The 115,027-nt window shown below is 39.3% G+C and overlaps 8 protein-coding genes across 14 annotated transcripts; 2 read left to right on the forward strand and 6 right to left on the reverse strand.

Moving 5' to 3' along the window:
- Window positions 1-6,685: 6,685 nt before the first annotated feature.
- Window positions 6,686-33,784, reverse strand: spen (spen family transcriptional repressor). Its single transcript, XM_026333662.1, is given in 16 exon segments — window positions 6,686-8,739; window positions 8,869-9,027; window positions 9,222-9,416; window positions 9,524-9,868; window positions 10,026-11,843; window positions 11,845-17,800; window positions 17,917-18,017; window positions 18,125-18,238; window positions 18,322-18,435; window positions 18,555-18,680; window positions 18,775-18,926; window positions 19,009-19,209; window positions 19,386-19,543; window positions 22,281-22,895; window positions 30,577-30,897; window positions 33,427-33,784. Coding segments are annotated over 16 exon segments (10,590 nt in total). The 5' UTR covers window positions 33,510-33,784; the 3' UTR covers window positions 6,686-8,607.
- Window positions 33,785-37,332: 3,548 nt separating this feature from the next.
- tmem82 (transmembrane protein 82) lies at window positions 37,333-39,835 on the reverse strand. Its single transcript, XM_026333076.1, has 6 exons — window positions 39,586-39,835; window positions 39,383-39,449; window positions 39,028-39,226; window positions 38,422-38,836; window positions 38,069-38,256; window positions 37,333-37,450 (listed from the first exon to the last, which is right to left on the reverse strand). Exons 1-6 carry the CDS (start codon window positions 39,674-39,676, stop codon window positions 37,379-37,381), a joined length of 1,032 nt encoding a protein of 343 aa, XP_026188861.1. The 5' UTR covers window positions 39,677-39,835; the 3' UTR covers window positions 37,333-37,378.
- A 1,740-nt stretch (window positions 39,836-41,575) lies between these two features.
- Window positions 41,576-46,335, reverse strand: mad2l2 (mitotic arrest deficient 2 like 2). Of its 2 annotated transcripts, XM_026333668.1 has the most exons (8): window positions 46,000-46,335; window positions 45,596-45,714; window positions 45,408-45,479; window positions 45,209-45,309; window positions 44,978-45,072; window positions 42,698-42,771; window positions 42,451-42,543; window positions 41,576-42,301 (listed from the first exon to the last, which is right to left on the reverse strand). In XM_026333668.1, the coding sequence occupies exons 1-8, from the start codon at window positions 46,037-46,039 to the stop codon at window positions 42,263-42,265; spliced, it is 633 nt and encodes a 210-aa protein (XP_026189453.1). In that variant the 5' UTR covers window positions 46,040-46,335; the 3' UTR covers window positions 41,576-42,262. The 2 variants fall into 2 exon arrangements, with proteins under 2 accessions (XP_026189453.1, XP_026189454.1); XM_026333669.1 differs by lacking the exons at window positions 41,576-42,301; window positions 42,451-42,543; window positions 42,698-42,771 and adding an exon at window positions 42,778-43,307 and having other exon boundaries at window positions 44,941-45,072.
- A 994-nt stretch (window positions 46,336-47,329) lies between these two features.
- Window positions 47,330-50,895, forward strand: slc25a45 (solute carrier family 25 member 45). The gene is made up of 7 exons (XM_026332937.1): window positions 47,330-47,555; window positions 47,903-47,961; window positions 48,047-48,090; window positions 48,173-48,244; window positions 48,622-48,810; window positions 49,735-49,969; window positions 50,240-50,895. The coding sequence occupies exons 2-7, from the start codon at window positions 47,925-47,927 to the stop codon at window positions 50,518-50,520; spliced, it is 858 nt and encodes a 285-aa protein (XP_026188722.1). The 5' UTR covers window positions 47,330-47,555; window positions 47,903-47,924; the 3' UTR covers window positions 50,521-50,895.
- A 588-nt stretch (window positions 50,896-51,483) lies between these two features.
- On the reverse strand, window positions 51,484-58,477 carry LOC113146065 (solute carrier family 35 member E2A). Of its 2 annotated transcripts, none has more exons than XM_026333298.1 (9): window positions 58,395-58,477; window positions 57,298-57,747; window positions 56,605-56,740; window positions 56,301-56,428; window positions 55,682-55,802; window positions 55,556-55,609; window positions 55,396-55,468; window positions 55,049-55,194; window positions 51,484-53,965 (listed from the first exon to the last, which is right to left on the reverse strand). In XM_026333298.1, the coding sequence occupies exons 2-9, from the start codon at window positions 57,575-57,577 to the stop codon at window positions 53,737-53,739; spliced, it is 1,167 nt and encodes a 388-aa protein (XP_026189083.1). In that variant the 5' UTR covers window positions 57,578-57,747; window positions 58,395-58,477; the 3' UTR covers window positions 51,484-53,736. The 2 variants fall into 2 exon arrangements, with proteins under 2 accessions (XP_026189083.1, XP_026189082.1); XM_026333297.1 differs by having other exon boundaries at window positions 58,178-58,477.
- A 21-nt stretch (window positions 58,478-58,498) lies between these two features.
- Window positions 58,499-69,529, forward strand: LOC113145221 (uncharacterized). Its single transcript, XM_026331670.1, has 10 exons — window positions 58,499-58,531; window positions 59,460-59,680; window positions 64,242-64,338; window positions 64,567-64,735; window positions 65,590-65,735; window positions 66,891-67,070; window positions 67,507-67,623; window positions 67,753-67,839; window positions 68,696-68,843; window positions 69,083-69,529. Exons 1-10 carry the CDS (start codon window positions 58,499-58,501, stop codon window positions 69,100-69,102), a joined length of 1,218 nt encoding a protein of 405 aa, XP_026187455.1. The 3' UTR covers window positions 69,103-69,529.
- A 1,268-nt stretch (window positions 69,530-70,797) lies between these two features.
- nadka (NAD kinase a) lies at window positions 70,798-83,888 on the reverse strand. Of its 5 annotated transcripts, XM_026331909.2 has the most exons (13): window positions 83,313-83,532; window positions 82,879-83,044; window positions 80,511-80,594; window positions 75,515-75,644; window positions 75,168-75,273; window positions 74,998-75,083; window positions 74,799-74,901; window positions 74,532-74,674; window positions 73,981-74,080; window positions 73,223-73,380; window positions 72,916-72,998; window positions 72,352-72,521; window positions 70,798-71,373 (listed from the first exon to the last, which is right to left on the reverse strand). In XM_026331909.2, the coding sequence occupies exons 1-12, from the start codon at window positions 83,314-83,316 to the stop codon at window positions 72,374-72,376; spliced, it is 1,311 nt and encodes a 436-aa protein (XP_026187694.1). In that variant the 5' UTR covers window positions 83,317-83,532; the 3' UTR covers window positions 70,798-71,373; window positions 72,352-72,373. The 5 variants fall into 5 exon arrangements, with proteins under 5 accessions (XP_026187694.1, XP_026187696.1, XP_026187695.1 ...); XM_026331911.1 differs by lacking the exon at window positions 83,313-83,532 and adding an exon at window positions 83,757-83,888 and having other exon boundaries at window positions 70,801-72,521; XM_026331910.1 differs by lacking the exon at window positions 83,313-83,532 and adding an exon at window positions 83,744-83,883 and having other exon boundaries at window positions 70,801-72,521.
- Window positions 83,889-85,152: 1,264 nt separating this feature from the next.
- On the reverse strand, window positions 85,153-113,445 carry LOC113145146 (guanine nucleotide-binding protein G(I)/G(S)/G(T) subunit beta-1). The gene is made up of 11 exons (XM_026331550.2): window positions 113,063-113,445; window positions 96,801-96,907; window positions 96,463-96,501; window positions 96,093-96,199; window positions 92,879-92,942; window positions 92,042-92,204; window positions 90,977-91,043; window positions 90,003-90,204; window positions 89,436-89,652; window positions 87,855-87,970; window positions 85,153-87,323 (listed from the first exon to the last, which is right to left on the reverse strand). The coding sequence occupies exons 2-10, from the start codon at window positions 96,855-96,857 to the stop codon at window positions 87,864-87,866; spliced, it is 1,023 nt and encodes a 340-aa protein (XP_026187335.1). The 5' UTR covers window positions 96,858-96,907; window positions 113,063-113,445; the 3' UTR covers window positions 85,153-87,323; window positions 87,855-87,863.
- Window positions 113,446-115,027: the final 1,582 nt, after the last annotated feature.

The raw sequence follows: 115,027 nt of genomic DNA on the forward strand, positions 1-115,027 counted from the left end.
AGTCTTACAGTTTAAACAACTTAGAAGACTACAGCGTCTCTCACCAAGACATAAATTTAGATGAAACTAGACTTTGCCTAAATATCTGGCGAGACCACAGCTTTCCATAAATCATAATATGGTTGATGTTTGAGGGCAGCAGTGACATTCTTGTAAACAGTTTATAGCTTGATAGCATCCTGGCTTGCTAGCAGTGGAGATTAGAAACTAGCAATGCAGACAGAACAATTACTTTTGCAGCAAACACATGCTGGATGAGTCTTGACTGTACTCAATAAATGGTTTCCTTTGAATCTTATCTCTTCCTTATTTTGACTTTAGTGTTTTACAAAAATTCTAACCAGAAAAGACGCACTAAACAATCACATCCTGACTGGCATAGTAGCTCTTTCTTCCCTAATTCCCACAACTAGAAAACCTTTTCAGAATGACTCATGCATATACACACTGTTTTCAAACCTACACCCACCTCAAGTGACCTGGGTCCAGTTTTGCCACTCAAGCACCCACGGCACAATCTCAAGTCTGTCACACTTATTCACACTGGCTGACAGATTGGGTTCTGCAGGCGGAGAGTGGTTAAATCGAGAATAGATGGAGGGTGAAAATAAAAGACAACACATAAGGCTGTCTTTTATTTTCCCTGAAAAGTGAAAGAACCGCAAATCAACTTCAAATCTCCCTGGAGCCAGATCACGACCCAAACCCCCACCACTCCAGGGAGGAAGCAATGGAACAAGACACACACACAGTTCCACTGTAATGTATGGGCCATGGCACTATATATTTAACTACTGCCTACTTAAATGCAACACTAGCCAATGTTGACTTAACATATTTTGTGCCTACTGTACATGTGTACATTTTAAGAACACATTTGTGTAGATTGTGAAAATAAAAAGAACTGTTCACATTTAAGCATTTGGGTGAACAACATCTGAGGTCACATTTTAGTTTCCATCATCATCCCTATCAGTAATAGTAGCATTTTATTCACCACGTTAATAGTATGCTGTCAAGTTTTGGGCAAATAGTTGTGCTGTGAAACAATGTTTTACAAAAAGGGCTCCAGTTTGTTGCATGCACACGGGTGAAATGGTATACATTTCCATTGTTGGTTTTATGCTGTTTAGTTAGTGATTTAAAGTGTTTAAAGTTTTTTTAAATAAGCTTAACAATGCAGCATGTATAGGTGTCAAGGATACACAGTGTGTTTTGGTGAATACATTTTTTCAAGAATATATTACACACCTTTAATTGCTGAAAGCTGGGAACACTGGGACATTGTTAGAAAGAAGTCTGACAGGATGAGAAACACAAGAACATGGTCAAACAGGATGCAAACAAACCCCCAGGCTTACCAAAACTATTTGGAAGAGAAAATAAAGACAAGCAGTTAAGCAATTATCCAAAAGACAGAACAGCTTGAGAACTAGTGTTTTATATGTATTTATGTATCAAATAATATCACGTCACATTTGACTTTTCTGAAATGACAATTACAGTTATCAGGTACAGTTATTATTACTAAAACAATGTGGGCAAGATACAAATATAAGACGAGTTAAAATACAGTTATCCTTTATTTTCATTTGTCTTAAATCTGCGCTACAAATACAGGCTTACCATTAAAGTTGTAATGACTTGAAAAATGTTTATCCATCTTAACCTCAATGGACTTTGGTAGCAGCAAAGAAATCAAGTAGTTAAACTGAATCTTTACATCCCTAAAAACTGATCATTTGCATGTGCATTTAAATTAGGGTCAGATTTACATGCAAAAATGCAGAACAAATAAAAACATTTAAAAGTCACATTTACATTATTTTCACTGCTGACTAATAGCAACAGACGTTTTATGAAACTAAATGATTCATGAGTATTTGAATATGAAATCTCACACAAATATCAGATTGCAACTAGGACACCAAGCCATAATGTCAGAGAAAAGTATTTATGAGGTTTGACTCACTAGGGCGAGGCTTTATAGTCAGTTGCCTGTCCGCACCTAACGTGTACTGTGACCCTGTCTGTCACCTGTTCTATTTCTCTCTGTTGTCCATTGTAACGCGAAGTGTTCACATTGTTCTGTTTCATTCAGGTCTGTTTGTCCAACACTGACCTTTCATATTCAGCCTGGAGACACATTCTTACTTCACCTGAACATGCATTGTAGGTTAGCTCTGTGCCATACTGTTCGCATGACAGCTTATTTATAGGGTAAGATGATGGATTGAAAGTTAAAGTGCATTAAGGAATGTTTATAAATCACTGGATTTTTTGCAGACAGAGCACCTTGTAAATATTTTGTCAATTACTTAATAGATTCTGTGTGTATTTATCTACATGACCTTTGTCTCTTGTTCTCCTGTAACGCTCTGTTAAGCATGCAAAAAACCAGCATCTTATCTAATTCATTCCATACTTTCCGTACAGCTTGTGTTCACACGAAATCTCTCAGATTAAAGCATTTACACTCGGGCTGCAGCCAAAGTCTGGCTCCAAAACATTACCACTGTTTTTACCAGTAGCAAACAGTAATTTGAGCTATAGGCAACGTAATCTCACATATCTTTGTATTAACGTTATGAAAAAATAAACCCTCAACATTAAGTAAACATTGTGATATGATTTTGGAAAGCTTTTCTATATAAATTTATATATATTTTATCTATATATATTTTTCTCTGTATATTGCTCTGTCCAAATCAGGGTCGCTGTGGTTTGGAGCCAATCCAGGAAAGACACTGGGTGAGAGGTGGGGCCCTGGACAGATCACCAGTCTAATGCAGGGCTGAAAGGTTTTCTAACTAATTAATATCCATTTCATTCAACAAAAGAAACACGTTTTGGTTTTTTTTCCTGGAAAACAGACAAAACAAAACCAGTTTAAAAAGTCAGGGTACAGTTTAGTCATATGGCTAATGTTTTTTTAAAGGGGAGATAGAAAACTAAGCTTATTCAGCTGCTAATGGGACAACAACGTTACGCAAAACTTAAAAGTCACCGGTGTAGCGAGAGCACACAACACTTCTCGCGATACTAGACGATACATGTAACGTTTTGTTTACCCATTCCTTTTTCTTTTTTTTTTAGCTTGTCACCACCACCACTACTATTACTACTACTACCACTACTACTACTACTACATAAGACACTGTGACAGAGGGGTGACCCAACTACACCAGAGGAAAAGAGTAATTATTTTCTCTACTTACCATCACTGCCACTTCCCCTGTAGGCTACTTGTAGTGGGAACCTCCAGGCCCTGTGCTCCTCGTGGCCCTGTCCGTCCTCAGCAATAACCATAACATGCTGTCACAGCGCACAGTTCAGTTTGAAGTAGCTTTCTTCCTCTGCACATTATCCCACCACGTTTTTCTTTTTCTTTTTCACTTTAATGATTTTTACCAACATTTTTTTTTTTACTCCTTTGCGACTGCTCTTCTTCTACCGCTTCTCTGGATGCTCAGCAGTTTAAATCATTGTATCATTAGCGCCATGTGGTGTTGGTACCGGCACACTATCGACCTTTTTTATGACCTTTAGGGCCAAATCTACGATGGGGACGTGGTCCAGGCTAAAGAGAGGTCCTCCGTCCTGCCCTTACGAAAGAAGTACTTAAAAAACAGTGTTATATAGCTGAGACTCACCAGCACCTATCCCTGATTAGATCATCTGTTCTATTAAAGCTCATCGTTATTGTTTATTTTACCAAACTTCATTAACAAGTATGACAGGTGTAGTCTTTAGAATAAAGAAACCTACATACACATACACAGGTAGCACCAAACAGATGTTTAGCACAAAGATCATACTAGCAGCAGAAAAAAGTCATATGGTGAGCATGATAATAACATCAAATGAAAATAGTGACGTATGCAGTATTATGTATGTATTTATTGTATGTATTATGTATTCTATATGTTTTAGTGACAGAAAACCTACTTTAAGGACCAGAATTCAGAGAAAACACTAAATTCCACCACAGCTTGAGTTACATTCCCAACTGGTAAAAACTGCAATTAACAGCCCAAACCCTACATTAGCATCACACGAGGGAGTCATTGTCCACAGAAGACTCCACACAAATACAAAAGCTTCCAAATGTGTGTGACTTGGACCAAATCGCATCACTGCTCTATCAAAGTTCATGTAGCTCTGGGCAGAGGCGAGCCAAATTATTTCAAGTCTTCAGGCTCTGCAGAAAAGAAGCAGCTGAAGTGCCTTGGGACTTTTTAAAAGGTGATATTACTGTTGCCTGTAGTTATAAGTGTTTAGGCGTTCATAGTTTCCTGGCAAGAAAAGCAGCCTGGCCACCATCTGCTGAGCAGAAGTTCACTTTAAAACCCTTTGAGCAAGGTTACCTTTCTTTTAGTGTCCTGACTGACAGTTTGATAGTTATAATGTGGGTGTGTGCTTGTCAAAATGTATTTTCCCTGAGCCTTCATCATCATCACATTAAGTCATCTTGCATTTATGTTCATTAAGAAGCAAAGTAGCCACTAATGTGGCTGCTTCTCATACTTCCCTCAGCAGTGACTGGTGGTTTAGGGCACCTGTTGGATGCATGAGACTAGAATCAATGACAGAGTGGACGAGTTAAACTTTAATGACAACGTGACTTAAAGGCTTTAAAAATGTGCAGGGAGGTAATTAAAGTATGTGACTTGTTTAACAAAAGCTTCTGTTTTTAGTTGGTTTATTCTGTGCTGAGAAGCATGGAATGTGAAGAGCTACATGCCAGGAGGACACAAACAAGAAGCAAGTACTTATCAGTGTCTGAAAAACCAACCTCTGAATTTTCAACATTCTTTTCATTTTCTAGCTAAAATTGGGCTTTCAAAATGTCATCTTGTGGCATAGAATCCAAGAGGAGAACAGTTCCAAAATATGAATGAGGTCTACTGTGAGGACAAGGCCACATGACTCCTCCTCGACTTCACTTCACTGCTCAAAGGCAAAGAGTGAAATCTTAGAAGAACTATGAATCTGGAGAAGGAGGTGGGGAACAGCATGGAGGAAAGTATCCTAAATTTTTTCGTTCTCTTGTCATCCCTCACTGACATGTCTCAGTCTGATCTGCTTCTTTGCACACTGTGAAAAGGATGTTCCAAGTCTTATCTTGTAAGGGTACTATAAATCATTTATGCCCCACCTCTTCTGTGTGGTCACACTGCTTTATTTCTCCTGTGGGCTTTATGAAAGAGAGACAAAATTAGTAAAGTACATAATAAAGTATGACCCTCTACAGCCTCCTTTAGGTGTTCAATTACCAGCTTTTGCTACTGCAGCTGATGTTCTGTGTCTTGTGTGTCTTGTTTTTATAGGAAGTCTTGTTCTACTCCATCAGATTTCTAGAATGAAAATGAAAAACACCACTACATAATGCATCACAGGCTGTTATTTTCTTACATAAACTAGATCATAAGACATTCAAGAATAAGCTGTAGGTCATATAGTAAGTCATTGTGTCTTCACAGACCATCTGTATTTGATTGTAATTAATTGCACTCTAAGGAGCATCTCCAAAAATAATCAAAGATGCTGCAGCTATGACCACTAAACATTCCCAAAACGGATTCCAATCACCACTGAATGCCCGTAGGGCTCCCTCTGGGGAAGCTGTCGGCTAGTGTATTCTTGAATTTGATGGATGCAGCCGGAAACACTAATGTTCAAACCACAGTCTCAAAATTCCTTAAACCATGCTGCTTTTTGCTTCAGGGATGAGTCTATAACTGCTGCTTTGTCAGCCATAATGCTTATTTGTCTTATTTTAGTACTGTTCCAAAAACTGAGCAACAAAAATATTTTTATAATTTGGCCATGGCATTCATGTTTTGTCATTTATATTTGACACAGTGGTTCAACATGTGGCTCGATAATGCTGAGTGTAGTTTTTTTCTGCACGCCTGTTATGCTCAAGTGTAATGTAATGCTTAGAAATGTTAGAGTTTATCATCATTTATACAATATATAATTATAATAATAATAATATATAAATGAGAGGAATGGTCTGAGTTTGCATTTTCATTATGCTTTATAGTACAAATGCAGTAAAACAGCCTATGTGTAGAATCCTTCCTAACCAACACAAACATGTTTAGATAACCAACAATTCCATCTGTGGCAGACCAAGATTAGACCCAGGCCTTGCTGGTTGCAAACAAAAACAATACAAATCAATCAAAGACAAAATGTCTTTGTTGTTTTAAACATCCAAGCAAAGGCCCTCTGCTTCTTTGGGTGAACATTTTCTTTTCACTGAACATTTTTATTTCATCACACACACATTCATATCAAAAACAAAATCAAGGCACTTACATGGACAAACCATTTGCATTGTGAACTGAATTGACAGTTGATTTCTCTGGCAGCATAATTTAGTGTAACTGTGTATTTTAGTCCGATACTGACATCTTCTGACTGCTGAATGGACTGCAGATTTGTCTGTGATGGGCAACCCTACACTGGGTAAAGTATATTCCCTGTTTATACTGATGCAGCTGTAAGAAACTGTTTTCAGATACTGAGAATAGATGCTACAGTTTGCAGATTGTGGATTGCCAGTCTTTTTTTAATCCCACTGTCAATGTCCAAGATAAATTGTCATTAGTCATTGTCATTAGTCATTATTTATTAGCAATAAAATAACTTCAGATTCTAAAGAAATACACAAAACCAGAGTGACTGACCATTTAATGATCTTCAGAAGTAAGTTAAACAACCATTTATTTTACATTTTTAAAATGTCCTCATGGAGGAACAGCAAAATACACTCAAAATGAAGATTGATCAAAAGACAGTTTTCATATTAATCACCGTTTTAAGTTTTTTTTGTTTTGTTTTTTCTTCTCCTTTGTTTATCAAAAATTATAAGTGCCTTCAACATAAACATGAGAGTATTCAGCTTGCAGTCAGAGAAATATTTACACCACAAAACTGACAAGCATGGTTTTACTTTCAGCATCGGTTTCACACATCTCATCTCCTGCCTCTTTCAGACTGCTTTGTTTTGTTGCACAAAACAAAAATAAGGACCCTGAAAAAAGACAATTATAAAGGGGAAAAATACACAGCACATATTAAGGACATTAGTATTTACAGGTTGGCTCAAGGAAACATTTAAGGGAAGGGATGGAGACAGATGATCAGCACATCCATTAGCGGCATGATGTCAAGTTTAAGTAACATTCTTTTCCTTTCTGATTTTACCTTTAAGATTTCAAAATAAAGCATGCTGTAGCAAATCTGTCATGAGGTCATGACTTAAATGACCTCAGGATTCATCTCTTAACATGGGAGAATGATTATTAGACAGCAGGGGGCAGTAGAGGACCACATCAGGAAGAAGGAAAACAAAAATGAAAGAAATGCAACCCCAACAATACAACAATGGTTCCTTCAAAATGAGGATACAATTTCAAATCTTCAAAATATACAAACACTGTGGTAACAGAGTTGGGTTGATGGGCAATGCCAAGAAAAAAAGGAATCAAGTTTGCCCACGTAATGGCTAAATACAAAGTCACATATGAAAATAGGTTCTGATTTGATGTTTTTAAAATTTAGCTTTTACTTTGTGTGTTGAACATTTGTATAAGATGTTTTGGCACAGAATCAATTCAATTTCTTTTGTGAATATCACTTGGATCCTGCATAGATCCTTATCACCATTTCCATTCATAACCCCTGCCCAAAGGAAAAAAAGAAAAAAAGAGAAAACAAAAGAAACAATTGACATTTGATGGTCTTGTAAAATAATTCACTTGGTCTCTCCACATTGCTTCAGTCTTTAAATATTTATAATATTTACAGTTTCACAATTTTCCACATATCCTTAGGCTTAAAGAAGATGCAAACAAAAATAAACAAATTAAATATTCTTTATATAGTCCCCTGTTGAGGCATTGAGTGTAAACTGTACAACTCTAAACTTCCCTTCAGGAGTTCCTGGGGCAGGGAACACTTCGGGATGGAGAGTTGAGTCCAGAAATGAAGACGTTGGCTGATGGTGAAGGAGTAAAAGCAGTATGATTGATCAGGCTGAAATGATTCTTGATCATTTTCCAGGCAATGATTTTTCTTTTATCTTGCACAAGCATGGCTGATCATGAGAGTAGCTCCATAACATGAATCATACTATACTCAAATCTGTACAGAGTTCACAATTTTTCCTTAACATAGTGCAATGACTTCTCACATTGTTTTTCTTTTTAAAAAAACAAAAAAATCACAATCACTTTTATGAAGGTAAAAAATATCCCATAGGAAGGTCTTAATCCATAGCTTTATGAATGCTATGAATTAGAAAAGGCTATGCACAACACCTCCAAAGATGGCAAAAATGAAATGAGTAATCAAAAATGATCATTAAAAATCCACGTTTAAACCTTTAAATCCTCTCTATAAAGGTATCGTTTTTGGAATTCAACGTCATTGGGTGACTTAAGGACTTGGTGAAGTGAAGGGGGAAAGGAGAGTGCGTGCTAAATGAGATTTTAAAAAAGTTAAAAATAAAAATGTGAGGCAATTCCAGTTTGCAAAACTGGATGAGTCCAGAAGGGCTGGTGTTGGCTTTGTTCAGGAAACAAATGGAGGTATTTAAACAGAGGCAATGACAATCATGAGGTGAGGGGAAATGCTGGAGATGCTGTTGAGAAGGTCCGGAGCCAGCCGCGAAAGGTGACTCTCCGAGAATTCACACGGAGGGAAGATCTGCACCACATAAGCTGGCTGTGAATCCAAAAAAGAAAATAATATAATGAGTGAGGTAACAACAAAAATTATACCTTTTTAATTGTGATTCAAAAACAAAACTAAGAAAGAAAAAAAAAAACAGAAAAAGGTTAAATGACCACAGACCTGATTAGAGCCAGGGTTGGGCACATTGATGATGCCAGCTGCCTGTTTGGCTTGCAGGTAGGTGATAAAGCCGCTTTTCAAGGCTTGAGTTTGACCAAGGACATCTTCTTGATCTCGACCACAAGGTAGAGCCAGTAGCAAACAGTAGTCATTCTCCACCTTGCATGAAAAAGTCATTCATTAATGAATACATAAAATACACTACTGAAACACACCACCAATAAATGCATCATTTTACAAGGCTTTGTTTATTGAATCCATATTACCAGTTGAGCATTCATATTGATTAATGAAACTGTTGACTCAAATGTTCAAATCTGCTGTTCAAATGTAACAAAAACAATAATACTCACTGTCATTCTGCGTGCCACACTGTCCAGCTGGGAAGCCTCAAGTCTCATTCTCTGGACAATGCGGAGAAGAGGACCTCCCTCTGGGGGCGGCAATGAGCGCTGGGCCAATATGGTGCTGCCAGAAACAAAGTGCAACTGAACAGCGGCCTGGTCGTTCTTCAGTGCCAAGAGGCCTTGCCATACAATAGGATATTTCTGTACAAAGAAAACAGGAATGTTTTGCAAACATTGTTTCCTTTTTGGAAAAGCCTAGAAAACATATTTCATGTATGATGACCCTGCTGGACTATTTGTCTTCCTACCGTCAAAAGTTGCACCATGTCAATGGAACGATGTCCTGAATGTTCCAGCTTAGCATCAGGTCGTGGCTGCAGTGAAGCTGATGAGGGCACTGCTGGTGGAGGTGTTGACAGGAAGGCTGGAGGGCCTTTCTGCAGTGATATATCAGGCTTGTGAGTAAGACTCATAGGGGATGTCATGGGAGACTGGTATGAGGGTGAGACTGTATCTCCTGGTATTCGGGAAATGTGTGAGAGGTCTGTAGAGGTAGCATGGCGGAGATGGGAACTCTCAGGCTTAGAATCACTTCCTCCTCCATGTAGCTGAGACATTTTAGCCCTGTGACCTAGCTCAGGCTCTGATGGGACCTGATTAAGAAAAGACATACCAGGTTGATGGCGCTATGCATGCTTGGTATGTGTACATGAATATGCTCTTTTACTTGAAAATGCAATTATACACATTACATAATAAAAAGGCTAAAATATTTGCACAAAGACACAGACAATAAAAACATGAACTAACCTGTGAAGATGTAATGCCTTGGTTAGCCAGGCTGTGTCCTGATGAAGGGTGTCCTGGAAACTGGGACTGGAAGCCCCGCATGTCCCGATACACTGGAAAGGAGTCTGTTCCTCCTGGATGGATCAGCTGAACCCCATGAGGATGAGGAGACACCATAACAGGACTAGATCCATGGACTCCTCTGATTCTACTTTCATTTGAAGGTGGATGTATCAGCTTTCCCTCCATTGGTTTGAGAGATTCTTTTGCAGAAATATCTATGCCCTTCCCTACTATAGGACTCTTTGCAGGCCCAGAGATGTTGCTTGAAGATGTTCCTGTCTCTGAGGTGCGTGACTGTCTTGCTTCTAAAGTGGCCTGCTCTCCCAATTGCTGGTGCATGAGGATGCGCTGATGCATGTCTCTGTACTGGTCCATGCGTATGTTTGGATGGAGTCCTCTGTGATCACTGTGAATCATCATTACATCTGACTGGAGTTGGGGCACTGATGGTCTACTAAGGGCTTGGCTGAAGTGTCTGGGATCTTCGTCATTTACACTGCTTCCACCACCACTTGATACTGAGCCCTGGGGACTTGAATGAGACTGGAGTACCATATCTCGAATGACATTAGGCTGTGGTGTGTTTGAGCGCTGTGCAGGCCCTGGGTGGGGAGAAGACAGGGAGTCCCCTCGCCTTCCATAGTTTATTCCAGACACTGGTGGGGTGTTAATTCTGGATTCATGTGACTGGGTGACACTATGAGGCTGAATTATGACAGAGGACTGTTCTGAGTGTGGGTGATGGATGCTAGAATATGTAGATATTGATGGCATGCCATGACTCAGAACTACTGAACTTCCAAGAGGAGAACTGCTGGGAGGACATGCTTTACCAAAAGGTGAGGGAGAGTGAACAGCTGTTCTGGGAGACTGGGGTTCCTGCTTGAGGTGTAGAGACGATCGATCACTTGAGATGCCAGGGCTGGGGCTCATACGGGTTCCAGATAGCGATGGGTGGTGTGGACTCAAGACAGGACTAAGGTTAGACTGCTGGACAGCTTTGCCAATGTCCATCTTTTTAGGCAGAGGTTCTGTCCCCAGTCCTCTCTTGCCATGCTGCTGCTGTATCACAGCTTGGTTATACATCAAGACTTGAGGAGAAGTAACAGACTGTTGGAACATCTTGACTGCTGAGTGATATGGAGCTTCTGATTTGTCACATCCAAGACTCTCCTGCTTGGTACTGGAAATCACAGGTTGAGAGTTATACGACTGGCTAGTTAAGAGGACCCCTGTGTGCCCATAAGCTGCAGGAGATGGGGCTACTTTTGGGTTAGGCGACTGGGATGATGCAATGAGTGTGTCTTGCTTTATTTGAGATTTGGACACAGACTGCTGAAACTCTATATCACCAGCACTGGCTTGAGGTATTTGACTAATTTTGGCTCTCATCCTGTGAGGTCCCTCTGTTTTCTGACCTGAATAACTCAGAACAACAACACCCTCTGATGTATTGACCCTTAGGCCAGGACTGGAACCTGTACTGTAGGTAGTGGTCTCAACAAGTGGGCGCCCTCTATTCCCATCTTCTACTATATCCATACCATGGTAGCGATTATTCTCATTGGACGTTGATCTAAATTTTTGCTTGGGAATAGGTAGACCAATACTTCTGTTGCTTAGGGAAATTCGTGGAGTTTCCTCTGTATCATAAGGCATTGGAATTCGACTTATTACTGAGGTAGCAGGGGAAATAACTGTATGCTGAGTTTTCTCTCCACAGTTCTGTTGTGACTCTGTGAGTGGAGATGGTTTGTTGTGTATGGGCTGGGGGGGGTAAAAATGCTCTCTCTTCAAGATGCAACTGTCTTGAACCCACTGAATAACAGGGATTTTCATTCTCCGACATCCGTGAAAGATCTGACAATGCAGATGTCACCATAGTAGTAGGTATGGAATTGCTGTTTGATGCAGACACATATTTAGGTTCCATTAGGATTTTTCTTAAGGTACTAGAACTAGGGTCAATATCAGAGGCCTTGGTATCAGGTGGCATTGGAGGATTTGCTGAAGAGGTTCCAAGTGCAGTTGATGCTGGTACAGAAGGAGTTACCACTGTGACATGACATGAAGGAGCAACATATATTCTACTTTCTTCAGATCTCTGAGGCCAGTCAGGTGAAAGTGGAATTTTGACAGGACGTGGCAGGGGTACACTGAATTGGGATACAGCTTGTGAACGAGCAGGGGCAAGAGTAGGGGTAGATGGCTCTACTGCTTGGGGATGCTTTTTACAAATGGAGATGTTGCTTGTGCCTGAATGGAAGGCAGATTCTTTGGGAACCGGTTGTTCAACTTCTGGCTGTTCGGCCTCTTTGGGCGTGTCTACACTTATCGCACTTGTAACATCACGTCTACAAGTTGCAACAGCAGTGACGACAGAGGTTGCTGCAGTTGCCCCAGCTGTAACTGTAACTGCTTTTAAATTAATTGTTTCTGGGTCTTCTGGGATTGACTCAGGTAACTTGACTAGAGAGGGCTCTGGCTGTAAAATGTCTTCAGCAGTATCCCCTTTCTTAATAGCTCCACCTTTACGACTTCTGGATTTCTTTGGAGTTTTTGCTCTAACTTTGCCTATTTTCTTGGGAGTTTCAAGTAAAGGGGTATCTTCAGCTGCCTTAGACTCTGACATTGACCCCTTTAGGTTGGGTGTTAGGGAACCACTGTCTGAGTCAGCTGCAAGAATATTGTTGATCACCATGTGTGTTTCAGGTTCCATAATCTCATTGGAGGAGGAGGAGGAGGAGGATATCAAAGATTCAGGGGTAGGAATAATAGCAGTATAAGGAGGAGGAGCTGTGAACCCATCTGTATCTGCACAGGTTTCTTCAGCTGTAATAGAATCAATAGCAGCTGCAAGTTCAGTTTCACTTGCAGGATTAGCTCGCTTTTCCTCCTCAACCTCACCTTCCGTCTCCACTATGACAGGAGGCAATACAGTGGGTTGCCCTGAAGGGGGTTCCTTATAAGCCCGGGGAGGTTGCTCAACAGTAAGTTTGGCAATATTTTCCACTGCTTGCTCTAGCTCCATCTGACGTGCTAAAAGAGCTGCAGCTGGATCAGTAGGAAGTTCAGGTTCTGAGAGAGTGTCTTCCTTTTCCTGTACATCAAGCTGTTTTGATTCCTTTGAAAGGCCTGTAATCGTTGTTTCCTCATTCTCTTGAACTACTGTCTTGTTTTTGGTAACAGTAGGAGATTCAAATGACTCAGGCTCATCATCCTCTGAACGAAGTAATCCTTTTACATCATCAATACTTACACGGATCTCAAAGTTTTTTAAGCTGTGTGACTTCTCTTCACTGATCTGCTTGGTATTTCTTTTCAGTCTTGGTGTTTTCATTTTAACACTCTTTTCAGGCTGTGGTGTTTTTTCAGAACAGCTGGTGTCTAGCTTTTCACCATCAGCAGATTTCTTGCCAGAGTCTTTTAAATCTTTTTCCTTCTTGTGGACTGGTGAACTTGCATTTTCCACTGTTTCGGATAACCTCTCAAGCAGTTCTGAATCAGCTTGAGGCTTCATCTCTGACTCATCATGACTTGTCAAATCAGACTGTTCAGCTACCACTGTGGTGCTCCCAGACTGTTTGTCTGTTCTACTTCCTTTCTTATTAAGTGGAGCAGATAAACTAAGATGTGTTTGTTGCACTTTCTGGGCGCGGGGTGAACGCCATCCCTCAGAGGTTTTCACAACCTCTATGGTACTTGAGGTCTCTTTGACCTCTGTGTCTTCTTCCATCATTTTCTGTTGATCCCCTTTTACTGGTGATATATCCTCAATTCGTTTGACACCTCTTTTAGGTGGACGTCCTCGCCTAGTATTGGTAGATGAAATCTGAACATCTTGCTGAATTGGTTCTTTATCAACACCACGTTTGCGCATGGAGCGTGATGTTTCGACTACCTCTTTGCCAGCTTGGTCATCTTCATGTAGTGTGGCATAGACTGACCTTACATTCCTGCGACGTGTCCTCCCATGGATCAAACTTGACTCAAGGTTTTGTTCAGAATCTGATGCATGAATTGGTGACTTGGATGTAGTTTTTGACTCAAATAAAACTTTTGGTGCTTCTGCTCTTGGAGATGAGGCCCTTTTGAGCTTCTCTCTGTCAATCCGTTCACTTTTTCGAGTTGCAGGTTTCTCTGTGGCAACATTTTGGGGGGTACGCAAAACTGACAGTGGTTTTGCTCTTTTATTCTTAGGCTGCCGGCGGTTTGGTAAAGGTTTTATTTCAGTCTCTAGCTCTGGCATACATGCCTCACTTTCTGTTTCAGTTTTCACAGCTTCATCAAAGTGTTTTGGTTCCTGATTTTCTATTTTAGGTTCTGTCTTAATATCAGATTTTTCTTCAATTTTTGGATATTCAGAGTAAGCAAATTCTGCTGTCTCAAAACCACTGAGGGAACCACCAGGAGTTGGGGGCTTGTCTACCACAAGAGGATTATGTTCCCCTGTTAAACTATCACCAATTTTCACTTTTGGTTCATTTAACTCTACTTTTGTCTCCATTTCATTTTCTGGTTCTGACAATACAAGTGGAGGGGTTATGGTTAGCTTAGGAACAACTGGTTTCAAGTCTTCAGTAGGAAGAGAACGAGATGGGGACATCTCAAAAACTAGCTCCACTTTATCTTCTTTGACAAATGAAACAGTGTGATCTGAGGGTGGAGTTGAAACATCTTTCTTTTCTGGTGTAACTTCTTTAGGGGAACTAACCAGTGGTGAAATAGTCAAGGTTAATGGGGGGCTAGCTGATTTACCATCAACCTTAAGTAATGGTTCAGATACTTTATCAGACAGCACATTTTCAGTCTGCACTTCATCTCTTTTAATCTCAGCCAGTACTGAATCATTCTCAGAATCAGGTGGTGGATGGTCCTTGTCCTTTTGTTGTTGAAGCTCCAAAAACCGACTATGAAAAAGGACAATGGGCTCTGGTGGGATGTCCCCTCCCACAGACTCAGGCTCTGCCTCAGTAACACCTGGCTTAGCAAAAGTCCGACCAACTCCAGTTTCAAAATCCTTGTCTTTACGTTCAAGATGTTGCAAACGACGGGAATCCTGTTCAAAGATTGAGCTGTGCAGGAACCGAGAGGCAAACAGTTCATGACGTTCTTGATCCTGTGGCTTAAGTTCCTCCTTTTTATCGTGCAGCTTTTCTTCAGAGCCCGTGCGAATCTTCTTCTTTTTCATATACCAAGAAGGAATAGGTCGAGGTGCTAACTCTACCTTGTCCTTATCTGAACAGCTGTGGGAGGCCGGAAAGCGTGAAGGAAGAAAGGACCAATTATCTTCCCTGGATGAATACAAGGTCTTGGCTCTTTCAAGGAGTGCTTTTGTATCAGGAGTTATAGTTTTATCTAATGCAAAAGAATAAAACTTATTCTTTTCTAAGGAGCCTGAATGTTTCAGGTCTAGGATCCTCTCATCACGGTCCCTGATGATATAAGACAAAGAACTATTGGACTTGGGAGAGATGTGTTTGTTTTCTCCATCATCATCTTCATCATCTGACTCTGACTGCACTTCACCAGGTTCCAAATCCTGGCCAAGTCGTTTGCGGTTGCTTTCACGTTTTGTAACATCACTTGGGAATGTCATTTCCAATCTAAGTGAATCAGACTTGATCCTTCTTTCCCAATGTTGCATTAACTCCTCATCACATTCAAGCAATGTTGTCTTAAGCTTTGGGAGCTCAGTGTCAGAAGACTGAAACTGTCTGGCTGTTAAACCCAAACTGTTTTTTATTGACTCTGTGTGTGAAAATGTATCTTCTGCTGTTGGAGAGGATTTTCTTTCTTTGTTTATAACTGACACAGAAATCTGTGCAGTTTCATCTTCTTCATTCGCAGAAAAGTGACTAGATCCTATTGAGGATGTTATACTTGGATAAACATCCTCACTCAACTTATGGGAACTTGCAAAATTGCGCTCTCCTTTTGTAGTAACCATTTCAAAGTCAAAATTTTCCAGTTTCTTTCGTTTACAGGAAGAGAAGTCATCATTGGTTAGATCATGGGTTGTTTTTCCAACATCATGCATGATGTAGTCCTTTTCAGAGTCACAAGTCTCATTACTTGGTGGATTTTCCTTATCAGGGTCGCCAAGACTGGGTCGAAGCCATCGATGTGGCTCAATCTGTTTTGAGCAAATATTAGTCTGGTCAGTATGCAGAATGTGTTCTTCTCCCTCATCAGAATCTCTGCATTTTCCTCTTCCTAGTTCGTTTTCATACAAAGCCTGTTTTTGTTGCTCATCCAAATCAAGACTGCCATCATCTGACATCTTTGTGAGACTGGAACTGTTTTCACTTTTTGAACCATCTAAATCCATTTTAAGATATACAGAGTCTAAGTGATCTGAACACTCTTCAGGTAGTTCTCCTAGCCTTGACTGCCGCTCCAGAGAAAGGCCTACAGAGTCTCGTCCCTCTTTTGGACTCGTAACTGAGACCATCCTGGCACATTTATCCTTGTGATGCTCCTTTTTATTCATCCCTTTTATCAAAGGGTTCTTATCCAAATCTGTGTCTTTAGCACTATTCCAATGTTTATGAAGTCCAGGTCTACCAGGGTCTTCCTCACTAGTTCTTTTCTGTCGATCAGTTTTCCCAGTGTCTTCAAAACGCCTTTTCCTTGCAGCTAAACGATCAATATCCACTGAAATACCACTGTCAAATCCCATTTCAGATTTTCCATGTTTTTTGGATTTTAGTTTAGCATCCTTGTCAATAACCTCCACTAAACTGTGCATATTTTTGTCTCTGGCCAGCTTTCCATGCTTACTAATATCACCTTTTGATGGTTCTGAGCGGAATGGAGGACTCCTCTGGTCAGTGGAAGGTGACGCTAATCTAGGACTGTCACCCCCACCCTTCTGTATTTGCTTTTCTTGGAAAGCATGACCAATCAATTTCCCTTCTTTAACACGTGTTAACTGCACAACACAAGGCAGTAGGTCTAACCTTCCTTTGCTCAATGTTTCCTTTGAAATTTTACTGTTTTTACCTCGAAGAACAGACTCAGGACTAACATCTCTTTCAAGCTCAGGTTCTGTCTCACATGCTTGAGTAATAGGTGATGCAACTTTTAGCTTCTTAAGCCTCTGTTTCTCACTTTTGTCCTTGTCCCCCCGCTCTTTACGCCCAGCCTTCTTCTCCTTTTCAACCAAATTCCCTCTCTCGACTTCAAAAACTCGCTCCTTTTCCAGTTTGTCAGTTTTGTTATACCTTTCAGAGCGTGCCTTTTCAAGTTTTTCAAATCTGGGTGGAGAGATGGAACTGCAGCTACCGCTTCTTTCAGAAGATCGACAACAAATACGCCGATCTGAATCACTTGGTATTCTCTCAGAGAGTGAAGGAGATGCAGTGGGACTAGCAGGACGGCGAGGCGCAATGTGAGATGGGCTTTGGCTGCGCTCAATTGTCCTCCTCCCATGATCACGTCCACGATCTGTTTCAAATCGCTCTCTCTCTCTTTCACGTTCCCGTTGCAAATAGCTATATTTGCGAATGTCCTGCTCATAAGGGTCAGCTCTGTATTCCCGATATTCACGGGGGTCTTCAAAGTATTGTGGATCATAGTAATCTCCCTGATATGGGTCCCATTCAGTGTAGAACTCCCGGCTTCTAGCTGAGTATTTACGACGTGGATCATCAGTATATGCTCCTGGTGTTCGTACATTTTCATAATATTGCCTTTCTGTTTGAAATTCATATTGAGTTCGCCGATCATCTCTGCAAAAAAAAAAAAATAGACCCAAAAGAATTAGCTGTAATTTAATCATACATTGGAATCAATTATTTTAACAATATTTATTTCAAATTAATTATTTATTAAACAAAGTAAACACCTTCTTTCAGAAAGAATGTCATAAAAGTCTCGTATATCTTGGCCAGATGCCTGCATTGAACGATAGAAAGCCATCTGACTTTCCTGATTGGCAAAGTCCACCTTAAAGGGAAAAAAAAGATGGTAAGCTGCAGTTTTTACAGACTATCTGGTTTTGTCAACACATGATATTACAGAGCATAAGTTTAGAGCAAAGCTGTTTTACTTGCCTTGATCTTACTACCCCCTATTTTCCATCCCTTTGTGTCTTTGACAGCAGCTTGAGCATATTCAATGTTGTTATACAAGATAAGGGCCATTCCTTTCATTCTGTCAAATACGACCTGTAGAAGACAGACAAAAATTGTCCCGAAATGCCAGAAAGTAAATAATGAGCAACTATAGAGGGGAAAATAAACACACTTACCTTGACAACATGCCCATAGCGGCAGAAATGACGAGTAAGAAACTGCTCAGTTGTATTTGACGCCAATCCATCCAACCAAACACATGTTGTCGGCATACTCTTTCCAAAGCCCAGCTGAAAAAAGAAGGATAAATTGTCATTTTGCAATTGTTTTACCTAACATCAAACAAAGAAACAATTTATACAAATAACGCTTAAAGACAATAAGGTGTTTAAAACATGATAATTCTCACCTTTAATCTATTGTTACCAAGGTATTCGCCATCCATCTTTTTTATGGCCTTGCAGACACTGGCAATGTCACAGTATTGTAGAAAGGCATACTGTGGGGCTCCATTCACCTTCTTAATGTCAATATCCTTTTGGGATAAAAACAGAAACATGCTGTCAATAAGCATCATCAGCATGGTAACTATAGTATATGGCCTCATTCTCAAGATAAATTTAACCTACCACTATTTCTCCAAAGCGCTGAAAGATGTTAAGCAGGTCATGGTAAGTGGTGGTCTTCTCCAGGTTTCCAATGAATAATGTTCGTGTGGCCTTTGGATGAAATTCATCTATCCTCTCATCCAAGGGCCGAAATTCATTCTCACTTTCTGTCTCTGTAAAATAAGTACTCACTGTAACTGTGTGGGGTTTACCATCATGTTTTTGCCTGCAGTTCTGTTAAAGATCAAAACTTACCTGGACCATTCCATGCTGTGACATCAATTTGCATGCCAAAAAAGAGCTTGCCCTTTGATGCCCCAAGTGCTTTCTCTTGGTCCTCTTGCTGGCGAAAAAATACAAGCCCGTACCGCTCCTCTGAAGCTCCATGAATTTGTACAGATGTGACCTTTCCATGTTTCTTAAATTCATGGAACAAACCATCCTTCAAGCTAGTATCTGTGGCAAAAAATAAAATGTTTCAAGTACACATACTAAAAAATATACTTGTTACTAAATAATAACAATGTTCTAGTGATTTTTAATAAAATATTTTAAGATTTGAGGATTATACAGAAATACAATACTTTTTTGCATAAAAATGCTTGCTAAGCAAGGAGGAGCTGAGAACTAACCTGTGGAGCGCACAGGAAGATTTTGGACCTTGATGCCAAAGCTTTTACGTGGTTCATCTTTGTCCAGGGAGGATAAAGGAAGTGCTGAAGGTGCAGGAACAGCAGCAGACTGTACTGAACGTGCTGGGGAGTCATCACTCGAACTACTGCTAGAATCACTGTAGCAAAAGAGAAACATGGACTGGTATTAATGTAAGCCTTATAGGTTTTTCTCTTAGTCATATTACTGTTAAGAATATGTAAGAATGGAGTGATTCATATATATTCTTTTATTTATATATATATATATATATATATATATATATATATATATATATATACATATATATATGGCTTAGTTGTCTTACTATATTGATCCGCCAATAATATACACATGCACTGGCTCCTATCAATTATTCATATACAGTTCTGTGCAGATGTTTTAAGCACTTTAGATATTTTAGATTTAGATCACCCAACACCATCAGGTGTCTGATTGATCCCAGGTTCATTGTGCAGGACAACAAGTCCATAAAGAACCCACTAGAGTTCATGAAGAACTATTTTCAGAGGCAAGAAGAACCAGGAGTCCTGCAGCAGGTGGTCTGATCCCCACAGAGCCCTGATCTGGGCAGTATGGAGTCACAAGACACTGGGACAGGGTCAAACCAAAGAGAACCTCTATTGGTTAAAGGGCAAACAGGAGTCCTGCAAATACTGATTAGATTCAGGTTTTGTTCCTTTAGTGCACTTGGAGTGAAGTTAACGGATGTGTACACACACACACACACACACACACACACACACACATAATATTATATTATATATATATATATATATATATATATATATATATATATATATATATATATATAATATAATATAATATAATATAATATATATATATATATATATATATATATATATATACCCGTCTTCCCATCAATTCACTTTGATATTGTGCATTTGGAAATCTGTATACAACAGTGGATCTGTCAGTGGCAAATTCATGACTGCCTCATGCACCTTTTTTCTCAAACTATTCCCATGCCTGTCTCAGCTTTCTAGGCCCTCTGCTGTTTGTTTCCTTCTCACTTTCTCCTCCCGAGCTCAGACACTCCCGGAAGTGCTGCTGACGGAGTCTGGCCTGTGGGAGTGGGCAGGCAGCCAGCACTGGCCAGAAATTTCCAGTTCCAACTGGATCTCACGGAGGGGGGGAGCCATTACCCATACACAGAGGTAGGCAGTGAGAAAAATACACCAGCCGTCTCCTGAAATTTCCACCCACAGCACTACCTTGTGAAACCACATGTGTCGCTACATGTCGATCAGAACTGTGGACTCTGCTGTGTCCAAAGGTGAGGTAGTTAAACAAAAAGAACTGGACAGAGGTTAAGTACATTTATGTATGTAGTTTTAAAACTGTCAACTTCACTTGCATTTGATTATCCTAACCTTTTGTTATTTGTACACTCTGTTTAATTATTACTCAATAATCCTAAACCAATCAAATTACAAAAGCAATACATTTACAAAGAACTTGGACACAAGCATCATCACAGTAAATCTAACAATACTCAGTCATGCAAAAAAAAAAAAAAAAAAAGAGACTAAATTAGCATGTCAAATTCAAAACAGAGCTGAGACCAGACCGACTGGCACAAATAAACTGACAGCCTCTGCTTGTGATGATGGACATTTGGTTGTAACACCAGAATCAAAAACATACTCACAGCATGCCAGGACAACATCTTTATAAATAAATAAACAAATAAATTAATAAATGACTTGAAAACTACTACTAGAACATTTCAAAATGCTTTACATGCTCCAAATTGGGTTTTTTTAAAAACATATTGGTGATGCTGTTGTTACCCACTATTAGCTCCAATCATTTCTCCAACATGCAGATACTTGTATGCAATTTTTTTTTTTTTTTACCAGCAGGGAGGAACATGGATGTTTGTTTAAATGTTGCACACAGAAAAAGCAAGCCCTTCATTGTACAGTGTTGGATATCTTGCTTTGTTTATAACACTGTTTTTGACTCCTGTCATCTGCAGTATCATCATTTTTGCTTTAAATTAGAAGAAGAACTTGCCATAATGACATGGTATAAGGAGTCACGATAAAAGGGTTAATGGTATAAACCACAGCTTCTGCATTTTGGGATGTTGAGCAATACAGTGGTCTTGATGGGAGTCCCTACTAACCACTGACAAATTAAAAACACACACAAGTCTTAGCTTGTTGACAAAACTAGTGCCTTGAAAATTATACACAGATTATAAACAGGGACATTGTGAAAACTCAAGTCATTTTTCCATTTCAAATTCAATTTGAATCCACAAGTCCACACTGGTGAAAACCCCACACATTTAATTCAGATACACTTAGATCTATGAGTTGTTTCATTGTGGATTGTGCTGAGAGGTAAAGTTTATACCAGTGACATTTTTTACATGGTTTCCCTGTGTGCAAAATGTTGCATATCTGAGAGAAACTGAATTAAAATTAGCTTAGATTTTTTATTTGTATAATGTACATTGGAATTATGCATAATACTAGATTTGTAAAAGAACAATTCTGTACAACACTGTGTTGCATAAAATCAATGGCATCTTATACCATGCATTAACGCTACGTTAGCCTCATAAAAAATACTCATCCTGCTACTACAGGACTCAGGTAAGCTGCAGAAAAAGACGCTAAGTTCTCAGCTGTTCTCACTGAATTGGATCTTGTCTAGTTGAATTTTGTAAATGCAATTTACAGTAATCTGAAGCAGCATTCAGCATGGAGACTTCTATTTGTGCAACATTTCCTCTGTCCTGCACCTGTTTATGACTGGGATCCACAAAGGTAAACAGTCATGCACATGGTAGAAAGCTTGACAGAGAGCTTGATTTCACTCACCTGCCACTTGTGCTGCTGCTGGTACTGCTGACTGAGTCTGAACTAGAGGAGCGGCTGCGAGAGCCTGACCCACTATGGGAGCGTGGAGGACGGGAAGCCTGACTTGCCAGTCTCTGAGGAGAGGGATTTCGAGAATGCGTTGAATGTGGAGACCTGCTACGACTGTGGCGGTACGAACGCTCCCCACGCCGACCCCTGTCCTCTCGGTAAAGGTCCCTGTGCACCACACTGGCCAAAGTAAAGGGTTCCCTTGCACGAGACTCATAGCGAGGCTCTGGTGTCTCAAAGCGACAAGGACTCCTGCTGTGGGAGCGGTAGAAGCCAACCCCACTGGATGCAGATCCTCCACTTCCACCTGTCGTGCCCCCTGCTGATCCACTTGTTCCTGTGTTGCCAGCCACAGAGCTAACAATAGTTCCACCGACTCCTGATGACACTGTTGTACCGCTTCCACTGGAGGTGCCAGACCCAGTCCCAGCCGTGCTTAGAGTCCTCTCTCTTGCATCACGATAATAGTCTGTTTCATAGTGCCGCTGGCGGTCAAAACTGCTACTAGTACGCTCATGATGTCCATAGGCACTGTGCTCATATGCCCTCTCCCGACTTTCAGCAGTCCTAAGAAACAGAAATAGAGAGGACAACATCACATTACAATTACATTCCAGATGTTTCAAACGTTTCAGAAAGCTGCTAGTATCACACAGTTGACAAAATTATGTCAGGTGTCTCTCGTGGGGTTGTTTTAATTAGACACGTTGAAAGATTGGGCACTACAGTATTTTAAGGAAGGGTAGTTGTTATTATTATTTACCAGCCTACAAACTGAATTACAAGGGAATTTCCATGATGGGTTGAGACAACTGAGCATAAGGTCTTGCGTGTCTTCTGTTTGCGACTTTGAGATAAAGTGTATCAGAACCAGAGCAAATGTCCGTCACACATTTCTTTCAACTTTAAGGTGTAAAAAAGGTTTAAGATGATTTAGTTGAAAATATCTTTTGTTTGAATGCAGCTTAAACCTATAAATCAAGTGTCCAAGTTCAAGCATCAAAGACATACTTAAGTAGCGTGTCCTATTGTAGAATGCAACACACATGGACTGAAAAGAGAATCAACGCAGATCACTGAGAAGAGAGTTTTAGTAAAAGGCATGCATTCAGTGATGAACAGAAGAGAAATACGGTGCTTATTTCAGTGTTTAATTGCAGGATATAAAAGATTTGCACAAAGATTACTTATAATAAAAGGAATTAAATGAGAGATTATGTCTTTAGAAATTTTCAAGTCATTCTCTCTTATAACATCTGGTGACTGTAACAGAAGCCATTTTTGAGGCTTTTTATCATGTGAGGCTTTGTTGAAGGTTTTTGTAGGTGATTCATGACAAGCCTTTTGTTTATAATGTTACATAATGTGACACCACTTCAAAGCATCTTCTATGAAGACGCACATTCGAAATGGTGCAAATAGGAAGACCTGAACCCACTCTCTCTGAATAAAGCAATCAGAATTTAATTTGGTAATACGACTGCTGAGTCATTACAGCAGTCATATTACCAAACTCCCTGTAATGAGCGGGACAGGACAGCAATTACCACTGTTTGAATTCAGATCAAATTATAATCAGCAAATTAGCCATGATGTTCCAACACAGGGCGGAATATGGTTTAACATAACAGCATTTACCAACCCTCATTATACCTACAATATTATAACATTAAAATACGACTGTTTTATTCTTATTATTCTAGGTCAGCTTTGTTTGTCCACTTCAAACAAGAGGATAGAAACATTTAATACAGTTTTAGAATTAAATGAAAAACAAATTAACTTAAAAAAATTAAATTAATTAACAAAACTGTAAAACATCTCCTGTACGAGTGTGAGACGTTTACTACAAAAAGACACATCATAATTATACCTGTGACACTATATTACACGTGTCTACACATCCATCCATCATCTGTACCCCCTTATTCCTAACCAGGGTCACAGGGATCAGCTGGAGCCTATCCCAGCTCTCTTTGGGTGAAAGGCAGGGGTCCACCCTGGACAGGTCACCAGTCCATCACAGGGCCACATGTGTCTACATATCTATCTATATAAGTACCTCTACAGCTATTTATCCAGACAGATAGATAGATAGAACTTTTAATGTTAAACAATATCTGCCTTTGGCTTTAATTACAGCTTTGCAAACTCTGGACATTCTCGCTGTGAGTTTTTCCAGGTATCTTGCTCAGATCTCTCCCCGGATCTGCAGACATTGTCTGAGATGTTGAGCATTTGTAGCCAACAAATCCTACAATCCAATTTGTCCAAGAGAGGTTCTATGCGATTGAGGTTGGGTAACTGAGAGGGCATATCATGATTGATAACTCGCCATCCTTCTCTTTCTTTTCCAAGTAATTTGTGCACAACCTGGGTTTGTGTTGGGGTCACTGCTTAAAACTAGTGCCAATCAGTGTACTTCCTGAAGGTAAAACATGACACTATATGATGGATTGATAACCATGCTGGTGGAGACATCCCTGGATGTTGTGAAGATTTTCAACTTGGCCTGCAGCAAAACACCCCCAAATCATTATAGATCATCTTCCCTGTTTCATTGCTGGATTTAACACCTTGAAGAATTGTGCTTTCACCTTCCTCTTTGTGGCAGGTTGGAGTTTGTCCCAGTTTTTTATGACAGGTGAGGGCCTTTTGAACTACACCTTCTGATAGTTTTTTGTTTTTTTGGCAAATGTTTGTAATTCTAACCCTCATCTCTCAAAACTATCACTGTCTAGTTTCAAATGAAATTTCCTTCATATTTTTCATTGTTTTGGAAAAACGGCAAAAAAAAAAAAAAGATTAGAAATTAACAATAGCAGTTTATACAAGAATTTGCAAAACCTGATCAGTATGACATGCCAACAATGTTGTTGAGTCAGTTTCTGCATAAGAACAGAAATGTTAAACTATTTCAAGTCAAAATTAGCAGTGACCATTTTGAGCAGTCTAAAGTCTAAAGAGAAGTCCTCGTTCTCTAATCCCTTGAACAGCATGTCTATTTACTTTGCTATGTTGAGACATTAGGTTTTAATCCAAAACAAAACAACAATGTAGAACTTGAAAGTTTTGGGCCATATTTGAACTTTTGGAGGTGTATGTATGTATATATGTATGTAAGTGTGTGCTGTCGTAAGGCTTCAGTTTGGGCCAACAGTGAACAGTTTGAAAAAGTCTCTGCAGGTCCAAATAAAAAAAACAGCTCACAGAAATCAAACTTTTGCTATGTATCTCATACCCAAGAATAAATCCAATAAGTTGGTATAAATACCTCTATAATAATAAAAATCATACTCACTAGATGGAAATCCTAAAGACAGTGTAATGTTCAAACCTGAAATGATGTAAGATGTCTGAGAAAACCAAACACTATGCATAGTGGTTTGGTTTTAAGAACAAAGATCTCATACTCCTGGGACATACTCTTTCTGCAAAGATCCACTTTCTACTATCCAGTTCAGATAAGTACTGTTAAAAAAATAAATCTCACATGCTTTGGCTTTTTTATATTGATGATATGAAGAGAAAATTCACTAAAAAAGTCCCTCCTGATTCCTTCAACAAGTTCCCCAAATTTTCCTTTCTGATAACTAGTGGAGGCTTTTAGATCTTAGATTGATTTGGACCATCAGAGATGTTTTGATTAAATCTGTGTTAACTGTAACTACAAATCAAACAGATTTGCAACATTTAAAAGACCCTCTGCATTTTGTTTTGAATCTGTGTAATATGTTACTTCAGCAAGTCAAATTTACACTTTGATTGGCTTTTACAATTTTTAGTCTTAGAATTTTCCAGCTTTCTTGTGCTTTACAAATGCGTGGAATAGTGTTTCCACGAGAAACTATTTTAAATATAGGAATTTGTCTACTGGTTGATGAAGAAATGGATCCTCATACAAAAGCACAGCTAAAAACATTTAAGTGTTTTTCAGCCAATTTCCTCAGTCAGGTCTTGGGTAATTCAAAGCAAACATCTGGGGACCAAAATATGTGAATGTCCAAAGCCAAAACATTTGAAAAAAAAAAAAAAAACTGCCTGGATGTCAGCCTGTGGTTTAGGAACCAAAACAGGATGCACAAGGTGTTATGTGAAGTCTGCCTCTATTTCTTAAGATATGACTCAAGCGTTTCTCTCTCCCTCCCTGACGCTCTGTGATGTCCTGAAATGCAATTTGGTAAATGACCCATAAGATGAGTTTCTTCAAATGCCCAACCTGACCTTTACACATGAAGAAATGTGTTACACACATTCACCCTTACACATTACCGCCATACTTCAAAGGATTTATCCTGCATTAACACTTGGTAGCAAATAACATAATAAATGTTTTGCTTCCTTTAAACATTTTAATTTTAGCCTGCACAGGGATACAGAATTAGCCTACAAGGACCACAATTTATAACCAAGGAACTATCCAGCCCCCACCAATTGGCAATCATTGACTGGAATTAAGGGTTAGCGGGGTTATTGACTGCAACTATTTGATTCTAAGCGATGTAAAAACGCTGATGAGGCCAAACTGCAAATATTAATCACTGTAAAACATTCAAAGTAACTGTAACCTATAGGCGCCCAAATTATTTTTACATCATGAGTGGAAGTATTTCATTATTTCTCTTTGCCAGAGCCTTTTGCCATAGGGCTCAAGAACAAAAGGCTGCAGAGGCTACACACACTCTCTGAGATGCTTGATTAACGGGATACTAGCACTATGTCTGTATTTCACTGCACTTTACATAAAGTACAGCAGGTCAGGGGCAAATTCAGTTTCAACTTTTCTGATTTAATCATCTGTGTGCAGGATTCATGAATAACATCTATGGCATAACAATGTCTGCAGTGAAATTGATGGATTACCTTGACCCCCAAATGCTCTCGAAAATGCTAATTTGGTGGCACAGGCCCGCTGCTCAATAGATAGCCTTCAATTTCACTTCAATTTTACTTTACACAAAGCAGGTTCTACATTATTCATGGAGCGTAAAAATAATTCAGTTAGACTTTTTTAGCAGCACTTCCATCATTGTTTGATTATTAATCTGCTCTGGTGCATGCTAAGCACATCAACTGTTTTGGGATTACGTGAACAGCATAATTAAATGGATGCATTCCAGCAGCATGCTAAAAAGGCGTCTTATGTGGAGACTCGGTCATGTGGGAGCAATACATTTAATAGTTTACTATTAAATATCCTTCTGTCAGTGAAACCAGCGTCAAGCCAGTGTACCAATCTTATGAGAGTATCGATATGAATCCATCATGCCCACTGATTTGCCACATCGGTAGTCTGCAGTAGTCAAATAAGACCAGAAATTAAAGGGACTGCCTTAAGAAAAATCTCTGATGGGTGACAGCCATCTTATAAAAATAAGCATTTTATTGGTTAACCTGCAAAGGAGCTGTGACATCCTGTAAATCATACAGGACATCTGTCTATACACAGATGTGCTGCCAGTTACTATTATCAACCATGCATAAAGAGTGAAATGCTACAATAAGAATAATAATAATAATAACAATACTATATGAATAATATTAAATGTGTTACACATCGCTCACAGTTGAACCCTGTGATAGGTTTACAATAACAGCAAGGCTGGAGCAAAAGATCCTTGAGCTGGAACTAATGATTATTTTCATTATTGATGTATATGCAGATTATTTTTTAATGAAGCAGTTATTTAGACAATAAAATGTTTTTCCCCCCACTGTATTCCCCAGAGCCTAATTTTGTTTGTTTGGTCCAACTAACAGTCCAACAGAGAAAAGCAGAAAATCCTCATGTTTGCCATTTCTGCTTGATACTCGAAGACTTAAATCATTAATTAAATACTTAATTCAGTCTCACAGTTTGTTAAGAGTAAATATAGTAAATATATGCACTAAATTAATTTCGATTTTTCTTTTATGTTTGAAATCGTATTCCCTGTACTTCTTTTTTCATCTTTTTTCTTTCTTATTTGAACTATTCTGGTTGCACGGCTGTCATTTGGCACATCTTTTAGACATCCTCGATTTTCTCTGCAAATAATGAATGTGTCAAATCTTTGAATAACTTGAATCTTTGTGTTACATTAAGTGTTGTATTTTACAAAGAGACATTTTTTTTATATTTTGATCACTCATCAACAGCTGCCATATGAATCTATTCATCATAAGGAGAGCAGGGGACAGGAGCTAAAGGTGGGGTCAGGTGAGAGGAAGAGAAAGGAAAACAAAACAAGGTAAGGTACAGATTTCTGCTTGTAGACACACAGGCAGTAATAACAGTCTATGCACCAGCTACTTTGGTTAGTGGGGAAAATGGAGAGAGACAGGGGATCAAACTAGGGGGTTAGAGAGGACAGCTAAAATACACAGGGCAGGACATACCAACCTTTTGAGAGAGTGGTAACTTGACCTATAATTCCAAATACAATCTAGGGAGATAGAACTTTGTGAGCAGAAAAAAATGAGCAAAAATGTTGAGTGGAGGGGAAAAAAGACAAAACTGTTCATATTAGAAATCCTCATCTTCAGGGCAGGGGACCTCATGCGCATAGATGAGCTGGTGTGTCTGCTTTAATTAAAATCTTGAAAACACACTTGGTCTGGTACAAATCCAGGTTAGAACAATTTGTATACTGGAAAATGTCAATCTGAGTCCATATATCCATCCCAACATTGGAAAAAAAAAAAAAAAAAAAAAAAAAAATCTGTGTTGTACTTGAGTCCAGTTAAATAAATACATTATATCCAGGAGTCTGTCTTTATAAAGTATTAGACTGTTGATTCCACAACAGTGACGATGGAAGTGATGTAAAGTCTTGCATCTTCATTTTGTCCTCCACTTTGGACATGCTGTGCACAGCAGTGATGTAGTCAAATTCCTTTAGTAGGGGGAAGGAAATGACATGGCCATGGCAGATGCGGAACAAAGAAGATGTCTCTTAATGATAATCCAGATTCTTGTACATAGTAGCATTGTATTCATTCCCAGTGTTGAAGATGCAGTTTTGAAGTTCATGTATGCTCATGTCTGTTGTCTATGTATGATCTCCTTTATGAACAGAAGAGTCCAAAACCTGGGCTGAGTCTATGACAAATGTGGTTCAAGGGTGCAACGTAGTTCTCTGATTCTGTATGTGATTATATCCGAGGTTTACTTATAGTTCCACATTCAAGAAAGAAGAGGTAATCCACAGACATGATCTCCAACTGTACAGATGGTAATAACGTTTCAGTCACTATTTCCAGCATTCTTCTTTGAATTGTACAATCCAAACACAGTCCATGTTGGTCCGCAGAAAATCTTTAAGTCTCATTCGTAGAAAAATAAAAATAATCTCCACAAAAATAAGGAAGGGAAAAAAAATCATATGCTCACTTGTTTTTCTTGTATCTCTACTGAGATGTATCACCAGTAGAGGTCTCCCAGCACTCAAATCGTAATGCCCTGATCTCAGACATAATCCCAAATAAAACAACAAAGAGAAACAACCAAGAAAACAACCCATACCTTTAACATATAGCATATCCTTTGGGTGCCTGGTCAATGTTAATCCAGCAGTGGGAAATAAATATCCTGAGCAGGTTATCCACATGACTCCAGCCCACGAGAGAAGTGAACACCTCCGTGAGTTGTGCACGATAACTGAAAACCAAATTAGACTAATCCAAACAATGGTGTCTTATACATAAATTGTATGCTCTTGGTTGTTTTCTTAAATGAGAAAAAAGGGTGACATTAATCCATCAAGCAGGGCTCGTAACTCCAGATTAGGGGAATCCCAGGGATGGCTGCTGGACCACTCTCTCTTTTTCTCTCTCTCTCCCTCTCTCTTTCTCTCTCTCTCTCCAGCAATCTCCAATAATCCTGGGAAATTTTACGATATCCAATCTTTGCCCCGTATTTTCCGCAAATGATGTTTCCACCTCACAGAGATGTTTAAACTCACAAAGATAATCCCCAAAGCCATTTAAACTATGGACTATTCATTTAGGTAACAGATACACTTGTATACAAAAAATGCCCTAATTTAAGGAATATCTCAGTGTCTACCTGTAGGTATGGATCCAGGAGCACTGGTCGCGCTCTGAGGACTTTAGAGGACCTAAAAATGTAATTCTTAAGCATAAACTCTTTTTCTCCTCTTTAACCCCCAACCAAGTAAATGAATAGATGATGGAAAGATGCTTGGAGGTAAGGTGTTTACCAGAAATCACGGTTCCCCCTGCCTTCAGAGAAACTTTGTCCACTTACCCGTCTAGTCTGCGTTCATAGCGTCCATCTCTGCTGTGGAGCGACGTGGGGGGCCCATACACGACCCCCCCTGCCGCTCTTGTGAACCCTGATACATCCCGGCCACGAGAGCCTAAGGACAGAGTATCGTCCAGCCCCCTTGCGGCACTAGGAATTGTGCCTGGTTCATTGTAATCAGTGCGCAGGTCTCTGTCCCCCATCTTGTTGATAGCATTATGAGCCTTCTGAGCACTTTTAATGTCCACAAAATCCACAAAGGCTGCAACTCCACCTTCTGAACCTCGCTTGGGCAGGACCTTGACACTCTCCACACGTCCATATCTGGAGACAATGCAAAGAAAAAACTGAGTGACCCATAAGTTTTGAACTGCAAATGTACTGCATCAGTGTTAATGAATGTTAAACAGGGTGCTCCATTTGAATTATTTGTTTAGACTAATTCAGCAGGCCTATTCAAATTGCACAGTGCTGAATTATTCCATGTCTGTGTTTGAGGAGGGGCGGGAGCTAAGGTGTCTCAGCCACTCCTGTTTTCTGCTCTGTGGTACTTTCTCACAAGGCAACAGTAACCCAGCAACTGGACTTGAAACCTTGTCACATTGCATGCTAATAAATGCATATGTTTTCTTACATTGACATGTTTTCTACACGGAAAGTGCTCTGGTATCCTTACTCAAAAAAAGTGAACATGAGGTTTGGGCAGCATTTAGACATTTCATGGTGTGTGTGTGTGTGTGTGTGTGTTAAAAACATGTAAATACCTATAATATGACTCTTTTTGTTTTACTCATCAGAAAGGCACTTCTGCTGCAGCTTCTAAGTATAGCATCATTCATTTCTGCCGCCCAGTTTAAAATATAACAAATCAAGGTATAATAGATAGTTTTTTAATAGATGTACATGAGGGTCAGGGTCATTACTGTTTGTAATAAGCCTGTAAATAAAAACATAGCCCGTCAAATGACGGTTGAATTGACAGACACAAAATGTAAACCCAGTCTGGGATTTCAAAGCTTGCTATTATATTTATGCGTTGACTTTCCCCCACGAATAATGTCGCTGTCAGAGACAGTAGGATGCCCATAAATTTATTGGCATGCCAGTTCCCAACATTGAACAGCCTTCGACGCCATTTTAGAAAAGCTGTTCACACTGCTTACTCATTCTGCCGTCCCCCATCTTCATTGACTTCTATCAGACATTGGGCTGTCATGCACCTGCATACTCTGACTACCTCTGGGTTAGCGCTGGAGCTGAGGCAGCATGCTAAAAAGGACTGGCCGACACAGTTTCCTCTCCGCTACTGCAATAGCATGCTGTCAGTCACCATCCCCCAAACATTAGACTACACATATCATAACACTAATGTAAATAAAACGTGGCGTGGGTAGACCATTATTGTACATCAAGCAGATACGGACCATATTTGTAGCTTAGCCACTGCATCCGTCTACCGTAAATAATAAGACCAAGAGAGAAAAGCAGCAAATCAAATATAAGCCCTTTATATCTATATTTCACACAGTCCTATGTTGCGGCGTAAACTGGGGAATGATACATTTCGGTTAGAGTTTTGTTGAACAGACATGTATGCTTTATGTCGGTAATTTAGCAGATTTCGTCCGATATGGCGACGCCTCCACATTACAAAAAACGCAACGATGCTCATATAGGTAGACTATGATGTTTTTCAGCAGTCTGCTCTCTGGCACATATGGACGGAGAGGCGGGCTGCTATTTCCTTGACAGCCGAGAAGAGAGAGGCGAGAGTGCGTAGACGACCGTGATAGCCACGCAAAAAGTCATATTTACATTTTTCTCTGTCCAAGAAAGACAACAAAGAGCTAAAAGCCCACAAACGGTGCATGTGACGGGCTCCTCTGATCGCCCAAACAAAAAGCACAAACGGGGCTCAACCATGCTGAATACTGTAATCAAAATATCGATATGTGGTCTGGTTTGGCTTAAGTCAGATCACGCTGCAGGCTGTGCAAGTCAGCAGCTGGGGGAAGCAACGCGGTTACAATGAAGCAACGAACCATTTTCGTTCACAAAGTAAACAGCAGCAGCCCAGCACGACGCTACAATGTTGCATATCAGAAAACACAGCGCCCTGTTCAATCACAGGCAGCTTGCAACAATGTTGCAGCGTGGACGGCGGCGTGATGTCGCGTCACCTTTGAGGTTTCACCGACTTGTGTTAGATTTTATAAAAAAGACTCTGAACAACTGCAGTGCACTCCTGAGGGTAGGTATCGGCTGTAGTATTCTGATTACCCATAGTCCGCACACACTTTTGGTGACCTGATAAACTCGCAGATAATCAAGTGAAGCACCGGACTCAGGCAGCAGAAGCACACGGGGGTAGATACCGCCAGATGCACGGCGTTAAACGTATATCTGCTACAATGCTGAAGTTTGTTTACACTGCCTGGGTGCTATTCGCCTGTATGCTGTAGAAAAATCTGTTTCCTTTACCGTCACCAGGTGGGAAGATAAGCTGCTTAAAAGTCAAATGTTTACCTGGGAATGTACACACTACAACAGTAAAGTGGTCACCTAGCTTAGCTTACAAATTAGTTATTGTTCCAAAATGGCAAAATCATATGTTGACTTTCTGTGTGGCTGAAGCTGCTGGTGGTTTTTATTCCATCTCGGATAAAATGCAGCAGGGTTGATGTTGCTTATGGAGAGCTGACAGCACAGTTGCCAAATGGGACTTTGCTACAGGGGAACCTCCTGCTTCATCCCGACTTCACTAAAATGTGACACAACAGAGAGGAGATGCTGGCCGTGCACTCGTCCTTACATTACCAAACACACACATCTCTCATTGCTGCTGCTACTCACCGCTTGAAGTGCTCAATGATTTTCTCTTCTCGTACATTTTCGGGTAAATTTCCCACCCATAGATGTCTGGTTTCCCGGACCATACTGTGTGCTCCTGATCCCCGATCATACAGATGAGTTTGCTATGTCAGTTTCTTCCCGTGCAAAATAGAAAAGGTTTGCAAAATGAACGCCGGACAAGAAAAAAATACTCGGCGCAAATCATTGATTAGTCGTTGTAACGCTATGTAAACCATTGGGTTGGATCCCCGCACGCTGTTTGATACTCTTCACTGTTCAAGCGCGATCTTGAGCCTCATGAACGCGCTCTGGACTGTTCCCGTGACTAGGCGCGTCCCTGACACCATGCGACCTTTGGGTGTCGAAAGAAAGCATGTAGCTTCCTAAAAAGATGCAGCAACTTCGCCTGTAATGAGAGGCACACCGCGCAGGCGTGGCTTTGTGTGTGAACTTCTTTTTTCTCCCCGATGAGATAGTCGTCCGCCTCTGCGCATGCGTGAGAAAACCCCTCGTTGAATGCTGGTGCCTTGACATCTGAGAAGCTTTGACTCACAGGAGGATCCCATCAGTGCTGGTTGGGTATGGCAGGTGAATAATTTTGCACACAGTCAAGCTAAATTATCCCAAGTTTCATTTTTTTATGAAATTTGTTGTTATTATTGGTTATTATAAAAGTCTATTTTTTAAATTAACTACAAAGGAGCATTCAGCCTTTTTCAACCTTGGCTGATAATTTATGTCAATAATTAATCACTCTAGACAAATATTCATAATTATAGGGTGTGATTGGGATGGGCCCAGTGTGTGCTGGGATGGGCTTCCTAAACCCAGACTGAACAATCCATTTGAAAAATGGATGGATGAATTACAGATGACCTATTAGTCACCACTAGTTCCCATTTCATCTCCTGAATCTATGTAAACATCAGTAAAACAATATTACATGCAAAGATTCAGTCACGCAAGGTTTGGAAAGTTGACTGCCCTTAAAAGGTTGTGCTGATGATTTTGACACATAAAATAGGCAGAGAACAGGCTTTAATGTGAACCTAAGGAAACTAATGGCCTGTTGTAAGCGACTTTAAATGTTAATGTTTATAGCACTGCAGCCTGTGATGAGCTTTAGTAGAGAAATACACTGCAAAGATAAATCTGTATAGACCACGTTAGATTTCATTCTGTTACTTTCCACAGCTTTTTTTTTTTCACAAAATTAACAGAACAGCTTCACAACAGAACAGATTCAAGCCAACTTATCAGCTATAAGATATTTTGGAGTTTTACAACACTCCACCATCATCATCAAAACACCAAATGAGGGAATTTCTTAATAATAGTGTCTCGCTATTTGGTAGATTTGCGAGACTTGAGGAATCTATGAAGCTCTGACGTTGCTACTAAAACACATAATGTTGGCTTGTCCATTAGGGACTCAGCTCACTAACCCATAATATTACATTAAGTTTTGGGGAGGCATATAGGCTAATTTGTAAGATGATTCATCCATCAGTGAACATAAGAGGTACTGTGCATAGTCCAGCTTAAAGTCATTGGCTCAAAAAGTTGGAAAGGTCCCTTTTATGTGACCTGGTTGGATATTGATATACCAGAAGAACAAACTGCAGTATTTTTGAGTAAAGCATTGTTAGATCTGTTAAGAATAACAGTAAATAAAATTTTATCTTAAAAGTGTGTCTGATTCTGCTTCACTCTTTGAATGTATGCTCCGTGCACGTTTTGCTAATACTTGCAGCGTGCCCTGATAAATAAAGCTTTTAGTTTTTTACTTATACTACTGTAAAATGGTATGGAGGCTTTTAAGTCAAGAACTTTGACCTGGTCTGAGCTCTGTTTTATGTTAATAAGTAACATGAGACAAATGGGCCCATGTCCGAAGGTCCAAAAGTCCAATGGTGATAAGAACGAGGGGTAAACTGTACTTTTCATGTGTTTTCCTTGAAACCGCTTTTATGAGACTTGCCTAATGTATATATTATGTCAGAATATGTCAGATTAATCAGAGGATCAACGTGGGCAAAGTAAAATGATAAATTACCCCTCAGTACAGTTTACCCATTTTAAAACTGAAGGGTTTAAGGGTTTAACCTAAAGAATTTGGCCCCGAAAGTAAAATTGGCTTGAAAAAACTCTCTTACAACAATACACCATTATTTTGATTTTGTATTAATCATGATGCAGAACTGCGCTTGCGTTAAAATGCAGTAACAAGGGACACGCAACCCCGTCCTGCGCATGCGCCGAGCGTGCCTATCAGATGAGAACAGAAACGTCTGGAAACCTTCAGGAGCGGCGACAACAAACGACCAGACAGTACAATGTTGCATTTTCACCACAGTCGGGTACTGGTGGAGAACCGTGATCCCGAGTCGTCCTCATGTGGAACTTTATTCAGTTAAAATCTATTACACCCATGGGAGTACAATTTCCTATTTTGGTGGATCGACTAGACACCAAATCTAAATTTCCTCGTCAGTGACTTTCAAACCTGGATTATCTTGGAAACTGGACCACCACAGTAATGTGCCCACTGTAATTCCACACGCATTTTTGTCACGGAATTGACGGGACTAACATAACAAAAGCCCTCTCATGGAATATGTTTCTGTCAGTCCACAGCTCTTAAATAAAGACAAATCTAACGGGCATAACGCCGGCGTCAAAATGAGGCTTGAACTTGACGTGGGAGTCAAGAGATTTTCTAAATGATCACAGAAGTCTTGACTGTAACGTTATCGAGACAAAGACTCGACAGTCGAGGCTTTAACACAGTCACATACACCATAAAAGCAAAAAGCCTCTCGGGTGTTTCACGCAAAGTGCTCATTAACGTTGGGTATTGACTTTTTAAAATTGTCTGATTAAAAAAAAAATCGACGGAGCAAAGGTCAGAGTAAAACCAAGTAACCAGCCTTTTCTTTGTCTAACGCCATTTTGTGTGACTTTACAGCACAAACGTTGTCGTCAGCCATTTTGCTTTTTCTTTTCAAGCAAACAATCTCTGGAGAGACACGACAAAACAGAATCGGTTGCATTTACAGGCCCATTAATTCTGTGAAAATGAGCTAATTGACAATATGATAAAAATGAATTGAAGCTTTATTGCAGTGAATGGATGTTTGCAGCCCTGTCAGTTTGTGCATAGCATATAAACAAAAGGTAAAGTGGTTCTTGTGTTGAAAATAAAAGGTACACTTCAGCTGTGTGGTTTGTTTTCCTCCTTAAAGGACACGGGCATTAGTGGAGTTATTAGTCAGCTGACTGAACATGGCTAGGTTGGATTATAGCAGAATAACCCTCACTTATTTTTACCTTCATCTGTCAGCTGGTCATGGAAAGAGTTGCAACACCCCTTGACTCTGGAGCCCCACAAAGAACATATGCAACAGTGAATCTTAGCAAAGAGCCAAAGTCACTCTAAAATTACAGCATTAATTCATCTAACAGGCTCATGGAAGAAAACCCACAGCTGCTATTGCACACAGTCTAGCCATCACACAATAAAATGAGATTTATAAGAAAAGATGAGAACATCCACTTTTGACTCAGAAAATGGGGATAATGACAAACCCCTGAGACCAGTGGCATAATCTTACATAAGATCGATTATACTGAAGCTTCTATTTCTATTCCACACACAGGTGGGTATTCATAACCTTCACTGCAAATAAATACAGTAACGTTACATTTTTTGCTTAATCGATTTATCTAATATCAAATTGCAAAAAAAATGGAAATGTATTTTTTCACATGCTTAGATACAACTCTCAAGTCATTTTAATCATACATTGGTTGCAGTTTTAATCAGTATTAGTATTACATCATAAGTACAAAGGCCTTAATTGTTGCCCTAAAAGGACCATAATGTCTTTCCTTCAAGACATTATGGTCCAAGCTTAGCTAAAATCCTTCAAGTGTCCAATGTCTCAATAGTCTAATGCTCCTCTGCTGCTTGTGGTCTTCGGCGAGGTTTTCTATTTACATAATGTGTATAATCCTCTTCATCCTATATGCACACAACAAACATGATAGACAATATAATAAGATGATAATGGAGTGTACAACCAATCCACTGTCCTAGAACAGCACAGACCACAGATAGGATGTCTACTAACACTACCCCGCTATGATATTAGCATAATCATCAATGTTAAAAATATAATATCAATAACAATGTTACATTTTTCGGAGGTTTTCACCTTCCTAAAATAAATACTTATTATTGGAATTAGTCCAGTAATCCTTTGTCTTTAGGTGTGTTTCATTTAATTTAATTTTATCTACCTTTTTGATTGTGGAAAGGCAACATAAAAGCATTAAATGCAACAGTTTTTATTTGCTCTGCATTAGTTGTGTGGTTTGTATTTGGAGCTAATCACTTCAGGCTTGTTCAGTGAAAGTAAAAGTAGATTTAGTATTCTGAAGAAAACTTTGACCTGAATCTGTCTTGGGGGTCTTAAACCTCCACCTGGGATTCAAGTTTCAGAAGCTCGGTCTCATCTTGGGACCCAGTGTAATGAACAGATTGATATTCTGCCCTAGTTTTTGGGTCTCGATGGATAGAAAGCACTTTCTATCCATCATGTGTGCATCATGTGTGCTGCTGTCAGGGACACTTACTGACCTGCAAGGATGTTGCATCCAGCAGATCCTTGGTGGGAATTAGACAGCTAGCCTCACCCAGGAAACACATTAGGATGTGAAGCACATCCGCCCAGCGTCCAACAGTCAGCATCAGGACCATCAAACCCCCAAGACGCACCATCACTGTGTTCAGGACAGCCTGGTTGCTGGGCAGACGGTGCTGCTCCTCTGCAGAACCAAAATGCAGCATTAGAGAGGAATATTCAGTGATTATTGATCAGACAAGACCAGTAATTTATCACTGATTGCATGGTTAAAGGCTGGGTGTGATTGAAATTCTTGCATAGATTAATTGCTCTGGCATTCATTTTCAAGCTTTTATATGTTTCTCACCCTGCATATACACCACCAGTAGTGTGTAGCAGATAGTTAGTGGTGTCCAGAACCTTAGGGCCTCTGTTGCAGAGAGGAAGTGCTTATTGATGATTGATATGGCAGCCAGCACAGCCACAGAGAAAGTAATGATCATAGTCCTGCACAGCATAGGTAGCAGAAAGTGGCCCGATGTGAGGAGAGTGATGCAAACTCCGCAGTAGCGTTGTGAGCTGTGGAGTTTATACAGGGCCATAACATGGTGCAGCAGACGTGTGGTCTGCCTAGCAAGGAACCAGCTGAGTGATGCTGCCAGGAGCAGACATAGCCAGCGCTGGGATGCCCCCTCGTGGAGAAAGTGCAAACTGCAGCTTAGGGCACAGCCCAGAGAGAACTGGCTTTGAATTAACAGCTGCTGCAGAAATTTCCATGACTCCTGTTTAAGTAAATGAGCATATGAACAGAACTGACAGTAATCTGCTGTTTATATTCACAGATATCATAAGACATCATGGTGTGAAATAATCCAGAAATTAACGTAGCAAAATTAACAGTAGAAACACTGAGTAGATCATATGATATAGTCAAATATTTAGCATATTTATATTCATATAAATGGTTTCTTACTGGTCCAGCTGTAACCCATCCAGACACAGCTCGAAGACAGAATTCTAGTACCACCAGGGAGGCCACACGGGAGCCCACTACAGACAGTATCAGAGTCACAAAGAAAAACTGGAGCATCCCAGTAATTCCAGTTTTAGTTACTTTTAGATGACTGGATGCCTTATGGCTTGATGTGTCTCTATCATCTTTATTGCTCCAGCTGTGGGGAAAGAACAAGGGGGAAAAAAGTAAAAGTTACCTCCACAGCAGCCAATATCAAGGCAGAGATATTTTAATGGTGAAAACTGATCAGATTATATCATTTAACAACAAATTCATCTTCAAGCATGAATCCATTAAAATATCATTTCCTTACCTCTCTAAAAGTAAGTGGACTCTGATCAAGGAGCATAGCACAGAGATCCCAGATGCAGCTACCAGTCCTGCTGGTCAGAGGGTTAGGGTTAATACTGACTTTGCATTACAACCAGTAACAGTCTAGTCTAGCCATTTATAGGCTCAGTTTAGAAACAGCCCTTAGCATTGTTGACGTCAGAGATGGTGAATAGAGGAGCTCACCTTGAAGCAAACTATCCAGTGGATTTGTATCTGTCAGCCATCCTGGTAGGAGGTAGGAAGTCGGAAGAAATGACGTGATGAAGGAAAACATTGTACTACCTTTGGCTTAAAGGGAAAAAATATTTAAAGACCTCAGATTTTTTCAAAATACATTGACATAAATCTAATTTAAACAGTCATGCTCATAGGAACAATATGCTATGGCTTTTCCAGAACACAAAAATATGGTGTGACAGCTCAGCTTTGCTGTTTATTTCTGTTGCCTCAACGTTGAGCTTTGCTCATTCAGAAGCCTGTTTTGTGTCCTGTACCAAAGGTCATCTGAGCAATAGTGGAGCAGAAGCCCTCAGTAATCTTAGTCACAACAAGATAATGGAAGGTATTGCTCCATGGGGAAGAATTTATAGTCTAAGAAGAGCTACAAGCTCTAGAATTAAATATGTTCAGACAAGGACTTGCTCAGCAACAATTACAAGCTAAGTTAGTTACATAACCGAAAATCTAAGGTCAGTGAACAACATACAACACTACATCAGTTGTGTGGATACTATTGACACAATGAATTCACTAAATCCTTACTCTGACTAACCATCCCAGCTAAATGCTTAACTGCAACCCTAACCCTAACCCTAAAACGTCTTCACTATACCACACGGACACATACATATAGAAAAAAAAGAGAGCAACATCAGGTGAGCAGGTGATCCTCTTCTCAGACAAATTTACACCAAAAATATGAAGTAATATGAAGTAAGAAATATAAAAAATACAACTTCTGGGCAAAATCATCATGTTAATCATGTATATAGACAAACTGAAAAGTCATGTTCTAACAAATGTCTTTTTATCAGACCAACAGGAAAGATGAATATAAGGAAACGTAGTCTTCCATTATTTAAAGATATAAGAAATACATCAAAGAGACAAGATGCAACATATGACAGGTATTTGTTTTCATTTGTTTAATATCTGCCCTGCCCACGAGGGGGCAGAAGTACACAACATTCAGGATAATAAATCCATAACCAATAGTCTACCTCCACCAGTTCTTGCCAGGTGACCAAAGTTCAGCAAAAACAAGTGCAGACTGCCTACTTCTGGGTAATGTAGAGAACACTGGGGGCTTGCAGGCTCTCTATAAAGTCATAAGCCCTGGATCCTGCTTTATCTCACCTCCTTATGTTGGTCTACTATGTAATGAGTTTTATTCTAAATAATATCAAGTTAGCTGATCCCAGTGTAATATGAATGCGTGTTAATTACAGCAGGTAAAGTGTGTTTAACATTTGTCATCACATGCAAACACTGAAAGGTATCCATTTCCCCGCTTGTGACATTTACCGTCAGCACAGTACTTCACTGGCTTTCAGACGCTGGTATATTTACTGTAATAAAATGAATAGGTAGCTAAGATTATTGATTTCTTTACATCTGAAAACATGAGCACCTCTGATCTTTCCATAAAGACAGAGCTACATGTTTATCCTCTTCACCGCAGCCACAAATAAGATCTTTGAAGCAATATAGTGATGTTATAGTCTCTTGATCTGCAACAGTCCCATTTATAATTTAGGACCCAATTTTACCTTTGAGGACCCAATTTCTTTCACAGCTGCTAAAAAGCCACGTAACACCAGCACACAATGTAAAAGAAACTCTAAGCCCTTCATGTCTTTATTAATGTGTGATATTCATATTCAAGGTAAAACCTGGTAATCTATGTAACATTCTGTCCTGTTGCCAAATTTCTGGTAGAAACGTAATAATCTGATGTCAGACAGGGAAACATGTTGCCCACACCTATTAAAACTAATTTATATAGTAAAAGCAGTTTCCAGTTGGCTGGACTAGACTGCATTGAGTTTACTTTCTAAAGTATGGTGCTGTTTAAGTTGTGAAGCATTATTTCAAGTGTTATTCCATACAGATAAACAATTGGGCTTATTATAAAGGGTCATTTGACATATCAGAAATAGATATCTAGTGCAGCTGCTTTAAAAGATTTTTTATTATTGAAGTTTTTTTTACATATTAAATCATGTTTTTGTCAGCAGTACAAATTAAATGCACATTTGTCAAGTAACAGTGGAAGGGAACACTAATGGTTGTAAACACACCCAAGAAAACACACTAAGATCCATTTATACCCATCAAATTTTCTGTTGTTACACAGCTTTCCTGACGCTGCTGCAGACACCATGTAGCACAGGACAGTAGAAGCTCAGTGGGACAGCAGTTAAGAAACCATTAAAATCAGATGACTTAACCTCGTGAGAAGCCTACTTCTCTGTGAGCATTACTGAACCTTTTCTCTACAAAGAAAACTGGAGTGAAGACTTTTGTAGCAAAGATACAACACAGCTAGGCTTAAACTGATGCAAGTAGTCTGTAGATTGAGGTTGCTCGTGTTGGATCTTATATAGTTGATTTCCCAAGAATTCCATTTCCTCTGGAAATTCATAGTCATGGTGCTACAATTGTACTTCGCCTTTGATTATTACATTCACATTCTGTAAGGAAAATCTCACTATTAATAATGTAATGTGTTTAACACTTTCTTTCCTTTCTTACAGACTGTTCCAACTCTGATAGGTGGTGTGGTGTACTTTTCCCATGCTTCAGTGTTGGCCCATATTTGTTTGTGTAGCAATATACCTCATTTCTGCAGCGTGAGTACCTATGTTTTCTGAGCTCGCTCTTCTACATAGAGCTGCATCTGTGAAAGACAAAGAACAACAGAAAAATAGAATTAGGGAACGTGAACATGATATTATTGACATAATTATAGAATCAGTTAATGTAGTGATTTGATGTCTGTGTTTTGTCATTGAACAGATAAAGTAATAGTGATATGTTTCCACTCACTTTTACTATGTCAGATGTCATGGTCTTCAGTGGGATGAGTCTAGGCTCCTGCATGTGGACTTCCTGTTCATCAGCAACAATCCATGGGAAATCCTGACAAGGTAAATGAACAAATGAGGCTAACACATGCAATTATTCTGTGTTTACGTATTAGTAGTACTGATGACATTTCTGCCATGAAATAAACAAGCTGCTGTGTTAATACATAGTGGTAACTTGTAAGATTGCAGTGATGTAAAAACCTCACCTTGATAACTTGAACCTTTTCCATGTTGCGTGTAGCAGCATCTCTGGTATGTACCAGTACTGTAAATGAACACCCTGTGACAAAAAAGTCTATGATTTTTATCTGTTCCCACATGAATATCATCTATGTATCATATACTCTGTAACAAGAAGCCCTAACCCAGATTACAGCCATCTGTAACCAAAGGCACTTGATTAACAGGGGTCACTGAGGCACTACACAGACTGCTGGGCTTAGTAACTTGCAAAAAAGTAACTTATCCATTATGTAGTTATTACGTTCACCTGTATTTTTCTTGCTATGTCAAAGTGTCTGCTGTGAAAAAGGTAGGAATATTATTCATTTCAAGTGCTCTTATACTTCACAAATAAGATTCAACCATAGGCAGGTTTATTCAGAAATTAAAGGACACATGTAAAGTATTAGATGGACATGACAAACAAAAAATTAAATGTGCCTTCTTTTTATATTTGTTTTCCAAATATCGTTACAAGGTGATACAAATAGAACCCACTTAAAAAATATAATGTAATTTCTTTAGCTGCTAGTACCTCACACTACACTGATATAGTGTAGGGTTTGGTATTTAGGGGGATAAAAATGATATGTACAGTGGGTATGGAAAGTATTCAGACCCCTTTAAATTTTTCACTCTTTGTGTCTTTGCAGCCATTTGCCAAAATCAAAAAACTTAATTTTATTTCTCATTAATGTACACTCAGCACCCCATCTTGACAGAAAAAAACAGAAATGTAGAAATTTTTGCAAATTTATTAAAAAAGAAAAACTGAAATATCACATGGTCATAAGTATTCAGACCCTGTGCTCAGTATTGAGTAGAAGCATCCTTTTGAGCCAGTACAGCCATGAGTCTTCTTGGGAATGATGCAACAAGTTTTTCACACCTGGATTTGGGGATCCTCTGCCATTCTTCCTTGCAGAACCTCTCCAGTTCTGTCAGGTTGGATGGTGAACGTTGGTGGACAGCCATTTTCAGGTCTCTCCAGAGATGCTCAATTGGGTTTAGGTCAGGGCTCTGGCTGAGCCAGTCAAGAACGGTCACAGAGTTGTTCCGAAGCCACTCCTTTGTTATTTTAGCTGTGTGCTTAGGGTCATTGTCCTGCTGAAAGGTGAACCTTCGGCCCAGTCTGAGGTCCTGAGCACTCTGGAAGAGGTTTTCTTCCAGGATATCTCTGTACTTGGCCACATTCATCTTTCCTTCAGTTGCAACCAGTCGTCCTGTCCCTGCAGCTGAAAAACACCCCCACAACATGATGCTCCCACCACCATGTTTCACTGTAGGGATTGTATTGGGCAGGTGATGAGCAGTGCCTGGTTTTCTCCACACATACCGCTTAGAATTAACGCCAAAAAGTTCAATCTTGGTCTCATCAGACCAGAGAATCTTACTTCTCATGGTCTGGGAGTCCTTCATGTGTTTTTTGGCAAACTCTATGTGGGCTTTCATTTGTCTTGCACTGAGGAGAGGCTTCCGTTGGGCCACTCTGCCATAAAGCCCCGACTGGTGGAGGGCTGCAGTGATAGTTGACTTTGTGGAACTTTCTCCCATCTCCCTACTGCATCTCTGGAGCTCAGCCACAGTGATCTTTGGGTTCTTCTTTACCTCTCACCAAGGCTCTTCTCCCACGATTGCTCAGTTTGGCTGGACGGCCAGCTCTAGGAAGAGTTCTGGTCGTCCCAAACTTTTTCCATTTGAGGATTATGGAGGCCACTGTGCTCTTAGGAACCTTGAGTGCTGCAGAAATTCTTTTGTAACCTTGGCCAGATCTGTGCCTTGCCACAATTCTGTCTCTGAGCTCCTTGGGCGGTTCCTTCGACCTCATGATTCTCATTTGCTCTGACATGCACTGTGAGCTGTAAGGTCTTATATAGACAGGTGTGTGCCTTTCCTAATCAAGTCCAATCAGTTTAATTAAACACAGCTGGACTCCAATGAAGGAGCAGAACCATCTCAAGGCGGATCAGAAGAAATGGACAGCATGTGAGTTAAATATGAGTGTCACTGCAAAGGGTCTGAATACTTATGACCATGTGATATTTCAGTTTTTCTTTTTTAATAAATTTGCAAAAATTTCTACATTTCTGTTTTTTTCTGTCAAGATGGGGTGCTGAGTGTACATTAATGAGAAATAAAATGAACTTTTTTGATTTTGGCAAATGGCTGCAATGACACAAAGAGTGAAAAATTTAAAGGGGTCTGAATACTTTCCGTACCCACTGTATTTGTAGTGTACTTCTGAAGTAACACTCTGATGTTACCTGGTGGGTTATTATTTAAAACAGCATCACACACACTGATCTTCAGGATGAATGCCCTCAGCAGCTGTTCCACATGTGAAAGTAATGTGTCAGAGCTGTAGACAAAAACACAGTTACTGACCACAATCAACGCGACAACATACCACAATACAAGCATGTTATTTTTACGACAGTTTGTGATGAACACGTTGCTTAATATATTCATTGCTAGGAAAAATGAAGGGGGAAAACCTGATGGACAGAAGTGGTGGCTGGGAAATCTCAAACACAAATCTCTCTACAGGATGATGCTCTTTGTCCATGATGACTACCACCACCTTCTCTGCCTCATTCTAGGAGGGAAATGAAAAAGTTCAGCAGTGTATACAAGTAGATGAAAGCTGACATGTGTTTCCTAATATTGATCTTTCAGCTTCAGGACAGGTTTTACCTTTTCAATGAGTGGCTTTACACAGTGTAGTGTATCTTGGATGTACTGATTGAGCTCCGGGTGACATGACATCTAAAAGAAAAAAAAACAAAAACAAAACACACCACAGGCAGAAAACATGTATTAGAAATATTAACAGTCGTGTAGTAATGTAGTAATATTCATCATTCACATATATTCATCTGTACCTGCACAGGCACGTTGTATTTCTTTCTCTTCTGAAATATTCCAGAGGGATAAACCTCTCGGACATACAAGATGAGATGAATAGCGACCTCCAGAAACTCACACAGGATATCAGCAACCACTGGAAAACAGAAATCAACCGGGAATAAGACTTTTTAGGATTTCTATTTGTTCTTGCACTGAGAGAAAGTCACGCCAGACTCAATGTGCTTCTTATTGGCTTGTATATAATTGCGAGGATAAATGGGGTTTTATAAATGCCCGAGTCTTTTCTGTTGAAGTGGGTTTTTACTCACATGCTAAGTCATGCTCATTTAGCTAATGCATCAAGATTTGAACTAACATACCTAACGATGCACTCGTCCTACAGATAAACGAATAATGCATGCTGGTTTTGGTGTCTCACCCTGTCCAAAATTGAGGTCTTGCCTTGTTAGAGTTGTCATATTTTCGTCTCCAAAGCTGCCAAAAGAAACAAAGCTAATTTTCTACCGCTGCCGCAGTTTAGACACTGTCTGTCAAGCCTTCATCATCTATCTCGTTATCTTGCTCGTCGCTGCCTTTCTTGACGATGTCAACCAATGAAAAAGACAATGTAAAGAGTTTACAACGCCATCACCAACATCGCTTAGGTAAATAATTACACTGATTAAATTAAAATTAAGTGCAGAAATTGTCCGTTTCGCGCCCTGAAACGCGGCTTTTCCCCGGTTAGCTAACTCAAAGATCAGTCGCGCCTCAAATTGACGTCATTCGTTGTTTACAAACTGCTTTCGTCCATTAGTGATGACGTTGCATGGCACGATTTTTTTGCTTACCACATTTCACATAGCCTGCATCAATAATCAACACAAATCAAAATACTCAAAAACATGTTTTTCAGTTTCTCATTGGAAACAGAATATGCAAAAAAAGTTTTATGTTACGGACTATATGTTGGTGCAATGAAAATCTTTGATGGCGTATCACATACAAAGCCAGATTTATTTATTACAATGGTTTCTTTCTTTATTTATTTAGTTAGAAATATTATCTTATTTTGGCACTTGATTTTGATTTTAGTTTTAACATAGAGCGTTAACGTGTTGTCAGGTAACGTCTTCCTTCTTTGATTCGAAAATCCCAAAGCAGCATAAGAGCCTAGTTTACTGTTATTTGAACAGACCCAGGCAGTATGGCGGCGGCAGCAGCAGAAGTGCGGAGTCTCTACCAAGGACAAAAAGCTTTCTGAAACAAATAAGAGCAATGGGCCAAACCGTGCATTTAGAAGACACATGCTAATGCATGGAGTCAGCCGACAAGCACTGATTCCCAAACTGTCACATAATTAAATTGATCAGGACCTCGTCGCCAAAAAAGAAAAGAAAAATCGATACCAGTGCTTTCATCTTCAAAATAAAAAGCTAAAATAAGAAGCAAAGAAGTCTGAAAGCTTGTACTGATAGAGATACATTATAATCTTACATGGGGGTAAGAGAGTAAGTCCCATGTTCAATAAAAACTGTGGTGCTGTGTAATGTAGCTGTACTACAACTACATTACATTTTAAATCGGTACAATAAACGTAGTAATTACCATCACAGACAGCTGTATACATTTCCAAATTCAGAACTAAAAGCAGAGCTATAAATGTTTTGGAATTTCTAAAAGTACATTTTAAGTGCTTAACTCCATTATGTGAGACATTATCATTTTATTTCCTTGATTTGTTTTAGTTTTTATATTTCGGTTCAGAGTAATACAATTAAAGTCATTTTGGATGAAGAGATAAATATTTGTTTAAATGTTTCAATAGTTTAGTGGGTAATATTTTACTGATTTGCACAGGAGCATGTCTGGAGGCCTCTTTTATTTTGAAGTCTTGTCGGAAAGGAAACGTTGCCATTGTTTTTGCAGGATTTGATTCGCAGAGCTAGAAATCCTGTGGGGATGTTTACATGATGTGGTGATTTTGATGAAAAGGTAAGCCAGCTAGTTTAAACCTTTTCTGCGTGATATAATGTCGGTAATAACGTCAGACCACATGGTAACTTAGCGTATGTATCCAAAGATGTGTTTTAGCCTGGTACTGGACAGAGGAAAACATGACAAACGGAGGAAAATGAAAAATAAAATTTCAAAAATCCTATGCTACTGAAAGAGGCTTGGTAAAGTTATAGTGTGGAAAGTTTTAAATCACTTTCACAATGTGTTACAAATCCAGCAGGATTTTATTTACCTTGGTCAATAATCCGATGTAAAAACACCTACATGTAGCTGGTAACAGTTAGTGATTTATTAACTACAGTGAAATATGGTTTTCTGTGCAGGTTGTGAAATTCATTGAAAGTCATGCCTTTTTTGGAATTCATTGCAGGGAGCATTTCAGGTAAACATGTTTGTACAGAGACATCAGTTCAATGCAGTAGTGGGCTATTTGTATGTGGAGAAATAACTTGGTCATTGTTTTGTAGGTGCGGTGGGAATGATAGTCGGACACCCATTAGACACTGTGAAGGTTGACACACTGAAATCTATTGCAAACACTGATAAAGACATAAAACTGTCTTTTTTCTGACACTTAATATGTTTCATTTTAGGTGCGTCTGCAGGCCCAGCATGTGTACAAAGGATTTTTTCACTGTGTGGGTAGAACATACACTCATGAAGGGGTAGGTGTCATGTCCTCCTAAATTGTTTCACCAGATATTATTACATTATTCCCAGCCCATGCATCAGTATGACACCACTGATGCATGACACTACAGTATGACACCACTGATGCATGACACTACAGTATGACACCACTGATGCATGACACTACAGTATGACACCACTGATGCATGACACTACAGTATGACACCACTGATGCATGACACTACAGTATGACACCACTGATGCATGACACTACAGTATGACACCACTGATGCATGACACTACAGTATGACACCACTGATGCATGACACTACAGTATGACACCACTGATGCATGACACTACAGTATGACACTACTGATGCATGCTTGTTTTCTGATGGCTTTATTCCATCAGCTCCGTGGATTCTTCAAGGGCATGGCATTTCCAGTGCTGACCACCGGCATCACCCATTCCATTGCTTTTGGGTCGTACAGCAACGCCTTAGATTACCTCACTCAGTCCCAGTGCAGTGACAACGGTCAAGGCAAACCAGCGTCTGCTGCACAGGTCTTCATTGCTGGCTGCTTTTCAGGCCTGGCACAGGTAAGAACCTTGTTCCCCAACAACTGTGTGTTGCTGAGTCATAGAGGTTGAAATGTTCATTTCACCTCACTGAACAAAAGTTTGAGTGGGGATAAGAGTATTAAGTTTGACCTGAGCCAGGCACCAGCCGAGGAGCGACTGAGGGCTCATGAGAGTCAGATATATAGCAATCAGCCATGGAAAGTTGGATGTTTTTGTTAGTCAAGGCTGAATATGGACCTATGTGTAAAATGATATGAAAAGGTCTATAAGCCACCAAAATCATTAGGAATTATCCTCAGTAGATCATGAGTATCTAGTCACCATTCCAGGTCTTTCAGTATTTGCAGTATTTTATTTGGCCACCAGGAGGCCACCAAGCAGTTTCTAACAATGAGGGCCCACTTTAATCACTATGCGACTGATAGCTACTTATACTAGGGAATAGAGGTCTTGAGCAAAGACAAAAAACCTGAACCTGTGGCTGGATAATAGATAACATTGTGTTTCATGAATGAGATATAGGCTATATACTTACAACAGTGACTGAGTGATACAGGTTTATTCTATATTGGCTAATTTCTCATAAAAAAAACACAGCACAAAGTACAAATACTGGTCCCACAACACATAGTGTTTTATGAGATGACTGTAAGTATAATCAAAAGAGATCTAAAAAGCAACCATTTTCAGAGATGGATGGGTGGCATGAAACAAGGGACAACAATGCAGCCCTAAGTCACAGGAGAACAAACATAACCTTTTACTTTTCTTGAACTTTTACCCAAGTTTTACATATGAATTGTTGGCTGTAGAAAAATCCTTCACATATCACCAGGTCTGCTCTTGAAGGTGATATTTTCAAAAGCTTCATGTCCAAAAACCTTAAAAATGAAACTATTTCTATTTCTACTTCAGTGACCCTTAAATGTGATGTGCTCGCAGGTGTTTGTTTCTGCACCCATTGATCTGGTGAAGGTGCGTCTGCAAGGTCAAACAACTGCTGAACGATACGGTGGACCCGTTCACTGTGTTGCCATCATCTTGAAGGAGGAGGGACCCAGGGGTCTGTTCAGAGGAGGACTGGCCCTCGCCTTGAGGGACATACCCTGTTTTGGACTTTACTTTTTGCCCTATGAGGTCACTCGAAAGGCTCTGACTGAGAGTGGCAAACAGCCAGGTTAGTTACAGAAAGCAAGACTCTACAACAGAGTAGAGAGTACCGAATCTTTATAAATCTATTGGTCAGCTAAGAGCTTAAGTTTAAACATTTAAAAAGCTAATTTAATAAGTCATTCAAAAAGGAATCAGGTTTAAATTTACATTTATAGTAACAGTTACAAACGTACCGGTTTCATTTCATTCATTCATTCATTTCATTTAATCTACAGTATTTTTTTAGTACACGCACAACTTCAGAGATTTACATTAGTAGCTTTTTTCTTCACAGATACTTTTGCAATACTAACGGCAGGTGGAGTGGCGGGGGTGGTCACCTGGGCCTTTGCCACGCCCATGGACGTGGTGAAAGCCCGGCTCCAGATGTCAGGTGCCGGTGGCCGGGTGTACAGTGGGGTCCTCCACTGCATGAGAGTGAGCGTTAGGGAGGAGGGAGTGAGGGTCTTTTTTAAAGGCCTCCTGCTGAACAGCGTGAGGGCTTTCCCTGTCAACGCTGTCACCTTCCTCAGCTATGAGAGCCTGATGAAAATTTTCTTTCCACTAGTGAGATGATGCTAATCATCACAGTGAATCTACACCCTCAGTGCCTTGCAATTTAAAAGTTTGTCTCACTGTGTGGAGATTTTAATACTGAACATCTTTTTACAGAAGGCTCAACATTCTCACTTCTCAGCTCAAGCTGTTTTAGTTTTAGACAATTCTTTAGATACTGAGTACTGAAATATTGTATTTGATCTTTTTATAGTCTTTGTAGAATAGGTGAAGTTTCATCCGGCCAGTGCCAAAAATCTGAACACACTGTGAAGGTAATTGGGAAAGGAAATGTAAACCTCCTGTGACGTCTCCTTTGACTTGAGCCACTTTGATGGAGGACATCACAGTTAAACTGATCATGTTTACTGGAAAACAAATCTGTTTTACTAAATGTGAATGTGTTTGTTGTAACATCATGCTGTTCATGTTTTTCACTATAGGTTTATTTTTTATTTCTACTAACTGAACAAACACTAAAGGATTTTCCAAATAAATGAATAAAAACAGTGTAGCTGATTTTGTTACTGTTCACAGGCCCAACCGTTCTATTATCCACTGTCGCTTCTGCTCTTTAAAGGCAGGGTGGGACTGTTCTTTGTACCCGTCTGACCTGAGTGCTTCTTTGACATGACTCATCACATACTTTTCCTGCCCCGTTGACGAGGAGCTTTATTGTCTGTTACCTACCCAGTAAATTGTTCTATCATATTATCTCAATTTCAGACACAAACCTAGCACCTTAAAACAGCAAGAAGAGTAAACATTGGTCTTTTTATCAAAATGCCATTTCTAAGATGAAGACTGAACCTTGTAGCTCATGTGTTGTTTCCATGTGTAAATGTAGACTTAATGAAATGTATGATAGACAATAACAGGATATTTCCAAAACCTGGTTATATACAGGATACTTATGTATGTATGCAAAGCAGTGTTAGATCACAGTCAATACTGTACTGTGACAATAATTCAAAATAGACAAGGTGCAGATAAGAATATACTTTTATTTTCTGTCAGTGTCCATGAAACACCATTACATCCTCACTATGATATTACAGTACAACTCAATATTTTTTACACCTCTGATTTGCACATTCCCAAACATACAGTTCATAACCCAGCTCAACACTTTCCACTTGAGAACCTTTAACGATGCACATACACAGAAAAAAAACACTGCATGTTTTGAGCTTGGCTCTTAAAGCAGCACTTCACAGACTGGAAGAATGGTGTAAAAAGATATATCAAGTCATAGGCTGTGCCAGTAACAGAAAATAGCCATATAGAAGGAATGTGATATAAATTTTAAAAATATATGTTTAAGATGGACAACACTTGCCTAGTTGGATAACACTTGCCTATGTATGGGCAAAATACATGCAAAAAAAGGCACAAAAAAGCAAATTAAACATCTGCAAAACACAGATATGAGACTGAAAATGATTAACAGATTTGTTTGATAAGAAATTCATGAACTTTGTTTCACTGACCTCTCAAGCCTGAACAGACATAAGCAAACTAGGAGATTAAAAACAGTATCATTAAAGCGGTATGTCCATGATAAGATTCATCTGTGTGGCAGATAAGGGGCAACATGCAGGCTAATTTGGCTTGATGTCAATGTGGTGCTAAACTGCTTCTATGATAGAACAAACTCTTGTCACTTCCACTGCACAAGCTCAAATATGACCCAGTGAGGACAAAAAGCGAAGCACTGGCACTCTTCCTGAATGTGATTTGTACTTTACCATTTCAAGTCTTACTTTGAACTTATTAGTTAACAGCTGATTTATGGTGTGGCTTCAAAAGCAGCTACAAGAGAGCCCATAGCAATGACACCCTCACCAGTGTCACAGATTGTACATGATATCCTACTGGCATAAAATTACAGGGGTTTGCAAACAATATATGCACCCAGAAGATTTTGAAGTTTATTAAACTTAGGTTTTATTTTTTCTTCTTTGTGCCATTGTTTGTTGTTTATGATAAAACAGCAATCACCTGAGATCTTGTAACACGACAAAATTGCTAAAAATAAATACAACAGCAATGGCAATCCATCAGACAACTTTGTAAACAAACAAAATTTACTAATTGATTTGGAGGGAAACCAACGCACAGTTGTAATAATGCTAAAAATCCCTCACAGTCATAGTACTGTAGAAATTTTATGTACAATAAATCAAATTCAAACCAGGATGTGGGTTTGTAAACTGTTTACAACCAATGGTTGTGTATTCAATTTACAAATCATCTTCATTTACTAACATTGATTCACTGTTGGATATATAAGTGAGCCAAGCCAGAGGTATGAGATACAAAAATAAAACCAAAATTGTAATAAACCTTTTTTTTCTTTAAGATTATGAATGCATATTAGCACTTTGTCCATCCAATCATTTCCTAAGCTACTGATTGGCCCTATCACAGCATGCAATGGGGACAAGTCGCTTTACAAAACAAACAAACAAAACAAAAACACATGTACAACCTGTCTACACACCCACTAAAGTTAATGATAGACAATGAGCATTCCTAGAATGCAGTACTTGGCTCTTAAATGTTCTACACATTGTTTGTAAATGTGTCAAACGGCCAGTCCACCTTTGGCTGGATAAGTCTCCAAAAAGCCTCCTATGTCAGGCACTTTTGCCCAGTTCACATCTTGTAGTAAGATGCAATTGAGAATGTCAACATTTTATGACACAGGAAATTGAAATCCTACAGCTTTAATGCTGTCAACACATATTCACAATAACACATGCAGCAGCTGCTGTACCACAGATGATCCATAAAAAGCACAGACCAGAATGCAGACATAAAACAAAAAGCTTAGAGAAGTCACTTCCTTGAGGAAGTTGAAGGACACCCTGAGCTTTCCTTTTTACTGATCAATATTAGGCAAAAGAAAAAGGAACATAAGTATGTCATCAGACATAGAGACAAGGAATACTGTTTACATTGTTCCACAGGACTAGTGACTGTTTGCTTGGTCCAACACTGACCTTTACCAAACATGTCACCCAAGTTTAATATAAGCTCCAAGAATTCACAGGGATCTACATGAAAAAAAACAAAACAAAAAACAAGTGGGCTATTTTTAATTAGAATGTGCACATGGAGGAGAACAAACAAATATCTAGTCACCCCATCTGGGAAACCACAGGTAGGCAAGCAGAATTGTGTTAACACACTTATCCTACTTTAAGCAGCATCTTAGTCTTAAGGGCTGAGTCTTCAGTGAGACTGAGAAGCTTGGAAGTTCTGGTCCAGCAGTAGTGGTTTGTGGTTCTGCTCAAGAGCCATGGCCTGTAAGGTTTCCCTCTGGATCTGTCTAGCCTTGTTGTACAATAAGACCCCGATGAACACAAGGACAGTGCCAGTGGCGCTGAGGATGGTGATCTGGTTACTGAACACGATGATGCTCAGCCACACTGACAGGGCATGCTTGACAGTACTGGCAACACTAAGGAAAAGATGAGGGTTTTAACTATTGATGTTAACATCACATTCATCCAGTTCATGGTGGGAAATTGTGGGCAAGAGATGATGGTAAATCGGCACATTAAATGCCGAAAATATCTATGTCAATTACGTTTTAGCAGCTGCTGTATGGAAAATATCCATGAAGACGATTCTCAAGCAAAGTCTGGTATTATAAGCTGCATGCAATTTTTTTTTCTATTATTTTAAAGCACATTCATGAAATTTTCCCAATGGACATCGGAGATAATTTAACCCTTTGGAGACATAAGTTACTCTGAACCACATATCTGTGTTCAGATTTAGCAGTTATGAACCCACACCTCCCCTCCCTTCCTCTATCTCTCCCTCACAGTTTGAAAGCTTCTGCATTACATAAAAGATGTGTCCTCCAGTTCATGCTGAGGATAACAATATCAACATTTCTGAGAGTTATGAGATGGTTACAAAATCAAGTGCTAAAAGTTCACAGAGAAGGGTGTGCAAAAGGACAGCACTGCACTACTATAACTGTGTTGCAATCATGATAAACCTTTTTTTCCAAAAAGAATCAAAGTTAATGAGACATAACCAGAAATAACACCTACACATTCTTGTAACTTCTCAAAATATGAGGGCTGTATTTCTAATAATGCAACTGCAGACAGTTCCGTAAGGACATTAGCAGATTTGAAAGATGGGCTGCTAATTTCTGGTAAAAAAAAAAACAAAAAAAAAACTTAGACTTGTGGTCTCTATGTGGGTCCCTAAGACATTTAGACACTGATGTGTCAAATCTGTGCAGTTTCTCTTTAATATAAGGTGAAACTTATTTGTAGTATGGATTAATGCATGACTGAAACAGCTGTGAATGTGGCATGTCTTTATATAACAAACATGGACAGTTTAAAGCAAAACTCTGAACTCTGCTGTACTAGAGATAACACTCAGCATAAGGCATGTGTAAGGCATGAGTGTGTATGTTTACTCTTCATCAGAAAACCAAACAATGCAGCTTAAGATGGGACACAACATTTGGACATCAAATTCAGTGCAGATTAAGATGGGCTTTATGATTGTCTCCTACCTGAAGGTAACAGGGGATATTCGTCCCATGAGAGCATAGGCAGTGACACTCTGCAGGTGAAACAGGACACCATCAAAAAGCAGCAACAGGATAATGTCTTGGCTAAAGATGAAGCTGCGCCCATCTGTCCCATTCACTGGAATGTCCTGAAAACAAGGAGTAGGGCAACCATTAACCTCAAAATTGGTGCATTAATGCCAACCTTTAGTTGTGCCTTCATACCATGGTCATACTGCATTTCTATTTAAGAAATTATTCCACAAATGTTTAAAGACTATATTACATATTGTAATTACATTGGACTAACTGTAACAATTCAAAACACTAATTATTTTGTGTTGACATACCAGGAGGAACACCCAGGCAGGTATAAGCATGATGACTGCAGCTGCACTGGTATAGAACTGCAGCTCTGGGGGGCTGAAATAAGTCACGGAAATGTGAGTCTTCATAGCACAGTAACATGTCATCTTACAGTTATAAATAGGAAGTATAACAATCTTTTACCTGAACTTGTATGTGTCACCACTGAGGAGTTTTTTAGAGAATACGTTCTGCAAACTGAGATCAGAGACAAAGGGTTAAAAGAAGTATCACACTGCTGTAGAGTAGCTGCTTTGAGTGCTGCAGTACCAGTCCATAATGTTGGTGGAGAGAGCAGCGGAGAAACCAAGCATATTGAAACTGATCTCTGTGGCTGTGCAGAGGGCCAGGCCGGCCATGACTGGGAACAGGGACAGGTTCACCCACAGTCCTGCAGATTGGAGACCAAAAAGCACACACAGTGTAAAATAGACATACACTCGTTATCATAAAGCCCTAGTATTGATTTATCGGTCAGTAAGTTTTACTAGGGAAATATGATTTTTGAGAAAGGCTCCAGTTATTTTATGCCAACAGAAGCAGGATTATTGCATCTAACTGCCTTGAGACTCCTACTTGAAGAGGTAACCAAGCAACAAAGATAAAAGGTGCAAAACAATTATTTTTAATTTGACCTGTTTAGATGCCTGCAGTAAACTCCAGAAGAAGTACTATATGTGTGCAAACTAACCTATGACACTTCTTCCAGTGTGTCTTGGCCCACTACATGCTGTTTGAGTAACTAGAAACATGTTTATATTAAACACAACATTTTTGCTTTTGTCACCAATGTTTTCAGCTTTATACTATAAGGCAAAAAGAGTTCAGTGTGCCCTAAAACGCTGGACATTTTACACACCAACTCCTCCTACAGATTTTCATCATTCACCTGTGTACTCCCCAAGGATCAGCCTGGACATGATGACAGTGAAGATGGGTGCTGAGCTCTTCACTGTCTCTGCAAATGACACTGCCACATTCTTCAGGCTCACCAAGCCCAGAACCACAGTGGTGAACCTGATAAAATGAAATGTTTTATTTGTACACCCATTGTCATAGCTGTACTACCTTTTTATACTACCACTAGTTAGTTTCTAAGTTGTAATTTAATAAATTGGACTGCACCACAAAAACACTAGTAAATCCTTCACTAGTTGTTATTCATACAGTAATTAGAAAGAAAAGGACTCCACCTCATGAGACCAACAAACAACATGATCATGACGAAGTTTGGGGGGTACTCGCTTCTCGACTTGTGCTGATACAGGCAACAGGGGACAAACATCTTTAGGCAGCCGATGACTGTGGTGGACAGCATCTGAACAGCACCTGGACAGCATAAGATAGAGAACCTAATGCAGGTTTTATTACGGAAAAGGCATTTATTAAGTGAATGGCAGGAATTCATTTGCCTGAATTAGAAGATCAATTGCAATAAACAATTTGACATTACAGGGTCATCAATGACAATTGTGATGCTTAGTTTGCTTTAAAAATATTAATTTAATAAAAATGCTCTTGGAAAAGTTAGACTCAAAGAACAGCAAGAAATCATGGTTAATGTAAATTTGGACACCATTATTTCTTTCATTACAATGAATGTGGGCACTGACGTTTCCATGCATGCGCCTGCATAGTTTAAAAAAAAAACAAACATTTCTGCTCTGTGCAATCCGTTTATCTCAAGTGAGTTTCATGCATCTGGAAGATGGTTTTCATTCCTGCTTTTCAATCTGAAGATTTTTGCTGTTTTGATAGTGATCAGCAGTAACACTAAGTATTTACACAATAGTATAGCACAGTATAGCTATGAACATACCAATTTCAAGTTTCACACTTTATGTAATGTACTTCCATATTAGCAGTAGGAAGTTTATTATCCTTACCTAGCATGCTGGGCTCCCCCTCCAACAGTGACAGGATGTACTTGTTGAGGAAAAGGGTGCAGAAACTGAAGAAGTACCACAGGCTCAGATAAGACATGGAGCGCCAGTTCCGCACCCCAGAGTCTGCTTCGATTACTGTGGTCTCTGTAACCGTGATCTTCAGCACCTGCTCCCCTGGGAGGCTCTCACTGCGGGCCAGAACCACTCGCTCCTGCCGGGTGCGGAAAGGCGACAGGAGGCACCACAGTGAGTGCCTGGCAGTCTGCCTGCCACCTGGCATCACGCCTGCTAGCTGAGGGTCTTGTGGGATCCAACTTGAGGGTGAGAAGAGGGGAGTCAAGGAGCCGATAGGAATGCTGATGGCTAGTCCATCTTCTGATTGGTCCAGCAACTCCTCTGCTCCTTTGGCTTCACAGTGGTGTCCTGGAATACTTTAGATACTGGTGTCTTCTGTGATCAGGAGAGAGAAAAATGTGAAGAGGAAATACAAATCTTTCTCTTTGCAAACCAGTTATTTATCCAGCCAAGTTTTTGAATGTAGAGTTTTTGTCTCTACAGTCACACTGTGTATATTTTTCATTAATCCACCCAACGTCTTGTATTATTAACCCTATACTGTGCTCATTGTTTTATTACATATTGCCTATTGACTTTAATACACACTAATTCTCTTTAGACCCCTCTGAGCTGTGCATGTTGCTGCAAAAAGCCCTTGAAGTGTTCACATAAACCTGTGCTGTATTTCACCACCGAGTGGCTCATTATTTTTAAAACACCCTGAATGCAACACGGGCACTGAACGCAACGCCAAGTTCCCTTAAAGCAGATAGACACGATTTTAAATGTGGCCGAGCCGCTTATTCTCAAAATGCAGCCTTACCAAGAAGACGAAGCTCTGCTTGGATTCTCCTGTTTGGCCTGAAAACAAACCCAGCTGAACAAAAAATATGGGAAGTTGCAGACTGATGTCAGCTAGCCGCTGTCTGTTTGCAGAGACATGGGATGTAAATGAGCGGAAGTTAAAAAACCAGCCACGCTGTCTGCCATAGTCCGGAGGGTGTGTGAAACGAGACTACACCCCGTACACAAACTTTTACCTGTCTGTTCGTGTTAACCCATTTCTGTGCACCTGACGTGGCTGCAATGTGAAGCTACGGCGAAACAACGGCAAACCTCTTCCTCTCCTTCTTCTTAATGGCTCATGGTGTTATATTACTGCCCCCTGCTGGACAGGGTCAGAATAACACTCTGCTCCAGAACTAACTACTTTTTAAAAATCGATGTTTAATTTTATAAGACACTAATTCTCTGTACTTTCCCTTTAGTCCAAGCCTGTTTTAAAATAGGAAGAGGAAAATAAGGAAAAATGAAATATTTTTTAAGTTCCATTTGCAAAATATGTAGCCATATATGTAGGCCTAGTTGCTAAATAGACTTTTCCCCCTCTTATTTAATTATTTTATTTCTGTCTTTAAATTTAAATCATCAAAACAGACGTGGCTTAGGATTTTCACAGTAAAAGCTCCTTTCTGGCTTGACATTGGGATTGTTAACTTTGCGGTTGTTTTATTTTTGCCATACTCCAGATTCTGCATACCTGCATTTTGAATAGGCGTGCAATGAGAGAGTGAAGGTGTGGGAACTAGATTTCAGGAAAACCAGCAAATTGAAAAAAACTACCTAAAAAAGTTATCAATTAATTTTAAAATGGCAGTGGATAGTGGTTAGCACTGCTGCCTCACAGTTCCTGGTTTGAAACCCATCAGGGGCCTTTCTGTGTGGAGTCTGCATGTTCTCCCTGTGCTTGTGTGGGTTTTCTCCAGGTACTCTGGTTTCCTCCCACAGTCCAAAAACATGTATGTCAGGTTGATTGGTGACTCTAAATTGCCCATAGGAGTGAGTGTGAGTGTGTGAGGTTGTTTGTCTCTATGTGGCCCTGTGATGGACTGGGGACCTGTCCAGGGTGGACCCCTGCCTTTCACCCAAAGAGAGCTGGGATAGGCTCCAGCAGATCCCTGTGGTTAGGAATAAGTGGGTTCCCATCATACATTTGGGATTAATACAGTACGAGGTAATTTAAATATTGGCTTATATTTTAAAGTGGATAAATAACTGTGGTTCACACCCCAACTTGTGGGTGGCAGTAAAGCTCTTGTAAGCAGAAGAAGAAGAAGAAGAAGAAGAAGAAGAAGCCGAAGACGAAGACGAAGCAGGAGAAGGAGAAGGAAAGGAGATGCGAGGAGAGGTGTTGCTTCCTGTTTGTGTTTCGAAATGTGAAACTGAAGTTTTTCAGGTTTACCAGCCGGAGCAAGGCAGCAGAAGGACGCAGGAATGTAAGCGGCAGCTCCTGCAGCCTTGTCCGCAAGGAAATGGACGAGATAAGGTGAGCAACTCAGTGAATACATTGACTTTGACTGTGATATTTGATCATTTGCGTCTTCAAAAGATGAAGAGAACCTGTTTTGTGTTGCTCAAATTAAACTCGTCACACCCACTTATCAAACAACGGTCTCTTTGAATGAAAAAACATCTTTGAATATTAAATGTAACTATCACAAGCTGTTACACCAGCAAACAGGTGAACAAATTAGCATATAGTGATAAAGGTTTGTTTGTTTTTTGTTGTTTTTATTGGTTCCTAGAAAATGTCCTTACTGCAACATTACAATAACATCCGTTTGAAACACTTTACCGAAATGTTTTGAAATAATTATTTAAAAATAATATTAAAAATAGGGGATTTCACTGTTTTCACCATGTAAAATTTAGGCAGTAACCTTAGATTGTCTCCACACACACAAAAGATGAAATACATTACATTTTTTCACAGGTTGTAATCCTAGTGTGTAAATAGTCTCTGCACAAATAAAAAGAGCTAAATAATCATTAAAATAAAGCATTGCTGTGGTAATGACATGTGTCTTTAAGGAGACTTAACTGTCAGTAGACCTATAATTGATGTAACCTTAAAAATAACAGACCAAAGTAAAAGGTATTACAGTAGAAAATAGAAGAGTCATTACGGTAAAGACTGGGTCCAACTGATTTTCAGCAATATTATGGCCTAAATTGATGTGGCATCATGTGAACACGAAGTGAAACTGGTAGATCTCACTCAGATTATTTCCACAGGGTTATGATTCATCTGTAGTTTGCAGACACCTCCCTCCTGAAACTCCATTTTCTTCCCTTCCAGATGGAACTTTTTGGGAAAGTCCGCAATTTATGATTAATCATCCAGTGGTTTGATTACTAAATGCCTACGGAACAGTCCTCCCAGTTTTTTGACTGACTGGCTGCATGCAAAAGTCTGCCCAGTCCAGGTCTGGTTCTGGATTTTGTTGATTTTTGAAGAAAAAAGAAATAAAGAGCCTTTTATTTTTTCATTTCACAAACTTAAAAATTAGAAGATAATAAAAAGTAATTGTGATATCTGCAAAATGTTAGCCCAAAGATTAAAGTATATATCCCCATGCAAATAGTTGCACGGTGCTCCTGACCCAGTCAGTCCAGTGACAGTTGACTCAGACTCAGTGGGGCCTTTATGTACAGGTCAGTCAGCAGTTGGCCCTGATGCCTCAGCTTATTTTTATACAGACAGACCATTAATCAATGTGTCTCATTCTCTCTGTCTTCTACACTACGGACGATAGCAAAATGGCTTCACTTCACACCTGGCCTGAATAGGCTTGTGAGCTCTTGAACAAAAGAAGTGAGCTCAGGTGAGGGTTAGGATCTAATGGTGGACTCATGTGACCCCTCTGATTCACCAACTGGAGTGTATCCTCCCTGGAAGACATTTGAGTGTTCCTTAATTACCTGGGAATGGATGAAAAGGCAGCCTGGTAAATTGAAGATATGTTACGTCTGAGCCCTTCACCCCTGTTAAGGAAGTGTTTTTCCACTTGAGCATAGATGGCTTCTCTGACTCCTCTCTTCTCTGTCCAAAATATGTACATCACTGTCTTTAAATGAGTGTCCTGTCTCTTTTAATTGGAGGTTTACAGCTGACGGTGGTCCTGAGGAGCTCCTCCTCCTGTTAAGTGGTTATTTGGTTTCTCCAATGTAGCGTTCTGAGCATTCTTCCTGACGCTGTACAACATACACTACATTGCTCCTATTTTGTTTTGGTGTCTTTAGGGTGAACCAGTCTCTGTCTTGTGTGTTGGTGGGTTTGAAGTGAATTGGTATCTGATGTTTCCCAAAAATCTGTTTAAGCCTATCTGAAACATCTGCTACATAGGGAATGACCAGGTTTTTCCTCTGTGGATCTCGTGTTTCCTGTCTCTCTTGTTTTTCTTCCTGATGTGGATGTTGCCTTGTCGAAAGCCCACATAGGGATGTTGTTTGTTCTGTGGTGTAAAGTCCTGATGACTCCTAGTTTGTGTTACAGTGCATGATGGGAGTCAAAACAAAGATATAGGTCTGTGTGTGTGGGTTTCCTGTAGACTTCTATCTCTAGGTTACCATCAGACAACCTCACAGTCCAAAAAGGCTAGCCTGTTTTCTTTAGTGTCCTCTCTGGTGAATTTGATGTTTGCGTTTACTGCATTGATGTGATCTGTAAAGGCTTGAACTACCTGGGTCTTGATTTTCACCCAGGTGTCATCCACATGTCTGAATCAATGGGTCTAAAGACTTGCACCTGATTTATACAGCTCACCTAATGAGCCTATTTGGTCTAGGGGTGGAGTGAAACCAACCTGAAAGATAAATTGTTTCCATACCAGCTTTCTCTTAAGCTGGTGAAGCTACTTGGATAAGTAGTGAAACGATTTGACAAAAAACTAGAAGTCCAGTTGCCATGATTGAAATTCTAGATAACTTCACTTGGACGACCAATCAATAGTGAACCAAGGAAGAGGTACTCTGCACTAAGGTGATTATATTCAACATTTATCTCTGACATAGGTCGATTTCGACGGAGCCCGTATGGTATTAGGTGGAAATTACAGTAGGTAATACTTTTGCGTTCGCTCGCAGAAAGATTTGCATTTTGTGCATTACATTAGCTTTACTGAGCCCTTGAACGCAGCACGCAGGGCACCTTCACTTCCGTCACGTTTGTCACATTTTGAATGGTAGCTATTGAGGGCCACTTCCTGCGGAGCCCCTTAATTGTCAGGTGTAAACATTTTTTTTAGAGTTTGTTTTTGCGTTACCTCGCAATACTGTCGTCACGTTCCGTCACATTTTGAATGGTAGCTATTGAGGTTTCACTTCCAGCTAAGTCGGCTGGTATGAAAACGAATATATGATTGAAGACAAAGCCAGTTTAAAGTCAATCTCCGACCTCAGTGTTAAATTACATTTTATCTTGTTGAAATGAAGGGAGCCAGCAGAATAGCCTCCCCGGACGAAATGTGACAATAAGCAATGGGTTGAAATAGGTGTGGATAATTAACGTTACTGATAGTGTAACAGACTGAGCGTCATGTGTGTTAGTTTGTGTGACTGTTATATTGATATCAATTCCGGAATGTCAGTGAATCTGCCGTGAGTGAGTCTCATGATCATCCAAGTTCCAGAATGTCAGTGAATGCACCTGGTTGCTAGGGGGAAGAAGCGGGAAGAAGTTGCTGTGTGTGTTTTGAAGAGTCGGGAAATGTTCGGTAACGTTAAAACTCAGTTTGGAGTTTGTTTTGTTTTTTGTTGTTTAGGCTACGGCCAACAATAGCATGTGTTTTGTTGTCCTAAAAACAGAGTCCAGGAAGCTAACAGGCGGTAGCCGCTTCTTTATTTGGCGACGCTACAATATAGTGTTAGGTAAGCTAAGCTAACGTTAATGTTAACGCACACAATGCTAATCTTTTTTAGCGACATAACGCAAAACAAAGTCTAAAAAAACCCAGTTTCCACCTGATACTTAAGGGACTCCGTAGTTTTAGCTACTGGTTTCACAAACCAACATTCAACCACATTATTCATGTAAAACATATCTATACTTTGGATTGTATGCGTCACGTACAATGATGTTGGTTAGATATAAAATAAATATTGTGAAACCAGTAAAACAGCAGCTACAGCAGAAAGAAACCGACCTGTGTCACAAATAACTAGCTAGTTAGCTAAGTGTTGCGTATTGTAATGAGTAGTGTAATAGTCGGTGCCTACAGCCGGGTGCATTATGGGTATTTGGTTAAATGTTTAGTTGTTGGTTAGCGCAGTGTTTTATGTTCATTGTTATTGTGTTAGGCTGGTTTATGTTGAGGGGGATTGGATTTTTGTTCATGTGGCGTTTATTAAAAGTGGTGCTGTCACCATGACCAAGAGTGACGTGTGGTAACTGCGTTTGTTTGATGTGCAATAAATAAGCTCTTAAGAAGGCGACACTGCCTCCTGTTGGTTTGTCCGTGCATCTACTCCAGTTTAGAGACACTCGCGGTCGTGCGGTGTATGGGACACGAGTGTTCTCCCTCTTGGTATCTTAGTCTCGGCGTGTAGATACTGGCTCCCTGCTAGGCGTGTAGCTCAGGGACAGTGACTAGTCTAGCTTAGCTCCAGAACACCCACAGTCGTTACAATATAGTCACCTCACTGCGGAATATAATTTCCTTTGGCCACTGTTATGATTATTCAGTAACAATTTCCTCAAAATTGCAACACATGCAAGGTCTATTTTCTAACTTTTTTAGGGTTTGATTCTGACTAAATCAGCTAAATGTAGAGAAAAATCGTGCCTCTCCTGTGAGCGATATTAGTGGACATGCAGGTGGACTGCTGCTTTATATTCATTCATTCATGCGTTGTTTTCTATTCACTATAGTTTCTATGTGCAGCAAGAGATGCTACTTTGTGGCACCGCTGTGACAATGAAAGTGAAAAATTTGTCATGAAAAAGATGTCATGTAGGTATCATAAAATATATGTGCATCTCTTTGTGCAATGAATTAATGAAACTGCACTTTAATATAAGTTTCTTTTTTTTTTTTTAAACACATCAGTCCTTTATTGGGTGATCGGCAACAAGAGAGTCCAGAGCTTCTGTCACCAAACCTGAGGCCGAGACACCAACAACTGATCCCAACACCATGTGGGCCGGTGAGATGCTTTATCCCATTATCATAGTGCAACAGTATGGCTAAAGAAAGCCACATTTGCAGACTGTTAGAGTTCAAGTTCATATATGCACAAGGGAATAAAATAATGGAAAAATGTTGTGGCAAAATGCAACCTTGTATAAATGTACAGATGCAAACTTGTTTCAATTACTGTTTTACATCACAAGGTGTTTCATTTTTTACCTCCCCTTCTCCACCTTTCTTGCAGATCAAATCCTGGTCAGAACTGTCCTGTCTGCTGAAACTCTATTTCTGCTTCACCATAGTGTCCTTGCTGGCATTGATGGGCCTCACCGTGACCAGCATATACAAGGAACGCACTGAAGATTCTAATGAGGAGAATTTGACTGTATCTCTCCTTCAGTTGGTAGGAATATGTGAGTACTATGACTCCATTATCAGGAAGAAAGCCATTTACCGCCAGTGTATTCAGGAAGTTGATTTCACAGTACATCCATCTGGCAGCCATCCACATTAATGGCCACATGATTTCTTATGTAATTGTGTTGAAAACTGGAGTAGATGAACGCAGTCACATGACCACTCTTTGCTTTGATAAAATGAGCGCACATTGGATGTTCCTCAGTCTCTTTTCCCGGATGGTTTTAGTTCCTTTTTTTCTCCAGGGTGAAAAAAAAGGGTTCAAGGCTTAGAATTTCTAAGGTGTCTGTATTGATCACTTCTGTAATCAATAGAGAAAATGGGGCTGCAGTTAAAAGATATTTTCTGCATCACTCACTGAATTCTGCCAATATTTGTTGTAAATTAATAGTTTGCTCTATAAAATGTCTGGGGGAAAAATAAAAACTGCTCAAGTTGTGAGAGTCCCAGATGATTTTATCAAACATTTTGTTTTTCCCTCTTGCATTTCTCATTTTTATCTTATCACTGCTTAACTTTCTTTAGCACACCACATGTAAGCAGGTTCAGACATGCCAGAGGCTGTGAAAATATTTTGATGTTGTGAAAAATCTGTCCCAGACTCTGTCAGTGCAAATCCCACACACCTTCCACTTTGACACATTAAAATAATAATAAAAAAAAACTTAACTGTTTGCTAAATGTCAATATATTTTGTCAACTAATTAACTAGTTTTTTTTTTTTTGTTTTTTGTTTTTTTTATAACAGGGCACAATGTTTTTCCTCAGTTTCTGAAAGTATGAAAATATTAGTATTTTAATGAAGTGACCACTGTTATGTCTGAGGGTTGTATGGTCTTTTCTGTTGCAGTGTTCTGCATCTACTATGTGTGCCGCGGTGTCCTGCAGGAGAACAGACAGGAGCTGGTGGTGTTTGTGCTCAGTGTGTTGGTGGTCATGGTTCGATCAGTGGTCAACTTCTCTGTGCTGGGGTCAAAGGGCAAACAGGAACTTTTGGTAGGTCGCTTTCTGTTGGATGCTTTAAGAGATCATGCTACATGATGCATTGACTGTGTGGTAATGTATATGACATATTTAGGTGTAGACAACCCAAATATTAAGACATAAAGTACAGAATAACATTAAAAAATGGGGAAATATGAATGTAAAACTCATGGTATCTTTCCATACGTTCAGTATGGACAAATTCTTACAATTCCAATTAAATGTCTTAATTGTTTGAATCATCTTAAAAGAAATAATATAGACTAAATGGTAAATACATTATCACTTAATATAAATATCAGTACCAGGCCAAAGGCACAACTTTCCAGTGCTCGTTCTTTTTTTATTATACACATTGTAGATTAATACTCAATAGGTGCAAGCTATAAAATGGCATACATGGAGTAGGCAAAAATAGTGCAGTTAGAGCCGTTCCACCTTCCCTTTGTCTGTGTGATTTGCTTACATCAACAGTTCAGTGTTGAAATTCTGCACTTGCTAGATTCCAAAGTTGCAACACAGTGAGGATACTGTCACCTTTCTGACATGGTGAGTCTACCTGCTGTTTGCTGCCAGGAATCTGATCTTTTGACTGGCCAAATTAGCTTCGTTCCTGTTGAAAGAATTCATGGTTTCACCACTTGATGTCATTGTTGCACCAGTGACACCTAGTTAGCGTTCTCTCTCGTGGGAGTGAAATGAAAATAAAATGCATGTTAATCTCTATATCTCACACTGGGTGTAATGGCTTAGTTCATGTTTGTTAATGCTAAATCTTCTATATGTATAATTTGCCTTGATATAATTATTATCTGAAGGTAGCGTGTTTCTTCTAGTGAGGACATAAAGCATGCATTCATTTGGCAGTTTATAAAGTACACAAAGCTATCCCTAATGAAGTGTAAATAGAAGCCTTATCCTAAATTCTTCTTGTCTGAAGGTGATTATTTCCATGTTTGGCTGAAAATGTTTTTGAGCTGTATGATTATTTTGAAAGATATAGTTTGCTGTGGTTGAGTCGTATTGCATTATATTGACAGATGGTGGTATTTTTTGTCCACCACATTTATATCAGAGGCTAGGCTAAATGAAAGAGTGCCTTGTCTGCATAATGCATTTAATTTTTTGCTAAACAAGTTAGCAGCTGTGATCTGTTTTGTTTTGCAGGTTCGTTTTGTGTGCATCATGTGTTTGGGTGTGGTGCACATTTTGTGCGTTTTGTCACTGCTTGTCCTGAGGCCCAACATGATGGCATTTCGTGTGGGGGGTGCCTTGGAGAGCTTCCAGGAGCAGTACTTTTTGCTCAACCTCTGTTTCTCAATGGTGACCTTTGACCTGCAGGCACAGGTACTTGTCCATTCCTCTACAAACATGTAACAGCCTCAACACAGCTCCTGACACAGAAAAGAAATCAACACTGTACTGCCTTCTTTGCAATGGTTTTCATATTGAGCCAGTTTCCCCCATCCAGTCTGGGACAAATATTTTCACAGCCTCTGGCGTGTCTTAACCTGCTATATGTGGTTACGTGTGGTTTGCTAGAGAAAGTGAATCAGTGATTGAGAAATGCAAGAGGGCAAGTTTTTCTGGTTGATTCAGATGTCCTGCTTTTGGAGTCCACCATGTGCTGTGGTTAGATCTTTCAGGTGTGTTGATGCTCCTATTTAACTGGTCTCTGTGGCTTTTCTACGACATGTTTCTCCTGATGTGTACAGGAGAATTGAAGTACAGTATCATAACTGTGGGCTAGTGTCATTAATGATGTGCTTTTGGTGTGTTCCAGTTGTGTCTGTGTATCCTGATCACTACGTCAGACTCAGTCATGTCTGTGCGCAATGGCATCATCCTGGGTGTCGGAGTGGTCTGGGCCTGCCTGACTGCTGCTGTAGGCGCTGTCGCAGTGAGTGCTTTTCATCCATCATCTGCTCCCACAATAAGAGAATAAATTGACAGAAATATCATGTAAGATGATTTCTGAACAGCCCAGAACACATAACTTCACAAGTTGTCATTGGTACTTGTTTTTCAGGTTTTAAAAGAAGCCAAGGTCTTGGTTTGGGTCTTCATGGCGCAGAACCTTCCTCAACTAGCCTTCTTTGTTTATCTGCTGTATACGGTAGGCTGACAAAGTTTGCTATTTTTTTCAGTATTATAAAATTCTCTGAACCTGTATAAGTGCAATGGTGCTTTGTGATGCTAACTGGGTTTCATATTGATAATTTATCCAAAGACTTTATCAAAACAACTTTTTGTTCCTTGTATGTGCTCACAAAAGAAAGTTTTAAGCCTGAAAATTACCTTACAAATTTAAGTTTACTACTAACTTGTTTCCAAGTGTGTATATATATATATATATATATATATATATATATATATTTTTTTTTTTTTTTTTTAAATGTATCATTACATTCTATTTATAGTAGCAAGACAGTGACCCAAAATAAACTACAATGTCTGTGTTCATAGCAATGAAGAAACCTATTGTCTCAATGAGTCATGTGACTCGGTGGATTTGGGTGCATGGACAATACTTAGTAATACTTAGTAATAAGTTCATAAGTTTTGGATTTAGTATGAAATTTGCTGAAAATAAAAAAATATATCAAATGTCACCAGCCAAACTTGGATAGAGTCTGGCTTTCTGCTTCCCTGTAGAAAATCGCTAATATAAGTGAGCCGTATTTTGTGATGTGTAGTGTTTTGTTTTATTAAGCTTCAGAAGTAGCTCTTGAATAGAAAGCAAACAAACTTACTTTTCCAAACTGACAAACTCTTAAGTAAAATTAAGTACCACTGCAAATACTGTTACTAAAACACATGACAATATGAGCTCATTTTTGTTTTGAAGCACAATCATTGATGTATTGGTCTCTGGGATATGTGCATGGTACTGCATGTTTACCATTTGCATAGAAAAGTTTTTCTTTCAGAAACGAATTTCTGCAGGCAAACAATGGTTTCTGTAATTACAGGTGATAGCAAAATGGTTTCAGGACGGTACATACATCCTGGAGGCAGTGGCTATCACCGGAGCTTCCATTTCACTGGTGATTAAAGTGGTTTTATTCTGGGGCCTCGTCAGACTGGTGCACAGCTTTGGCCAAGGCCTGAGGGAGAGAAGTGAGTATGCTGTCTGATGTCACTACTTTTCTTAGTTTGGGCCCTTCAAATGTTAGTCTGAGCAGAAGACAAAACAAACACTACATTTAAGGAATATTCACTAATCAGTATCTGAAAATTTCTAAACGTCATTAATCCTTATCCTGCAAAGCCTGAGTTTTTCTGGCTGTACTGACCTTGAGTCTGTGTATGTTGGCTAGGAAGCAGCAAACTAATAAACTTTCCATTTTTTCCTATAGTGTTTGCACACAGCAAGTGATAAAACATCTGGTGGTCAAGGACCAAGGGCACAGCTGCATTCTGAGGACATGACATTAATGTGCTGTGGTGTTGATCTAGAGCATACCTTTGTATCTTGGCTTTATAATACTTAAGTCTTATTTTTACTCTAATGCGATGTAATGTCTAAATCTACTGGCACTACAGTATGTGTAGACACCAATTGCAAATATTCTCCATTTTAAAGGGCCTTTCATGATGAGATGCATTTTTTGTTTGCTTTCTGTAAATTACATTGAGTTGACTAACTGTAGCCAGCTTCTTGTAAAGTGTTTAACTTAAATCTTACCTCTTTGCCACTGGAATATTTTTGACAGATTATTTTTAAACTAAACTTTCTGATGTACTGTTGTGCAATTGCTGAAGTGTTTTCATTCAGGGTTCTTAATTAAACATCAAAATGAAAACAGCTGTTATAATTTTGGCTCTAAAAGAAGCATGAAGGTTATTTAGCTGTTTTGTGATGCTTCTAGAATGGGTCAGTTTGTTTTTGCAGAAGCAACAAAAGTTAGTTACACTCACCACTCACACAGGCAAGGTAGCATCTCACTGTGTGGCTGTGTGTGTCTCAGCCAGGGTTTGAACCCGTGACACTTGGATTAACAGCCAGCTTACTCTGCCTCCTGAGCTATGGCCTTCCATGCTGAAGTTCTATGATGTGCACATACTTATAGAATAGAGTCAGTTGTCTATGAACAATAAATTACACTGTTACCCACAGGTAATGCAGCATCTCAGTAGGCATCAGTGTCTCAGCCAAGGTTTGAACCAGTGTCTCTTTGATTAGCAGACAACTTGCTCTACCTCCTGAGCCAAAGCTGTCTGTGACTGTTTCATGATGTGCACATACTTATAGAACAGAGTCAGTTTTCCAGTAGTAACAGTTAATAAATTACTGTCACCCAGTTGCCCATGTCACTCACAGGCAACGCAGCACCTCAGTAGTGTCTGTCTCAGACAAGGTTTGAACTAGTGACACTTGGATTAACAGCCAGCTTGCTCTACCTCCTGAGCTATAGCCTTCCATGATGAAGTTCTATGATGTGCACATACTTATAGAATAGAGTCAGTTTTTCCAGTAGCAACAGTAAATAAACTGTACTATTAGGTAGTTGCACTCACCATCACTCAGAGTGAGTATCAGAGTGATACTAGCAAAGTAGTGTCTCAGTGTGTATCTCACAGATTAGCACAGACGAGACTTGAACCAGTGACCCTTTGGTAAGAGCACAGCTTGCTCTACCTCCTGAGCTACAGCCATCCATGAGAGTGAAGTGGATGAAATCCACTACTTTTTAGAAAACAGGAATCCAAACACTGGACCAAACAGGAGGATACACACTTTCTGGTTAGACTTTCTCTCCATTTATTATAGTGCTCTGGGCGAAAAAATAGTAAAATTTCTTTTAGGAAGATTAACAAACTTAACATTACAAAAATTAGAGTTACAAAAGTGGAACAGCACTTTGAGAGAAGAGTTGACAATGGTTCATAGCAAAGAAGTTAAAGTCTGAGATTTTTTTGTAGAACTAGGGTTTCTGAAAATCAGACTATTAGATTAACTTTGTCTATCTGCATATTTGAGTATTTCACTGTACTAAAATGACTTCTGATGATTCATACACTGACCTGCTTAGACAGACCCTTCTTCGACAAAAGGAATTAACTGAAGAGCTCATGAAGGTAAAAAAAAGTACCAAATACATTTATTTTCAGCAATGATACATTGTAAACCGGTTAATAAACATAAAGACATTACAAAATAAATCTTAGTTATTCAAGCACACTGTGTATATACATACTCAGTTAAAGGAATGATTGCCTTTCAGAGCTTATTGGTCCTCTTGAGTTTCCTTCAGGTCACACCACTGTTCATCTTCTCAGCATGACAGCCAATTCATAAGTTACATTTCAACATCGAGACATTATAGTTTAACAGCTATGAAAGGTAGGCCACCTAAGTATTCAACAAAGGTTGTACAGTGGCAGACAGAAGACTGATAATTCAATCCCTCAACATACACAACAACCCACTGACATTAGACTATAAAAACTACAGAGCTTAGCTATGGCTTATAAAGAATATAGTTTAAAAACCAGACGTTAAAAAGACACTGAAGTCATCTGAACTTTAGCCTCTACCTGGAATGAAGATCACTTTAAATGTCTACATGACTGCAAGACAGATACTGTGGAACATATTATTTAATGCAGGTTGTCAGTCAGTTGTAAGGTGCTGTAGACAGGTGACCTAAGGATACAATGAAATGCACAAATCACAGATCTGTGCTAGGGTGTCATTAAAAAATTACCATGAGGTAAAATCTTTGAAAAATAATATTTCTAAACATGAATGTTACCAGTGTTTAAGGCACAGTCTGTACATTTGGGCCATTATTGCAAAGCAGATGTTCAGTAAATCTGCTCCTGTTTTGCACCTAAAAGTTGTGTAAAACATTTCAGTGATGGCATTGTGTTAGTTTTTCCTGAATTGACTAACAGATTTTAGGAAAGTAGAATTAACATATATCGTTTTAGAATTCGACATAAAAGTGCAACAGCCTTCACAGAGGGAACAAGCTTTAGTTTATAAAGTAGTGGACGTGTCCCTGACATCTGTCTTGAAGATTAAAAAGTGCTACAACAGCCCTGATAACACCCATCAAGAGTGTTGCAATAATTAACATTAACAACTGACCTTGTGCGTTTTAGTCCAAGATCATCACAAGCCTTTCATTTCCTTTTGATTTTTCAGTAAAAAAACCTTCTTTACGACTCTTTTTTTTTAAACTTCATAGGCCAGTTTTCACACCATACAAAAAGGAAACACATAGGGACTATCTTGGACCATTAACAGGGGCCAAACTCCATTCAAAAATCCATCACTTTAATGTACTGCCATATTAGAAAATGACATTTTGGAGAATACTGAATGTCTAACAGTGTAACATTACTTGTGAAACGCTGGTTCTCGGATTAGCATGCGTGAGTTTATGTAGGCTTCAATTTTGTTTTCTCCAGAGCCACAAATTGTCCTTTTTTAAAAAAAATTATATTAATAGTTAAAATGAAATAAAAAGAAATATACTATGGGATAAGTTCAGTGCGTATGAGGGGCAGCATTATCATGACAGATTTTTTCTGAATTTGAGTTTGGTGAGACCTTTTAATCATGCAAGACTGGCACAGGGCACGGTCAAGTTAAAACTATGGAAACCTTATAGAAGACCTTGAAGATTGTGGAAATGGCCTCAAAACTCCTCGTCCTCTGAGCTGAGGTAGTTCTGCTTCTTCCTCACATTCCAGTGTAAACACTCGGCCAGGCTCTCAAACCAGTCATTGACCGGGTCCCGAAAACAGATGGAGGGCAAGGGGAAGCAGGAAGTGGTGATGGTGATACTGGAAAGCAAATGGAAGAAAAAAAAAAAAGGTCTTAAAAGGTTTTGTCTCACAAAAGTGGAAAAGCCACATGAGGAAACAAAAGCTCAGGTATTTGCAATCATAAATGCAAAAGAGGAGGTGTTGACATCAGATGCAGTGAGACAACTTCCTTCTGAGTATTTGTCGAAAAATCTTTCAATAAGTTAAAATGACTGGCAGCTGAATCTAAAAGAGGAAGAAACTGGACACGCTGATAAAGTCACGTAACAAAGCCCTTAGGTGTTCAGGCAGGTTTTAAACTTTCTATCCTTTATTGAGGCTGTGAGCACTGCTGTTTTTATTTTCTGTTTTATTCTCACTGTCTCTGGTTTGTATCTGGCTTGGTGATGACCAGTTCAACATGCAGACTAACCTGTCTCCGTGGCAGATCTCTTGTCTCTTTCTTCCATCAAATGATACCCAGGCTGTGTTTCTGGCATCACGGGACAACATTATCTAAAAAATGGCAAGCGGGTGTCACATGAAGGAATGCGGTTTTGTTTTTAAAGAAAACATTATTTTTGCCCTCACAGTTCAAGTCCACTAAGATTTATACAATTTTAAATCACAATTACTGAACATCAAAATAGCTCCAGACAACATAAATCATTCCTGTGTGTAGAATCGTCACCATGTGCTAGTTGTGTCACTGCCTTGAAATATTTAATCAGTGTAAATACCTTGAGCTCCACCCCGGCAGGCACCACTATAGGTCTGAAGGAGAGTGAGTGTGGGCAGATGGGGGTGATCATGATGGCTGGCACGTTGGGATGGATCATGGAAGCTCCTGCTGCCACAGCGTACGCTGTACTGCCTGTAGGTGTAGATACTATCACACCTGAGGGGGCACAGAGACACAAGCACAGTGTCACGTTTAACACACATACATCGAAGCGGGTGACTGCGTAACCTTACATACCTTTTCTCCGACAGAGTGCACACAGTAGCTGGCAACTTGTTTTTCTTTGAAAACTTAAATTTGGCACAAAATTACACGTTTAAAAAAATATTCCTCTTCGCTTTAGTACACAGACTAGGGCTGCCAATTTTTTAGTCATATGTTTATATTATGTAAAATGTTTATGCTAGAAAACGCTGTAAAAATTGAAAGATCACATGTTCCCAGAGTTCAAAGTGACATTTTCAATTTGGTTATTTTGTCCAAAAGCCGTTACACTTACCATAATATAGAACTATTACTGTATCATCTGTTTTGCTGAAATACCAAGCCGGAGTTTTTGTGCACATACACTGTTTATTTAATGAAAGCTCTCTCTCTAACACAACAGTGATGCTGACAAAGGTCTGTACAAACCACCCTGACTGCTGGGCCTAACAGACATGCAGAAACTAAACTTTGTCCTTCCCACAGACAGAGTGTTATTCTATTAAAAGTTAATGGTACAACACATCTAAGTATTAACATTTTCCCACTCACCATCCCCCTGCACTGTGGTAATGAGGTGTCCATCCAAGAAGAGGTCGACGTTGGAGAGATAGGAGGAGGGTCCTCTGTCCACCACAACCTCGTTGAGTACCTGAAACACACAACCATTAAAATGTTGACTTTTATGATTTCTATTTCTATTTCATGACGACCTCATGTGGGCGAGCCTTGTGCCCTGTTTTTATCTCTGTCATAATAATCATAGCAAATATTCATGCATTTATAGTTTCATTGTTGTTAATGGTCTCCAATCTACGGTGGCTGACAAGGACAAACATGCTGCAACTGCCAAACGCTACAAATACCAAAAACACATGCAAGAGAGAAATGCTTTTACAATACTGTACTTTTATAATACAGTAAAAGATGATGGGCAAGTGTTCATAGCATCCCTCAGTTCGGGGTCCCCCTAGAGGCCCTGCGCACTTCCGTTCCATGAATATGCAGCATTTCTCTCATGCATGTGTTTACGGTATTTGCAGCGTTTCTGTATTTGCAGCGTTTGGCTGTTGTGGTGCACTGCTTTAAGCTGCAGGTCCTACCTGATACTGCATGGCTTTGCGGCTACTTTCGACATCTCCATTGGTCAAGATGAGACCCTTTTCATCCACTCTGGCTTTCTTCTCCCAGGTCTCTTTAAGCACCCGAACTTTCAAGCGACTTCGCAGTACGATGGCAGCATTACCTATGTACAATAAACATGCAAATATTTGAGATAAGTTTGAAAATACAAACATGTGATGCAAACAGATAAGAGGTGTTTCTGCTGTGGACAGACAGAGGCTCAGAGGTCTGAGAACATTCAGTACCTTCAATTATCTGGGTGACCTGAGACTGATACGTGTCAAATTTAAAAGGTGTCAGGAAGCCCAAGGAGCCCAGGTGGAAGGCCATAACTGGGGGAACGCTCTCCTATAAAGAAACAAAGAAAGGAGAGCAGGCTGTTTCTTTTTATCAGTAAATGCACAAACCCACACAGACTGTTTTAAAGTGGAAACCACTGAATACCTGGAAGAGCGAAGACGCATACAGCAAAGTTCCATCTCCACCAAGACAGATGATGAAGTCTACACGATTGGAGATGTCATCAAGGTCTGAGAAATATCAAGACAGTAAACAATTTAAACATCCCCTGTAAGAGCTCAGCTGACTTTACAATCAAACACAAACAATCATACCTTCTCTGAAAACGCAGAATTTCTTAGTGATGGCCCCAAAGTTTTCATCTGAAATAGCTGGGTCCTCCAGAACTTTCTTCTCCACGTAAACAATCATGTTTTTCACCTACCACAACAAAAAACACACAAGATTAGCAACAGCCTCTTTTTTTAAATCTTCATATGTACAACAACAATATCCATGTTAACATTATGATCTTTTTTATAGTCACATGCACATCTGGTCATCTGGATGTCTGTGACATCAGGTCATCAGGTAACAGCCCCTCACCAGCCCCACCTGTATTCACTTTCAACAGCTGCCTAACCACCGTCAGAGCAGTGTGACTGTGTGTGTGTGGTTGCACCTCGGTGAGGAATATGCAGAGCTCTTTGAAAGGCTGAAGCAGACTGGCATCTCGGATCTTCTTGATGACAAGGACACTTTTTGGTGGCTTGTTCCACGTCAGTCTCTGGCTGGCGGGGTCCTGAATATGCCTGAACACACAAGCACAACTTTCACCTCAGGAGAGCAAAACAGACAAGATTCTGCAGAAAATTCAGCCAAAACAGCTAAAATCACAATAATATTTTACACCAGCTATTCACCTGAGCACCAAGACTCTTATACACTTATAGCTGATATAATATCTGTCAACTAACTGAAGAATCGTACTGTTGATCAAAATAACCACGATGACTTAGTACTCATCCAATTAGAGGCATTGGCTTAACGTCTAGGTCTGCTGCCACGTACTGCTGACCATGATGTGTCGTCTGCAGCAGCTTCAGCAGTGACAGACGTGGACGTTCTCACAGTAAAAACAGGACATAAATATTAGCAAACTAAGAGAAGACATGACAATCTGAACTTCACACAGGCTGAAATCAATCCAAAACTCAAAAAAGGAAATTCCCAAAGGGAACAACACCAAAATGTGTTGAGTTTGTTCCAGCACTCGTTAGTTACAGCTCTGTCATACATAAAGTATTAAGAACTGATTGTACAACACTGTTATACAAGGATTTATTTGTGTGATATGATAAGAGCTCTGAAACAGCCATTTTCTAAAAATACGGTTAGAACTGAACATTTAATTGTAAACGTAAAGGAAACTATAAACAGACAGCTGTAACAGATATTTAAAAGGTGAACCGGACAAACTGTCCACATGCACAAACTCACTCAACACTGGACCGCCCAGTCATTTTCTCTGCTTTAATTAGCATCAGTATTGCCTGTTCAAAACCTGCTGCATCAATGAGCAGACATCACTGCATTAAATGAGGGAATGAGGAACTGATTGCTAATTAGCATCTGCACAATAGAGCGAACAGTTCGACTCAATTTCATTTTATCAGAAATCATAGATGAATAATTCAACATGTCGGTGAAGCTGTAGGAGCAGTTGAAGCCACAGTGTTGAAAAGTGTGGGGTTAAATTCAATACATCAAACTGTTCTTATTATATCTAAACAAAGCTGACTGTGTTACACAATGGATATTACAACAGTTCCTGTGAATGCACGCATTCATTACTGCAGGAGGAACCATGTGCTTGTTCTCAGATTCACACCCACTGTAGAAGCAGAAAAATGTCCTTCCCTTGACCCACTAGCTCACACACTGAAATATATATGACAATTATTACTTAAACTCATTAAGTTTGGACTCATCATATGTGTTTTAATCATGAATTCAATTGTATAGATTACCTTGGAATATATATACAGATTGAGAACCAGTGTGCTATAGCTGGACAGACCCACGTCATGGTAATTTTACTGTGAATACTGTTGATGTTTACCGAGTCCTTTCTGTGGGCTCTTCATGCTGTGACAGAGCAGTGTGTCAACTCTCACCACACATGTGTTAACTGACCTAATGAGAAGTATTACATTTGCCAGACAAGCTGTTAAACACTGCAGCATGAAAAGGCTCAAATTATTTGCAGCAACACGACACAATTCTGCTCGTCTGCTTATATGACACGCAATTAATTGCACGTGCTACAGCCTTAAAGCTGACACGTACAATTTACAAAGGCAATAGTTGCGTCTCTCAAACTGTATCGTATGTACAGGTTATTTTGTACATGCTCTAACAGTGTCCTGCAGTTTGTGGGAAACACCCACAAATATAGTAAACATTTTCTTAATGAAGTGAACCTTGTGAAACTAAAGATAAAGTATGAACAGAAAACAGAAAGTGCAGGCTGGGTTTCACAAATACTGGACACACAGTAAAACGTCATTAGCATGTGAATCACTGACAAGCTGTGATCTAATAATGGACAGTTTCTCCTCTGACCACCTCAAAGCATCCACCCCCTGACCTTATGCATTTATTCTACAAGCACGCTCTGCCCAAACAACAGGACCATGCTGTTACAGCCAACACAAATAATGCAACTACAACTTGATAGGATTGAACTAAACCTTGATATCACACCAGACTTCAAGATCCATGCACCCTCAAGAGAAATCGACATTTTAGTTGACCGCCTTCTTTTTTTTTTGTTAAACATTAGCACTGAAGCTCTGAATATCAGGTTGGGAGTAACGCACTTGTGACCACGTTTTCTCTGCTGAGAATGAAACAAGGCAGACACTGAAAACTTCTCTCACCATTTCCAAACTGTGTTTTCATTGTGGTTCCCAGGTGTGTCCTGCAGCATGCACTGGTTGAACTTCATGGCTGTACACATGTAACAAGCGCGCTGCTTCAGGGTAATTCAGCCGAAGAACGGGACTCTGTCCAGGTTCCCGCTTTAACAAACAAGTTATTTTGCCTTTAACAGCTTCCTCCATTACTACACATTGTAGAGCAGCTGCTGCGTTTGAGTCACTTCACTTCTTGTGGCTGCGCTGTGAGTCAGACATCGGCTGTCTGAGAGGCAGTGTGAGGCTGCGAGTCTCTCCATGCACTGTGGTCAGGCCCTGGTTCAGCTAACAACCCCTTGAGCTGGATCCACTCTGGCTATATTTGTCACACTGAGGACTTGACACTAAACCTTCCTGGTGCATTCTGCTGCTGACTTAAAGCTCTCACTCACCTTAAGGATCTCATCTTAGCTCCTGCCCTCTCTGCTGATTTGAACCCACCCATTCCAGGCTAGGACTCTCCTTATTGGACAGGTGTGTTTCAGGGAAACAACAATGACACCACTGTTCCTAATCTGTGACCACACATATTATAGCTCAAGAACTATTCTACAATCATTCTTTCATTTAATCTTAATATAAAGTTCCAATGTAAAATGTCACCTTTTACACGATTAGATAAACTGATTATGTATTTTTATGTCAATTTCTTGTCTGATCCATTTTCAGCAAGAGGCAATGTGAGCAGTTGATATGCAGGAGGGAGAAGTCCAGGGTGAAAAATCATATCATATAATATCATATCAACAGGTCTATGTAGCTAAAAGATGGAACTGTGTACTACTGGAAACAGAATGTATCTGAGCGTTCTAATTTCACACTATAATCACCATAACTAAACATAACCAGTTCTGTCCCAGGAAAGGAATTTGAATCTGTATAGTGGTTTCAGAACGTAATCACACCCCTTCAGTTTGTGCACACTCCGTGTTGTACATTTAATTTTAAATCAATTTAAAAAGATGCCCTCAGTTGTACCTTCAGCAGTATCTCACACACACACACACACACACACACACACACAGAGAATGAAGGAATTGCTGAGTTTCTGGTTTAGCAGCCTATCACTACACAGATCACCTTTCTGCTGCTACATGCACTTAAGCACAACAGCCACAACACCCTGCATTCAACTACCAACACAACATTTGCATTGTTCTTCTCTGTGGGTTACTGAAAGTATGACAGTCTCACCTTTATTTTGGTTTTGTTAATTTTAACCTGTCTAGCTACTTTGGAAAGAGGTAATCCTTCAATTAGCCCTTCCCATAAACAAACAGAGCAGCGAGCCACTTTTAGATTAGATTAGATTAGATTAGATTAGATTCAACGTTATTGTCACTGCACATGATGACATTATGTGACTATGGGAGTCAAAAGGTCAGCAGTCTGACCTGGGAAACCATCAAGAGTCTTGTCTAAGTCTACTTAATGATTCATTACACAGATCTATGCAATAGTTATCAGCAGGTGGACACTTTACAGTAACATGAACACCTTTTATCTGTAGTGCAATGCAATCGCTCTTAAACAAATAAATACCTGTAGTACATTTTGAAATAATTTGAGGGATTGAATTTGAGTTTGAACCAATATAATACTGTGTGGTGTGGATTATGGATCATCTATCTAAATGAAACAACACCTCTCTTACGCTGTCTCTGAATTTTAGAGGCTGTTCTCTATCAGCTTTACTTCACCTTCACTGCCAGTTCACCTGTACAAACAACACCTGCTAAAAATGCTTATTCCCACTGCTAAAAGCATATTAATGCTCCACATGCTCATAATTTGATTAATGTATCTTTATTTTACAGAGAAATTGTTCTGCACGCTTCTCAGACTGACCCTTTTTCCAAAATGGCACTTTTTTAATATTAAATTTACAAAACAAAGTGTGCCAAGAGTAAAAGGTTCTGAAGAGCAGAACTGCATGAATGACTTACATATAGATCAAAAATGAATCACTACTTCACACATTTTACACTTCATTATATTATTTTGACTTTTGACATGACTCTTGACATGAAATGATGGTCTGTTGGTAGTCAGCTGTACTGGCCTTGCCTTGTTTTCTATCTTAGGTTAAATGCTTTGTCATTTTAACAAGATGAGCTAACATACTGAACTTTGGTGCAGGTTTATTAGGTTCCACTTTTTTTTACATGGTATGGGGAGGGTGCTTTTTAGGTTTAATTCAATTCAATTTCAATTCAATTTATTTGTGTAGCGCCAAATCACAATACAAATCATCTCAAGGCACTTTACAAAAACTAAAAACCCAACAAATCCCTTATGAGCAGCACTTGGTGACAGTGGAGAGGAAAAACTCCCTTTAATGGAAGAAAAAACCTGCAGCAGAACCGGGCTCAGTTTGGGAGGCCACCTGCCTCGACCGGTTGGGGTGAGTTTAAACGTCTGTAATAAGTAAGTGCCATGTGACAGCTAACTGTGTTTAAATAGTGTCATCCAATTAAATGCATGTCCATGCAAGAAAGGTTAAATATTTGCAGTGTTAAAGCAAAGTTCTTGACTTTACAAAATGTTAAGCAGTTATTTATATTGTCAATATTGAGCTCAGATACTGTCTATACTAAACTGACAGACATGTAAATCTGTACACTGAGTCATGATATACCAACAAAACAACAGTTCAAGCACTCCCCATGATGTAAAACCCACTGTCTCTGTATGACTTACATTACCGCATGTGGATTCTGAAGCATGCATGCCTTTGGGCCGAATGTGGTCACAGGGATTGGTCCATGAAGCGACTGAGTTCTTCTGAAAGAGCAGAAAACAAAGGCAAACATTCAGGTTTAAAATTACAAAAGCTGCCAGACAAGTATACAAATGAACACCTCTACAATTTAAAGCAAAACAAAACAAAAGTACAAGGTAACAAAACAAGGTAACCTACTATTGAATGTCAAGTGTTACACTTCAATAATTTACAGGAAACAGTTCATTGCACTCAATTATGCACATCCTTGCGTACTGTTGGAAACCTCTAAAATTCCTACCTTACTAAATGCATCTTTCTGATCAAAACATTTAATTTTCGTTTTTAACAAAAAAGAGAAGTCAAGCCAAATTCATTGAGATATTTACAGTCAGAGGCTGAACTTAAGCATTTCCACAGTTTAACTCATTATCAGTAGATGATCTGATGACCTCACACGCTACGGGCCATTTTTGTGACTACACAGTTATGCCAAACCACAAGTCTATCTCATGTATTATATAACATGCCAATTGTGCAAAATGGGCCTGGTACCACAAATTGCACTAAGCAAATAAATGTTGACAAATGGTAATAATGAATTGGGAAATATCTTAAGAACAAAGTCTTATATTTGTTCTACATGCAGTACAAATACTGCAGGCCAGTAAATGATGAAATAAAGGCCAAAAGTTTCAATGACTGGGCAGCTCAAAGAACATTGCAAGTCAACCAGGGCAGGGCATGGGGCATCAGATAGGATCTAAGACTGTCACAGTGACTGCAGAGGACCAACAATGAAACACACAGGTGTATAGGTGATTTGACTTTTACAGATGTTACATTTGTATACCCAAATGCTGCATAACAAGAAAACTGTAGAGGATTCTTCTAATGTGACAATGATCGCAAACACACTGCAAAAACCAAATGAGGGTTTTTACAGAATAATGTTGTCTACCTCCTTCACAGATCCCTCTCACACCTCAAAAGGGTAGAAAGCAACTTCAGACTGATGAACTGTGTGTCAGTGCTCTGTAGCACTAGCACATCTCAACATTAGTAACATTGGTAACATTTTTCAGAGAAAACAAACATGCCAATTGACCAGTTAACATCCAGGGAATAGATATAGACTGTTCTGTAGTACAGAAAACTGGGTGTTTGATTTAACAGTGGGTTGGACTGGACAGACAAGGAATAGGCAAGACCCTCCTAAATCTTCTCTATAATGCTTTGCTGAGGCAGTGCCACCACAGCATCAGACGGGAACAGACGACCAGCTTTAACCTAGACTGTTCTTTGGACTCAGTAGAGGAAGCGAGAGACTATGATGACGACCCAGCTGTTGGCCATACTGGTCAACCTTTAGTGACTGGGTGCTCAAGCTTGGCATGTTAAATGTCAAACTCCCAAGTTAAATCATCTTAACCTTTGAATTTATTCCTGCTAACCAAACACACAGTCAGTAAAAGGAAGCCGCCTCCCTCAAGTTTAATTTTTAAGCAGCATGACCCTATAACCATAAAGTAACCTGAGGAAATTCATCAACTTCCTGTTCCAATTTCTAAATATAATCATCTGTTCACTGAAATCCAATACAATGCTTTTCTATCAAATGTCATGAAAAGGAGAAGTGACAGTGACAAAAGTACGGAAAAACTTAACATGAATCTGTGGGAGTGTGTTTCATCATCCTGGAAAAGAGTAATTTTGTCTGGCTGTTCATTTCCTCATCTATGAAGGGACAGTCCAGATTGGTGCTTTATGGAGATGTTAACATAGGTCTGGTATTTTCACTTCTCCTTACAAACCTCCTCACTGTTGCTAAAACACACAACCAAAACCCTTGCAACATCAGTGAACAAACATTTGAGGGCTCAGGTGTTCCGTTTCCTTGAAGCCAGTCCTCTGATGGCTGGGGGTGTTGGGCATTTCACAAATGGTGGTGCAACAAAGAAAATGTCACAAGACAGTTTCAAAAACAATTCACCCTACAGAAGTAACAGCTGCTCTTAAAAACCACACATTGGAAACTCACTCAAGTGCTGTGGCAATGCACTGTGTTAAGTATTAATCCATCAGGAGGTTTTCTTTCTAATCAAAGGATAGTATTCTGGGGTCAGGCCTCTGAACTGCTGCTCACATCTCAGACTTTGACAAGGGAATGGTACTGAAATATCATTTTTATCTTTAGCGCAACATAAGATGGCATTGGATGGAAATGAACGTAGAATCTTATTATTTAATAATACAATTTTATAGACCTTGAACTCTAAATATAATAACAGGTTTGTTAGACCATTAAAAGCATGGTTCGTGTGTGGACCCTACTTCCACACCCACCTGTACTCTGTGGAGCTGCTGGCTGAGGAGGTGCTCAGGCTGCGGGTCTTCCTGTTGTGTCGAGCCAAGCTGCGGCTAGTGGCCTCCCCTCCGTCACAGGTGGAGCAGCAGTACGGGGCAGGTCCCACTCGCATTTCCTGTCCACCATCCATTTCAGCCAGCCAAGCTAAAAAGAAACAGGAAACATCAGTCGGCAGTAAGGCTGGAGAGTGAAGTGTGAAGAGGCTAAAAATGACAAGTGAATGTAAAGTTAGTTATTTAATATTTCACATCATGTACAGCTGAAACCACAAACGGTACATCAATACAAATAAACATTTTGAGAAACTCTCAAAGGCATTTCATTTTATTTATTTTTTGATTAATCATGTGAGATTATGTTATTTTTGTTAACTATCTGTATAAGTTAAAGTAATAACTCAGATGAACCATACCCATATTTTCTGGACTACAAGTCGCACTTTGTTTACTCCTCTGACTTGTAGTGCGGCTTATACACCGAAATGAGTTATATGTGTTTTTTCTTTCAGGTCAACAAGGTGTTTTTTGCTAAAAGCGACTAATATTCCGGTGCGCCCTATAGTCCGGGAAATACGGCACGTATATCCCAGCTTCGGCTAAGTGAGGCTAGCAGCCTTGTTGTTGCTCAAGCTTTGTAAAACAATGAATTTGTTAAAAAAAAGAAAGACTAATTACTGATAAAAGTATCTGGAACAAGCCCTGCTCAGCGGATGAATGGTGACGGCTCCACATGGCAGAACATTCAGTAAGCGAACTAATGGGGTTAGTTAAGCTAGTTAGCGAGATAAGCTAACAGTTAGTCACGTTGAGCACAAAGCAAAATATGATCCACTTTTAACGCTACCTTTTAACCGCACCTTTACAGACGACGACGCGAGTCTGGAGCGCAGCAAAGTGCCGTGGGCTCAGAGCTTTTCCATTAATTCATTTCCAAATCTTACTTCAGCAGAGCTGTCAACAGTCAGCTCATCGCTTCCTCACTCGGCGACCAATCACAGGCTGCCTGCTCGCTGACGTCACGTTGGACGAGTTCACTGAGAGCCCGTATGATGTACGAGATGACGTAACCGTATAAACAACCGTGTCATTCCCTTAAAATAAATAAATCACATTTCTGTTCTTTTTAGAATAATTTAGTAGAACAATAACATGAGTAGAACAAGAACAGTTTAATCATATAACATGTTATTTCTTCTGATGCTTATGCTTCACACTGGTCACTCATTTTTTTTTTTTATCCTGCAATATTGCTGGTATCACAGGCCTGGACAGTGGTCTGACCGCTCTGCAGGCACGGATTTAAGTTCTAGGCTGCCAAATATGCAGTTGCTCCATACTGTAAACTACTGTGTGACAGTGCCACTGCCTGGTTCATGCCTACAATACAAATCGCTCCCCTCATAGCAGTCTGGTTTACTCATTATTAGTATATATCCAGTATTATTGAGTTAAAGCTCTGGTGTTGAAATGTAAAAAGCAATACATTCACCTCACAAATGAATCCATGTGGCCATATGTGAAGTATTAATACTGTACAATTTCAAAAGCAACATGTCATGGACATGCAGACTGCTACACAAGTTGAATAAATTCAGTAGCAGAATATTTAATGTTACCTACAGGTTATCCGTCGATAAATAAATGTGGTTAAATGTAATATTAATATAACATGCAGTATTGCTGCTAGAATAAAAACTGATCTAATTTGTGCCCAACAAAGATGAACAGCACAGTGAACAGACACTGATTTAACTTTTAAATTGAACCTCTGCAACTCACTAATTAAATTTCATACTTATGTCCCATAGAGGGAAACAGAGTATTTCCAAACCCATACATTTTTTGAACACTACAGCCACAATTACAAGTACCTACAAGCACACAAGCAAAGGCCACTGGTCTGGTATGGAAAATGTTTTAAAAAACTGAAAAAATAAACTCATACAAACAGCTTTTTCACTGAGATGCATAGAAACTGACTGCAGTGGTGGTCTGGTTTTAATTACAATCCTCACCATAACTACACATACAGAAAGGACTATATAGTGTCCCTTTGTACTCAGCACAAATACTATAAAAAGTTTTGCATGGCTATCTACATATGAAGACAAAAGTATGTGTAAAAACTACAGAGACTGATTCAACAGTGGATAAGAAATTGTTTATTTGACTTGAGCATAATTACAAGAAAACAGTCTGCAACATTCTAGCTTCAATGGGAACCACTAAGTGAATCACACTCAACACAGTAGGTCATGTCAAACTGCTTTTTATTACATCTTAAATAACAGTACATTTTAATATAGTTTCTATCTTGCATCCAGCTTTCGGTTGTACACTGACTGACTTTAAAATTAAATACAAAAGGTGAAAAGGGAACAGTGGGGGTGCAGAGCTCTACAGTTATTTGATGGAGAAAGAGAGAAAAGGAAAGGGAATTTAATTAATTTTTAATATTTTTTATTTTGTTTTATTTTTTGCCAACTCCAGGCCTAACGCACAATTACAGCACATTTTTTTGTACAGAATGTCGCAGAGAAAAAACAGAATGGAAAAAAATGTCACTACTGCTAAAGAAAGAGCGTTTGTTTACAAGGAGAAGGGAACAACAGAAAATTCTGCCATTCAGATGCTGCAAGACTTTTTTTTCCCATTTTTTTATTAAAGGACAGAAAAAAACCTGTTATAAAATGCTTTTCTTCGTAAGTGGAATTTTGTTTGCTACAGAAGGAATGAAAGTTTATTTGTTCCATTTGAGACTGTGTATGTCTGGGTGAATGAATGTACGTATGCATGTGTGTGTACAATTTAAACATTTATGTTGGTTTTTAATTTGTGAAATCCCTCCCAAGTGTGGACCAAGGAACCATAATGTTGCAGGGTTTGCTTCTCAAGTGCATAGATTTGACATTTTAAGTTGTATCATATATGCACAGAGTAGCCAAAAACCAAAGGAAAAAAAAAAAAAAAAAAAAAAAAAAAAAAAGAAAAAATATAAATACCATTGTATTGATATATTCAACAGGTTATTTTCTCAAAGTAAAACATCAAAGGACTTAATTCCATATGCACCTTTTTAAGCAATTCTACAGCATGCGATTCTAAGAGATAACCCACCCATGGCTGACAACCAAAATCTTTTTTTTTTTAGTTTTTAACTTAAAAAGTTTCATTATCATTATTTTCAAACATTGATTTATACAACATGTCATTCACAGAGTAGTAACTGCATTTCCAAGCACGGAATGGGCACCTCTGTCAAAAGAGAAATGACCGGATTGCAACCGGGTTAAAGTTGAGGTACTCCCTACCCGACAAAATCAAATCACCGGTCCCAACCACAGGCAACAGAAACCAGGGAAACAAAACTGAATTAAAGGAAGAAGAAGAAAAAAAAAAAAAAAAAAAAAGAATAAAAATGGGGGTGGGGTGGATTATGATCTGATGTGTTAATCTTCATTTAATTATTCTACACTGTTGCCAGACAAAAAGATGTAAGAATGGTTAAAATGGTTGTTTTTTTTTTTTTGTTGTTTTCCGTTTTAAAAACGAGCATTCATTATCATAAACAGCATGTGCTTGGTTAGTTACCTTTTTTCTTTAGACATTATTCTATATATGCAAAGTTTAATTTTTGTGCAAACAAAGATTTGTGGACTACACTGGAAAAAAGAAAGAAAGTCTTAGGGGACTAAATATACAGAAGGGCCAGAAGTGGCTTAAGGACTCCCTGTTGAAGCTCAATTCTCTCACTATGTTGTCCAGTGGGATAAAGCTGGATTTAAAATGATCAGGAGGTTTGTTTAGTTCTCAACTTAAAAACATTCCCTAAAATGTGTAAAGACTAGGAGATAAAAGCTTTGATCCTCATTTTAAACATTGACAGTTCACTGATCTACTTCTTGAACCAAAAAAAAAAAAAAAAAAAAAAAAAAAAAAACAAAAAACAAAAAAAAAGACAATGAAACCATCAACAAAAACAGACATGGCCAAAAAAAAAAAAGCTGTAAAGAGTTAGATCTCTGTCATGTAATAACCTTCACTCAGACCTGTGTATGTGCCTATGTACGAGGATACAGGACACATTTGCTTGGAGGCGGCAGCAGTGGTGGGGGTGGGGGTGTTTGTGTTTTCACTTACTACAATACCAGACCATGAGAGGAATATACAAATTTCCCCTCCATTCCATTTTGAAATGACTAAATCTCTCAAGCTTTTTTTTTTTTTCTTTTTTTCTTGTAACTGAATAAGTGACAGACAATTGTGCTCTTTTAAATGAAAAGGAGAGAAAATTCTTGCCCTTTTTGGGGTGTTCGGAGTCAGTACTGTGGTGTTTTTTTTTCTGAAAAGATTGGATATGCAATAAAATTGAACATTGTGATGTTGGAATGGTCTTCCACTCAACTTTGGAGTCCGGATGCCATCTGGAAACAAACAGAAGAAAAACACGTTAATTTATAACTATTCTGCAAGATCACCCACTGGTCAGAAACAGTAAAATGATTGCTATGATTGTTTATCATATGTGTATATTACTGTGTTTAAATGTGAATAACACCTACTAAACATTCATAAACTGTTGACAGTGTGGCCACATAATTTTTCACGCATTGGACATGGTACAGCTTTCAAGTTAATGTCAATATCATTGATTTGACCAGAAACTGGTGAAGCTGTGACACTAAGAAAAACCAGATAAGGCAAAATGGTAAAAAACAAACAAACAAAACATTTTCAACTGAATGAAAAACACTTTAAATCCAGTGAAATTTAACATAGGTGTCCTCAGGCTAAATATTTCTATGGAGCTGATATGGTATGATGCTTGATGTTTGGTTTCACCAGGTTGCACCTTCATTACCAACCACCAGATGGCAGTAAATAAAAGCTCTAGATAAATCTCCAGCTGTCCACTACTGCAAATCACAGAATATTCCTTGCACTCAGTCATTTACCTTCAGAATCTAGTTCCAGATCTTGAGGAAGCTATCCCAGGACCCTGTTGCCACTGCCATGCCATCGTCAGTCACACCCAAGCAACTCACCCGGTTATCATGACCAGCCAGGACACCTGCAGAGACAGGGTAAATTGGTGCTTGATGTCTGCTTGATGTGTTTTAGTTATTTTGTACAAACCACAAGAAGCAACATACATCCCAGATGTCTCCAGTCAAACTTTTAGAGTATTATGAAGGCTAATGCTGACGTAGTACGCTAATCAATATTGTACCCACAAATGGATTAAATCAATATGTGTGTGTGTGTATTTCAAATAGCCTGCTCCTCTGATCCCTATCACACTATGCAGTCAATATCTGTGAAGTATTCATGCCACAACAGGGACTCTTCACTGCCAGAGCAGGTGATGTTTGCCGCTCCCCCGGATGTGCATCATAGCCTTTCATACTCTGGCAGGAAAACAAACAAATCCAAAAACAAAAACCAAAAAAACAGATGCAGATGCTTTGCCCTTACCTGTCCTCATTATCAATATTAATGATACTTCAAACTCAGCTTTAAGCTTGCTTAAATAAATACAATGGCTAAACAGCAACATTCTTCATTAAGCACTGCGATCTATTTAAAGAAAGGCTACCACCTTGAAGAGAAAACGAGCCTTGCAAGTTGTGCCGCATAGACGAACAGCTACAGCATGCTGCTATTTGTGTGTCAAATGATTGCACCAAGTATAGCATTCAGCATGATAGCCAAAAAGGCCATTTTTGTCTGATTATACCACTAAATTTTCTTCACAGCTTTTTTCTAGAGTTCTTCTGGCAAACACTAGTCCACATGTCATATGAGCTTTTTCAACAAGGATAAGGCAGGGACTTGTGAAACAGCCAGGCAAGAGTTCCTGTGTTCTAACAGCCCTGGAGCCCTGCAGGTCTTTCAGAATCCATGGACCTCTTGGTGGTTGGCTGTATTCTGCAAGGTATTCAGTCCCTAAGAATCCTTGGAATCTTGTATTCTTTCCCTGATTAGCTGTACTCAGTTAACTTCTCACATCTTTGTTTTTGAAATGTTCAGCCACCATAATGATGTAGTTTCTAACAGGAAATCTACTAAACAGCTGCTTAAGCTTCCACATACCAGATGTCCAGTCAAAGCTGGATTGAGTTTTGTACAACAACCAATACAGATGTGCTTCGGTCCTCTCTACATCTTTGCTCCATGTTTTTGGCTGGCTGATGCTGAACATTGCTGCCTTATACTGATTTTTCAGAGAGATGAGCCACTGTACTAGAGAATACCTACAAATACAGACTTCGTGACATGTGGTCAACTAGCTTATATAACTTAGAGATGGAAAATACATAATCAACTATTGGCTTGTAAAGTGTTTTATGGTAAATGAGAATCTAAAATGTCATGTCCAGCAAGACATGTTTTTGATGTGGTGTGTGTTTATTGCACCATAATTTCAGTCACCCAAAAAATACAGGAGGAAATCTATCTTGAAACCTCATGTACATTTTAGCATAGAGAGTGTCAGTGCAGTATCTTTATCCAGCTGTTTTTGTTTTGTGCCTTACCTGCACGGTCAGCCTTCAAAGTGTCCCAGACATTGCAGTTGAAATCATCATAGCCAGCCAGCAGTAGGCGGCCACTCTTGGAGAATGCCACGGAGGTGATACCGCAGATGATGTTGTCATGTGAATAAACCATCAGCTCCTGGTCAGCACGCAGGTCAAACAGCCGGCAGGTAGCATCGTCTGAGCCTGTGGCAAAGGCGTTGCCATTGGGGAAGAACTGCAACAAAGATTAGGGCAGATTTTTCATTGTACTTTTCAAATATACACCCTTAATTTAGAACGGTCGTAGTAAATGGTTTATATGCCTTTAATCACTGTGTTGGTACTCTGGTCTTCTGTAACCTTAGGTCTGTTGAAAATATTCAAATGCACTGTCAAATCATCGCCATCCACAGATCTAGAGCCGCATCTCGACTTTTTATTAAACTTAGTACTCTACTTGGATTTGCTCTTCAGGACCTGAGAATTGCTCTGGCAGCCTTATGGATATGCCATGAATGTCTGGAGATTTGACACCTTTATGAATCTAACATATCAGGGAGTATTGTGTGTGTGCGCAGCCCTTACGCAGATGGCGTTGATGTCTGACTCATGGCCAGTGAAGGTCTGTCGGCACATTCCTTCTCTGATGTCCCAGAGCTTGGCCGAGGCATCGCAGGCTCCAGACACAAACAGCCTGGTGTCAGGCGCCAGAGAGAGACTCATGACATCACCAGTGTGACCAGCAAATGTAGTTGTTTGCTGACCAGTCTCAATGTCCCACAGAGCACTGCAAGAAACCAGAAGGAAAACTATCAAGTAACAGCAGCAATATGCAAAACAATATCTAAAGCACTTTAAAAATAATAAAGCATCATTCCTGGGGGAAACGTGATTGGCGACCAAAGATGTGACACTAGTCCAGAAAGACCTGACATTGGGGGTTTAAGGTAGTTTTGGATATAAAAAACTTCTCTCTAGTTGACATGGCTGGCTGGGAACTCAAAATGTCAATCTGATATGGCTGTTATGTTTCCATAAATACTGTTGATAACAATAAAAACCTTCTGTGGACAGATTTATAGGAATACTTCGTAATATAATTTAAACAAATATAGCTGTGCAACTGAAGCACCATTTGAACAGGACCATTATTGGAGGGAGGTGAGGAATAAAATATTCCCTGTGGTCTCTTAATTTAACTTGGATGTGTTTTAATAATTGTAAAAATACAAGACACGGGTTTCTGGACAAAGTCAAATGACAAAGACAAGAGTCTCCTCAGGCCCCTCAGTGTGAGGGGAAGGAAAAAATACTGTACAAGTTGAGTTTGAGTCAAAAACGGTACTCTTCCTTTAAAGTCTTAACTCGTCAAATCAGAACATGGAAGGGGAGGTCATTTTAAAAGCATCCCATCTCCCCTACATAAATAAATCCCTTAAGAGTGGGGTTTAACACTATATTCAGAATTTCTCATGTTTACATGTTAATGAACATTGTTAGTCATTTTTTAGGTCCTGATTTTCCAATGGTGTTGTATTGGGTGCAGTTTGACAACTCACCATGTGGTGTCTCCAGAGCTGGTGACAATCTGGTTGTCATCCAGGAAGCGACAGCAGGACAGGTAACCTAAAATGAATCAAACGCAGTGACTAAATAACTAATTTATGATGGACTATTCTTTATATATTATTAAGAGGGACAGGCTTTCCCTCCCGTCTACACACAAAAAGAAACCTTATTTCCAACTATCAGACAGAGCTGTGTTTGCTAGATTTGGGTGGGGGGCATGAACTGACTAATTCACTGGTTGAAACAGAAAGACAGCTGTAGGGCATCCTCTGGCTCATGACTTGCTTCCATGGTTCATCCTTCAGTAGCAGGGAGAGTGTCTGTACCTCTCCCTAGAGCAAGAGAGCTAGACCTAAAATGCTGACACACTTCCTGCATCATGTGACCCTGATCATAGTGCCTCTTGCCTAAGAGCTTCACACATTCATTGGTTTGAGCTCGGACATGGTTTGGTCACCTCCTGTTTTTATGGAGACAGATGAACCGTGTAATGTAAAATAAGGGTTACCAGCACATGAAGTTCACACCGAAAAAATAAATACACACATGCATTTATATCAGTCCAACTAAAGTTTCCAGCTGCACCGAAATGGGAAGTTCTTGTGAGTATGAGTATGATATCTTCTCTACTCACAAGAGATACATAAAAAGTTCAGTGTTAAATGCAAACCATCTAAAAAATTGTCATATTGTGCAAGTTTCCTTTAGGAATGCTTTTGTATGATGTTGTACACAACGGCTGGATGTAAATGGTCTTTAACGATGTCTACTGATGTTTCACTATTTTCTAGATAACTCTGCACTGCCATTTGGCAAATTTAGCTGTGCAGATCTAATTTTGTTTTATTGTAATCCATTAAATCTAGATTCATTTAGAATTTGCCTTTAGATTTCAATAGTGTTCATCTTTCCTACTGTAGACAAATCCTGGGGAAAACAATAGCAGATATTCGGTAAATCAGTACAAATATGAGTTATTCGCAGGTTAGTCTGACCTTCCAAAATCGTTGGACTGATATTTCAAGGGTATATTATAATCAATGTGTCCAGCCTACCTGTGTGCCCAGCCAGTTCACGGCTGACACGCACATTTCCCTCACGGGTCTTCAGGTTGTAGATTGAGCAGATGTTGTCCAGGCCTCCACAAGCGACATAGTTCCCAGAAGGGGCATAGGCACACGTCATCACCCAGGAGGAGCGCAACGGGATGGCGTGGACCTGGAGGAGAGGAGCAAGATTTAATATTAGATAGTATGTAGTGACAGATGGGAGAGAGGGGAGGGCATGTTACAAAGTCTGTCCACAATATTAACTTAACCTTTCAAGGGCACAACAACCACTATAAATAGCATTACTTGGCACAGTCTAACACTTGAATTGTTTTATAGTGAACTCTGCATTTTCTCAATTTAAATGAAACCAGCTGCCAGAAAGATAGGAGGTTTGATGAACTGGTAAAGACAGTTTGTTAATAGTAGGTGAACCACTAAGTCATTTGGAAATCTGGTGAATGAAACAATACAATTCTCTTTATTTACAGACTACCTCAACTCATTACTCTGGCATCAAGTCTCATATTCACAGTTTAATTACATTTTTTAAAATCTTTGACGTGTACTGGTGCAAAGATTTGAAATTCTGTGTCCAGTTAAGTGTAAATCGTGGGTGAGGTCTGTCTCTGAGCAACAGAGTACCTCAGGCATTTGCTTTTTGAGTGCAGAACAAAGTGACTTTGGGAAAAATGACCAATTCAGTTTGCTCTCTTTCAATGCTATCATTTATTATTACTGCTCCATTAATGTTTTTTTTCTTCAAAAAGTATAAGAGAAACATGCATTAAAGGCCACAGACTTTTTTCCCCAGCTCCCTTGGAATATGTTTTTTTTTGTTACCTTGTTTGTGGTGTAGCTGTCCCATATAATAAGTTTGCCATCCTGGGAGGCGCTGACCAAAAGCCTGATAAATAGAAAAACAAAATAAATAAATAAAATGTGAGAAAACTCAACCACCAATCACTTTGAAATGATTGGTCTGTGGGGATATGTCATAATTCAGTTTAACAAAGACTACAGAAACTTGAGAAATAAATGTATAAAGTTTATATGTGTACGTATAAATGTATAAAAATCTAAAGTCAGCACATTAACCTTGATTATTCTATACATTTTAATGCCAGTGTATTATTGTACAAAGCCAACTCAACAGAAATAAATTGCTGAGCAAATAGTACCTTGATGTAATTTTGTGTAATTGATCATAGATACTGTATGTAACTAATGGGAGGAAACAAAGCAGGACACTATTTTTGAAGGAATATTTACAGATAGCAAGCAATCGAAGTCAAGTGATCCAATTTACTGCCTACATGCTAGTGCAGAGATGAGGGACATGCTGAAGATTTACAACAGAATCTTAAGCCACAAAAGTGCATTAAAAATATTAATGAAATAAAATACTTGTATGGTGTATACACAGTTAAATCATGTTTGGTAATGAATTTAAAAGCTTTTCATTCAGCACCTGTATATACATGAATGATAACTGCACCATAGTATTATTTTAAAGCTGTTGCTAGATCAACATCACAGTATTAGTGTGATATGGATAGTGCTAATCCTAAAATAAGGAGCTGAGGTATACAGATTCATTTCTATATAATTCTAACAGTGTGTGAATTATTTTGATACTGTTTCATTACTTCTATATTTTATGCATCTCAAAAACCACCCGCACATGGTCCATGATAAACAGAGTTATTCTAACAAGAAGTGTCACAAAACACTGTTCAAAACACCTTTTGTTTTCTAGAGACAGCACTCAGGTACCTCTGTGGCTCTGATATCTCTGGGTGAATCCAACAAGAGTAACCACAGCGACAGCCCCAATGCACATAGGAACAGGAAAAGGCGTGAGCACACCAAGGCCTTCTGGGACTATGAAAATCTTAAGTACCGGGCTGGCGCGAACGCGCCCATATGTGCACACTCTAGCAGATAATAAGCCAGGGACAGAATGGTATGTTTTGGGAATTCAAGGCTATAGAAAAATAAAGGCCTAAAATGAGTCATTAAACTCAAACAATCAAAGCCTTTTTATAGTGCAGTAGCTGACATCAGATAGGTTGTGTTTTGAAAGATAAACATTTCAAGCCATGTTCACTACTCATTGTGTCCCCTAATCATTTTTAAAACTACACAAAAACACTTTGAACTCAGTGAAACCATGTTGGTCACCATTCGTTAGGTCTGTTTAAGTAACTGTGTTTAACTGTCAAGTGACACAGGCAAACGCAGGGAGCGTGTGTGGGACAGCAGTTTTGTTAAGCAAAGGGAAAAGGAAAACATGAGACGTAGCAACACTTGCCATGTCTCACAACATCTGTCATTCATCGTATGAACCTCAGCTAATGTAAACAGTTTCTACCCTAAACCAAATGGACTCTGGTATCCAGATCTCAGTTACATAAAATGTACACAGTAGCATGATGTGTCCAACTTTACCGGGATGGAGAACATGATTCAAAGCTTGCATGAGAAATAATAAACAGCCTAATATAAATCATAAGGTTTTTTTCACTGATATTAACGTGTGCTGCAATGATTACATACAATAAAACAGACTTAGTTAAAATGAAAATAAATTAAATTAAAACTGGGTCTGCTCTAGTTATGAAGAAAATATTCATGTGGGACACGAGTTATGACTCACTGATTTCATGAGGATCATGCTTACTTTGTTCTACATTTAAGCACCTGCAGTTGACACAAATGCAAAGTACTATTATACAAACATTTGTGTAAAAAAATAAAATGAATAATCAAGCACACTTTCCACCTGAAAAAATATTTCTGGATAAAAATATTTCTACTACTACTAATGCACACTGAAATGAAACCACATGATCATCTATTGCAGTGATTTGTTTACAGTTAAGAGTAATCTTGGGCACTAAATGAGTGAATGTCTTGCCATATTAATAAGGTGCTAACATTTAAATTGTTACACTGACAGGTGAGTAATATTGTATTATACAGCTGTCAATGATAACAAATCCAACTAAAACTTTTAGTTTCCCTTTTCATTCAACTCATGACTCTGGAAAATTAAAGTCAGAGAGACAAAAATGAATTAGGGTAAGTAGGTTTAGTTTAAGCACCAATACTACAAGTACAAATCTTTGCAACTTAGACATTTAAAGTACTTTAGTGCAACCTGAAAATGTAACTCAAAACATTATTGGAAACTGAAGGGAAGTGGAACTGCTGTTGGAAATCCAGCCCAGTATGAATTCAGCTAGTCTCTCCATTGAGCTAAAAATAGACTTAGCCTAGACTCTGGGTCAAACCATCTTCATGTGACCTTCTTCCTGGGTGGCTGCATCTCAGCAGGTAGTCTAATGAATATCCCTACCACTCTGGGAGGTGAAACATTAACAAATGAAACAAACAAACAGGAAGCGCTAACACTGGATAAACAGTGCTAGATATTTTCTTAGGTATATGATTGGGGGATGGGACACACACAGCAGTGTGCAGTTGTCTCTCCGTGGACTTGCACACTTCAGTGCCACAGTGATTGACTTTTTGGTTGCTGAGGTGAGAGGTGTGCACAACTCTAGGTAAAAGGCTTTATGTGAAGTGAGGAGTGTTGCTTCATCTGCCTTGACTATCAGCCCCAACACAGCTCTGACAAAGTCTGACTCCATTTTGAGTATTTTCCCAGCCCACATACCCCACCCCCAATGTACTCAAACAGCAGACACAGATACACAACACTGTGGACACACTCAAAGACAGTTACTGATGCGTGCCCAATGTCCATTCAACAAAAATGCATTATCTGTTATACATGTGCACAGATATCACGCTGTTGAACCACCATAACACTCAATATAAGTTAATACGATTTGCACAGATGTTAAGAAAATGACCCGTATTAAAATTAAGACTCAGCTACTGTATAATTTTAAGATTTAGTGAGGGCCCTCAGGAGAAGTAACTAGCACAAAGTAATTCAAGTATGCTTTTAAATCTATTTCCTGCATTTAGGCAAAGCGAGTTGGGCTGATGGGAGGAAATAGTAAATGGCCAGATTGAATGAAATTACCTCGAGTCAGTGCCCCAGTGCATGGCATAGATTTTAGCCAGATGCCCCCTCAGTGTCCGTCTAGTGCGCATCTGAATTCGGCCAACAGGGTCGATGTTAGCTGTGATCTGTAGGATCAAAGAAAAAGTCAGTGTTACTTATTTTTCTGCCGATAACACTCAAAATTTAAGTAGTTCAGCTTAGCTAGTGCATCATCTAGCTAGCTTCATCTTCTACTTGTTTAAGATATGACTGACGAAAACATGAAAAATGCCGTCTTCAATTGATTTACTCAGAGCTGACACCACCCACAGCCAAACATAATAGCCAACCTGAGTTTCATTTATAATGTATTTCAATGATAATGAGTTAAGATTATGACATAAAATACCTGAGACAGGGTAGCATCCGCACACGCTTTCCTGGCATCCTGAAACACAACAACCCAGTCAAATCTGTTTCAGAGCAGTAACTGTTCACAAATCACACCAGTGAATTACTAGGGCTGCACTGCAAACCTGAACTTTGAGCACTAACCAAAACCAAATAGTTTTTATAACACGAGGTGCACCGAAAATATTGTTTTGGTAATATTATTATCACTACTTATCAATTTTCAAAAATACTTATGCAATGTGTTTTTAACCAGCAGACTAACTTTAGTAAAATGTCAATATGGAGCTTTAAACAAAGACAAAAAATATAAAACAGGTATAGTTGACGACTTACTCTTATCTGGTTCTTGAGCTGCTCAGCCTCCTGGCGTAGCTGATCCAGTTCACTCATTTTCCTCTGCTAATGGTGTGCTTTGCTCCGCCGCCTAGACTCTTGCTGATCTGGAGGAGGAAAGAGATAAGTGGCTCAAAATGCATACCATGTACTGATCATTTCTCTGTACTAAATGCACAATTAAGAATTTTTACTCTGGATTCTATTGGATCAAATTACATGCAGGATGTTGGCTATGATTTGACATAAACTGCTAAGGACCATTTACTATCTCTTCAATCCAATCTGTAAGGCCCAGACAAAGTCGCAGAGAATCACAACAGACCAACACTTTCTAGACAGCTCAAGACTTGTCCTTGCCAGCTTGAAACTGTTACCTAGCAACAAGCACTAGGCACCTACTTTAGGCTTAAGATAACAATTTTGAGGATGTTGAGGAGGTTGAATTTGTTCTCTCTACAATCTCAAGCAATAGCAAACCCCTTGGCAAACATCTTGTCACACTAAGCAGCCGATAAAAATTCCTTAACAGTCCAGGCAAAAATTAGTAATAAATTTTTAAAAACCCACTCAATCAAAACATTCTGACTGTCAAAACTAAGCAAGGATTTAAAATCCAGATATCAAGAAAACAGAGAGGCAGACCAAAAGACCAACTTGGGTTTTGCTACACTACTGGAACACCAAGGAGCTCAGCTGATGGGCAGGGTCTGCCGAAGCAGTCAATGCTATGGTCTGTGGACTCTAAACTCTCCTCCAATGTCATCCCTGTAATCCTGGGACACAGTTGATTCAGCTCCTCCAGCCAAATCCGGTTAAGACAAAACCTGCTGATGATCCTAAAAGCAGTGGCTATCCTGCTGACCCCAATCCACTGGTTGACGCTCTTAGCATTGACACTTTCACTCACAAAATCTACTAAAGAAAAAAAACCAAACACAAACTAAAAAAAACACCACTGTAAATATAATGAACACAAATGAGCATCCTTCTTTGACATTGAAGGAAACACCACTGTAGGTAATACTGGCAATACTATTTAAAGTGTCCATATAGGTTACAGTACGTCAGCAGATAATACCTAACAAAACAACTCTGCAGTGTGGTAAACTCCAGGTATTTACAATTTCAGTGAATAAAGTGAAATTAAGAAGTTGCTTTCAATTTAGGCTATCTGCTGTCACTCATTCAAGGACCAATTATTCTCATTGTTTTATAAATCAAGGTACAGGAAATAATAGCACCACCACATACAAGCTAACAGCACAATTTCTACTGCAAACAAACCGTATCTCGCTGTTTCTTGGGATTTCAATATAGGTCCTTTGTCCTGAGGAGTATGGAGACACTTTGAATGAATACTTTCCCTCACGCACCTGACATCTCCATAGCTACTTGTGATCTGATTGGCCCGTGTTGCTAAATGGGTCTGCATCTATGCAAGGTGCCTTAACCCCCTAATCGTGGTGATAAAAACGTCTCATGGTAATATCACTAGCTAATGTCCTCCCAGTCCAATCCCTCTGTGTAACAGGCAAGGAAACCTAGCTGAGAACTTTTCAACAAACGCTATCAGCGTATTTTTGCAAACGCATACACAACTGCAAAATCTGAACACTGCAAAAAGTTGGATATCTTTCAACAGGTGGCGATTCATACACTGAACACAACCCATTTTTACTGCTGACAACTGTGCCCATCATGAACCAAATTACTGAAGGTGAAGGGCTCTTGCCCCTACAGCCTTGTACTACCATCAGAAAAGTTAGTTTCCTTTTTCTGTATATTTTCTCTCATTCTGTGCCTTTTGAGCTGCTTTGTAAAATGTGACTGAAATGCTTTAATTCATACTGCTGACAACAATAGGCTTGACTATAAGAATGCTGAAGCATGGCAGTCAGTAGTATGCACATCCAGTATTCATCATTTTTCCAGTCATGTGATTCATTACTTTGACCTGATCAATACAGAAATTTAAATATGTGCTGCTCTGACTCCGATGGAGCTGTCTCCCTATATTCTATAATCATCTACAACACATTCTCTGAGCATTTTAGTTGGGGGGTTTCAGTACAGAAAACCAGAAGTCAAAGCAACGGATTTCTGGTTAATACACAGGGTATGTTTAAAAATGTATCTAAATCTATAACTGGGTGCTTTTAGGAATATTCAGTGAACCAAACTGAATCTACCATACTTCTAAAACAATGCTTGGTTACAGATAACACGCAATCAAAAACTGCAATAAGTCTCCAAACCATCTATAATAAAGACCTGACATCACTCCTGGTCATGTTTTACCACGCCTTTAGTGCATCCATCTTCTTTTCTTTCTTTATAGTTTTTTCTGTCAACACTTCTGCCTTAAACAAGTGAAACATGCTTAGCCAGACTGAGCTTTGGTGGTTGATGCAGCCTGTCAGAATCATACCACTGGCAGTACTTAAAATTTTTTTTTTTAATGAAAAGCTGTCTCAATGTCTGACTGCTTTCTATGAATGAATCAAAGATTTTTGTTTTATCTCTTGACCTCGGTGCTCAAAAATTATACGGCCTCCAAAATGAAGGGGAAAAAAAAAAAGAGATAAAGCCATCTTGTCAAGTCAGTATAAGGCAGTGCTCTTTACTGAGGATTAGTATTAGGAGGTGCGATTCAGAGAACTCTTCTTTCCTTGTGCTGGTGGTGGGAGTGTTGAAGCCCAATAGATAGATAGAGCCTGGACTTTTGCTGCCTTCTCTTTCTGCTTGCTATTTTTAGAGAGGTGGTGGGGGAGGAGGAGGAGAAAGAGGAGGAGGGAAGCAGACTTCACATTTTCCAGCCACTCCTATCAGCTTCAACATCTCAGCACAACACAGTGACAAGGAGAGAGGAAGTGTAATTTGACTCCACACACAAACACATTTCACTGGTATTTCTCCTTCCCATACAGCAATAATCGTGCATGCATCATGCCTTTTCACACCATACAGACTTGCAAGTGGGCTAAATAAGCATCTTAATCAGAGAAGATGCCTCTTCATATGGAGCACTGGATGAGAAAATAATATGAGTGGGCTACTCTCTATGAAAATACATTTTCACCATATGACTGAAAAACAGGTTTTTTTTGTTGGACTGCAGTAAGTAAACTGAAATTTTCTGTAATCTGTACTAAATTTAGAAATGGACAGCAGCTTACAAAAAGACAAACTCTTTGACCAAAATTTCCCATAGTTTCAAACCAAAAACATGCTATGTTAAAAACAAACAAAACTCTACTACTGTAGTACAACAGTATAATTTGTAGACATTTGCAAAAATAATCAAAAGTGGACGTCGTGACAACAACTTTAAGTATATTTTGACATTTTAAAAGACATAAAAGCTTCATAAAAATAAAAAAATAATAAAAGCTAAACAAAAGCTGATGTACAGGGTTATAAATCACAGGTTAGTCTAATAGGTTTCGACCATAGCTTTTTGGGCTAGACAAGAGGCTCCACCCTGATAACATAAGGAGTGGGGTAGGCTGTGAGATGTTCTGGTGCAAAAGAGGATAGAGGCAAAAGAGGCAAGCTGGAGGACAGAGCCAGATTAAGCTAATGAGAGTGAACAAGCAGAGGACAGTTGGGAGGGGAGCTGCTAATTAACCCCTTGGTGAAGGGGAGCAGGTTCGGATAGCTTCCCAGAATTAAAGACTGAGATTACGGGGTCAGCACTCACTTTACCCTGAATTTCTTGGCTTTCCTAAAACAAAACCTTTCAGTCCAATACACTGAATAAATATCATATAGTACAAAGTACCAGGCTTGTTGCATAAGGATCAGCACACAATGTGCCTGCAATATATAATTGTTGATGAAATGTATAATGTTGATTTTTATGATGAAACTGTAATATGAGGTAATTTATCATTTTCAATTTGTATACACAACGTACAAAATATCAGATGGAGAACCACTACCACATGCAAAATTTTAAGATTATCTATGCAATGTTACTAAACTGATATGAGCATAGCCACCTCCGTTTTCTATAATGACTGTTTTGTTTGTGATGTGAGGGTGTCTGTAAATGTTGTGGGAAAGTGTCAAAAACAATATATGTACACACATATACATAGAAAATGATATAGTCTACAGTGTTTAGCAGAGCTGTTGCATATGAGGGGAAATTACACAGCAGTATTTAATCAGCTACTAAAATGGTTTTAGTCTCAACAATCATGATTATTATTTGTTTTACATATTGCCCAGCTGTGAGACATAGACAGACAGCCATGTATTAAGCACAAGGTAGTGTTTGAAGGGTGGGGTAGAAATGCAGGGCTTAATAATTTATGCTCTCCTGCTGGGATACCAGCTGCCCCACCTCTTGCCTTCATGAGCACTGCATCCCATCTTTCCCTTCAGATCATTCCTTCTATCTTTCTTCTCTGTGGGACCTTTTATTCTAGGGCTTCAGAGTGCCATTTAGGCTGTGGCTGACTTGCTGCTCTTCGAAGCATACACAATGATGTACAGCAGGACATGTCGATGAAAGTCTGTCAGTAGATGGCTGTGGCAGTGCCTTAACTACTGTTCATATCTGTCAATGCTGCCTCCACATTAAGATGAGCACCTCTCTAAGCAGGCGTTTCCTTTTTAAGGGTGTTTCCCTAGCTGTGCTCTCTTCCCTTTGTCAAAACATGCAGCGGATGTGGCGACAGCACACACTTTACAAACACTCTTGTTCTATGGTTTCTGATATTACCATTGCACTTGCTAGTGTCCATCCAGGCTTTGTACAAGGCTGTGCAATCAGCTGCATTACAGTAACAAGTTACACAGGACATCCTGACAGGCAGGCTTATGCTAACAGACAAGTGAAGGAATAGGAACAAAAAGACACTTCACATAAAATTAGTTCAGTGTGATTTAAATTTGGCCTAGCCCATGCTGGTAAACAACATCAAGACTGACTGAACACCAGAAGCTGAGAACAATGAGGATGACATGGGGCGACTCACTTTGTTAGGCGACTGCGAGTACACTATTGAACTAAAGTGCTAACCAATAGGTAGGAAACAGTAACTATAATTAATTTTAACAGCTATTTCAATTACCATATTTGAAGAGATAGGTTGCTTTTGGCAGATGAGTGTACATTTAGCCTATGGATTTGTTAGCCTTTACTATCAACTTGCAACTTTTGTATGTAATGCAGTGTTAACTGGCGATGTCATAATTAAACCTTCTACTTTAAACCCAAGCAATAGGTTTTAAAATGTGTCTGTGACAAACAAGTATGTGCTATGTTTCCCACACCTGTCCCTTATATTTGCTATAATACATTTCTTTTACAATAGTTTGCCAGAACAATAATTTATAATAATTCAGATGTTTTTTAAAATGTATGAACACACACATCATCATGAATGTAACTTCTTAACAGTGACCTGATTAAGTTATCTATTTAAAACATCTTATCTGCAGGCGAGGTGAAAGAGTATGGCTGCAGTTATAGCACAAAACATGAAAGAAACAAAACAAATCTGAAAATTACAACGGAAAAAATCCTTTAGATAATGATGTGAAAATGAATTTATCATCACTACAGGGAAGCGAAACCTCACTAACAAAAGTGAGGTTACTGGATGTTATCCTTACTTAAGCTATCAAAAGGTGTGTGTGTTTGTTTTTTTTCAATGCTCTTTAAAAAAAAAATTTTAATGTTAGTGGTCACACACATCGCACCCAGGTCAATGTCTAAATGGAGATATGGTAGATAGCTGTAAAAATGCCTGTTCCTGGTCTACATTACTGGGACAGCACTTACAGACCTTGTTGCAACTTGAATGGCTTTTAGAAAAGCACTATATGTATCCATCCGATGGAAGAAACCTCTGCAATGGTTAATTTAGCATTCCCCCACCTTGTGCTGTGTCACTTTGAGTTACACAAATCTCTGACTGAACTGGGCACCTCCCATCTAACCAGTTACTATTTAAACACGGACTAGCTAAAACTAACAATAAGTACGACCAGTCAAAGTAATGTCAAATATAACAGACGACGGCTTGTAAAAATTGGGGATTGAAAGATGCTGTTCACACCCTGTCCAGAAGGTACTGCTACATAAACTTGCTTTATTGATTTAATGTAATCCTATTTTAGTCAAATATATGGCTGGACAATGTAGAAAAATCTTATGTCAGCTTTAAATTTTCATGTTTATTAACATATCATCTTAATTTTATGGAAGTCAAATGATGCAATACATGCAAGCTTTTTTGTCTAGTTGGTAGGTGAAGAGGAGTGTCGATCTAAGTGCTGCAGGGTAGTGATGCATAGTAAATGTAGCTGAAGCACAACCAGGTCATAAAGCAAGCAGGAACAAGGGGGCCGATGATGCAGTAACAGTAGACAGAAAGGGACTGCTCCTGGACATGTCTTAAAAGCTCAATCACTTTATCCACTGCTCAGCACATACATCCTCTCTATAATTTGTTTTTCTACCAAAAAGCAGGCGACTATATCAATGTGGATGAAAAGATGAATCGTTACTCTCATCGTCTGGCTAAAATTACCATAAAAGAATAGATTGTGAAATGTTTTATGCTGGTGTCAGCAAAATACCGTAGTTTCAGTACTAATGAAACTAGTTGAGTATAAAAATGGTATTTATTATTTCTCCACCCTGATTTAACATGGTATGCCAAACAACTCAACTGCATCAGTTCTCATGGAGAAAGAGGGAGCAAGCTACTGTTAACTTGGTTGGCAAGACATTTTTATAGAGCCTGAGAGTTAAAGTTAACTGCTCAGATGTAACATGCAGGATGGGATTAAAAGTACCTCAAATTATGTGACGCAGCTTGGCCCAGAAAGAGTTTAAAACAACCGCACAAATACTATTTATTTAAAGATTACAACATAACCGCATAATCCATCTGCAAAATGTTGTGAGGCACTAAATGATTACTTTTATTATTGAATATTTTGCAAATCACCAAAAAACAGTTCAAATACAGCATACTAGATCATAAAGTGATGCCATTTTTTGTTTTGATTCCTTGATCAGTCCAACAAACAGTCAAATACACCATCACAAAACCAAGAAAAGCAGCAAACTCTCATATATGAGAACTATCAAACATTTGGTGGTGTTGCTTGAGAAAAAAAAAAAAAAACTGTTATTGGAATAGCTGCTAAATACTTTGATCAACTAATCATTGTAGCACTAAAACTGTCACTTTGCATTGCATTATACAGTATGCACACAGAAATCTAACTGCCCAACACACCACACAAGTTATTCTTCTTTCCTTTAAATAGGGTCAACATTAAAAAGCTGTGTTTGAAGCCACATTAATAGCAGCAGTTAAACTTGATTCTGGTGCACAATTTTGGTCGTGTACTCATAGTACTATGAACAATTGGAACAACACCTGCTTTACAATTTGTAGTGCTTGAGGAATCCGAAATAAGTAGAGGTAATACAAAAAATTACTCGAAATCTTGTCTATGTAACTATATTACCATAAAGGCAGTATGACATGCTGCCCTGCTAATGTGATGTGATGGGTTGGGGTGATGATGAGCACTGTTATACACTGTGCGCTCCAACTGATATACAGAATACAATGACAGAAAACTGTGGATTATTCCTTTAGTTGTTCTGAGTAGGTGGTTGACAAATTCTTATGGTTCTCAAGAAAAATGCCTGAACTAAAATGAACAGCCTTGGGCCCCATAACCCATTTTGCACCACTGAAAGTAGAGCAAAATCCTGGGGGTACGAATGAGCATGCACAGGCTGACACAGTTCTGATCACGATGTTCCACTCAGTTTAGGTGCACAATTCATCTGACAGAAAAATGAAACAGTACAGTTCAGCAATTTTCTAACTTGAAGTAACTTTTACCGTTTTTCTGACTAGAGGTACCTCTTCCTTTCTGTCATAAACTGAGTGGACTCATACTGAAAAATGGTTATACTATTCAGCTATTTGTGTCAGGTTTTCATCTAATGAAACATCTACACCAGACAAATGTGAGTTTAGAAAAAACAAATAACATGCATCTGCTGCAGACTTAGGTCATATGCTTTTTAATTTATGTAGTATGGCTTTTAAAGCCTCTTAGTTCAGGAGAAGTACTGGCTTTAGAAAAAATAGCATTTTGCAGGAGATGAAGGTGTAAGCGTGACAGAAAAACATTTCCACATCAGTTAGACTTGAAGCCAGGGGCAGTAAGTGTATTGTGAAATCCCTGAAATTCCTGGACAACAATCATACTACCTTAAAGCTGAAAGGGAAAAAAAAACACCATCAATGACAATTCAGTTACCTTGCTTCTGTTATTGAAGGTCTATTAATCAATGCCATGTAATGCAAACCCTTTTTTGTGTGGCTCTATAGAATATTTAATGGGCGCAAGATTGGGTGCACTGGTAATGCAAACTCATGTAGAAGTGTAGCAATTGTCTTTGTGAGTTTTAGCTGTGTGGCCGACTGACAGTTCTCATCTTTCCTAACCCATAGCTCTCAAAAGGCCAAGGTGCCAAAAGGTTTGTAGTGGGAGTGCCCATGACTTCCTGTTGCTTTCCTCATATCTGTTAATTAAATGCTCCAAAGAAGTGCTTTGTTGTGGGTATATTACGGAAATAAGTCCCTTTTAAAGAGCATGTGAGAATTTCAATATTTTTTTCATTTCTTTCAAATAGTTTTAGATGAAACTAGGACAGTTGATGCTCAATTTAGAGGTAAACTGACCAAAGCAACTCCTGTCACAGTGCTTGTTGATGCACAGCCTGAATTTATGATTTATTTAAGCTGCTGCCTGATGTGCTTTTAGAGGTTCACTTGCTCACAACATTAAGGGTCAGTAGATATTCAACCATTGTGATGGTCAATTTTTTTACAAAGGAAACAGAAAAAAAACTGGACCCACTAATTTCAAATTCTGTTCATCAGCTGATGGCATCTTTACATCATTGATTGATTACTGACTTGTTTATGTTTTACAGAAATATATGTTTACATGCGTTTTATTTTACATTTTTAATGTTGCATCTTACTTTAATGTCTACTACATTAACGACCACTAAATAAATACTGATAATCACATTTTTTTCCAAACAGACAAAACACATCCTTTACATTTCTGCTATGAGTTGAATCAGACATGGCCTATTTAAAACATTTGTGAAACTATATGTGCAATTGTGGTAAACTATCTTTAACTGGGAACGATTGTTTATATGCAGTCCTTCAGTTTGGCTGCCTGCTATGGGCAATACCTAATGATAGGAGACATGACCTCAATGGGTCTGACAGTAGGATTTAAGTGATTGATTAGTAAAACATTCCATGATGTTGTGTGCTCTCACTGGGCAGGGTGCAAAAGCAGAGAGCAGCTACTGTAGACTAAGTGACTCCCAACAGGTAAACACAGGATAACTGAAAACAAATATCTGAAATTTTTATTCACTATACGCTTAGCTGTAATATAATGCATTAACAACACAGCAAAACAGAAAGCAACTCTAAAGACCAGGCCAGACAGATTTCACAGTAATGTTTAAAAAAAAAAAAAAAATCACATACCTCAACAAAGGTATGTTTTGTGCTTTGGACGGCTGCTCAACCAGCTTTTCATACAACTACATGAATGTGGCAGCTTAAAAAAGGAGAAAAATGAAAGGGAGGCCAGGCTAGCCCAAAGCCAAAAGCATGACTTTATTTAAAACATAAAATACACTCCTTTGATTGCATTAATAATCATACCCTTCCCCCATGCTTTCGCTCCAAGCTTCCAAGAGAGGAACAAGTGTGTGTGAAGAGTCACATGACAGCTAGCCCACTCTTTTGCTCAAATGACTATGGCCTTTCTTGCTTTAAAGAGGAAGAAATCTCACTGATACTGGCAGACTCCAATTGTCATCTCAGAATTCTGGTTTGGTCACATTTTCCCAGTGGCATTCAAATGTAAGGGTTAAAATGTAAACAGAGAGAGTCTATTCAAAGCAGAGCATGCATTGAGGTGCACATGCAAAGTACTGATAGGACCTGTGATGGGCTTTCTGCAGGGTTACACATTTGCAGAGTGGTGACAGGGTGGTGTATGGGTCACAAAGCAGACCTGCTGGCACTTTATTTTGACTATTCAAAGCAGTGGTCAAGAGACCTTTTGGCTAGTGGTAACAAGCTATGGATACTTAGAAGTTACAGTCAACCTACACACAGAAAAATGTAGGTAGTTTTTCTTTTAGAATGCTGGCCCTGCTTAGGGAGGAAAAAGGTAATCAAAATAAAAAATAAAAAAAAAAGCAGAAATGCATGCTTATTTAAACTGATTTAGGAAAACAAATGAGTGTTACCGTAAAAGCATGAAATAGCTCTGAGGGGAACTAAAGTGAAAGTGTCAGAATACATATCTGGCATGCATCTTGCTGCCATGTTGTGTGATGGATCCTAACCGTTTCAATTTGAACATGTCTCTTCAAAGAACCAATGTTTGACAAGCGCTTAATTTTATGTCACAAAAGGAGACAATACTTCTCCATACAGCAGACAAGCACAACAAGCTCTCAAACCATTCATGAGACAGATGTTACAGGTTCATCACTATTTATCTCAGGAGCCCCATACTCCTACAGAACTACCAAGTAAGTGTAGTAAGAGTAAGAGTTTTCAGTTTCACTTCTGTTACCTTGTCACATAAGAGCATTTTCTGTTTCTCCCTTGGAAAGACTAGCATTTAATGTCTATAATATAATTACATTGACAGTTTTATTTTGATTGATAATTATGCCATACATCAAATTATGGCCAATTAGTCAGCATCTTTAACCATGGGTCAGAAGACTGTTGCGGAGGAATTTCACTGGCTGGGCAACAGCACAGAATAGTAAAAGCAAGTGGCTTGTATAGAAACCTGCAATGGGCATATATTCTCATTCATGTCTAGATATTAAATGCAGAATACACCTTTATATTGTCTATATATTTGTGTTTAAAAATCACCAACACTTAGTACAACATTGGGGCCATTAGAAAAGGCAACCTCTGGAATAGGGGCTTTTTCTTAGACATGAACAGTAGTTCAGATATTCCATTTAGATCTAGTCTCCTCTATATAAGATATAGTTAAAGTGCCCAAACTCCAAAAATATGTACTGAGGTTCCTGCAAAAGGTCCTGTGATGGGTAAAAAATAAATAAATAACTCTATTATTAGATGTAACTTTCAGTGCAATCAAAGCATGTGTTTTCTTGTTGAAAATATTATCATGGAAAGTATCTGTCTGTAATGGACCATCCCTTTTAGTGCAACCCCAAAACTCCACCTTGTTCTGGTGTAAAGTAAAAGACTCCATATTCATACAACCTGTAAGAATATGTCAAACTTGATTTTAAAAATACTGTTCTGTAACCTTAAGCCCTTCACTTGCACTTAGGGTTAAAAAAGTCCCTCAAGAAACCCTTCTTTATAATTTTCAGTTTTTGCTGAAACTGTTTGTGGTGTTCGTACGTAGTTTACCTGTACTGCAGGGGTGTTTGTTATTAAGCCTAACCACACCAAGCAGTAGAATTATCACAATGTGTGTGATGTGGATATAGCTAATATAACTCGATTGATGATTAGCACTGCCAAATTCAGGTCAAATACAACTGCTAGCAGATCTTTTAACAAAATCCTAAGACAGCTTTGGGCCATGGTATTATTAAACACAACCACTGCAGCAGAAAGCTACAATTACACTGTATTTAGCTGCATATTTTCCTATGGATGTGGAACATCCCCTGACAAAATGGGTTCAGTTGTGTCCTATAGAAAGATTAGAGAGTGAGTAGGAATATTATTTTGATCTTTCAACCTTAACACACCAGACCTAACAGTAAAGTAATCAAAGCCATAATTTAGAAATCTTCACTAATGGTCCATTTCAATTAAGATACAAGAATAAGATATTTGATGTAGACACCATGGCGAATGAGGATAGCGAGGATCACATTCAGGAATCAACATGTACTGCAGTTGTGGCATTATTTTGGTATACTTTTGGCACTTTATATAAGTTATACTTACATCCTGTGTTCTCAGCAATTTAGTACAGTTATACATCTAAAGTCATACCTACACATTAATCCCTATTTATGCTTTTCTGTCATAATAGACATGTATGACTTTCAGAAATACGTTAGCATGTAGAATAAAGCTACAGTATTTCACACACATAATTTGACCTGACTTCATTTTAACAATAAGTTTCAATTCCAATTTCATTCCTTCATTCCAATTTTTATCCAGTGTTGTTACTTAACCAATCATATAGTAGTCTTTTTACATCAACATTTAATTTCCCTAAATAACCACACCAGCAAGGGTTGGCCGAGTTAGCGAAAAAGCTATTGTGTTGTTTGGTAATAAAACTTGGATGGAAGAGAGCTGTGCTCCTTTTAAATAAACTTCAAACATCATCAACTAGAACGATAATATTAAAAAAGTACTTTTGTGGATAAAGCAGGTGACAAAATGTCAATGGCGTGCTGGTACTTTGGCTACTCACATCACATTTAGCACTAACTCCAATACAAAACAAACCAGTAATTTTTATTGTCGATTCGATCAAAGACCTATGTAGGAAGGTTTATCACCTGAACCAAGATCATCCAACAATGCACTTCAGTTTTAAATACCAGCAACCTGAGCTACACAGTGGAAAAGAACAATAAAAAAAAAAAATCAAAAAAAAATCTTAATGCTACTGCTTCTTACAATGTTAATAGTCCCCTCTTTTAATGAATGGTAAATGACGGTGGTGCTGATGCTGGTATTAGAACGTAAATCTTAATGGAATTTGTCTGCAGTTTAAAGGCACCTCGTTAACAAACACTAAAAACAGGGTGACATGAGAGGAAGTAAAATTAGCACCATCACTGACCAAAGCCATATAATCCCAAAAAGCAAAATCCAGAGTAAGGATTTAATCCCATTCATACCCTACACACACAACAGATTAAAAACAAAATGCACATATGGGGGATGAAAATCCTTATATAAAAACAAAAGACACCCCATCCCAGTGCAAATAACTAGTGATTCAGGTTTTAAACACTTGGTCATCATCTGGTGGTGACAATCATCCTGTTGACAAGTTCTGCTGAGACAAATGTCCTTCAGACACACTTTACAGTTATGAGGTCTTTCAAACAGGCATGTCATATGCCACTTGTATCACTGCATAGGCATCAACACAATATTTCAGAAAGGCCAGCACATTATGCCTTCACTGTCCACCAGGGCCACTGCACAGATGGGCAGTTACATTGTGGCTGTCACTATGGTGTGGGTCACATCCACATCACACAATCTGTTTTGACAACTGTATGGTCTTGGGTGTGCATACACATTGTCCTCAGACTAAAACCAAAAAACTTTAAAATCATAGTCCAGTGCCATGTATGCATTTATGTTTTGCCCACAATAGTTTAGAAGGTCAGAGCAGTTTTTGTTAAAATCTTAGTGCTCAACCAGTTAATTCACATAGGAATATGATAAATGATGACAAAATCTTAGATTACAGTGAAGCTGAGAGAGAAAGCAGCTACAGAACTGTCTCAGGAAAGAAAAGATCAGCATTAGGAGTTTAGGGTCAATGCTTGGCCACCAAGTGGAAATGTAACTAGGAAATTCAGCAGGATGGTAAAACAAAGATAAAACAAACCAAAAAAAAAAAATCGAATTAAATACACACAATCTCTGTTATGAAAATTTTAACTGTCTATAAGGTACATAGAAAATGTGAAGTTTTCAAAAAGTTGAATAAATAAAATAAAATTTTAAAATAAATACACAGAAAAAATACAGCACCTACAACCCCAGCAAATCCTCCCTCTCTCTGGATTTTAACTTTAGATTTTTTATTTTAAATCCCTTCTGTAACATTTAACTGAGACTTCTACCAAGGACTGGGAAAAATATTTCCCTGAGGTGTGGTTACAGATGCCTCAAACCAAACATTAGGTTGTTCAACACAAGAATATATGTTACATGTCCAATTATTATAAATCATTAAAACATTTACCACCATTGCCATGATCACTGGATTTCAGGTTCACAGTCAAGATGAACAACACCCCTTCCCCACCATGTTGTCCTGCATCTAAGGTGCACATACCGAATTCATGTGACCAGGAATCCCATCAGCTTGAAAACATTTCAGCACAAATACATTCTGTACATTTTTACGATAGAAGAAATCAAAGAAATCTAGTCTGCCAAGCCTGAACCCATCCGATGCTCGGCAGCTGTCTCTCTCAGCCTGAGAAAAAGCGGTGATGAAAAAGGCTTTGAACGCCATCTTGTTCATTGCAGCTGCTTGGGCCCTGAATACAGGAACCCATTCATTCGAGGAGGCGGGGGGAGGGGGCACTGGTAAAATGAATTCATCTTTGTGAGCCAGTAAACACAAAATAGCTCTTTTAAGAAACTCCAAAGAATTCCCGAAACATATAAAACTCCCCTGTTTTCACAAAACATTTATTTAGAGCCAATATTTTAACACTAATGGTCAGAAACTTCGTCAAAGCGGTTGTCTACACCGCTCGGAGCCGCTCAGCTCGGCTTCCTGCGACAGCACGTCTGGCTCGTTACTTAACCAACCTTTCGAAATATTTAACATTAAATAAATATTTCCGAACTCCTCTATTCTACTTTAGCACTGCATGGTGGCATGGTGACTGGGAGCTGATAAAATTGTCCGTTTTCCGGGCTAGAGCTCCGTGTAGCAGCGCGGCCCGGTGGGGCATGGTAACCGGAGCTGCTAACAACTTGCCCTGCAACAAACCCGTGATCGAGATAAACTGACTAATTGGATTTTGACAATCTCGTTTTCACATCATTTAAATAAGAAGTTCAAATTAAAGCCCATCTGCATGTTCGCAAACTAGTGCCGGATAGTGCTCGTAAAACTAAAATGGCCCTTGCCACTGTCAGGTCCTCAGCGGCGCGTATTGTCTTTTTTTTTGCGATCCTACAGCTGAGTTATAAGCAGTTTAACTCAGACACGTTTTTATTTTTAATGCATTGTGCATTGCAGGAAGAACCGCATTAACAAATTTTCCGTTTCCTTCTCAGCACCGATTCTGACTCTGCAGACTGATCGTGGGAATGTTAACGCACAACGTTAGCTGTGACATACAGTAGCTGCATATAATCCATGTCGTCTTGGTTTCGATTCACCATGTTAAACGCCGTCGGTTCAGCCGGTCGCTTTAAACACAGCCTGTCCAAAATAAGTGTACGATGGCTACACTGGATTACGGAAATAATTTTGCAAGGCTAATGTTATCGCTTCAGTGCACGGGTTTTACATAAAAGTAGCACTCGGCATCACAGTTCACGTTCACTAAGGATTCAGGCAAATTGTTCTAACTGCGATGTCCAGGATACACACACCCAGATCAGCCATAGCAGGCTGCAGACGTAGGCTGTGGCCACTGCTGGCTAACTTGTATGGACCGGCTAGAGAATAGTGGGGGTGGTGATGATTCTGTTGGTGAAGTAGCCATTTTTAGACTCCCTTCGTTGTCTATTGCATGATGCTACAAATTTTCAGAAAGAGTACAAGTAAATCCAATCTCTGTTCATGTCTGATTTGTGCAAGTGTAAGAAGTTGCAAGTATATTCTCATCATCTTAAACCACTAGCCCGGGGTTAGTCATTATTAAACACGGTAGCTAATGTGCGACTAATTAGCTTACCTGGGAGTCACAGAGCAAAAAATGCGAAAATGTGGGCCGACATACAGGTCCGAAAAGTTGGAGACCGCTGTGATAAATATTATGTCTCGAGTGAAGCCACAAATATTCCTCGGGTAAACTGCTTGTTAAGAATAAAAAGAGGTAACTATTGAACTTGGACTGTTTGCTAAGACAGGGAGAAAAGATACCCGGACGTTGGAGAGGGGTGCTGGCTAACCTAACGTCAACGAGCCGTCACCAACTAACCTGCTAATCAGCACTGACCATTAACCACCAGCTTGACCACTGAACACAGAAGCGGTTCAATGTTGTTGTAGTTAATTGACACCTGAGTTAAGATTGTGCGTTAAGTTTCTCCAACAGTGGGCCCCCCACCCACCCACTCTCTTGGCAGCAACGACAAGCTAGCAGCAGGCTAACGGAGGAGCCACTCAACAGTTTAACCCCCGTCGTTCATCTTCGCTGCTCGACAGGCTAAACTGCACCCAATGCATTTCCTGAAGCTCAAATTCAAACAGCAACACATACTTACCCGCTTTCAGTCGAGGGTATCCGTTGTTTATATCGCATTGACTGGAAACAGCAAAATCTTGTCTCTCCTCTCTCCACCCAGGTGCTCAGATTTAGCTAGTTTAGCTACCGAGGAGCGGCACTCCCCGAACCCAGTTTTTGACCCGCCGAGGGGGGAGACACACCGGCACAGAGACAAGGCGGTGTTTCACCCAAGACAGACGTGTCTGAGTCCCGTTTAAACGTTCTTCCGTTTCAACGCAAATTCCAACACAAAGCAAAAAAAAAAGAATCCCGTCTTGTCTTTCCCACCGTCGTCGTCCCGCTTTTTCTTCCTTCACGCCAGGATCTCAGTCGCTTCTTCCTCCGGCCATCAAACAGCAGAGATGGGCGCGGTAACCCTGCACTCAGGTCTGGGAAACCCCACGTTACAGCAGCGTCACAACGCACAGCGAAGGGTCGGCGACCACTCCGATAGATCAGGAAATGCTGCCATCTTTGGTAGCAGCAGCACACCTAGATAGGCTTACCTACCAAAACATTGTTTTAAACCCTACAATTGTGCTAATTTTAAGACTTAAAATCAAATGTGACTCGCGAAGGAGCATTTTCCGCGAACACCACTCATGTTTATGCCAGTCAATATAAAACTGTGGCCTACACAATTCCACTGGTTCTTGGGGATACTTTCACTATAATTTACAACTTTTCAACTTAGAGCATATACATTTAGATAAACCGGCTTAGATACATGGCCAAAAGTCACTTTGTTTTATGAACGAAAATTTGACTTTCAAGTTAGCCATCACTCCATGCCAATAATACTGTCTCATTTGCAATCCAAACCAGACTGCACCACAAATTTGTAACTACAGAACTGCATGCCTCTCCCTGCCAGCATGCACAGCTAAACCCAAAACCCAAAACTTCATCACATGCCACTATAACATCAATTTTTATTAGGAATTATTGCCTTGACAAGATTTTTGAAGAAAAAAAAAAAAAAAACAACACACAGTTTAGCTGTCTTTGTTGAATAATTTATATGGATCCATTAGTAATCCCTTGACAGGCATCAATCACCAGAAATTTGGTCTATATAACCTGGCAAATGAAGGATTTGTTGACAAGTAATATTCAGAGAATAAGAATTCAGTGGGGATTTACTTCCTATGCTGAGTGTTTGTGGATGGACCATCACAATAGCACAGATCTGATCATAATCACCAGTAGTCTAGGTAGAGTGCTCAGAGGAGGAGTTAATGCTCAGCGGGTTAAGGCGTTTCTTGGAGACATGGAACATTTTATTGTCCTGGAGGACAGGGCTTAGTCCAGTGGGGGGAGATGACAGCATCATCAGCTGCAGTTTGGTTGAAGAGTGCTCCTGAGAGAGCCAACCATGCATTTGGGGGTGTACTGTTTGTGCCATATCTGTCTGTTGCTTCTTTACCGTTTCTTTACATTCACAGTCATTGTTATAGCTAAGTTCAAATGGAATTTAAAATTGAAAACTATCTCTCACTAATTTAAGCTTCCGCATAAATGTCTGCTTATGTTCCTGTCAGTTATGTTCCTGTTTGTAAACTCCAAACATGCAGCAGTAATCTGGTCTGCTATTGTGTATGAACCGTCAGCTGCCGTGGGATAGTCTGATCTGTAACCACACATTAGTATACCTACAAGAAGCTACACCACTGTGTAAGCATGTGTGTTGTAAACTGACAATGGCTCATATTTTTAGGTGAACATTACGAAGTTACTGGGTTTTCTTTTCTTATTGTCTTCATGGATTAGAGACTAAAATGTATCTATTTATTTGACTTTAATCTGTTGTAGTAAACACAGGACGAGGTGAAAATACTGTCCCTATGTGTGTGCACCTGTGTATTAGGCAGTGTTCAAGGTGTGGGCTTCCACTGGGACTCATGTGCACAGGTTAATGCTGTTGAGATTTAGTTGCCCCTGGATACACCCCTGCCTGTCTGCA

This window comes from Mastacembelus armatus, chromosome 7, assembly GCF_900324485.2.
Source record: "Mastacembelus armatus chromosome 7, fMasArm1.2, whole genome shotgun sequence".
Classification (NCBI taxonomy): Eukaryota; Metazoa; Chordata; class Actinopteri; order Synbranchiformes; family Mastacembelidae; genus Mastacembelus; species Mastacembelus armatus.

Excerpts from the sequence above, each read along its gene's own strand:
- tmem82 (XM_026333076.1), bottom strand. The coding sequence starts at position 39,676 with ATGTTTTCCTTCATCACGTCATTTCTTCCGACTTCCTACCTCCTACCA. Across the intron at positions 38,837-39,027 it reads GATGGGTTACAGCTGGACCA|GAGTCATGGAAATTTCTGCA; the intron begins GTAAGAAACCAT and ends TTACTTAAACAG. Across the intron at positions 38,257-38,421 it reads ACTGGTGGTGTATATGCAGG|AGGAGCAGCACCGTCTGCCC; the intron begins GTGAGAAACATA and ends TTGGTTCTGCAG.
- mad2l2 (XM_026333668.1), bottom strand. The coding sequence starts at position 46,039 with ATGACAACTCTAACAAGGCAAGACCTCAATTTTGGACAGG. Across the intron at positions 45,480-45,595 it reads AATACAACGTGCCTGTGCAG|ATGTCATGTCACCCGGAGCT; the intron begins GTACAGATGAAT and ends TTTTTCTTTTAG. Across the intron at positions 45,310-45,407 it reads TAAAGCCACTCATTGAAAAG|AATGAGGCAGAGAAGGTGGT; the intron begins GTAAAACCTGTC and ends TTTCCCTCCTAG.
- slc25a45 (XM_026332937.1), top strand. The coding sequence starts at position 47,925 with ATGCCTTTTTTGGAATTCATTGCAGGGAGCATTTCAG. Across the intron at positions 48,091-48,172 it reads ACCCATTAGACACTGTGAAG|GTGCGTCTGCAGGCCCAGCA; the intron begins GTTGACACACTG and ends GTTTCATTTTAG. Across the intron at positions 48,811-49,734 it reads GCTTTTCAGGCCTGGCACAG|GTGTTTGTTTCTGCACCCAT; the intron begins GTAAGAACCTTG and ends ATGTGCTCGCAG.
- LOC113146065 (XM_026333298.1), bottom strand. The coding sequence starts at position 57,577 with ATGCCAGGTGGCAGGCAGACTGCCAGGCACTCACTGTGGTGCCTCCTG. Across the intron at positions 56,741-57,297 it reads GGGGGAGCCCAGCATGCTAG|GTGCTGTTCAGATGCTGTCC; the intron begins GTAAGGATAATA and ends TATGCTGTCCAG. Across the intron at positions 55,469-55,555 it reads GGTGACACATACAAGTTCAG|CCCCCCAGAGCTGCAGTTCT; the intron begins GTAAAAGATTGT and ends GACTTATTTCAG.
- LOC113145221 (XM_026331670.1), top strand. The coding sequence starts at position 58,499 with ATGGTGTTATATTACTGCCCCCTGCTGGACAGG. Across the intron at positions 64,339-64,566 it reads TCCCAACACCATGTGGGCCG|ATCAAATCCTGGTCAGAACT; the intron begins GTGAGATGCTTT and ends CCTTTCTTGCAG. Across the intron at positions 65,736-66,890 it reads AGGGCAAACAGGAACTTTTG|GTTCGTTTTGTGTGCATCAT; the intron begins GTAGGTCGCTTT and ends TTTGTTTTGCAG.
- nadka (XM_026331909.2), bottom strand. Across the intron at positions 75,274-75,514 it reads TCTGCATATTCCTCACCGAG|GTGAAAAACATGATTGTTTA; the intron begins GTGCAACCACAC and ends TTGTTGTGGTAG. Across the intron at positions 72,999-73,222 it reads CTGCCGGGGTGGAGCTCAAG|ATAATGTTGTCCCGTGATGC; the intron begins GTATTTACACTG and ends GCCATTTTTTAG.
- LOC113145146 (XM_026331550.2), bottom strand. The coding sequence starts at position 96,857 with ATGAGTGAACTGGATCAGCTACGCCAGGAGGCTGAGCAGCTCAAGAAC. Across the intron at positions 96,502-96,800 it reads AGCTCAAGAACCAGATAAGA|GATGCCAGGAAAGCGTGTGC; the intron begins GTAAGTCGTCAA and ends GTTGTGTTTCAG. Across the intron at positions 96,200-96,462 it reads CGGATGCTACCCTGTCTCAG|ATCACAGCTAACATCGACCC; the intron begins GTATTTTATGTC and ends TTGATCCTACAG.